Source organism: Anguilla anguilla, chromosome 11 (assembly GCF_013347855.1).
Source record: "Anguilla anguilla isolate fAngAng1 chromosome 11, fAngAng1.pri, whole genome shotgun sequence".
Lineage (NCBI taxonomy): Eukaryota > Metazoa > Chordata > Actinopteri > Anguilliformes > Anguillidae > Anguilla > Anguilla anguilla.
The window spans coordinates 11,754,513-11,898,691 of NC_049211.1; the positions used below are offsets into that span (position 1 = coordinate 11,754,513).

Consider the following 144,179-nt stretch of genomic DNA (forward strand, 5'->3'; position numbering starts at 1 on the left):
GTTTATTTGCAAAGCAAAGGATAACACACTGGAATGTACTATGTCAGCTGTACTGTAAGCTCTACTGAAGGAATGCTCTTTGTACAATCCATTATTTAAATTTACCTGTAATATTTTTGTGGTTGTGCATAACAACACATTTGCATCCATATGCACACACAATATTGTGGATCAGTAATCAATATTCCAGTTTAAATAGCTAGGTACAGTTGGTAAATACAATGAAGATTACATATGGCTGAGAGTCTCACCAGGAATGGAATTCTTGATGAATATATGTGCTAAACTGCACTGTTTAGCACATATATTCATCAGCTCTGGCTGCAGAGTTTAATGTCATTACTTGGCTAATGCATCCACACATCTCGTTTTCTATGTCTTAACAGGCTGCTGATTGAAAGGAAACCAGAAATACTTGCGGATTGACGCGCCTGATGGTAGTACATACTACATAGATTCAGTGGAAATCCAGAGGACAATGACTATTACTACTCATCACTGGGCATATCCAATAGTTCTTCTTCGTTTTTAGTTGGGTAATTGAAGACAGTAAAACCATTTACTTTGCAAATCAAAGCAATTGGGCTTCATTTCTAAACTAAAAAAAACCTTCACTTTTTCTTTGGCTCGCTCTTTTTGTTGTTGTTGTTTTGTTAATATGAAACCTATTTTTGATAGGATGGATTGAAATTGATGAAATAAGTGTCAGGCCTGCTTCGTATGATCAAAAGAGAAACAAAGTGTCTTAAAATTTTACTGTGGAAAAGTTTTACCACACACACCTACGCACGAGACTTTAGCTCCTATTGTCGATATAATCTCTGTACGACTGAATGACTCAATACTTTATGTGTAGTGGTTCTTAAAGACTAAAAATAGTACACCAGTTCTCTTATGTTGTCAGAAAGGGTTTGCTCTTGCTCTTGTTTTTAATGTAAAGGGCTCCTCCCTCAAAGAAGCTGATGCTATTTTTTTTTTTTTTCTTGACAGAAGGTCCATATTTGGGGACTATGCAAACATCAGAATAAATAAAAAATCCCTGCTGTTGAAAATAGGTGTGGATATCTGACATTCCAACTGCTTTCCTCTCCTGAGATAAATGTCTCTGCAGATTGGAGTGCAAACCTAACCAAAGTGGCGTGTGTGTGTCTTGCAACGTTGATCTTTGTAAGAAACCATTTACATGCATACCTTACTTCAAACTTGCTCAATCCTTAATCCAAATTTTTTTGTAAATGAAAGATTTGGGAATTATGTTTAATTTCTATCCTATCCCAGTGAAAGCTATAACAAGAAAATACTTGTGTGTAGTGTACACTAATACCTGAATATATGTGTACGATTGCAGAAAGAAATTGTATTCTTGTTATTCATTAAGACCACAATGAGGTTATATACTAAATATACAAAATATTAAAATAAATTTAATTGGTGCCTTTTTAGAACTGGTATTTCATATGTATGTAAGTTTAATTGATTTTATTCATATTTTAATTAGTGAGAAATGATTGTGCAGATGGACTGCTCAGGGAAATTATATCGGTTTTATACAAGGAAAAATATGTGTGACAAGTTGTGGTCTGGAAAGATTACAGAGCTTTCAGAAAATGTCTTTGTGCACAAACTCAGAATTGAATTTCTATTTTTATTTGTTAAGATGATATGGCTATCTTTTCAGTAATTGTATCTATCATGTGCCTCTTCTTTTTTTTATTATCTTTACAAACAATTCATGTTTCTATCTTTTCTATTATTTCTATTATGTCAGTCTATCCGGGTGTGTCCTGTCCGGTTAATGAACTACATGTACCTAAACTGCTGCCAAAGCCTACCTCCTAAAAAGGCTGTTTAACCACTACCTGTGGGTAGTAAGCTGCTTGTCTGATTGTTCCTGATTAACATAAGGGGTCTGTTTTTTTATTTCTTTTGATATTACCTCATAAAAAGTATGACTTGTAAATCCTTGCCCTCTTTGTAATGTATGTTTGTTAAGTAAATATATGACCATAGCCTATATGTCTGTAGTTGCACCTCTAAGATAGGAATGCATCTGAAATGAAGGTTGTTCGGAACGAAATTTTCCAACTTCATCTTTAAAGTTACTTCAGAATATTTAAAGAACAAAATTCCCTCTAACTGAGTTTGATGTGCCTTAATTTGTCACTGTCCTGAATTAATGCTTCTCTGTTACAGATTTGCCTCGAATGTGAGACTAGGGCCTGCTGGAAATGGCAGGAAGGCATAAAAATAAATCTGTGATTAATACCGTTTACAGCCAGCAGATGGCAGAATGCACCACTAGTCTGGTTTTGGGAGGATTACCAGTACCGTTTCAGCAGTCATGGAGAAGATGCAGGGGTGTTGTGTGTGTCTCTACACATAAAGAGAAACAGAGCATACCTTGCTTCAAAATCGTATTATGAAGATCAGAATAACAGCGTATCACCACATCTGATGGCAGGGTTTCAGAGAAGAGCCAACTAAAGCCCACTCCCATCTCCAGTTTGCATGTAACCACATATGAAATGCTTGTGGTGCCCTCAATGTGTTAACATATACATTTTTTTTTTCCAGATTATGTAATATTAAAAAATAAATAATCAAAATCAAGTAAGCAAGGAGTGATACCTATGGTCTAAATTCAGCAGGCATTGCACTGCTGAGGCGCTGCTAAGGAAAGCTAACCCCCTACCCAAAAAAAAAAAAAAAAAAATCTTCCATCTTCTTCAATTGGAGTGCATATGCAATAAAAATCGGCCCGGCAGATGTGATATATGAGAAATTAAAAGCAATTTAAATGATTATTCATTTATGGCTGTCCACATGTCTTTGTCCTGTCACCATTCCCATTCTCAAGTTTTTTTTTTTTCCTGTGAATTTTCATGTAACTGGTAGGAGTTAGGAAAAAGACATCACTTTCTCTTATGAACTGTGGCCTCTCTGCTCCCTGGCCCTGGCTCTTCTGTATGCCCTGCTCTTGTGACCTGCAATATGATGTGTTCTGTTCCCAGTTTTGGTGCAGTTGTTACTGCTAAATATACATGGTACAGTGCAGTTAAACATTTAGATTGTGGAATTCATATAGGACAAAGGCATTTAAAAATATTTGCCTCATTTATTTGACGTTCCTCCTCCTACCAGCCTTCTTTTTTGGGGTTGTTGAGTTATCCTTCAGTTTTGCCCACATTAGTTAGAATATGTGAGCTAATATGCATGCATTTTCTGTTTTTTATGGTATTGTGTCTCTTTATACAGCTGGATTTAAACTGAAACAATTCCGATTAATTACCTTCCTCAATCGTGAAATGGCAGTGCCACTCCTGAGAAGGGAACCTGATTTCTTACAGGTACATGCCCAGTTCCCCAACCAATTAATAGATTCCTCAGATTTATTCATTGTGTTAAATATTTTCCTTGAATTGAGAAAAAAATAGAAAGTACACAATGAGATTTTATATCAGTCTTCTGAAATAGCCTCGAGTTTTCTGATTTCTTTTCTAGTCTCTTTTTGTATATGCACAGTAGAACTGCAGGGTATTAATCGTTAAAACTTAATATGCGTCTGAAATCCTGATATATAGTCTTAACCGAAATGAGAGCAAGAAAAGGGCGATCATTTTCAGGTGCACAGAAAAAAATCAATGTATATGAATCAGGCCCAGCATTGTAAGGCACAGAGGGGAAAGCGCTGATATCCATAAAGAGAAGTGTGAGTTAAAGGTTAGTGGTGGGGTGGCGTGCGAGGCATCCACAGATACTTCCTCCTATCAGGCGCCATGGATTTCTGTGAAGGAACATTGTGATTTCACAGATGCTGGCATTTCTTTGTGTGACAGGCATGTGGACGGCCGAGGGAAGCTGCACTTAGCACCTCGCTAGTGGATGTGAATGACTTGTTTGTTTCTGGGGCCAGACAGGCCACATGTAACCCAGCTGATTGAAGTCGTCCTCAGATTTATGCCTTAATTGGAGACAATGGAACAAAGCACAAAAGTGACCCCAAAACAGAAGCAGGTCAGGGTCACTTTTGGGTTTTGAACTAAGACGGGACCTGGCAACTACCATCAAATAGCTGGAGTTTAATCAAATGTATTTGCATTGAATTCAAGATTGTTTGTCATTTTGAGGACTTACAAATGTTCAAAGTTATTAGACACAAAAGATAAAATCCAAAGAACCCAGCTAAATTAGTTCTTGACATTCACTTAACAGCAATGTAATCTGTGTAAGTCACGCAGTTTGAATAAGTCTGTCTGATACATGCCAAACATGCATGTATATAATATAAAATCTACAGAGTAAGGTCTGGCCAAGAATAAATAGCTGCGAGCATAAAGTTATTAGTTACTTGTCAATTTTAGTCGAGTTCATCAGTGAATAATAGTTTAAATGGGAAGGCTGCTGAAAAAGGGCATTTAATGTAGGCTGTGCTTTCAGTAGTATAGTTGAGAGTTCCAACTTTTACACTTCCTCGTGTATGCATATAGCTTGTGTAGTGAGACTCTATATTACTTCATCTTTTGTATCAATTTAAGTTGAGACTTAATGTACAGAGCCATTGCTTTTCCCCATGCACATCGGAGGTGACTTTCAGCCTCATGCATACCATAAGACACAGCTTCAATGCACGATTGCAGCTCTCTTAAGAGTACTGTTATATTAAAGGGGAATTATTTTAATAGGCTGATTGGTTAAAAATTTCAGGCTCAATTCATATGTTTATGGTATTATGCCATTCATTTTTTTTGTTCAGTATTGGCTTAATTAGTGTGATAAAAGTGAATTACAACATGGGGACTGATGTGCTGATTGTTTTTTATACTAATTAAGATTTAAGCTATCTGTGCCTCCTTTAGAGACACATTGTTATAAACTGAGTGTGATAATGTAATGCAATTAGTGGAGTAGTGTTTCAGTAGTGAGGACTGAATTACTCAGTTTCATTTTCTGATTTTTATTATTTTGACTTCTCTGGCAGAAGACTTTTTTGGGATTTCATTTCTCAATCAGTTTCCCTTCATCAGTGTTAGAACTGTGCTTTAACGATCACAATGAAGTGAAAAGTCTTAAATCATCTCAACAATGACATGGAGTTGTTCAGCAGTGGTTACAGGTTAGTTTTTCACATTACAATGACAGTAATTACTTTATAAAATCTCTGCTTATAGTATGGCACATGATGGCTTCAAAAAGTCTGGCTGTCTGGATAGTTCTTGAGGAAGCTCTCAGCAATGTTGCATCGGACACAAAATAATTTTGATCATTTTCAGAAATCAGTGGAAAATTCCTTCCTCTCATTTGATTCATTTGGGCATTGTGTATCATCAAACACTTTTAAATTAACTTAATTTTTTTTTTTTAAACTAAAATTAGATTATTTACAGAATAGAAGTTGGTAATAGTTGAAATGCTTGTTTCAATAATAGGGCAATTGCCTGCCAAGATGGCAGAAGGGGCCTGCTGAAGAAGACCAAAAGTATGAGAGTGCTAGCGCACATTTAATTCTACAATATCGACATTGTACCAAGAAAAGACTGGAAATGTTATTCAACCAAACAACGTCATTATCACGCTGACCGGTTTTGTGTGAAAAATCTGCAAATGAATAGACACTTCAGATGATTACATAGCAAACAAAATGCATCTTGCATGGCAAATCTGTCCTGCACGACACAACAAAATGTGGACATTGATCTAGGAGGTGGCTCGGCCCCTCCTGAAGGTCTCATGCTCTTTTGGATACCAAGACGGGCTGTTCCAGCAATAAACATCTGTGGAAAAACAAGTTAGAGATGCTCGGATGACCTGATAAAGTGCCAGTAACGAGCAAGAAATACCCACCATAAATAATTGGGCATGTTTACAAGGCTAGTGTGTGAAACATGGGAACTCGTGTTGTCTACAGTTTAATCTTTATCTCCCTGACCCCAGCCCCCATCCCCCATGGTGTACATTTTCAAAATCTTGCCAAAATATCATCTACCACAGTTTTTTAAATGATAAAAATGTATTTATCATGGGATTTCACACTTAAATGTTTATATATCAGAATTATATAGGTGCAGTAACAAAGATGTTAAGAAAATATTAACTATTATTATTATTATTATTATTATTATTATTATTATTATTACTACTAATAATAACATAAAACTTGCTATTATGGTGACATAAATACATTTTTTTAAATTATAAAGAGGAATCATTTTGGCAATTATGATGATGATGATTATGATAATGATGATGATTATTATTATTATTATTATCATAGTAGTAGTAGTAGTAATATTAATATTATTGACATTATTTTAATAGAAGATTCTATCAGTTTCAGTCTGTACTAAAAAAACATCTCATTAAAAAAAAAACCTTAATAGATTTCAAATAAGATTCATATCAACAACATCCAGAAAACCATATTACCTACATGAGAACATTCCTTGGTTTCACCTAGAACATAAAATTGTTACATCTGCAATGTTTATTCAATTATATCCTGTAGTTACACTGTACTTAGATTAAAAAGAAAGCGTAATGTATTGGTATGTGTGTTGTTCTAGGCTTTTGACCAACTGACTAAAATTTAAACCTCCAAATTAATTGTGAAAAGGAAATGTATGCTGATGCTCCCTGTGATGTCAATACATTTAGAAAGTTTTAACACTGCTGTGTTTTCTCCCTAAGCAGAGTAGGCCAGCGAAGCCCAGTCTTTTGGTTGTGAATGTAAATGGGCCATTTAGAATCCTTGCAGAGTGGGGCTTTTGTTGCCATTGTGCTCACCCAAGGATGCCCACGCAGAACATAAGGATGCTGGTGACTGACTGAGGTGTAGAATATACTTTCAGCCTGCAGGGAGTAGGGGATGGCACACGTATATTGCGGTTGTTTCATAACAGTGGCGCCTTTGTGTTTTATAATGGCATGTTATTGCAGATGTTGTTTCTTAAGAACATGTTGTTGTTATTGCTGTGGACGTTAAACGACTGCCAAACTGAGAGTAGCAAGAGGCATAAAATATTATTGAGCTTCAATTTAAAAAGGGAATTTTTTTCGATGACACCTCTGAAATATTCTAATAATAAAAAAATATTTTTACACAGTTTAAAAGTGATATGCTTTCACCTGAAATTTCTTTATAAAATGAATCATTAGTAATTGCAAATAACTCCAGAAATTGAAATTGTTAACCAGTTGTTGGGCCAACGGTGAAAAAAACCCAGTATTTTATGGTCTCTCTCATGGCTCTATTGCCCAACATGATAGCCTAAGCCTACTTAAATTATAGGGGAACATCTCTTCCTCCTTTCAATTTGATTATCTGTTCTGCTAATATTTGTGTTTCACTGAAACTTCCACAGTGCCCTGTTTGAACTATAATGCGGCTGAAAACAGAATTGAACAGTGGGCAATTTGGCAGAGCATTTTGATTCGACTCATTGAAAGGCAAGGGTTCCAGTTTAAAAAGTTGTTGACACGTTCGAGATGATTAGGAGTATAAGAGGGAATGAAATCAATGTTTAAGCTTTCCAGCACATTTGCTTTTCCTGGTGCACTGCCGTAACATAACACTTGTTTTCCAAATTAAAGGTGCTTTTGGCGATACGTCTCAAGCCTCGTACAGTGCATGAAAAAAATGACCACTGTTCATACACTCCAGTTAAACGCATGGAAGGGTCTCCCCCCCCCCCCCCCCCCCCCCCAGCCCCTTTTGAAAACAAAGTCTGAAAAGGCTGGAAAATCTGCTTTATAATGGTGAAGATGTGATGCCATTGCCAAACAATTAATGGCGTGTGATTATGCTGTTATAATTTTCATCGGCTGCCTATGAAAACTACAAGTGTGCACGCACAGTTGTGAGCATATTTCCATTCCGCATTTCATTTTCATTCCGCATTTACCAGAATGTAAGAATGCATACAAGATATAAATATATATTTCTGAACAAGTTGTTTACATGCATGCGTTTATCGTTCAACTTTCCATTAATAATCACAATTTACAAGCCAAGTCAATAGATATAATGAATTGCTAGGAAATGATTATGTTTAGGTAGCCAGTGTATACGCAGATAGCGGGTAGAGTGCATTGCTTTGAACGTCATTTGGAAAGATGACACTTGATAAACTAACACCCATATTTAGAACAGGATAAGTGAAATTTGAGACTTAAATAAATATAAAAATAATAAATACAGGTGCAATACAATACTTAAACAAATCCATGTGAAACGAGAATTGTGAATATTTACATGACAATTTTTTTCCCCAATTAAAATGAATATTAAGTGTATATTCCACCCCTCTAAACTGAACTTAATAACAAAAGTTAGCTCAATTAAGCATTTTCTATGATAAAATGGCCTTTAATACATCCCCTCAATGAGATGGCAACTGGGAAAACTTCATTACATTACACTTGGTAGATGCCAACCAAAAAATTCCAGGCAGTGACACCACCCAACACTGTGAGCTAACTGTCCCTAGTATGTCTCCATCTGAGAATCCATTTTAGTCATCCAGTCTTATGCGCAATTCTCATAGACTAATACTTACCTTTTTACCCCACAGTTCTTACATAGAGGGGCCTCACTGAACAAACTTGCATCAACATGCCTGGTCATGTAAAGTGTAATGTATATACAACTGATGCCCACAATATTTGAAATGTAGAAATTATTTTAAATGTATTTTCTGCTAAATTTGTGTGCCATATATTTTGTGTTCTGTGAACTCTTCCTAGGTCTGTCTTTCCAGTCAGATTTTTAAAAGGTAAGCTATGTGTTAGCATGTCAAACCTAGAGTCAAGTTTCTGTTTCAGCATGTTGGATAAGAACACAGAGACAACTTTTCACACAAATATGTCAAAAGAAATGTACTGGACTTTATTAGATATGCGTCTTCACATTAACATTTTTTAATGACCATTTTTCTATCTTAAAGGTCATTAGATCTATGCATGTCAGTCAGGAGTATATTCTGTGTTTTGTAGTTAGCTTGTCCATTAATATTCCAGCAAATGTTTCCATTAGTAACTCACTATCTTTACCATTCCAAGAGAAACTAAATTTATTTCCCTGTACCCTCATGTTCTGCTGACATAACACAACTTTGCTTCTGTTAATCACATTATTAATCCATTTTACTTTGCAAAATCCTAAATTGCATTCATTGATCCAAGTCAATCCCAATCTGTTGAGCTCATTTAGGCTAGAATGAGAGCTTTCCCCTCATTGTGTTACCCACATTGAGTTTTAGAGAGTTTAGAGAGTTTTACCCTCATTGAAACCTCAGTTGCCCTCTCGTACTCATTGTGCTTTCCATCCATAAGTTTGCACGTGAACAAATAGTAAAAAAAAAAATATGTGGAGCATTTTTTGAGGAGCGTATGGGCGATCAAATGATCCACTCTTCATGGGCTGGTCTCGTAGATCGATTTAGTGAAACGAATTGGTATTGCATCTTAAATTGGGAGGGGGAGCATTACTTTCATCTACTCTAAACAGACCTCTTTCTTTCTGACTGTTTCAAAGAGAGCCGGTCTAACTGATTACAGGGGAAAAACAGTCAGTCTATCACATGCTGTTGGGCACTGAAGAGGAGCCTTGTTAGAAGGGGTCTCCTACCAGCACCGGCAACAGGGACACATTAACCTGTCTGTTGCTGGAGAGCCAAGTAAAACCATCTTCAGTAACTTCAAAATATTCATTTTGTGTGGCATGTGCAAATGTGAAAATTATGTTTTTTGTTGTATATTGAGAAGTGTGCGCTCAGAAAACATTTGTTGAGCAAAGATTATTGCCCTTTCAAATTAAACACTGAAAATTGTACAGTGTACTCTTTCTATTGGACAATTAGAAGTCAATTTAACCATTGTAATTGTAATCAATCAAAATGGTTGACCATTTTGAATAATTAAGCAGTAAATGAATTTTTAATACATTATTTCATTGGAGGGAAGCATTTCTTATATTTTCTTGCGTTTGATTTTACTGCATAATGAAATGCAGCTTTTTTGTAAGTACTGATATAATTCCTGTTCATTATTTCTTTATTGTATTCCATGTATTGTGTTGTGTGACCTTATTTTGTTTTGCCGTGGTAAAATCCTTGCACATGAAGTGTGTGCATAACTTTTAACTTAATTGGTCTGGCAGTGTGAAATTAAATTGTAATATACGTTTACCTGTGTTCTTCATTATTCTCTAAGTGAAGGAACATCTCATCCAGATTTCTTAAAGGTAATTTAATTGTTCAAATGTATGTTTAGCCTATTTCAATGTTAGTTTTGATAGTTTTTATATTATGCTGATTTCCATGGTATAAATGTAAGAACTCAATTGCAATTGCACTAATAATTATTACACATTTGAGACATTATGCTCGATATGGCTTTTCTTTCATAATTTCTTTATTTCTAAATATATATTTATTGATGTGCACATTATAAAAAGTTGGGTGAAAAGTCAACTTTAATTTTAAATAAAATGTTTTTTTATTAGTGTGAAATTGCTATTTCTGTTGAATGATTATCTGACATTTTCTCTTTTTAACAGGAAAGTATAGAAGAAATGAATCTGGATTTGTCCTCCATATATTTTGAGCAACAACCACTCGAAGTGTCATGCCCAATATCAACTGTGACACTGTGGTGTTTGTAGAAAGACAGCCATTGAAATAACTTTTCATTCAGAGAGATAATCTATAACACCTATCCAGAACAGGGCACACACCCCCACACCCAAGTCCGATTTTTGCCAAATAAGGTCAGTTTTTTTGATCCACCATACCTTAGCTTGATTACAAGGTATTTTGTGCTTCTAAAAAGTAATATATTTGAAGGATCATGTGACAACATTCCTTTCTATGAAAAGTAAACAGGATTTCCTCTGACTGTTAAAATGCATACTCAGTTCATTACAATTTTTGGTGAAGTCATTTTGTGTGTTGGATGGGTGAAAACCTTGCTGATGGATGTGCTGGTTTTGAATGAAACAGATGTTTCATGTGGGGTGACGTTGCTTCTTATTCAGGGATGTGTGGTTTGGGTGAGGTTGCTTCTTCTTCAGGGATGTGTGGTTGGGGTGGCTTTGCTTCTTATTCAGGGATGTGTGGTTTGGGTGAGGTTGCTTCTTATTCAGGGATGTGTGGTTGGGGTGGCTTTGCTTCTTATTCAGGGATGTGTGGTTGGGGTGGCTTTGCTTCTTGCTCAGGGATGTGTGGTTGGGGTGATGTTGCTTTTTGCTCTGGGATGTGTGGTTGGGGTGGCTTTGCTTCTTGCTCTGGGATGTGTTGTTGGGCTGGCTTTGCTTCCTGTTCAGGGATGTGTGGTTGGAGTGTCTTTGCTTTTTGCTCTGGGATGTGTGGTTGGAGTGATGTTGCTTCTTATTCAGGGATGTGTGGTTGGGGTGGCTTTGCTCCTTATTCAGGGATGTGTGGTTGGGGTGATGTTACTTCTTGCTCAGGGATGTGTGGTTGGAGTGATGTTGCTTCTTATTCAGGGATGTGTGGTTGGGGTGGCTTTGCTTCTTGATCAGGGATGTGTGGTTGGGGTGGCTTTTCTTCTTATTCAGGGATGTATGGTTGGGGTGGCTTTGCTTCTTACTCCGGGATGTGTGGTTGGGGTGATGTTGCTTCTTGCTCAGGGATGTGTGGTTGGGGTGATGTTGTTTCTTATTCAGGGATGTGTGGCTGGGGTGACTGCTGAAGACATGACTGCTGTCTAGGGAGATTCCTCTGAAGGAATTGTCTGTAAAATCTGTGACCTTAAGGCGTTCTTATGGAACTTTACTTTGATCTGAGGTGAGTCTTCTTAAGCTCTTAAGTGCCACATCTGTGTGTCAATCTAAAGTAGCCTACCTCTCCCTCCCCCCACCCCCACCCCCTGCACCTCTTCCTAGCCACAGTGTAACATACAGAACATATTGCACATTTTTCAGATATTTCCCAGCTTTAATTTTACATGGGCACTGCCGGTGATGTAATGATGTCTGCTTGCTCTCAGGAAAAAACACTGAGCTGAGAATTTACTCATACCTGTTCTCCTCCTGTGATGATGCCTTTCATGTTCCTCATCAAATGACAATGCAGAAATGGTGTGAGTGGAAAAGAAGAGGAGGAGGAATAGCGGTTAGTGCCGACATGTGGCGAGGGACTGGGGGATTGTTGCATTCCTGAGATGTTTGGCTCGAGCATTCGGCAGGTCCTCGGGACAGGGACATGTGTGTGTAGCTGGCTCTGACCCAGACCAAACCCTACAGGCCACAGGCAGGGTCTGTACTGATGTCCATGGCTCATTAAAGGTGAAAATCCCCCCCCTCACACACACACTCTTACAGGGGTAGGTGTCTGCCCAGCATGACCTTCCCCTCAGGTCTTAGCCTGTACGTGCTCCTCTCAGCCCCGTCATATGTTTGCAGATGAGACGGATGGGGGTGGTGGGCTGAAAGAGACCAGGCAGGGGAAGTGCAGCGTGAAACTGATTTTTTTTTTTTGGGCTCCTCCCCAACATCTTAAATCTGTGATTGCATGCTAAAACATAACCTGGGCTCTCATAAGTTACTCTCTTCCATGGACCGCAGTAGCAACAGTTATTGAGGGGGTATGATGACGATATATATTCCTCATCAATCGGTGTACTTTCAGTTTCCTTCAGTGGTTGAAGATTGGTAACAAACAACCAGGTACATTATCAATGTGAGTTGAAAGTGAAATAATAATTTTGTGTTCTGGCTAGTATGTCTGTTTTGAAAAAAGAATTATAATTGAAGATGCTTTATAACATTTGGAGTCATAAGCCTTCTGAAATCACAGACAGCAATACTCATTTGAAAAATGTTTTAAGCACTTACGAAAAGACTTGGCGTAATTTCTTTCAACAAATTAGATTTTTATTTTCCACAGACAAAATAGTGTGCACTCATTCAAAGCAAATGCATGAGTGCACAGTATTTTAAATAAGTCATTAAAAAAATTTAAAAAGGCAACTGGGTAAAACAAATCCATTTCTTTTAAAATTGAAAAAAAAAGATTGAGAGTGGGCACTTGTTAAAACCAGTGAAACGTTCCATCATGTTTGACCCTTTCTTTTGATAAGCACAAAAACTGCCAAAAAAAAAAACAGTTAGTGTTTTAGAACTCTGTTGCTTTCAATACCAGTAGTAATTGTTGTTACATCAGCATTAGAATGTTAAGTTAAGAATATTCTAATCATATATTTATGATCTTACACCTTAAAGGGGTAAAGAATCAGCTGTGCTGTAGCAATGCCCTCATCCATCCATTTTACTGCAACTGCCATGCAGCCATGGTTTCAGTCACACCAGGTTTTTCAGCACAATTACCTTAATATTGATTCATTAATGGATTACAAGAGTTGTCACACAATCTGGGCATTGAATTGTCCAGTTGTTCATGCAAAAATCCAGCAGAAAACCAAAACCTTCAGTATTTTTTAAACTCATTAAACATAATGCTCCAGTGCATGCTAAGTTAATGTTTTGGATGTGTTATTCAACAACAGTATGAGGGTTCAGGCTTGTACACGATGGGTGCCTGTGCAACTTCCGGCTTCTCTTTGTTGGAGAATTTGCCCTCATTTCCTGAAAGTGGTGTCAGGCTTTTATGAGATAACTGCAGTGATACCAAGCCCATTGGTAGGGGGCTTTATAGAACTTTTCTCACATTTCCCTAAAAAATGTGAGTGTAAATGTAATACATTTTTTTCAGATGCCCCTTTGCTTTATGTGACAACCCCCCGCCTCCCCCAGCGAATACAGACAGAGGCAGACACATGCACGCACACGCACCCTCACACGCATTATTTAAACTCTTTAAATATCCCCCTTTTGCGCATTAACGTAATGATGGAGCCCGGATAAATAATGTCGGGCTAATAAACCTAACACAGCCTGCAAAACCACGGTGCTAATATCAGAGCAGCGCTGACTGCCCTGTGTGCTGTTAAATATACAGCATCCATAAACATCAATTCCAGTGGGACGGAAGGGTTAAATGCTGGGTGTGTAATGGTTTTCCAGTATAAAAGAGAAATCCCTTATTTTCTGCCTCTTAGTGTTTAACTGAAGAGGACAGGTGAAGCCTGCAGTCATGTGATAATGGTTTTGGCAGCTCCGGCTGTGACAGCTCCCCTTTGTTGTGGGAATAAAAGATGTTTGCTCCCCCACCTCCACGCCTGGACCAGCACAGCTTCTCCGCAACTGCCCGCCCCCCTGCCTCCCACACCCCCACAATCACTTGACAGCACTGGGGGGATATTCTGTCTGAGGCTCCTCAGGTGATGATCAGCAAGCACCCAGCAGTCAGGCTGGGGTACAGCTAGCTGACTGTTACTTTGCCAAGTGTGCTACAGTACGGTGTATGGTGCTAAACCACTAAGCCGTCCTCAGTCTTTGCTGCTGCTTGTTCGTCTTCTGGAACCAGTGCAGTCTGCTTGAATTTACACTGGGGCCCTTCAGGATCTTCGAGAAAGAAACCAAGGGCAACACCTGTGCCCAGACTTCAGCTCCTGGCTCTGTCCAACTCAATTGCATTTTGTAATTCATATTATAGGACTAAAAGTTGTTTTTTTCCATTTCTTTTTTTGCATTACATATATTTTAATGGCCACAAAAAAAGCAAATTCAATTAATGTCCTTAATTTCACTATTCAATGTGAAGGATGGACGCACTTTGTAGCTAGACTAAACCTGGGCAGGCAGAACATTGTGTAAGAACGGCAGAGCAGCAAGCAACGCTCACCTAAATCCATTTCCTAACAGCTGAAGACAGAGCGCTTTGCTGAGTGACGGAGTCTGGAGTGTACTTTGGCTGCGATCCCCCCGCCGCCATGCAGAAAGCAGAGCGCACAGGATCAGTGTTACAATATCAGTGCTTTCAGTCTCACTCCACAGACCTTGTCTGGCAGAGATAGTTTTTTTTACGTCTCTCGCATTCCTTCCCCTCCTCGCCGTGATAAATGGTGACAAGTTGTCATTACCACCCCCGTGATTTAACACACCTAAACACTTCCAGCTGGGAGCCTTCTCGGTCCCTACGCTAAATATGTCATGCTGACTGGCCGACTCCCGGCTGGTGGGTTTCTTGAGTGATTCCTATGCACCTGCTCTCCCCTAGATCTTCCAGCAGCTTTTCCTCCCATGGCCCCCTAACCTTCCTGTCTGCAGAACCTGGCCATGTGCTCCCCATTCCGCTGTGCTGTGAACCGACCAATCGGGTGCCTCCTCGCTGAAAGCTAGTAAGCATCTCATTGGTGCAACACAGCAGCACGAGACACCACAGCTGCTCGGTTGTGACCAGTTGTGAGTGGATGGAAACCCTCCCATGGTCATTAAAGGTTAGCACAGACTTATGGGTCTTCATGTGTTGAAGCGTAAACATCTTATCAGACAAACAAGGTAGGAACATGATGGGCTGGAGGGATTTGTTAGTGATCATTAACAACTGTACTTTTCTTTCCTTCTTTTTTAATTTCTCTATTTTGTCCAGTGGATAAGAGAATTGTCCAACTGAGACCACTATATTTTTAGTGGAGTACGGCCTCCTTCCCAACTCACACACTCTCTCGACCACACCCTGCCTCTTTCCCTTCACAATAAGATTTAAATGTGTGACCAGATTAAACAAAGTGTAACGTAAAGTAACGGCCAACTCGTTGGTCTAACAAGAGATTTTATATGGGCTCTTTCAGCATCGTGATAAAATAATTCCCATAAGGAAGCAATAACACATTCAAGTAATTCTGAGCAGATGTGAACATGCTTCACCAAGTTAACAAGATTCTGCTGGACGTGCTGTCAGCATCACACAAAGAGACGGCTATCTTATGGAAGCAAAATGGAGCAGCAGAGGGTTTGACTTCCCTGGCTGAACAACACAAGGATACCACTAGCAGCATTCCCATACAGTATGTATTCTGGTTCATACTTTGAACCAATTTGCATTCACCTTGTGGACAACAAAATAAATATAAAAAAAATTAATTTGGAATGTTTAGGAATGGCAATAGTTGTTTCTGAAAACAAAAAAGAAGCTGTGTTGTTCATCAGATGGTGTGGTAAGAAACTGAGGTCCTTACTAACTGTGGTCGTCAAAGATTCAATGGCAAATTTTGAAAGAGTAGGGGTGTTATCCCTGGTGTAATGACCAAATTCCTGTAAAACTGGCCATCTGCATCTAGCCAACTAATCACCCCTATATCAGATTTGTTACACAATGCCTTGTATTCCCTACCCACTGTTATGTCTTGCCTGTTATATGGCAATAAATAACTGACACAGCTTTTGTGTCTTACCTGTTACATGTCAGTAACTTCACTGAAACAATAACTGGGAGTTACGGTTGTTTATTCTGCCATCTTGAGTTACCCCTGTACGTCATCGGTCTAATACATAGTCGTGTGACACAGAATAGTACACCCTGTTTGATTCCCAGGGAAATTAGCAGAGTCTCGGGTTGACATTCCTGGTTAAATAAAGGTTGTAAAAAAAGGTTGTAAAATCTAAATTTTCCAATTCACATCAATAGCACTTACAGTTGACCGAGGCAGCTCGAGCAGGGCATACATTTGATGAACTGGCTAGTTGGAAAGCTGACATCCTCTGACAGTGCCACATTGAAAGTCACTGAACTCTTCAGTAAGACCAATTCTGCTGCCAGTGTCTTCTGAGATTGCAAGGCTGTATTCTTGATTTTGTGTACGTTAGCAATGCGTGTGGCTGAAGTGGCCAATTTTAACAGAAAATTCCAAGGTTTGTTTTGACAAAACTTTTGAGACTTGCACGTGGGCTACATTTTCCTCGCAAAATGAGCAAGCGTTCGTAAATTCAGAAAGTTTGATTCTTTTTCGTAGGGTAATTGAGAACGCGGCCCAGGTTAATCCATTTACCTCATTTACCTTTGCCGTTTTATGCACATAAATACCATCTCTAAGGTTATTTGGCGATTGAATTACGTCATATCAGTCATCGTCGTATTGTGTTAAATTAACAAAAACCAAAATGACGCAGTCATTATTTTTTTGTTCATTAGAGTGCTACTTATGGAGCTTGCGTGCATGTATTTGTTTCAAAGAAAAAAATTGACGTGTAAAATGAACATTAAAGGTCAAGTTTCTTCAGCTAGACCTAATTATTCATGTTGGCAGATTCTTTAAAAATAAACGGTGTATATTGGACTAGTATTTTTCGTGAATATTGCTGTACAGGCCTATTACATGCATTTTCTACAGAGTGATTAAAGGGGCCCAGAATAAGTCTACGGCAGGCTGCATGCTGCCCGCATGCCTTTAGTTGGATAGCTCTGATAGTTGGCTATTTGTAGTAGTGGATGCAGAGATGTATCTTACTTGTATAACTTTATATACTGTTAAAAAAAAACATCATTGCCACTGACATTCCTACTCTGTTTCCTGTGGCCAAATGAAATGTATTCCCAGTTAGACTGATAACACTGGCGCAATCATGCATGAGACCATGCTATGCAGTTTGTCGTTAGGTTTGATTGAAAGATTAATGGAATGATCTTAATATGTTTTCTGAAAAATAAGGTGCCTTAATGAAGCTACAGAATGGGTGAGATGGAGCAACAACAAACAAAAAAAGATCTTAGGAGCGCAAACTTATTTTTCGTCTGATGTTCACAACTGATGTGGAGATCCCGTTACCCTGATATCACTGTGCCTTTCAGGCTCGTCTGTGCTGATCAGTCTCATGTGTTTCTGAATTTTATACAGGTCTCGCTTCCCCCTGTCCCATTTTAACACTGTCAACTCTCCCTATATATCTCTCAGTACTCGCGAGGCTCTTAGATCAGTGGATAACTATTGTGGGATCTCTGTCCCAGAGATAGTCTTAATCCCCAGCGTGTCAAACTTTGACAGCGAGCACTGGATTTTCCTTCAGAAAAATGAAGAATTGAGATTCAGTTACGGAACTTATCGTTCAGGATAACTGTATTCCAAACTTTTGGACCTGAGCAAATTTGGGTAAGGCTATTCAAATGGACACTGTTAACTGGCTCTGAACTTCAAACAGAGCTCAGACCTGCACAAAGAAAAGGTAAAAGGGGTTAACTTGCTGTTATCTCCCTGACTGGGTCTTTCTCCTCTCCCTGCAGGCCAGGCTGTTGTGCAGCAGTTGGTGTTTTGGGTGTCCTGTCTGCATTGCTGTCCGGTACATGAGGATGGACGGGGGGTTTCTATGTCTTGGACCCCTGAAGAGATGCCTGAGCATCGAGTCCCACCAACACTAACAATCTGAAACCATTCTTCCCCCTCAGGTACACACGCACACATGCACACACACACAAACACACTCACTAGGTTATATGTAAATAAGGGTCAAGATAAGGAATGCTATTTTTTTAGTCTGTGATTTTTTAAAACTGACTGCACCAAATATTTCCTCTTAGTACAACATGTAATTACTTCTGGCGTGGAATATGATTGTACATATGAAGTACAGTACATCACCTAAGGCAGCAAAAAACAAAATCAAAACCCATCATATGAAACCTTCCAGAGAGCAGTTTTTCAAGGACTCAATGTGATTACCACTGTCTTGTTTCTTGGGCCTTTCCATGAGTCCGAAAGAAACCTTCACTACCACTTGCATTTCAGTTAACCTGAAAGGAAAAACCAAGAATCATAGGTTCAGACCTGTTCTCAAAACTCAACTGGAAAATAAGGTTGTTGGTATTTACATTCTGCTTGCCTTCTCAGACCAGATTGTCTGTTTTGTTTAAACCATTGTGTCTTCCGTTCAGGTTTTGATAATGACAATGTTGTTTTTTGTGCATTTTTTAATTTCAGTGCGAGGTGTTTTTACTATAAAACCGTAACTGGGTTGTGAACATTACCTGAAGTGTTTCTCTTCCATTTTAGTTATTTTATAGGACCTGTGAAGAAGGGATGGCTGTTATGGCACCCCTATTGCATTTTTTCTTCACAGAGTCTTAAAGTTTGAAAAATAACATTTTTACCTGGGTCAAAGCAGTTAGCCGAAAGTAGGGTGTGATTTGTTCCATTGTCTTGGAATCTTGGGCCTTCAGATCTATTCGCTAGCTTTGTCTTTGTTGTGTCTTATTGATGAGGAATGCCACAGTTTTACTTTGGCCGGCGCAGTCTCTTCCTGGTGTAATTTTCTCCTTTTAACTGGAGCATGGAAGCCGGTGGGTGTGCATATGTCCTGTGATGAATCCCAGTGTTGAATCGTTGGCCTGTTTCTGCAGTAGCAGTCTCGCCGACTGTCTAGCATCACTAGAACGGAACTGTGCAGAAGCTCTGCCTCATTCTGAGCTGAAGACCTCTCGGTTGTGTGGTAGCCATGCTGCTCACGGTGCAGACAACACAAGCTTTGGTCTCTTTTAGCATGAATTGTTTGTCTTCTTTATTCCAGTTTAAAGAGGAACATGTGTATAAAGCTTAAATGCTTTACACCAAAACTCTGCTCTCTTTGTAGGTTTTAATATAAAGTGACAGCTAAATATCCAGAGGGTATTGCAATGATTTAAAGGACGATAAGATGTTGTGCAGAGAGGCGGCAGTTTTAGTAGTACACAGTATTCACCCAGAAGCAGAGCGAAATCTTTGGTTAATTACCATGCCTCAAATAATGAGAGGCTATTTAGAAAAGCGTTTGAAGAATGTGTCTCAGATGGAGATAAGATTGGCTGTGTTACAAAAAGAGAAAGTGGTTTCTGCCAAAGTCTTCAGAAGTTGAAAAGGAAACCTAGCAAGTCGCGGGCAGACAGGTGAGATGACAAGCCTCTGTGATGTGTGTTCTTTATGAAAACTAGAAGGCTGAAAGCCTTTCTGTCAAATGCAACATTTTCTTTCTCAGATGTGTGATATCAGTCATATAGTCATCAGTCATATCAATGTAGTCCAGCCTGAACCAGACCGTCCCCCCCCCCAGCCCCCAAAGAAAACTGTACTTTCACCCCAAACACCTTTTCCACATCTTATCCACGTTATTCTTCCATTCTCCATCCTCAAATAGAATTTCTTCACACCAAAACATTCCAAAACACACCAAAAGACATTCGCATGAAACAAATGAGTCTATGTTATTTAATGTTATGTTATGTTATGTTATGGGCTGTGTGTGTCGATGATTAAGATATTTTTAAAATTAAAAATATCGACTGAAAAAACAACGGTCCCTTAACTTTTGAACCACGTCGCCCTCTAGCGGGCATTATTCATGCTTGGGGACTGACGTCCCTGCGCTTTTTATCACGTTATCCCGATCAAATAGTTTATTAAATATATTTATAAGTACACATATATTTAATACAAGATTTGGATTTGCATTAAATGAATATATCTGTTGAAAAAATCTGCTTAATTTGTATTTTGTTTGTATATGTAAATATACCCTACCAGATCTTTATTTAGCCTAGTCTGCGTTCTGTGCAGAAACGTTTAGCGAAAACTAAATACCGTGTTGCTTACATTCATTATTCTACCTTTAATGCTGTCTATTTCGTGAGATATATATGATGTGGTGTACAAGGTGTGATTAGGATATACGGGTCAACTTAACTGAATGTACTATAATTGTCTCAATCTCACATTGACACGTTTCGGAGACACTCCAGCAAGACGGACAGATTTTGATGTGAATCATATTCCAGTTGACGTGATTCCACGGTGTAATAGTGACACTGTGGGTTATTTATGTGATATGTGGGGAAGGGGGTGGATATATGTGATTTTACTTATAGGCTATTTGTATTTTAGACGCGAAATTCTATTTTTTATTAATGAAATTCGTAAATTAAAAGATTTTTTTTTCCTTTTCGCTTTGACGCAATAACAGAAGTTAACGACGTGTTGTTTAAGTTTGATATTTGGAATGTGTTGGAATGCTTTTGTGACTGTTTGATGCTATCCTTACTCGATTCAAATCGTCATTTGTCGGTGTGTATGAGACAATATGTTCGTTTCTCAGTTTCTAGGTCACAGGACAAAAGGACAAATTGTCGAAGGTCTTGTTTTAATAGGCTGTCAACATTTTAACGCATAGTTTTCCATTTAAACTCTTTAAAGAGTGGGTTTTTGGAATGTTTTTTGTTTTTCAAAAATACAAGTCAGTGTTCCAGAACTCAGTTGCTTTCAGTTACCTGTAGTGATTGTTACATCAGGATAAGAATGTTAAGAACATTCCAATCACATACTTGTGATTTTACACCTTCTTAAAGTGTTAAATATACACCTTTCGGTAATAGTCACATTGGATAGTCGGTAACGGAAATATTCTATAAAAGTCATTAACTAATTGACGATTTTGTTAAAGAGTGTTTGCAAAAAGTACATATTTCCACACTGTGATTTATAAGAAAGGGGAATGTCCTCCTGGGACGTTCAGTATTTGTTTTAAAGTTAATTAATCCCATATAGCTGGTAAGAGTAATTTAAATTAGAAAATTAGATGACGAATGCCATTGATTTAATCTGGACTGATTTGATTACCACTCGATCAGTAATAGTCTTGTACCGGAGCATTAAATACACCTGTACGCATGTGCGTTCACATAGCTACATACGCATATGCATATGTGTGTTCACCTGTGTGGTAAAATTGACCTATAGACTGTTCGGAATTCTACGATTTTAAGTCTCACATGTGTTCTATAGGCTACTTGCACCGACATAAAAATGTCCTCCTGTCGTCTGAAAAGTCTGGAGAAAACAGTTTTAAAGGCCACCCTGTGCAAATTTTTAATGGGTTATAGCATTAGGTTGCGTTACTATTGTCTTATCGGCGTGGTGTAAAACTCTTAGATTTTTAAAGAGATGTTTTAATTTTGTTTAATCTTTTTATTGGACATAATTTAATAACCATTGATTTATTTCTATAATTTCATTATGGATATAAATTAATCGTGAGGTGCAAGTCCAATTCTATAGCCACTGATGACGACACTGACGCCTGCTGTCTGTAAATGTGTTCAAATTATGTGGCTGAATTGAACCTGATGTCTGGATTATGTGACTCCAGCGGGCATTGTTAAAGCGTCAGGTCTCCTTTTCTGACAGGTCTCGGGGGGGGGGGGGGGGGGGGGGGGTCGAAAAAGTATTAGTCAGGTGAGGGACGGTTACACCTGCAGATGGTTGTGTGTGCCTGAAGTCTGTGCGATTCGGCGTCACACTTAACAATAACCTATGCTGAGGACATTATCCACATTGCAGTTGAGTCATAACAGTTCGTCTCCAAACAGACCCACAAAGTATTTAAAGTTAAGTAATATATGATTGTATGATTGGCATCGATCAAGTCAAGTTACCTGGCAAAATCATCATGATCCATCACAATCATGAAGCATCGGAACGTATCCCGAAAAGTTCTTAAATGGTTTGGTAATGTTAAACATTCTCAAGCAGTGGCCGAGGTCCTGTTGCAATTGACGGATCAGTGACATTATATTCAAACCCAACAACTCTTTCTACCAATAGGCTGCTATTAAAGTTGTGGCAATTGCTAAAACAATACATGTCATTGTAAACAATATTACATCTTTTTATTTTTTATTTTTCTTGTTATGACGGCTGTATTGGTTATGTAAGATTATCCGTTATTGGTTTTTTATATGTTTAACTTGAAGACTTTGTAAAGAGTAAGTTTATATGTAGGCTATTGGTTTGCGTACACGTATAACTAATCACGTATCCTCATATCTCAATATGCGGTTACTGTTTTTGTGATTAAATGTAGGCTATCCAATTTCTCTGACGTAAGCAGCCACGCGGTCTCTTGGACAATTGAAACCATTCCTTGGTTTCTGTATGCAGCATGGACTCTGACCAATTTAAATAGGCCTACAACCGACTGGAAAGAGTTATTCATAGCAATTCGTTGTGTGTGTTGTTATTGCTCTCACTGTAATGTTATTTATTGATATTGATATTTGGTGTTGGTGTTGATAATCAACTATTTTGTTTCCCAAATACTAAAAATAGGCCTACGTAGACATACTTTTTGCCTTTTCTATTGATACTATAATGAATTATTTTTTAATGTTATTTTACACGACGTAAAGATTGTTTCGATTGAAATGAGAAAAACTTTATCTATGGGAGGTTGATTGTGCGGTCAAAGGCTATTGATTAATATAGCCTTAAAATAAATAAATAAATAAATAAATAAATAAATAAATAGGCCTATAATAAAAATCGTTAATGCAGCATAGAGCTCTGAACATGGCGTGTGTTACGTCTCCAGTAGGTGGTAACATACATGTAAGGATGCGGTAAGAACGATGCCCTCTGATAGGGAATTTACTCCTTTGTTCCGAGCGTCTCCTATTTACCAGGTTGCAGAGGCCCGTTTTACGGGTTCATGCGTCTGGAACCACGCCGAGTCCCGTTAGCCTACTACACATTAACAATGTCACTTACATTATTGTTGGCAAAATGTTGCATTTTGCGACACATAACTCCATGGCAAAAGATGCATTGCTTTTAGTTTTGCAGGTAAACCAAGAATGCCCTTTAACAATAACACCAAAAATCTAAAGCAAAACCATGCGGCACTTAGAACCGTGACTAAGAGTTTTTCTTTGGGCTCCTACTGCGCCGAAGGAAAGACAGGGAGAAAAGAATAAAAAGGCGGGTTAAGTCAAAGCAGGGGTAGATGTGAAAATACTATTTTAAAAATACTATTTTAAATGACCAACTAAGTTATTTTGGGCAATTCTATTACCTATTAGCGTACTGCTGCTTTAGAACAAAATGGTAGAGTTCATGATCATATGACCATTAAAACGCGGAATTAAGCTGCATTAGGCTACGTATTTTGGGCAGAGTTGGGCATAGGCAATCCATAATCTAGCGTGCGTTTACGGTGAATTTCGATAGGTCTTTTAATCTAAAATGTATTCTTTATTTATTCAAGGCCCTTGAGTTTAAAAATAGTACTTCGCGTTCACATTTAGGTCATAAATGGAAATGCCGCAATGATTCTGATGATGAGGTCTTGCATCATCATTCGTTCTTTTACACGATTCTGCGTTTTAATGGACGCTAATGGGAGCCGAAGGAAATAAATGGCTGAGCATTTTTGACAATTCACGCCGTGTCTGCGTGCCTCTGAAGAATGTTTCACGTTAAGATTTGATTTAGTGACATTCCCTTTCGATTTGAGAGAGAGAGGGAGAGAGAGAAAGAGAGAGAGATGGGGAGGTGGGGGGTCAGAAATTTCTCCGTACAAAATGTACCGAGAGCACGACAAAACGAACCTCTGAAAGTCTGAAAGCATCGAACTATGCAGTTAGGACACACGGAAACCAGCAGAAACGCGAACGCTGCGCTGCATTCCTTTAAAGGCGTTATTTTGGGTTCTAGTGATTGATGCTTGACTTAATCCGATGCTTGGTGAGTCTTCCCAGGAGGGTGAAGCCGGGCTTGTGTGCTTCTTTAGCCCGTGTGAAGTAAACCAAAGCCGGCGAGTGGATCGCAGTTCTCCGACAGGCTACCAGGTCCTTCCCACCGGCGCATCTGCATGTGAAATCGCCATTTCACCCCTCCACACTCCCTAATTGTTGGAAAAATTAGTTGTGAAATTGCCTTCCACCAGTAGTGTTTTCCACGGCAATTTTCACACAATTTTCTATGCACGGCGGTCCCACAGAGTTGACACACACATTCGCCTCTAATGCGTGTGTGTGCGCGTATATATATATATATATATATATATATATATGCACGCATAATAGGATGTTACCTTTCCAAGAGTTAGCTCAGTGGTCTGGGTTTAAAGGGACCCATACAACTGTAATTATTTAACTTACCTCATAATAACTGTATTAATTCCGCATACGTTATATGAATTTCCATTCTAAACCGTATTGCGCCATCAATTTACCAATTTATCAGTTTGCGTAACGTTTAACAAAGATGGGGCATTACTATATATTTTTAAACCAATCTCTGCAAGATGGTTTTATATTTATATGAATGCATAACCTTTTACATCGTTTTCATGTCAGTTTCTCCTTATTTCGTTCTTTTTAAACGTACGTTAAACAGACGCAGTGGATGGACACTTTAAATGGGTCTTGTGAAGGTGAAGGATGGACATGCGATGAGTTTTCCTGTTTACTATGAAAATAATCTCAAAATACTTCTATCTTTATGCAGCTGGAAAAAAACAGATATATCGCATTTGTGAAAAATGTGTGGTAGATAAATAAGGTCTGATCTTATACATGCTTTCCTTTTCGTTTGGTCACGGTGGCCAGGGCAACTGCTTGATCTACAGCTTTGTGAGCAAAGGAATCCGAATCCCAGTAAAGTGGCGGCTACAAAACTGATTGTAAAACGCAGTCATAGTAAATAATGAGAGTGGTTTCCGAATTTCAGAACAATGCGTTGGATCTCACCTGTTGTGTGCCGTGCGCTGCAAGACACCTTAAGAGGCCCACGAGGATCTTTGCGGCTCTGCTTTACTGTGAAGTGTAAATGCAAAACCACGTCCTTCTGTAAGCTAATTATTGCTAGATATTTAAAATAAAGCTCGAGAACACCATTTCATTGTGTTTTTTTTTGTGAATGAAACTGAACGTTGCTGAGAGACTTACAACAAAACAGCAATCCATCTTTTTATCATTGCCTTGCTCCAGCCATATAGATCGCACTGCATATTCAATTTCTGCTCGTTGGAAATTGGATTTAAAATACACCTTCATTGCTACTTCAGAGAATTTCGCCACGTGCATTACTGACGCTCAACTGAATAACACGTATTTGTGTTAATTATGACACGCTTTCTAGTCCCTTCTAACTGGGTTAAAGGATTTTTAGCATGAAATGCCAGTGTTCCCCCTCCTCTGTCATTGATATTATGGGATCGCTCCATTAATCGCTGCCAGCGAGAAGAAACGTCGGCAACCCATTGTCTAAGATACCGATACTTTGAATTGCCCTGTCTCGTGTGTTATATGAGAACAATCCCCCCTTTTTCTCCATAATTTTGCACAATGTTGCAATACTGTAAGATAATTCCATTCTCCATTTTTTTGGTGCAGTAGCTAATGCCTTGCGTCTTAGCTTAAATGAGAATGAATGTGTGGTCCACAGTCGCTGTCCTAGAAGGCGAGGTGCACGATGTTATTCGTTATGAGATTTTATTACTACATTACTTGAATTATTGAGGTGGTACGGTCAGGCCATGTATAAACGTGTGAACGGTTAACCACACATTTCGGAGATATCATCATGCTGTACAAAGTATACAGCAATTATTTTTCTTCCAATCATTTTTATGATGCATTGGGTCAAGGTATGAATCACGTGGAATGCACAACATCATTGTCCCTAAAGATTACACTTGTTTGAACTGGGTAAAGGTCTATTTAAAACCTGGAAACTAAGGTGCACAGTGGCGGCAGTTGTGCCGTATTTATTTTAACTTCTGACAATTTGAAGGAACATGACATCCACCGCCAAATGAATGATATGGCGGTTATAAAGCCCTGTTTAGGAGTCTTACCAAATAGCCCCACATAACATGTATAAATACTTTATTAACGCCCACTCCGGTATTGCTGTGTAGTGGTTAGGGTGCTCGATGTAACTGAGGGCGTTAAATTTGTATCTCTAGTGGCACACCTATAGAAAATTGGAAAATGTATGTTTTCGAGCAGTTGTGTCCACACTGAGATATGTGAAATTACCGTTCTGTGTTTACAGGCAGTATAGCGGTGATCTGCAGTGTTTGTTGCGTGGTGCTGTATTATTTTAAAAAACGGAGAGTTGGTCAGAACTTCCCACGTGCGATATTCAGTGGCATCATTCTGATTCAGAAAGATTCTCAAAAACATATAGTATCCACCCAGTCTCTCCCTCCCGTCTTCCCTCTTTTTCCCTCTTCCATCCATATATTGTAGATTTCTGTTAATTATGGCTCTGTAGGCTACTACGCTGTGCACATTGTCATGTTTTAAATGTCACAGTAGTGGCGTTTATAAATGGCAATGACATGCATTTTGAAAATTCTCTCAAAATTCTCATTTGTTTTAATGAACACCTTTTCATGAAAACATTACTGTGATTATGGAGCATTAATTATAGGCTAATGTTATGGGACACTCCTTACTGATATATTTACTCATTTTTCAACTTGCCACACCCGTAGGCCTATTGATCAGATAAATTCAGTAGTTGTGCAATTTTCACTAGATTTTTCAGATGGAGATTGACCTCGAAAACAACGAGCATTGAATATAGTCAATAATGCAGATGGTACGCAATCTAGTTTTTAATGCGAAGTATTCCGATGTTAGTTCACTGGTGCAAAAACATTTCCAATCTTACGTCCAATATGTCCTTTTGGCCATTTAAAGCAGATATTTGAGAACACGTTAGCGAATTGGTGGTATCTTTTTAATTGGATAAACATTCAGTCAATTTTTAGTGTGTGCTTTTAATTGGTCTAATTGTTAAAGAATATTATAAAGGACTTCCTGGAAGTACGCACGCAGGCAAGCACTCTCTTATCTTCTTACACGGACTCGTTCTTTTTCTGTCACTCTCTCTCGTACACACACACACACACACACACACACACCAAATCTATCGTGTGTACAATATTTCCTATAGTCTAGAGCAAATACTTTATATTAGTATATATTTGGTTATCATTTCTGACATATCTCGTCGTCTTGGTCTCCTGTAAAGGAACATATGGAATGGTGTACATACGATGACTTATTTTGTCATTCCGCAAGTTCTTCCCCTTAATGAAAGAATGCTAGCAATTAACTTGGCTGAAGCAGAATAGAATAAGCCATCCGTGTGTTTGGTTCGCGGACTTGAACTATGAATAGCAGCACTAACTCGCCCATTGTTAGCAATTTTACACCTTAAGAGTGGAAAAGTGCTGACGTGTGTTTTCAGTGCAACCTTACAGCCAAAAGCCAAGGAAGTGAAATAATAAATAGTACAAACATTTCTGACCTTTTGTATAATATCCCAGTAATTGGAGAGAAAAATGTGTCGTGAACTATTGTAAACAAACTACGTCAATTTAAAACAAACAAACACAAAGTTACAGTGTTTTTAATTTTTATGAGCAACTTGGACAAAATAAAGTAAAAAATCACGAAAATAAAATCACGAATGTGGAGGAATTAACGTGTACAGTTTAATCAATTAAATATTATTGTTGGTTTTCTATTCAGAGAAGGCGGCAGTACAATGAATTAAAATAAGTGGAGTGTGTGTTTGCGTCGCACGCCTTTTCTTGCGATTGGTTGAGAGCCCGTGGCTATACCCCTTTTCCCCCTCATGAATAAAAGAAAGGCCTCGGAGCCTATCGGCGCGCGCGGCACCCCCCTCCTACACCGTGCGCCAAAGTTGTCCACTTAAACTACTTCCAACCTCCATGCAGACTTTGCCATCAAAAACTACCAGACCTTTTAGTAAAACACTGCGAAGAATTAAATAACCTTTGCCCACGTCTACTTGTGAGAGCTAGATACATCCCCCTCCCTTCACACGCACACGCAGCACCCTGTTCTGTGCATTCTGTAGTTACTCATGGTCCCCGCCGTACAACTTGAGAAGTACTTTAATTTTTCTCGTTTTATGGGCGTGTAGCCTTCATCGATTTATCTGGTTGGATCTACGTTTTTATTCTTTTTCCCCTTTCCTTGTTTTAAACGGAAGACGTTGCATTATTTTGTCGTCGAAAAAAAACTAGTATCATCACCAAGTCTGGACTTGTTTGCAGCATTTAGAAATTGGCTTTATCCCGTGCCTGTTTGATTTTTGACAGAATAATATGGCTACTTTACCAGGAACTGTACCTCGAATGATGCGACCAGCGCCAGGCCAGAACTATCCGCGTACTGGATTCCCTTTGGAAGGTAGGTTCTTTTTTAAATATTGTAAATCTAGACAAGTGAATAAGAATGGAAGAAATGGCAAATGCATGCTAGTGCTACTTGATTTCGAAACACTGTACTCCTTTTCCACACTGTAACACGCTTCCCCGTGTACAGTGTTGAATATAGATTGCGTTTTCACTGAATTTGGTTTTGCGCACATAAACTGTAATAACATACTTTTATTGTTGCATTTTAAAGAACTGCATGAAAGTGAAGTAAAATTTCGTTTCCAGACAAAGCAATATCGTTCTTTCTCCAACCTGTTTGTACGATATATGTTAATTTCTTTGTGTATGAGAGTTCTTCTGTCCATTTACTATACAGAAAATACGGAAATAGTAGCTGGAGCTGTGCAAAATGAAACGAAATAGATACATTTTAAATACTCAACACGTCTCTTCAAACATGCATATTCTAGTTTCTACAAAACAGCATAGGAATATGAAATAAACCACTCCATGTTTTCGAAATAACGAAGTTCAACCATTAAATCAGCGATTTTGTAAGTGTTTGGATTATGTGAACGCTTAAGGGAGCGCTGCAGAATTGAGTATAAAATTTCCAAGCACATATACACTCCAAAAAATGCATTTATTAATCGTTCGTTCCATGGGAAATGTTTCCAGGCAAGGAATGTTCGTGCGCAAGTGGTTCAAATAAAATGGTAGAAAACACGAAGCTTGCAAGTCACCCAAGCCTCGGGATTTGTTCAAGTGCCCGGGTGCAGCAAATGAAAGTAAAATACACAGCAAAGCGATGTCTCAAAGGATTACATCAATATTTGAACAACATGACTATGAATAATGAGGGCGGAAAGTGTTACAATCTTTAGTGCCTCTTGAATGCAAAATTGGCCACTTAAGTGCTATCTGCCTCTAATGATACATCCTGGAAAATGCTAGCCAAGCTGACTGTGAATTAGCCTGGCATGAATCTTATTTTTAAAAGCGGCTGCTATGCAGGGGGCAATTCTTGGAGGTGATGGAAAGATTACATTCGGAAATTACATCAGATCTTGCATTAATGTTAAACAAAAATGCCATATTCCTTGTTTAGAGTCAAATATTATTAAAACCATATTGCTACAGCACTGACTGGATTGTTTATGCACATGCACCTCATAGAGACGAGCCTATATGAAATTCTTATAATGACGACCAACACTATTATTGTTATTATTATTATTATTATTATTATTATTATTATTATTTACATTATGACACAGTCTTGATGTTAGCTAATATTAAACTATAGACTTATATACGTAGGCCTCATGACATTATATTGGAATTTGGAAATTCCTCTTCCATCAGATTATTCTCTTAACCTTGTAAAAAAAAAAAAAAAAAAATCCTGAATATTCAGATACACAAAATCCAATCATAGTCATGGGCGACTTTCAAAAACTATAGTAATTATCGAGAAAAACTTTGCGTTTTTTGTTGTTCTGATGTACTTAAAATGATATTCTCCTGAAATCATGCAGCTTGAAAATCGTCGTTTTCTATTTTTTTTTATTTACTTTGTGCTGCTTTTTGTGTTTGAATATATATCGTGACAGTGATTTAATTGTTGGACTGAAAATGTTTTATTGTGGTACAGTGTCTACTCCTCTGGGTCAAGGTCGGGTGAATCAGCTCGGTGGAGTGTTCATCAATGGAAGGCCACTGCCAAATCATATTCGGCACAAGATCGTAGAGATGGCCCACCACGGAATCCGACCCTGTGTGATCTCGCGACAACTTCGAGTTTCCCACGGTTGTGTGTCCAAAATTCTTTGCCGATACCAAGAGACAGGTTCGATCCGTCCTGGAGCGATAGGTGGAAGCAAACCCAGGGTGAGTGCAAGAAAAGTTTTCAGAAGAGAAAGATGTTTACTATGACAATATCATTTAACTACACTCAGGCCTTGCGTTGTGCCTTGGTAATTTATGACAAAAGAAAAAAGGTGGAATTTCACTGGGGGTGTAATTATTATTATTATTATTATTATTATTATTATTATTATTATTATTATAAGAGTCGGAGCAGACGAAAGAACTGTTCGATCAAACGGTTGAAGGCCAACAGTAGCCTATGTATGTACGTATGTATGTATGTATGTATGTATGCGTGTGTATGTATGTTGGTATTCAGCATGTAGCAGGAAATGTCGATTGGTGTATTAAACCTGTCGCAGCTGTGGATTTACAAATGTACGCGCACACAGGTGATATCAATAGTTATTCTTAAACTGTGTACTAAATATGTCAGATTCAAACAGTTTAAATACCTTTATATATCTGTTTTAATGGTTTTACAGTAAATTATTGTCCCCCATATATTTGTACAAGTAATCTCACTAAAATGTAGGTGTGAAACGAAGATGACATAAGACCTGCAAGACACCATAACCCATTTGATACAAATAAAAAAAAACAATAATTAGGAAATAAATCTGCAGAATGTATGTCATTCATATATCCAAATGGATAGTTATGTCGATGAAACTGGCATTCCGTTTAAGTTAACATTTGCTCCTTTCTTTCTTCCTTTTCTCTCTCCCTCCCATTATTTCTTCTACTCATGCTCGTGGTTTTGCGCCGCGTAAATTAACCCCAAAAGCAGGTAGCAACGCCCGACGTGGAAAAGAGAATCGAGGAATACAAGCGCGAAAACCCCGGCATGTTCAGCTGGGAAATCCGGGACAAGCTGCTGAAGGACGGAGTGTGTGACAGAAGCACAGTTCCTTCAGGTGAGGCCTCACCTGGTAAGCAACTTTTCTTTTCTACCACGAGCATTTGGATGGGAAAGCCAATATATTCGAATACAATACGCGATTTGGCGAACGCAGACCTATACAACATATTTAATGCATATTAAATGGGAACATGCCGAACTGTTTACATATAATTATTGATTTAATTATCACTGCCCCCTCAACACCTCATGCCCCCCCGCCCCACCCCCCACTCAAGCCTTCATAGTAGATCTCTGCACATGTCTGTAATGTAACTATGTAGCCTACATGACGTCATTTAATTTAAATGGATATTAAAATATTTAGCACACTACTACTAATATTAACACCACAGCAAATACCAAAATGAATATTTTACACATTGATTCTTCTTCTTATTATTATTATTATTATTATTATTATTATTATTATTATTATTATTATTATTATTATTTGCAGCGGCAACAGCAGTAGTCGTATTTCCGTTATCATAACCTTTGAAGTATGTTGACGTGTCTCATAGTTAACGTGTGAAATAGTTTTTAGCATTTAGTGCGATGTAAAAACTGATTGCAGATTTACAGATGCAGATGAGAACTTAGGTGCTGATATTCGGACTTTTTCTAGTGAGCTCCATCAGCCGGGTTCTGAGGGCCCGCTTCGGCAAGAAAGATGACGAAGACGAATGTGATAAAAAGGATGACGATGGGGAAAAGAAAACGAAACACAGTATTGACGGCATATTGGGCGATAAAGGTAATTGATTGGGTCTATATATGTGTCTTCGTACATTTTCACCATTGATAATTCTGCTAGAGCTTTTAATTTTAACTTTCATTTATCACTTAATTTATTTGTATTTATTTATTTTATGCTATAGGTCTTTGTAATGGTTTTCGATTGCTTCGTTGGTCTGCGTTTAAAACTGCGTAATAAAATTAATAAGGCTAAAATATTTTAATTGCGTGCCATGCTCTTATTATTTAAATGTGATTTACAGCGGTTTGTTTTATGGTGTTGGAAAGCATTGTATTTTTAACAAAACTGTATTTTTTAATTGCTCGTAGCACGTATTTTCTCAATGGAAAGTCCTAAGCACCTCATCTTATGTGTTGACCAATTTTATGTTAATGAAATGAATGCACCTGACTACTTTCGTTATGGCTCTTTAGCAAATCATGGGTGATTTTTCTTGCTGTTTAGCTTTTAGCCAGTTGGCCTAGTTACTCAATTATTTATACGAGGCTTGACGGAAGGTATTTGGGACTAGTAAATTAATTTGCACAACAGACTCCTCTCGCGGTCTTTAAATGGTCCCTTGAAACGGCTGCTGACAGTTGACCGATTTGACAATCAATATCAATTACAGCAACAGGGCAACAGTGGAGGTCTGCTGTTGAACATCCGCAGCCATCGCTTTCCCTTTCACAGTCCTAATATTACGCCTAAAAATAATAACTGCATCTCAGTGAGTAGAATATACCTGCTTGCAACGTTGCACGTATGTCATGTTAATTATGTGTCAAGATATATTAGGGCTTCTATTCCGTATACCCAATTCTTCGCAATGTTTCAGCGCACGGACATGGAATATTTATGTAGGCCTATATATATATATATATATATTGTTTTTTTTCATCATGGTGCGGTATATTTATTTTTCCTCGTGATTTTATTTGTATGTGTCTTGCAATATATATATGTTACTTACATGTGACTTTAAACGGCTGTCCTTTTTTGTTTCTCTGGAGACCCCGCTCTCCAGTCATAATACAATAGATCCTGTTTTTGAAAGAGACAAAAGTTGCCAAATAAGATGATCAAACATTTTGTGTATAGGGTATAAATAAACGTACATAAAAGCTTTTCTCTAGCGAGACTCGGTCTTTCTGCAAACTTGAAGATGAACTTCAGTCGCAAAAGGCTTCTACTCCATTGAAGCTTTTAAAAAGCAGAGATGCCTAGGTACAAAGGCAGAAACTAAAAAGGCAGGGTAGCCAAGGAGGAATGAGCCTGTCCATTCTCATTCAAAAACCCGCAAAGAAAAAGAAAAAAAACTTTGGACAAAAGGCCACGAAGAGAACTAAAGGGAGATGAATTATTCAATACACCCCGCTGGTAGATAGTTTTGTAATATTATAGAATCGTCTGTTGGAATAGAGTAAGCATTGGGGGGTGCAAAATGTTTCATTCTTGTTTGGGAATGGTCGCTGCTCATTTTGAAATAGCGCCATTGTGTGCGCTAACTGTGTGTTTTTTTGTGTGTTTATGGAATGAATTTATCTCGAAAAACATTTATCTTATAGAAATATGTCACTTTGGGGATACTGAAGCACTGATGTCGTTGTTTGGTACTTTCTCGGCACAATCAGAGTGAAAGATGTTTTTCTGTTGTTTTAGATAAACCTTGGCTATATAATTGGGAGATTCTCGGTGCAGTAAAACTAGGGGTTGAAATCAGTGCGTCTGACTCTTTTAAATGCATGTAATTTATGGTAGGCCTGTAGCCTACCGTTTCGGTATGCTTAGAAAAAAATCGAAAGTTGTTTGTAACTTGCATATGGAATTCGACTCTTGGAATTTGACGCTGTGTAATTTTGTTGTGGTTGCCATTGTTTTTAGACTTGCTAAGAATAATAATATATTGCCAGCTGCATTGTAGTCGTAATTGAATGTGACTGAAAGCACGGCCACACGCACCAGAGGAGAGCAGGAGATGCAGGGCACAAATAATGGCTATTTTCAATATTGTTGTTTAGCAATATTTAAACCTGGTTCGGCTACACGTCGACGGTTATAAAATATATAGTTTCGTGTTCAGTATCATATGTCAGTTTTCAAATATTAAACACATGGTCGATTCATTTTACGGAAAGCCTACAAAACCCGATTTATTTTTGTGGCAATATTTGGTCAGGGTCACGTACATTTGTTTGGAATGTTGCGTCTAATGTAACATAATTGTAAGACAAACTTCCTGTCTAATTTCTGCCTACATATTTGGCTTTTATAGCGACATGTTAAAACCAGGGATGCTAAATGCCCTCTTTTTTAATTCTTAAAAAGATTCGTCTCTGCGCCTGTTTCATTCTATCATCCGGCTGGCATTTAATAATGTTAAGACTTATTAGAGTTAGTAATGAAAACGGTGTCTGTTGAATGGGCGGTTGTGTTGGAGAGGAGTGTAATAGCTTGCAGGCATGGTAAGAAACGTATTTATCCCCAATCAGCCCTCACTCTCTGAGTTTCAAGCACAAACGTTATGTTGAAGGGTTTTAAGGCAGATTAAATTGAGCCTTTTATTTCTTTTCACTTTCATCTCTAAATGGCTCACTCTGGCTAGCCTTGGGCACAAATTCATGAGATTTTAGGTTTCTTTTATAGTTGTTAAGATTTTATTTATTTATTTATTATTTTATTTTTGGATCGCATTAGGAACTCTGACTCTGACATGCTCACTAGAATCCAAAGTGATGAGAAAACACCAATCACTTTTAAGTTTAAGATATAATTTATAGAATGCAAGCAAAAGTGGCAGTTGTATATTTGATGTTATATATGAGGGTGGATTTTTGGGGGGAGGGGGACATTTAAAAAAATAATTGGTACTGTCCATTCAGGTTTTTATTTTGCATGCTTTAAAAAAATAAAATAATAAAACAAAATAAGAAACGACGAGTACAATCCGGAACAGAAAACTGAGTTTATTTTTTGTTGCTGTTATGAATTACTTCCTCTCAAGCTTGTGAGCGTTCATTAACTACAAGGAGGATGCCTGGAATTAAGTGCGCTCGCGCAATTGACGAAAAAAATCATATTGTAAAATTATCGCTTTCTAATATTTTCATTCCCTGTCTGTTGATGACTGAAGGTCTGTGCTTGCAGATATGCTCCTGGAGTTTCCATAACGCTATATTCACGTTGTAAAAACGGCTCTGGTCTCAGCAACGGTAAAATGCACGCTCGAAAGGGAAATAGCCTATTTTTTCCTCTCAAGACTGACAGCACAGAAAAATGATAGCGTTCTCTATTGTTGTTATTATTATTATTATTATTATTATTATTATTATTGATAAAATTCTAGTTGTGCTATGCTCGCAGTGTAACGCTGACATTTTTAGTAATAATCACTCCAGCACTATTCAGTGGTAAATTGTCGAGACTCCGTTTTCTGAATTCTGACAAGTAATTAGAACTTTGATGGGAGGCAAGAGAGAGACGCCGTAAGAAAAACACGTTTGGCTTCACACCTGGAGGGGTATTGTTTGCGGCAAGAAGGGACTGAAAAGAGGGGGTATCAGTCAATTCATCAAGTACAATCTGCATTGATTAAACCAACAAGCGGCCTTCTGTAAATACATGTAGGGGAGTAGGGAGGCGATGGACACTTCAGCAAATCGACGGATTACCTGAGGTTCTCAATCTAATCAAACAGAGGCCAGGCGGGATTTGTGAATGTTGTGAGTGGGATCAGGAAAAATAATAGGGGCCAGTGGAAAGATAATGGGGTGTCAGGCAATCCGAGGCTTCAGGGATGATTTTTGCGTGCATATTCAATTAAAAGGACCTCGCTGTTGGGACGTATGTCACAAAAAGAAGATACAAATTAATCGTAATAAATTGATAGTCTCACATCAGTTAATTAATCACAAAGCGACTATTTTTGATATTACTGATAGATTTTGTATAAACTAATCAACGACGTCCGTGTTATTCTTCACGTTTTTAGAGTATCTTTTAAAAAGACTGTGAAAACAGGCCAGGCTGACGCAGAAACAGGCGAAAATTAAACCCACAATGTCGGTGGGTTTAGCTTTTAAACTGTGTTCGATGATTTCAAAAATGATGTACCGGTGATGTACTCTCGCGCATACATGCTCATACACTGCACACATATTCTCATACACTGCACATGAACACACATATACATCCGTGTACATTTGATATTTGTAGCAAAATGAAATTTGAATTTAGGAGTCTAAACTAAGCTTCGTTGAAAGAAAAGGACGAGGGGATGAGGCGAGAGACCACTTCAAACAAATCCATCTGGAATGGTGAGAGAGAGATTTAGTGAAAGTATGGGGAAGTTATTTAGCTATTAATAACATTTTTTCCTCAGGCATCGAGAGTCACTCCATCTGCACTTTCTCGCAGCTATTTGGCTGGGTTGAAATTGAGGGAGACCCAAATGTTGGGGAGAGATAACACAATCATCACAGCCTCGGTCCTGTGCTCTGCATCACTGCATTAAACTCGGATTAACCTCCCCTTTCCCCCCTCGCCGCCTCTCTCTAAATTTCATTGGAATTTACATGGGAGGATTTTTAAAAGAACATATAGAGAGAAAGACTCGAAGCTTTAAGGCACTAAGATATAGAATAAAATCCTTTCAAAATAAATGTATTGAATATTATTATTATTATTATTATTATTATTATTATTATTAACAATAATAATGCATTGGCGACGAGTTTAGTATTATTATTATTATTATTATTATTATTATTATTATTATTATTATTAAATCAATGAGTTATTAATACTGATATTTTCTGACCTGTATTTCGATGCTTGAACGGTTTAATTGGAGGTCAACGAAGCACACCGTCTAAATTATGCTGACGAATAAAGCTCTGTAAAACGTTTCCAGGCTAACAGCATTATATGTAATTAAATAGCACTGTTGATGTATGTGAAAGGAATACTGTTTTGAAAGGTTTTGGAAATGAACAGTGAGAATAAGACTGTCAAGACGAACTCCATTACGCAAAATCCCGATAAACCTAGTGACGTAATTCCTGGAACAAATCAAATTAACCAAACCAGCAACAAATGACCGTAATTTAGAATTTAAAAGGCTTTGTTAAACAAGTTCCAGCTTTTTAAGGGGAAATAATAATACGATATTAATTTATCCTGTGTACTACTGAATACGTTTTGGACTGAAAAAGGACGAAATGAAACATGGAAATAATGCTACCGTCGCCATTCTCTCGTTAGGCGTCCACGGTTTAAGAACCAAAATAATTCATTTCTAATTCATGCTAAATCAGTCTTTTTTTAGCCTGCTTCCTTGAAGCGATATTCATACACGGGGTCATGCTTTACATGATTTTGACATACCAGTCTTATATTGGACCAGTCTATACCATTTAGCATCCTTTGAAGGATTTATTTCAAAGCAAGTTGCGTGGCTTTCTTTAACGTCCATTCGCTAATAATTATGAATCGTATAGTTTAAAATGATGGGTGTGCTTTTTGTACGATGGCTAATATATATATTTTTAAAATAATTTTTATCCGAAACACGTTTAAAACAGCCTTTCAAACGGGAAGTGGTAGAGGACGAGGCAATCTCTGTAAGTGACGGATTAAATTTCTGACTGGACCTGCAGGATCGTGACAATAACGATATGTCAACTAATGCCAATTTATAAAGACATTAGTCATCTTGAGAGAGCAGAAGTCTGGAGTAAGCCGCTTCTTCGTTGAGAATATTAATGCGCAATTATTTCTAAAGGCTTGTGTGACCTGTGAACCTAGGCGGACCCTGAAGTTGTCATAAGAGGGATTTTGGTGTGTGTTTCAGAGGTTTTTTCTCTTTTTAAGGGAAGGGAAAAAAATAGAAAGTAGGTGAGGAAAAGTAGAGGCGGCTAGAGGAAATTGAGAGGCTTATAGTCTTTGATCCTTGGGTGCTTTTGCTTATCAGAAACATTTGTGGTGACACCACCACAATGGGAGTTCATCATATTACAGACTGCCAGTGCTGCTTTCAAGCCTGCCTGTCTATTAATTAAAGCATTTCCCGTCATGTGGGACAGGCTCTATCTGCGCACACATATTACTTACCAGAATGGTTTTCGGATCTCTAGTGGTTTTTTTCTAAAAGGGACAATCTCCCTTTTTGGGCTACTTAGGGAAAATTCAAAAGTGTACTGTAGAAGACATGGGGATTTTTTTTTCTTCATGTATAAAGGCAAGTTCATAATCCTTTCCTGCTCAATAACTTTAAAGGATTTTTATTCTCCCCCCCCCCCCCCCCCCCCCCCCCAAATTTAAAGGTGTAGGATCTCACTGTTTTAGGGGCCGACTGCAGGCCTTGCACCGCATGGCCATATAATATTTCCATTTTTTCATGAGATGCATTCACCCAATCCGTACATTTCGACACGTTTCCATTTGGCGCTGCATTGGAAAACGCATTTTTTGTCAGCCAGAGATATAAATGAATACGTGTAACTAGGCTGCAATACTATCAATTGTTTGCGGTGTTGCAGAGGCTCGCGCCTGCTGCAGGGTGGGGGCGTCTTGGTGGATCTTAGAACAAAACGAACAAACGACAAGGGAAACTCCTGCTGACACCAGTTAAAGTACTCGCCTCCGGGCTTCCCGTATTGCCCCACAAAAGTGTGTTTTGATGCCCGACCACACCATCACTTCTGTGTTGTATGTTGCCACGCATAAAATTGATAAGTCCGAAGAACTCTCGTTGACCCAGACTGAATACTGAAGCGTCTGTTTCCATTATGGATAGCCGGATATGTTAAACTATTTGTGTTGGCACCATATTATCGATCTGGTAATGTGAATCTGGCGACGTATACTTCTTTCACGGTTGCGCATTAATGAATAGGCTCGCTTATACAAAGTAACTCCAAAATTGAAGCGAACCTTCTTGATTGACAGAATGCTGGTATTGCCAATGGCTCAGACATCATTGGAATATTGACTAATCGGTTATCACTATTCCACTTAAAAGAACTCTCCGTCATTCGTGCTGCAGGTTTGTTTTTGCCAATTATGACTGGTTATCAGTCACATATAACACAAAGGATAATAGTTCAATTAATAATCCATTAAACAAGGCGGGAATTAGTGCCATAGCCTACTTGGTGTGACACATTTGGTTTGCTATCGATAGGCCTACTAATTGTGATTATTGAACAAATTTGAATAGATTACATAAATATATTTAACAATAATATTTAAGTGCAGTTAAAAAAAATTAACAACTTATTTTATTTGAAAAAGAAAACGCCAATTGACTGGTGTGCGTTTATTATTGCCTTCATGTCCGAATGAAGGCCTGATAACCGTGGATTAATACACGTCCATAATTAGTCAGTTTAGTTCTGTATTTCTGTTACATTATCAGACAAAATAGGCCCAGATTAATCGCTGGGTGTTATAGTTTATTACGAAATAATATGTTTAAATGATTCATAACGGATGCTGAAAGCTGTAGCCTACAAAAAAAGAAAGGAAATAAATAGAAATTGGGCATTTTGAACAGTAGTCTTCTAAAGTTTACATACACATAACCCTCAAACAAAACGAAATGTATATACGAGGCCACTATCTTCGTCAGTTGTTTATACCCAGGTAAGATGTAGATAAAGTGTTTGCATCGATGGTTATGATTTAATACAAATTTTACTGAAACCTGTAATTTATTTTCACACTTCACAGTCTCGGAAATGTTTCATCTAAGCTATTTTTATCCAGTCGAGTGGGCTACTTGTTGATTTTGCTTTGTTGTAGGACTCCCATTCTCATTACATCAATGGCCACTTTAGGAATACAAACATATTTAAAGAGGAAAGTAACTAAACTGGAAAGAAGCGCTAAAAGGAAGAATAGTTGTCCACCCGTTTGCCACGGAGTGTTCAGTAGCCTTTCCCTAATCCTGCTTTCATTTTACCGACAAATGCCAAGAATCTTTATCTGTCCGTCGACCCAACGGGAGACTGATTAGACAACAAAAGGGAATCATTACACAAAAGCAGAAATGGGCAAGACGAAGTTCAGAGCGACCATAAGCCCCGGACATGAGACTGCGATCTTCAGACAAAGCTTCGTCTTAAAGAAAATGTTAACCCATGGGTCAACTGTATGCAAGCAGTGAAATCATTAGTCGGTCATTCACAAATAGGACTGCTGTTTGAAAAATTGACAAACAGTCGTAGCGTTAGAAGGACCCTTGGGTGTGATGTAAGGGGGTAAAGTTTAATCAATGCTTCTTAAGCACTCTTTATGGACATGTCATGTACACAAGCGAAATTTGCATTGTCCATCTATCCTCTGAGGTTTTAGACCGTTAGCCGTGTTGATGAATTTTTTCAAAGCATAACCAGTGTTTCCACTGTATCGTTATTATTTATCTGTGGGAGGCTATATCCACTGTATCGTTATTATTTATCTGTGGGAGGCTATAGTTTTTGAAATTCTATTTATTGATACGTTGTTCCATTAATGTGTAGCCTACTTGTTTTGAAACTATATGCATTTGGCAACCTGTGTTTTCATGATCACATAGTCGAGTGTTGTGAAGTCAAGTAGAGGAGAGTGAGCGGTTATCTTCCTGAAATTTGTCTTTTCATCCTAGGCCTACTGAAGCATATATTTGACGGATGTGAATTCGGAGCTTGCAAGGCGTTATGAGTGGTTTAAAAAAAGTGTTTGTTGTATTATTATTTTAAGTAACTGGCCCTTTAAACAAAAAAGTAATTGTACAAATAGTTAAATGAATTCAAGCAGAATTCTCTGTGACGTGTGTCATGGTTTGGGGCGAAACATAAAAATACATTCTAATTTAATCTTGTTTTTTTCTTTTTTTCTTCTCTCTCTCTCTTTGTTCCATTGTTGAGCAGAGAGTTGCTGGGATGAAAATAAGAATAATACCAGGATCAGTCTAATGTGTAATTTATGGCGTTATGGGTTGTAAAATAGGAATTAAAATATGCACATTAGTAGTATTTCGTATGTACAGAAAATCACATTTTACACTTGTTTCAACTTAATTGGCTCTAGACTGAAGTTTGCAATCACCTCCAGGTGTCATAATATAGGCTGCAATTGTCAAACACGTATATAATTTAACTGGAGTTGGTGTAAACCGATTGAATTGCACGTGGTCTTACAATTATTATAAGGTTTATGATGCTGTAATTATTTGCCTCGCCTAGCCATACCTTTCCCCATTTTATAACGGTCAATTTTCCCGCCAGACTACCTGACAGCGTACTAGTCACACTTGCAGTGCCGCGAGTGACCTGTTTCCAACTCAAATTTGTTGCATCAAACTTTGACATCGCTTCAGGGCAATAGGACCGAAGGATGTGCAGGAAATTGGGAAATAGTGTCATATTTTAGAGGAATGTTGACTGTGCTAATGCCAGTCCTTGCTAATGTTGCAGTTCCTTCTTTTCGTTTTCCTCTCTTTTTTCGGTTAACTTGCTATTTTGTGCATGACTGGGTTATTAGACACCGCTGTGCGGAGATTTGACCGCGACTCCTGGGGTCTTGATGCCTTCAATAAATCCAACTCATTTTGGTTTGCTATGTAATTCATCCCGGGAACCCGGGGAGACGGCCCTAGGTGGAGAAGGTGTCTAAAACCCTTTCATCCTTCATTGTAATAGCAGGGCCTACAACAAGCTCGCTGTGGCCTATTGGGGAAAAGAGCAGCAAACCATATCATAATCATTCCTCCAGCGCAATTCAGTGCAAACTTTTCGTTCATTTCCTTGGTGAACGTTAATGCAAAAAGTGAAATATGTTTATTAAGACGCATTTTCCTGCCAGAGGCCTACATAGTTTAAAAATATTTTAATATGCATATTTTGGTGTCAATTTGGAATTGCTACTTGTCAAATGCGTCCTGGTTGTAATAAATAAAAAATAATTTTCAAGATGTTAAGGTGTGTCAAAGTGTTTCCCATATTTGCGAGAAAAATATTATCAGAATTTAAAGATTGCCAGTTTTATTCGCACATGTGTTCAGTCAGCAACTGGATACTGAATGGGTTACGCTTAACAAACAACACACGTTTTTTAGTTCGCAATCTCTGTACATGCGCTAATGATGAGGGTGCAATAATAATAATAATAATAATGATAATGATAATGATAATGATAATGATAATGATGATGATAATAATAATAATAATAATAATAATAATAATAATAATAATAATAATAATAATAAAGTAGCATAATTCGACTCATCTGGTAACTCAAAGATGCTGTGGTTACACTTAATGTACAAAATAGTTTGAGATTAGCACCTCTGGCAAAGAATCGAACACGCGGATCTGCTCGTAACTCCTGGTTGTGGCACACTCTTGTGACTAGAGCTAGACACTCTGATTTGATGCCCAACTAGGCCCCGTTCCACATGCTTGGGAAAGTTGGTGCTTTCCCCTTTTACACAACAAATGGTTATTTGTGCATATCTGTCGGCTATGTACAGTGATTCCATTATCTTTAGTGTTGCCAAATAGTTTTTAATCTTCCTGGTTGGTTTCCTCTTTGTAAGGTTAGTGTTTAAAATTTTTTTAAATTTTTTTTACTGCCCTTAAATTTGTGACCCTGGTCCTTTCGGCCTTGAGCAATATTTTGTTGAAAGTTACCTATAACTATAAACTTCAAGTCTCGTTCACTTCGTTTCCCTCTGTTTTATAACCCTGTCTCAGTGGCCCTTTATCCCACTGGCTTGTTTAATATCTCGACCTCAGGGGTGTGGATTGTATTTTTTAAATTCTGATTGCAAATAACCAACAGATTAGCACTAGCGGCTCTCAGGAGAGGGAACAATGAAGAATCCCGGGTTGCGGTAAAATTGGAAGGAGAGCCCCTAGTCACCTTTGAACATAGTTCAGCCAGTCAGTTTGCATGGCTTAACCCAACTTTCTAAACCGTCTCCTCGCACATAAGTGGAAAAAGCACTGTAACTGCATTCCACGGAATTATCGCAACCTTAAGAGTAGCCTAAATGTCAGGCCCGATTCAGGAAACTATCGGGGTGAATGATAAAACGGGATTACCTCAGCCACCATTTGCAGGGAAAATACAGTGGTGTACCGGAACTCGTATGTGTTAGCAATAGTGGCAATGGGCCTGGTTGTCCTATTGTGAAGTGTAAGTTTTTCGTTGACGGTTAGAAACTGAGTGCACACGGACGGCAGAGCAAAAACAAGCATGTTTTATTCAAAGTTTATTTTAAATGCTGGAACGAGCGTGAAAACGATATATTTCGTAATAGCAAATGGTACGAATTATCCTAGATTTATTTTCTATTACAAAACGCATTTATAAAACATAGAATGTTATGTTCGAGGCTATATATGTAGCTATACCATCTGTTTTTACATACTGTGAAAATAATCAATTTAAGAATATGCCTTTACGTAGTATATTAGCCCGCATGCATATAGCCTGATAGCCCAAATGCAGTCCTGGCACGTAACGAACCTCATACATGGGTGTAACCGACAAAAAGGTAAGCCTGGATCTAAGTTTCCAGCAATAACTGTTTTTTTGCTTTTTTAAATTCAATTATCAAAAACTTTAATATAACTTATCACACAGCCGTATCACTATTTCAGAGTAACAACGTACTTATAATGGGTCTATTTCTGGTGGCTTATTCAAACTACATGACCCAGTATTTTAAAACGTGTATTTTAAAAATGAACTGTTAAAAACGGAAAAAGAAGAATGAAGAATAAACGAAACGAGTTTCTTTAATTTCACTAGTCTTGATATAAGTCCCTTAAAAAAGACTATCATAACCACTCTAAATGAGCTATATTTCATAGCCGTTTATTCTGGCATGGTTAGCAATTGGCCTCCTTAGGATTTCACAGAGTGTTCAATTGAGTCTAAAAACAGTAGGTGACAGGGAGAGCTATCCAGGGATCCCTAGATGAATCTGACTCGGAAATCATAACTTGACCAGCCTTTCCCTGACTCGTTGAACTTGTCAGATCAAATTAGTGTATTTGAACGTTGACCAGGCTTGCAAGGGAACAGTAGGCGGTAGGTTAGCGGCTGTTTGGGCAGGAGGAGGCGATGTGCCTGAGGTTGGAGTAAAAGCAGCTGGCGCGAGAATAGACCTCTCCGCATGCGTTTGCGACTTTGGCACGATCACTTTCCCACCCCTATGGGTAAAATGCCGGAGCCCGGGCTCAAAATGTGGCAGTCCGGTCTAATTGGGTATGAAATTAATTAAAATAGACATCTATTAAGGGCTTTAAAGTTTTGCTAACATTTTCACACTGTTTAAAGGTATAACAGTGGATTAATGGCTTACTGCCAATATTCAGATTTATTACATTTATATAATTTGTGCTGCCTGTCAGCAAATCTTAAAATGCTTAAAAAAGAACTGACCTTACTTATTTACTTGAGCGCAGTGGTGGCTGTATTCTTCAAACTTCCAAACCACACACGGTAATTAATACAGCTTAATATAAGCTGTAATTTGCCCTTCCTCCTCAGGGAAGCACAATATCCAAGTGGGAATTTCACCTCATGAATATTTTGTGTAAGATAATTTGTGACATATGTTGTATTTAAAAGTGCCATGAACCAAGACCTTATGTTTGTGATGCAATGCTTGGAATTTATATGTATGAACAAGAGGTGAATTTATTATTATTATTATTATTATTATTATTATTATTATTATTATTATAAATAATGTTGTTGTTGTTAACAACATTCATAAATATTAAGAAAATATGTTCTTAACTTGATTGAACTCATCTTAGTTTTTTTAGAAAAGGGAAAAATCAGTTGTTATTTGAAAGTGTTTTGTCTTGCGCTTTATTTTTCTTGCGATGGGGGTAAGAGCAGAATCTGTGTTCTGACAGCCCGCTCTCTCCCCCTGACAGACAAATGGTCACTTAAAAAAAAAAGAAAAGAAAAAAGAAAAGGGGGGAATAGAGACCCTTCTGTTATTCTGAGTCTTGAGACTCATTGCATCAGCCATTCAGGCAAGCTGATGAACTCCTCCAAAAAGTTTATTAAGCGGCTGAAAACAATAAGAACTAAAGCCTTTGGGTAACTGGGCAGACAGTTTATAAACTAGCGGCCATTGTGCCTCAAAGGCAGATGCATGAATACCTTTGAATAGACTCCTTCAAACTGACACGATCAAGCTAGACAACAGCATGTTAAAGGGAAGGAGGTTCCCTTGTGCAGCGCTGATCTGTATTCTTTTGCATTAATGTACATCTGCAGTGGGAGGGGACCGAGCTGGACTCTCTCTCTCTCTCTCTCTCTCTCTCTCTCTCTCTCTCTCTCTCTCTCTCTCTCTCTCTCTCTCTCTCTCTCTCTCTCTCTCTCTCTCTCTCTCTCTCTCTCTCTCTCTCTCTCTCTCTCTCTCTCTCTCTCTCTCTCTCTCTCTCTCTCTCTCTCTCTCTCTCTCTCTCTCTCTCTCTCTCTCTCTCTCTCTCTCTCTCTCTCTCTCTCTCTCTCAGGCAGGCCTGTGGCTATAAGTCTGTAGGGTTTGTTTGAAGTCTAATGCCTGGGCGCTGAACATCCAGGCTCAGCAGCAGGTGCCACAGCTCAGTCCTGAAGTGAAGTATGGTAATCTACATTTAACATTTAACATTCACACATAGCCTGCATTTAACATTTAATATTTAATTCTCACCCATAATCTGCATTTAATTCTCACACATAAACTATCACAACATTTTACAATGAGGAAAAAATTACTATTATTATTATTATTATTATTACATTTTCCATATTTATTTACATACCTCATGAAAGTGCAATAGTAAATTGAGTTCATAGTGTAGACATTATAGTAGTTCTGAGAACACTCCCTTCTTGCTGCTAATTGCCTTTCGGGGCTAAAGGATCATTGGTTTCAAAGTGTATTGGTTTTAAGATACTTGATCATCAGTTTTTCTCTGGATACCGGATATCATTTGGAGCCTGTTGTGTAATGCGCAGATTTCTTTTTTGTTTAAACTAAAGGAAATCATTTTTTATTTTTGTCTGTCTGGGGCTGTGCTGGCAGTGGGGACAATTTGCACACGGTGACTAAGAGAGCAAAAAAGATGCTATTCCATTTACTGAAGAATAGCCTCAGTGCACCCCCCAGTCTCCACCCCCCATTCTGACTCTTCGCTCCTAGACGTCTCTGGGAGGCCTCTGATTTGTGACCCCTCTAACCCACACTTAGTCCTCCCAAAAGGGGGGGGTGGGGGGGGACTCCTGGGAGGGGTGACCCAGGACAGGTTGGGATCATAGGCACCAGCGTAGCGCAGCCAACCCCTGTCCCGATCCGGCAGGTGTTAACATTAGCGGCGCCATCGGCTCCCCCAGCCATATTCCAACCAGGAGGTGTACCCAAGCAACATGAGGCGATACTGGGAAAGGGAACAAGAAAGGAGACTCAGGGAGAGGGGGCCAGATTAGGGTGAGATTACACTGCACAGCATGCAGTTAGAATGGGCGAGTCCCTTTGAAACGAGAAGAAGCAGTGGAAGATAGATCAATACTTAGTTCATTTACCAAGTAGAGACAAGGCTTGTCGCAAAGTATTTATTTATTTAATTTATTTTTTTGCCTTTCCCTCCGTGCGTCTGACATGTTCTAATGTTTTGTTGTTTATATTGGCAGGCCGACGGGCACCCCTGCAGCCATTTCACACTGGCGCTGAGGCATATTTCTATCCTCATCCCGGCAATCTGTTAATTAGTGCCTGACTCCGTGTATGACACATTCATTCATGGCTTTTGTACAGTAATGAATCTGAAGTGGAGGATCCTCATTTTTTTGTGTGAGTGTCAGCGGTTTTGTTTCTGAAGGAATTTGTCAAGGTCATTGAAGGGAGTGACAGCATACAAAGGGTCGGCAAAACTTTGGGATGACAGGCCTTTTCTCTTATTAGACAAGAAGTACAGTAATGAAGCTGGAAGAGGAGGAAATGGGAGGGGCTGAAATGCCATTCTTGTTGGCTGGCAGTCTTGAGTGGGTATCTGTCTAGACAAGAAAAAAAATAATTTATTTTTGAAGAGGCATTTATTTCACTCTTACCGGTAATTCTAAAGCTGCTCCACAAGGAAACACAAGTGCTCTTAGTATTGTAGATTAGTTCCTGAAAGCTTTCGCTGAAACCGACCGGTGTCTTTGTTATTGTCAAAGATAAGACTCCTTTAATTGCACAATCCACTGGTCTGCTTTTAAGAACTGTTGTTTTCTCATCTTCCGGACAAAATGGCCCTTGAAAACAACTGTCATCCAAAACTAAATTTGTTGTTTTGAAAAGGGATATGTTTGTATTATTAGTTTAACAATTTATTGTGGTGAAAATCCAATCCCTTTTATTTTCATGGAGTAAATCAGGCATGGAGATATTTGCTTTTGCTTTTCATGATACAGAAATACTGTAATGCAGCTATACATTGCTACAGATTTATGGCAAGCAAACGGATGCGTACTGAAACTTCAAATTTGATATTTTTCGATCTTGCTGGAAATATTGTCTGATCAGTAGCCAAATGTAATTCTAACTCATACATGCAAGACATTTCATAAACTGCACCATATACAAAAAAAGACGCGAATGAACTGCATACCTTACATCTGATATTGCCCTCATAATTTACTACTAGTTTAGTGCAGATCATAATTGGAGGCTTGCACCTCTGTAACCCCAAAGCCGTAAAGAAAGTCTCTTGAGATGGGACTTCAAACAAAGCCCCTTGACCCTCTGCTACCGTGTTTCCGTCAAGAGAGGCAATAAACAAGTACATATTAACTCAATTAATGAACTCTTGAAACAATGGCACTCTTTGCAGTGGTCTCCCCTACTAAGCAGAACATATTAAAAGGCTGGGCTGCAACAAAGTGATCCAGATTGCCCAGAGCATTGTGAGGTCATAAAAGAGTCGAATTTGAAACTCAAGAGGATGGAACTCTTCCATGCTTCATCTAAATGCTGTCCTCAGATCATCTTTTGGATCTCAGGGGATGAATTCAATGAGGTATAAGATTGTAGAGGGCCTTCGGGGGGGGATTGTTCCCTCTTAGACATTATTATTAGTTATACATAGTTATTTTGAAGAGACTGTATCTTGCATTCAATCAACATTTGTCCATAATTTGACTCACAATTAAATGAGAGTTCAGTTGTTTTGTTCAAATGTCAAGCTGTCTGCCAAGGTAGTTACGTTGCCAAAGATAAAAACGAATGCTTGGTTTTAATTATGAGTCAAAGTTAAGGACGGGTGTTGAATGAATCCAGGCACAAATCCAAATGTGTCACGAAGAGTTACATATAAAATAAGCAGTCCGTGGGAATTACCTGGTACAGGTAATCTAAGGACAGCTCTTTGTTTTTGTATACATATCCAATGATCTAACTATGTTCCTTATTATCCACCATTATCTGTAGATTAATGTTAGTAAGCCTTGATAAATCTGTCCCAGGATCTTCGGGGAAAAAAAGCAACCATCAGCATGTGATGTTTGCAGGTAAAAAACTAAGAGAACGCAACACTCACAGGATCGGCTTTCAGAAGTTTGTTTTGTTTCTTCTTCTAGGCTGAGTGATGTTCAATTTAGATGTCTGATGGGGCAAAGCATCTGTCTGTTGAATGTCCTTCTCAGAGCGTGTTTAAGTTATAATGCTGTCATTGTTATATGATGGCAACAGTAGCACTGAAACTATGGTCTTGCCACCATCTAGAGCCCACCCTTCCCATACTACCACGGTAGTGACATGTATGGGTAAGGAGCTGGTCTTATAACCTGAGCAGTTAGCCTGCATTGCTTCAGTATATTTACAGCTGTATAAATGGATGCAGTGTAAATGCGATGTAATAAGATGTGTAAGTCGCTCTGGATAAGACTGTAATGTAATGTCGCTTCCACAGACGACCACAGTGCATTTGAGGAAGGGTTTGAGTGACACCAGGGTGACCGCTGCACCAAGCACTGACGTTGGATGTGTGCACAGTGCCTGTTCATTTCCTTCATTGACGTCATTATGAGGGTCGTGCCGCTAATAACGTAAAAAGGCGCGCATGTCATCGAGCAAACTGTGAGGGGGATAAAGGCGGAATGGCGGTGGTGTTTTAGTGAGAACAGCAGTGCAAGGACGGTCGTTCAGTCGAACCTTGGACACACAGCCGGGTCACTCCGGCTCGTGAGGCTTAGTAGAAGTGTTGATGCGGGCATGTCTGGAAGGAGAGCTTACTCAGGCTTTCTGCGGGGTCTTCCTGTTCATTATGGAATCCTGGCCTTAAGGACTATGGCCCAGCCCTGACAGGGCCACTGTTGGGCTGGGAAGACTGATCCTAAATCACCCAACCACTCTCCTCCCCACCATACCGCAGTGACTCCTCTATACCTCTGCACTGACCTGAGGACCACACCTCACTCAGTTCAGCTTGGCTTTTTAAATACCCTGATATGAGCCCTCACTCTCGAGAGCTTATTTCAAGACCACATTTAAAAAAAAAAAAAAAAAAAAAAGAGGAACTTTTCTGCCTTCACCTGTTTGTTTGTTTTCTACTTCCTAGAATTCCTTCAAAAATGGACTTTAAAACACTGCTGAAGCCCGTGATAAATAGTGGCTGTATATATGTTTAAAAAAGACTTCATCAGCATTTGTCTTCTTATCTCTATACTCTGTGGTTGCAGAAGGTCTCTAGAGGAAACTAATGTCATGTGACCTTAGTGAATGGTTGAGCATTCTTAATGACAGGAAAGTGTATTTCTGTGTTTCAGGGAGATACATGTTTTTTGTGTAGCTGTGCGGTGTCTTTAGTAGTTTCAGCACAGTGTTTGAAGCACAGAGGATAAATGTGATGGTGCAGCAAAGTGTGTTTCTGTTGTTGCATTGAGTCATACTTGTTTGCCGTAGGCGGTGTATTAACGTGTCACAGCTACATGTTTATTTGTCACAGTGAGGTGTCTTTGCATGCTACACTGAGGCGTGTTTCTGTGTCACACTGAAGAGCACTCATTCTTTGTAATAAGCTGTGTATGTGTGTTGTAGGAGAAATGCAGTGAGGTGTACTTATTTTCCACCGTGAGATAAGAGTCTGTGTTTAAGTAATATGTGGACATTTGAGCAGCATGATGATGTTTATTTGGCGTGTATCACAGTGAAAAATATTACTGTGTTTCAGTAAAGTATATTTGGGAGTTGCAGTAAGTGAGGTGTGCTTGTGTGCTGCATTATTGTGCATTTGCGTATTGCGTCAAGGTGTATTTACATCTTTTTGTGAGGAATATTTCTGTGTTGCAGTGAATTGTTATTGTGTGTTGCAATGTGGTGTATGTGCGTTGCAGTGTGGTGTATTTGTGTAGAAGTTAAGCATATTTGTTTTATTCACAGGCGTGTTTTTGTGACAGTGAGACCAATCGGTGTATCACAGCGAGGTGAAATTTTGCTCACTATGAAAGATGAAAGTGTTTGACTGTGGCACACAAATGCATCTCAAAGTGACAAATGCACACAAATGCATTTCAAAGTGAGGTACATATCATAGGGATACATATTTGTATGTTATGTTATGTTATGTTGAAGTGTGTATTACAGGGACTTGTATCTGTGAGTTGGGTTGGAGTGACATGTTTGTGTTGCACTGAGGGGTGTTTCCCATCCTGCTTCAAGTCTTATGCATTGTCCCCATGGCCGATTTGAGAGTGAAAAGCCTACACCTCTCCACAGAGCAGCAGGAGTGAAATAACATTTGACTCTGCCTTGGCCCAGTTGTTTTGCCCCTGGGGCAGCAGAACCCTGCTGCTGCCCATTAGAGTGTGTACCTTAGTGATTTGACGTTTTTGGTTAAATCAGTCTCTAATCTTCATTTTACCAATTTTACCAATTTTATTTATCCTGTAAGATCACTGTCCCACCTTGAAATCCATGTGCTTTTTCATACCTGTGCTTTTAGACCAGATTCTAGTTTGTTTTGTCTAGTTTCTAGAATTTCTTTGAGTAATTAAGCAAGCGTTGCATCAGGTGGACAGAACCGAGAAGAATGTCATCTAAAAAAAAAATGTTAGTTGGAATTGTTTGAGAATGATTGCGAGACTGAAATACATATATCTGTGGGAACCTTTTTTTCTGCTAGTAAATATCAGTTTTTTTGGGGGTATCCATAAACTGATAATCTCATTTCGCTATGTTTTTGCATTGCAATGTGACGTTTTCAACATGCGTAATCTTATCCGCTAACTTAAATATTGCTTCTTGTGAATTGCCTCATTTTGGAAGTTGGTTTTGTACCACGCATATATTTTAAATCAAAACAGATAACTATTTTCCCAAAAAGGATGTTTTTAAATTAATGAAACTGATTAAACAATGATTTCAGAGTTTTTAATCAAAATATTTGATTAAATCTTTAATTTACTTGTAAATTAATGTTAACAAATGATGATCGGATCAAGGCCTCTGATTATATTTTTTTGTATTCTCTCGCTCTCTCTGTCTCTCATGATTTTAACCAGATGAACAACTGATTGCTTATTTTAAAAGAGAGAAAGGGCATTGTAAGAATGATGAAAAATGTCTTTTCAATATCCTTAAATGATTTCAAACTTAGTTTTCTGTGGTTGCTATAGTCAGACTTTGGCACTATCCGTGGCTTGGGATTGTGGGTCAGTCTATTGCAATCTTCTGGTAACCAAAGAAACAAATTAGAAATGGACAATAAGAACTTCTAGCTAATTCTATTACAATGGAGGCATGTCCCATATAATGTGCAACAGTAATTAAGCACAGAGCCGTTAGCCCAGTTTCACAGCAATGATTAAGCTAAGTTAGCACCATGGTCCACTGGTTTAAAAATCACCATCAGACCACGCCACTTATGGCCATAAAATTTCCCATTTTATGCTCTTTGATAGCTTCGCCCTGGAATCTTCATTTGCTTTATTTATATGTGTGTTTTGCTCCCGCACAAAGACAATAAACATGTTCCTAGAGTGTTGCAAATCAGAAATTTGTTCAAATTTTTTCCACCAACTTAAAATGTGAATGCGGTGGCCAGTGTGTGAACAGCAGTAGGCCTTGCCAGCTGTGTGAGAGAGCTTGCTCTCACAACTTCAAACGCTGGGCTTGTCTTACATTTTTAACTAATGGGCTTATTTATGCATCCTCTGTCATTCTCTCCTTGGGCTATACTCACACTGGGAGAAAAAAAAGCCCTTTCTTTTTTTCCCCAATCTTAAACCTACAACACAAGAGTTCACGAGTCAGACAATACTATCCAGTAATGTTGCATGTTTTTGTCCGCAATTTGTTTTTAACACCTGAAAATATTAAAAGGCTGTCTTTTTGCTGCCAATAAAGATTGTTACTTGTGATTTAGAGATGGAATACCAGACAATACTCAGTTTTAAGATTCTAAATTTTTTTATTTTATTTTTTATTTCTGCTGTATGTTTGTAAATTGCACATACAGCTATTATGTAAGCTATTATGTTTTACCAAATTGATAGGGGTTGTCTTGAATTTCAGCACAGGAATGCAAAAAGCTTGTAACCAAAGTGGCAGTTTCTTTTACAATAGGTTTTACATATTTGAATTGAAAGGTAGTATTGCAAAAGCACTAACAGGCTGCTAGATCATGTGTCAAACAGTCATCCCTCAAAAATAAATTCATCATGGTGCCTTTAAAAGTATCTATTATCCACAATTCTTAAAGGAGACTCAAGTAGGCCAAATCAGTTATTTCTTTGCAGGAGAAAAACCTTTATGATTATTAATCTTCTTTTTCAAAATACGATTATTCTTTGCTTGGTAAAACTTTTTGCCATTTATGTTCCTAAGCTAAGAGCTGTCCAGAGACAGAGGGGAGGGGGGCGCTTGTATTAATAAGTCTGCGTTTCTTCCTCACATTTCCCTTAATCTAAATCAGTGAGGGTAAATAGACACTCAGCATTTTTTTTGTTTATGCTGTTGTTTTTATCTCAGCAAAGACGCGTGCATCCCACGACTGAAGGAAGGAGCAGATAAAGACTTTGCTTTTCATAAATGTTACTTTGCTAAGACATAATGCCACACTAACGTTCATTTCTGCTTTGGCTCTGGAGTTCCAGGCCTCTTCAGCACTTAGTACGAATAAAGAAAAATGTACTGTGGTACTATCATACAGTGTATGTGTGAATACATGGTTTAAAAAAAAAATGTTTGAAGGACAGTAGTTTGTGCTAGATGTTCTTATGCTGTATGAAACTGCTGTGCTATTTTTCATTATTTACATATCTGCAGGATCCCATTGCAGTTTGCTTGCTTTCCTCTTAAATTTGGTTATGCTCCATTTTCTATCATGTGAACTCAATAATCTAAATGGTCATTTTCCAGATGGTTAAATATGTGCTTTTTTATGAACTAGAATGAAAAGTCATTTTGAATTAATCATTTATATTTATTTCATAAAATATGTTTTTTTATGGCTAGTCAGTAAACAAATAATTGTTTGGGTACCTGTGCACTTGCTTTCTTTGATGTTGTGAAACCACAGTTGAATTAATGAGCCCCTTTTGTATCCATATATTAAATGCAGTTATAATGATAGGTCCCCAAATGAGAAGGTAATGGCAGAGAAATGGTTGAACACATAGTAATGGGTTGTGTTGTCAGTGTCATATTCATGTGATGATTTAGTTGGTGGATGCAGTCTGAGAGCTGTTGGTATTTTAGATACAGATAAAGATGCTCTGATATTCAGATAAACTGATATTCGTTGGCTGTAAAGAAAGTTTTTTTTTCCCCATTTCACCAGCCATGTTCTTATTCCGCTATATACAGTTAATAATAATCTATATCCCACTGCAGTAAACAAATAGTCACCATTTTGTGTTGCACATATATATTTCATTCAAATGCTTATTTTGCATTGAATACTTTTTTTTAAGCTTCAGGCACCTGAACAACACTCAGATTACATGGGTCTGTGTTCAGCATGCCTTAGTGCTCAGTACTGCTGTGTTCCTGTGTTGTGAGTCAGGTTCTCGTGGCAGATATTGTAATGCTTCCCCTTGTAGTTGTTGTAGTTGCTGCTGTTTGTGTGTGTGTGTGCGTGTATGTGTGTGTGTGGGTGAGGGTGTGTGTGTGCCCTTTCCTTAATTTCTTTACCTTTTTGTGACCTCAATTAGCCAGGAAATGAAATCCCATTGTGAATGAAGGGGCGAAGGAGACCGGGTGTAAAACTAAACCAAACTCTTTTCAAAAGAGGTCTCCCCAATGCTGGCTGGTAGCAGTGGAGTCTGTTCCACCTTTAGGGTTTCTGTGGACTTGGTAAAGGTCTGAAGTTTCATCTGCAAACAGTCTGGCCTGAAATGGGGAATTCTGGGTCTCTGGGTGTCTGTCAGTGTAGCAGGTTTATATGCCTACTGGTTGGAAGGACCCTCGCCTTCTGTTTTTATTTTTTTAAATCATTAATATAGGTTTAATTTTGTTTTGTTTTTGTGTATGTACCATGAAAACAAAAAACTATTACTAAATTTAGTTGCAAGCTAAATGTTTAATTGCAGAATTGTTTTAATATTTCTATCTAACAACTAGATTTCAAGCTTGATATCAGGCAGAATGTGAACCTTTTATTAAGTTTGTGTATTAATACATTGATACATTAAAATGTATTTTATTTATGGTAAATTAATTTTAAGATTCCCTTCTTTCAATTTCTTCACACCTTCCTTTTATTGAGATTAACATGTTGTTTTTAAATTAAATGATTTGCATACATTTTTTAAGTCCACTTATTTATTTCATGCAAAATCTAACAGAACAAAAGCTCTCTTTAGTTTTAAATTTTTCTACAGGAGTTATATAATCACTGAAGCAAAGAGAACTTCTGGTAAAGATTATATATTCTATATTGACTTTCTTAAAAAAAAAGTCTTGTTCACACATCAGCTATCTGTCCGCATCCACGTATATTTTTTAAGCAGCCAAACGAGCATTTTCACTGGGTTCATTGCATATGACTGCGGCTGTCACCAAGATTCAAAAGTTCCAAAAAGCTTCAGAAACACAACTGGACTCTCCATCTCCCAACCCCCCCTTCTTTGAAGGACCCCCCCCCCCGAAACACACACACACCCTACTCCCTAACCCCTTAATGGATTAATATTCAGGCAGCACCTTCCAGTGGCAGTGGCAGTTGGGCACAGAGAGTCAATATGTCAGCGTTTATTGATGCTCCGCGGAACTGTGCAGGGTTGTCAGGGCTCCTTTCAGGCCTTAATGGCCCCCTAAGGTGAGGCTTCTTTGGGGCCTGAAAGGGCCGAGAGGCCCCCGAAGCTCTCTGTTCTTTAAGGTGCGCGCACACTCACACAGACGCACAGACAACAAAAAAAACGCCCCTCCGCCTTCCCGCACATGACAAGGCCCATAAAAGACCGTCCATCGCCTATCTACTCCGCTGCTTACTTTTCTCTTCCCCCCCCTCCTTCTCACTCTCTATCTCTTTCTCTCAAACGTTTATTTTTTATTTTTTTACTTTTAAGAAAGAAAAAAACGTGGGTTAATTGTTTGTTGTGGGAAGATTATAGAACATTCTTTTTTTTTACTCTCCCCATCTAGATTTTTCTCCTCTTCTTCTCTTCTTCTTTTTCTTCTTCTTGCTGTTTTTTCCCCTTCTCCTCTATAAATAGATGCGCTTTTATCCCCGGGATTGAAAAGGAAAGCATGCGTTCTCGTGCGGAGTTGAAAGAAGGCAAAAGGAGGGAGACCAAATTTATAAAGTGTCAATGACACACAATGGCTTGTTTGACAGCTGGAAGTAAAACAGAAAAAAACACAGAAATTTCTTTTATAGAAGTGAACTTGCACCCAAGTGAATTCTCACCACAAATGTTTTTGCTTAAGCTTTGGAAGTTCTCAAATTAATTATTTTGCTTAAAATAGTTTTTTTTTTTCTCCTTTGTAAGCTTTAAAAAATATGTTTACAAGGGTGCATACATCTTGCGGTCAAGACATTTAGAAACAGTGATTCCACACATACTGTTGTATTGAAACAGTAGCTTATTAAATGTAGATTGGACCCAAATGGTAATTTTTCAGTATAGTACAGTTGTATTTTTGAATGCTTAACCCACTATTTTTTTTGACAGCTCATGTCAGAGAGTGGGAGTGGTTTTTCTCCTGTTTCTTCTCTTTGTTGGGTCTTTAAATGGTTTACTCTGGATGAGACATAGAAAACAGAACGTTTAACTTAATTCTGGTTTACATGCCTTCTGGACATCCTCTAGACTGTGAATGCAGAGCCTGTGTGTTGCATTCCCTATAATAGAAAGTCTACTGTATGTGTATGCAGGTGTTTTTCTAATTGGATGCAAGTCATTCCTTGGACAAGAATGTGCCAAAATCAGATTTCACCCCAAACTGTATTACTGTTGTTCTTTATTGGTTCGAGTGTTATTTAATACTAGTGATTTTAATTTTGCATATGGCAAGGCAGATAGACAGTCAGACAGACCCAATCCTTAAAAATCAGAAATTTTCTTCCCTAAGTTTTTAGCACAGCCTTGATGGGACTGTGCTGGCTAATTCAAAAAAAAAATGCTAATTCAATATATATATATGCATGCATGTGTGCGAGTATGTGTGCTTCCAAGTGTGTGTGTGTCTGTGTGTGTGTGTGAGTGTGTGTGCGGGAGTGCGTGTATGCGTATGCATGTGCATGCACGTGGGTTCATATGTGTGTGCGCACATGCGTGGGTGTGTGTGCATGTGCATGTGTGCGCACAGGTGTACGTGGGCTTGTGTGCTTGCATGTGCGTGCACGTGTGTGTGTGTATGTATGTGTGTGCGTGTGCGTGCGTGCATGTGTGTGTGAGATCCCACCCCCCATATGCACCCTCCTCCATGTGTTCCGCATACCAGTATCTGAAGTTGAGATCCATAACAGACCTGAGGAGAGGGCCTGTGTAAGCCCAGGCCTGAAGCCAGTCAGATAGACGCAGCCAGGCAGATGGATGTCACAGATAGCACTTCATTATGGGCTGAGTGCATAATGACTTTCTCTTCTTCCTCATCTTGATGAGCCTCAAGAAGAATAGTCACACCAGCAGCTACCACAAAATAAAGACAAAGGAAATAACAGAATACAGGAGAACTGGGTCCCGTTTTATTTTAGTCAGAAGGAAAGAGAGAAAAAAATAAAGAGGGAAAGAAAAAAAAAAACCTAAATATTATGATGGCCTGGCTTCAACTGGTGTCACTGACTTTGCTGTGGCTGGGTTTTTTGGATGGTTGTAAAATGCTGAAAGCACGGCTTGATTGTAATTATACTGGAACTAATATGCTTTTCAAAATGATCCATTATGAGTTCATGCTGCTCTGCAAAAGCCGTGGCTGTTTTGTCCCACTGTCTTGGGTGGAGGTTTGCAATGGACAATTAATTGCGGTTGCACTGCCGATGATACAGAGAAAAAACCTAAACAAAAAAAAAAAAAAAAAAAAAACCCACGCATGATAATTCAGCACTGATCTGACATTCATTTTGAGGATAACACTGAAGGGTCAACAGCCTACAGTCTGGAACAAGGTGCCAGAGCGTGCCGGCATAGCTCGATTCCTCCCTCTCTGTCTCTCTCTTTCTTGCTTCCTCTCTCATGCTCCCTCTCTCTGTCTCTCTCTCTCTTAGTCCTCAGGTTTTGAATTGGTGGTTTGGTCTTTTGGGGGACAGGGGGTTAATTTGGCTAGTTTTTTTGTCTTGCGTTTGCTTTTCTTAGAAATTAATTTGTTACATGAAGAATGTCCCAATGCAGAGGGTTTCAGGGCATGAGGGCATGATTTCTCACCTGTTTAAAAGTACTCTGTTCTCTGGAGAGTGGGCAGTGTTTTTCATTGTCGGTTGTTAGTACTTTGATGGGTGGTAGTGTGTGTGTTGGGGGGGGGGGGGGGAATTGAGGGGGGCTGAACTGTTGTTGGGGAGCCTCTGTGTCTCCTCAGTCAGCATTGATGAAGACAGATGTGTAAATGTTCAAACCCCTGTGACAAAGTCACTGGCTCAGGATCAGGACTGCTTTCTTGGGTTGGTGGGGGGAGGAGGTAGGCTCAGTGACCAGGGCCACCTTAACTTCAGGCGTCTCAGGGCCATCCAGTGAGGTGGAGAGAGAGCCAGGGTCCGGCACACGCAGAGGCTCCAGACGGACGGACGGGGGTGGGGGAGGAAAGGCGCGGGGGGGGGGGGGGGGGGGGTTCAGGAGTCTGAGTGAGGAGTCAGCGATGAGTATCCCGTCTGACCACGGTCACTTCCTGCCCTCAGGAAAAGCAGGCCGCCATTCCCAGCTGGTCGCAACCTGTGTCAGAACTCAAACGCTTCTGTCAAGTAACTGCTTTTTCTGAGCTTGTTTCTCAGTTTATACCGGATTATATCAGCCCTTCTCCATGTCTTTTAACAAAACTCTTTCTTCCTCTCTCCCTGAAGTGTAGAAACAGTTCCAGCTGTGTTACTCAGTTGTCAGATCTTGTACAGAAGTGGCACAATTGAAATGGATGCTACGATTTTTTTTTTCCATTCTGCACTGGAGCAGGGGTGCTTAACATAATAATGGCTCCTATCTTCCGCTGACTGCTGTTATCACAACAAGTTAAATTGATCCCATTGGGAAACATAAGGCCTGCTCCTAATTAATGGGATTATTTAATTAGAATAAAAATAACAGGATGATTTGTGACATCTAGTGAGAGATGTCTTTGCTTGCCTTTGATGCTATCCATAGCTGTGGTCAGTGCCAATTTTACTACTGCAATCTCTGGATTTGTCTGAGAGCAAAGTTCCAGGTGAATCGCCAAATATCTAGAGAGAGGACACAATTCATTTCCTGCTGAACAGAGAAGCATTTTAAAATCAATATATGTGTAAATTAACCCAGGCCCTGGAGGAATACACTTTCAGGAATAATGCACTTTCAATAATACATAATTAGGCTTTAATTTTGTGATAAATGATGAGGGCTTGAGCATTTTATCAATCTCCCTACAAGCTTCAAATGGAATTACAGCAATGTCATTATATGGTAATCAGGATGTATCTTATTGTTACAATGCAGGGTAAATGATTGAGAAATGACCTTACTTTTTTAATGGGATTTGTTTTTTTTTAAATCATTTATTTAAAGGTGATATCATGGAGCATGGCATGCCACATATGCACATACTTGCCATCAATGCACAAGGGCAGTGTCTTTCTCTCTCTCTCTTTCTCTCCCTCTCTCACACAGGCACACACACACACTCTCTCCCCCTATCCTCTCTCTTCCCCCCCCCTCCCTCTCACACACTTGCGCTCTCTCTCTCATATTTATGCCATAACGCGTTTGACATATCTGGGAACATGCCATGGTCACATTTGCTTGAGAGGGCCTAGCATGCCAATCGCTGGATCTCACGGAGACAAAAAAAAAAAAAAAAAAAAAAAAAGCGAAGCCCAGGTTTAGCTTCCGTATCTGCGTCAGCGTCTGTTTCATTACCATAATCCCATTTTCATTACTGCCAGAGAGGTGCTGACCCTCAGTACCAGCGTGCTGTCAAACTTTCTCATTGTGCCGCGTGGCCAGATTGAGGTGCTGTCTCTGCGCTGTGATATACAAGCTAAATGACATTGTAATTGTTGTGACCGGGGCAAAATGACATGTGGCAGAACGCATACTCATCAGTCATGCACAGAAAACCCCAGCACCACTCAGCTCTGTTCTCTGGTTTCGGTTATCCAACCCCCAACCCTCAAACCCCCAAACCCCCTAACCCCCAAACCCCCAAACCCCCTAACCCCCAAACCCTCATTTGCCTCGGCCGTTTTAAATTTCTTTTTTGGAGTGCATTACGAAAAGGGAATAGAGACACAGAGACTTGAGGTCTGGCAGTGGAAAATGTAAAGAAGGGCAATCTCAGACTTGGGGTAAATCTCCTCAGATAACCATACGAGTTGACCGAAAAAAAAAAGCAAAAAAAAAAAGATGTGATCCAAAGCAAGGGGTGGATATTGTGGGATTTCTCCCTGCTCCTAAATCCAGCAGCATGCAGACGAGAACAAATAAATTCCATGCTGTCTCTGAAATGAAAGCAGCAGTCGCCCCCAGGACTCTGAGGGGCCTTTGGAAAGTGATCTATAGACCACTGCGCCAGTCTCAAGTGTTGTCATGGCGAGTTAACGGCAAATCGCTTGGCTGCATCCTCATGAAAACCAACAAAGGGGATGTACTGTATATGTACATATTCATCTCTGTATATACAAGTATATTATTATTTTTTTTTTTTTTTGCACAAGTGTGGACCAGTGCTGGAAAAATGAATCTTTATTAAAATAAAAAAGGGAAAAAAAGAATTGATTTAATTAATGCGGCCTCATGTCCTACGGCCACATGTAATCCATTGAGAATTCTCGAGCGTGAGCCGGGGGAGACAAAAAGACATCCACAAGAAGACTCCTCGAGTGGCCTGTAATGATAGTCTCCACCTAATCCCATAATTCCTTGTTTAATTAAACTCTGAAGCTGGCCAGAAGTCTGAGCCAGTTTGATAGGTCTTTTATTATTGTTGTTATTTGGAGCCCGTCGTGCAAACCTTTTTGTTCTGCCTCTAAATGTACTCGTACGAATATGCAAACACACACACACGCGCGCGCACGCACACACACACGCAAGCTCACAAACAACTCACACTTATGAAACAGAGGCCTGTTTATTTCTGAATATGACTATGAATCCTGAGTGTTGTTATAGGGGGGATTCTGATACAAACAGTAGTAACGGCAGAGCTGTGAAGGCTTAGTAATTTCATGGTTCCTGGATCAGCAACGGAGTGAACTCTTCATCGCAGTGAAAATGAGTAAAAGCTGAATACACACACGCACACATGCGCGCGCACACGCACACACACACTATGTAATACTATTAATGCATGCACACACACACTAATACACACACGAAAATACACTTGTACACGTTCACATGCACATACGCAAATGCTATGTAATACTTTTAATGCATGCATACTCACACTAATGCACACACAAACACACTTACACAGACTCACTTATATACATCCACACATGTATTTGCAAACACACCCACACACATACATGCACACACACACACACACACACACGCATACATGCACACACACAGATCCCTCGCCGCACCCCTCCCCCATCAGTGAGTGGTTCCTTTCAATCTTTGCCCACCTCATTCCTGGAGAATGCTCACTTGACCTCTGGTTGTTATTTCCACATTGGTTCATGGTTGACTGAGCCCCACCAGGCAGCCAGTTCCCCAGCCACACTTAGTGCCCAACATACACACACACACACACACACACACACCTGTTATCCCCCCTGCTCCCCAGCCTCCCAGTCCACCCCCCCCCCTTCTCACCCCATAGAGACAGACACCTCTCCCCTCTCTCCCTCCAGAGTGAAAGCGTGTTTGTTTAGGTAAGTGTTAAACTTGTTGAAGGCTGTTACCAGCTTTTTTCAGGGAACTCCCCGCCCGCCCTTCGCCCCGGCCTGTCCCTCCAGGGCAGTCTCTTTCACCTGAGACAGGCGCGCGCAGGAGACGGGCTCCAGCGACAGCCTGCCGCTTCTCAGCGCCCTGATTGTCTTCATTGCGCCCGGCTCTTAAAAGGCCCCGGGCCCCACTGTGATTACACGCGGGGCCGGGACCCGATCCCAGCTGACTGTATCGTTTAGTCGCTCCCCGGTGGCCAGAAATCACTCGCCGGTGAGAGGAACCGCCAGGAACGCGTGCGGAAACTAGGTCATTGTTTCGTGATGCGCTTTCGAACGGTTTCATTCAGCTTTTAAACATTTTTTAAAAAAATGTTTCACGGTTTGTGTTACAGTTTGCTGTTACATTTTGCTCTTACGGTTTGCAGTTACCGTAATTGTTACGTTTTGCTGTTCCTTTTTGCCGTTACATTTTGTCATCATGTTATGGTTTGCTGTTACATTTTGCTCTTATAGTTTGCTGTTTTAGTTTGTTACGTTTTGCTGTTACATTTTCTCATTACGGTTTATGTTATGGTTCACTGTTACATTTTGCTCTTATGGTTTTCTGTTTTAGTTTGTTACGTTTTGCTGTTACATTTTCTCATTACAGTTTGTGTTATGGTTTGCTGTTACATTTTGCTGTTACAATTTGGTTACAGTTTGCTGTTACTTTTTGCTGTCACATTTTGCCATTACAGTTTCTGTTACGGTTTGCTGTTTCATTTTGCTGTTACAGTTTCTGTTACGGTTTGCTGTTTCATTTTGCTGTTACGGTTTATGTTACGGTTTGCTGTTATGTTTTGCTGTTACTGGGAAAGCAGGACATGTCACGTAAGGTCAGACCCATCATGGCTTCCCAGATGAATTGCACAATACCGTCCGACGCCATCATTTCCCCGGCGACCTCGAGGCAGACGCCTCCTTTAAATCCTAATCTAGCCCTGCCACTCAGCCTCCTCCTGCGGGGCACCTCCTCGTGCAACAGTCTCACGATGAGCTATGATAATAATGACGGCCATTAGAGAGGAGGCGTGTCCGGCTTGGGCTTCAGCTGAGGCGGTTTGGGTCTGAGTCACGTCAGGGCACAGTGCAGAGCCCCCTCCGTTCAGCTGGCAGTTTGGGACGGGATGGTGGATGGGGTTGCGGATTGGGCGGGGCATGTGACCCGGCCTCCTTTCTCCAGCTGAGCCAGGATTGGTCCCTTATGTGCGGCTTGGTAGAGTGCAGGGTTTGCACTCTATACCCCAGACAATCAGCGATTCTCAAATGGGGGGGGGGGGGGCTGTCTGGTATGCTATCCCCCTCTTGACCATCCCACCACCCACCTCCCCCTCGCCCCGCCCCTTGAATATATCGGAATAAGAAATAGGAGTTCAGCCATCCCTAATTTGGAATCGCTTAAATTCGGGAAGGAGTCATGGCCTGGATTAAGGCCTGTGTCTGGTGCACTGGGCCCCTGGTGCTGGCGGGAGGATTTTCGGGGATCAGCCCCTGCGCTTCCCAAACTGGAAATAAATAAGGAATAGACTGGAATGAAATGAGAGAGGAGGGGGAGAGAGGGATCAGTAGGGCGGGCAGAAAAGGGCCCGGTGTGGGCAGAAGAATGGAATGAGGGAGATTTCTGTCCCCCTGTTCTGGAGCGGGCTCCCTGAGCCTTGGACTGGACCGTCGCTGAGCTCTGGAGGGAGACAGAACAGCCAGGCCCAGCGCACCACTCCCAACAGGAAGCCCAATTCAGTCATATTAAACTGGCCCATTTCAACATGGCCATTAAGCACTTCTTTGTGGCCGAGAAGCCGTTTAAATGGAAGAGGCTTCAGATTGACGTCCCCTTGGACAGAGCCTTCTCTAACACAGGGTGTGATCTAGCATGCGTCTCCTTGCAGTGTGAGGATGGAGCGCACGGCCTCTCTGCATCTCTCCTTTCATACGTGGCATGCTCACCCAAGTGCGGTTCGGCTGCTCTGCTCGAGTGCTGCACACGTGTCTGTCTCTTTAAAATACCAGCAAAACAAACAAGCAAGCAAAAAATAAAAAATGGCGGAAGAACCGTTATCTGTAATAGGAACGGATGGCTGAAAAGCGACAGATAATCGGGTGTCGTTATTTTAAACGCTGCTCGGAGATTCTGTGCACGGGATTTAATGAAACCAACACAATATTATATTGCAGATATTTACACATTGTGGGTTTTTGTTTCTGTGCCTCAGGCCCTTGTAGAAGAATAGTGGTACATGGTTCGCCAAGGTGGTCTGGAGAGATTATCTCCTCCCTCCACTACACTCTGGCTCCGGAGGCTATTTGGATGTGTTCTGATGCAAGATTGTGTTCACAAAAGCCTCTCATATATAAATAATCACAGATTAAAATAATATTCGCTGTCTCCTACTTGCCAACAGTGAAAGCCATAGGAGGCTAGATCATTTTGAATCCTTTGCCCCACACCATCCTCTTCCTGCCCCCCCCCCCCCCCAGTATTGTCATGGAAACAGGCATGGCCAGTGAGAGGGGTCTATGTTTTGATCTGTTGAAGCATTAGAACTTAAGACTTCTGCCATTTCTCTCCCCTCTCCTCCCTACCCGCAAACTCACCGTTAGTCATCAAAGGCAGAGAGAGCACATGGTTTGTAAGTGTGATTAATGTCAAAATAAAGGGCTGTGTGGAAAAAATCCAAGACAGTAGTTGAATATCTGCCATTTCCAGTTGTATTCGCATATACATTGCGAATGTGCTGAGAAAAGAAAAGAAAAAAGGCTTTGTTGTGTAAACTCAGTTATGTTATATATTTTGCTGCATCTCTGGGCTTAACTGCTGGAACTGTGAAGCGATGGTCCAAGTCTGTGTGTGCTTCTGCATCCCAGGTAACCGTATAGATGAGGGCTCGGACGTGGAGTCGGAGCCGGACCTGCCCCTGAAGAGGAAGCAGAGGCGTAGCCGCACCACCTTCACGGCAGAGCAGCTGGAGGAGCTGGAGAAGGCCTTCGAGAGGACGCACTACCCCGACATCTACACCCGCGAGGAGCTGGCCCAGAGGACCAAGCTGACGGAGGCCCGCGTGCAGGTCAGCCGCTGTCCCGCGCGCGTGCACGGGGCCTGTATGCACCCGCATGACCTCAGCACACACAAACACACGTGTATCAAACACGCCACTGCACACACATGACCTCAGAACACACAAACACACGCCAACAAAAACGCCAATCCACACACATGACCTCAGAACACAAACACACGGCCACAAAAACGCCACTGCACACACATGACCTCAGAACACAAACACACGGCCACAAAAACGCCACTGCACACACATGACCTCAGAACACAAACACACGGCCACAAACACGCCACTGCACACACATGACCTCAGAACACAAAAACACACGTGTATCAAACACGCCACTGCACACACGTGACCTCAGAACACACAAACACACGGCAACAAACACGCCACTGCACACACATGACCTCAGAACACACAAACACACGGCCACAGAAACGCCACTGCAAACACAGCCAAAAAAAAAACGCACAGAGGCACCGCATAAAACATGCACACAAAGCTATAGACAAACACGCACACACAAAAAAACATGCGCACGTAAAGCTGTAGATGTGCACGCACACCCACATGCGCAAGCGCACACTCACTAGTACTTTAACAGATACACGCTACTGAACAGCACTGTAGTGCACTCTGCTCACATGCCAAACTAGTGTGAGAAAACCAAAGTCTATTACTTTACTGTTACTCAGTATTATTAAAAAATGCATTTTTAATACATTCCCTGTTATTTCAATTGTGCATTTACAGTTCCATTCTAATTTTTTTTTAAAAGAAAGAATAAATATCTTTTACTGGGATGAACGACCCAAAATTAATGAAAAAATATTTTGATTCAGTGTGATTTGGAATTTAATGGGCAGGAAAGCCTTTTTAGTAAATAATTCCACTCAGTAACTCCTTTTTTGAGTAAAATTATTAGAATTATATTCATGCTTTATTTCGTTTTGTAATTACTAGAGAATCAAGTAACATGGCTAAATTTAAATAATAATGAAAAAATAATTTAAATCATTGTCATCACCCCTACAGTGATGCACGTTTAATAAGCAATTCAGCAGTCTCCCTGTACTGTTCAGTTTTATTTACAGTTAAGTTATATGCAGCTTCTCTTCTTCAGTATGCTGCTATAGCATCTTTTTTACATTAGAACTGCAATTTTCCAATTTGGCTGAGGATGGCTCCTATTAACATAATTTTAGGATCTTCTGAGGAGAAAAACAAGTGATTGTGACACGCTTGCTGGTTAGCAATGCTAGTTGGCCTACAATGTGATTCACAGAAAATGTTTTTTCTTCTTGCTCAACCACATAGGGGTATGGGAAGATATGTAGCATGTGCAAAACAATGCATCAAAGCTAGCAGGAACCGAAGGAAAGCCACTTCAGAAATCACCATGAATGTTTACTGATAATGCTGTAATGTTGCATGATTTTCAAATATCCTTTGTGCCATACTTAGCAGAACTCGGCACCTGTTTTGCATGCTTCAAAAAGGCCATTTATGTCCTTTCTCAATCACGCCTCGATCTCATATCAAAGAAAAATGGAGTGCCAAACAGGAGCACATGTACAGAAATATTCACAGACAAGTATACACACACAGACACACACACACAAAGATGCACACACACACAGACGCACACATACACACACACACACACACGCACACATACACACACACACACACGCACACACACACACACACACACACCATTACCTTTCAGCAGATTAGGAAAGTGAGAAAGGGCAGATATTTCTCAGGATTAATGCTCTCTGCGGGGACACTGGTAGCGGCTGTGTAAAGGGAGTGTGCAATCACAGATCAGCAGCGTGAGTAAAAACGGCTCCCCGGAGACTCCCCAGGCAGTGCTATGTAGCCGCAGTGTTCTCGCCCGCTGTCAAACTCCTCAACTTCGCAATGCTTGCTGCTGCCCACTGCCTGGACTCGCGTTCATCCGTCTGGAGCATTTAAGACCCTTTCAATCTATGGCTAATTTGCCAATTTTGTATTTTTCAATGTGTTTTCTTTTTCTGTGTTTTGTCGTGCTTTTCTCGGGTTTCTCCTGCCATTATGGCTGCATTGCCTTGGGGTTCATTTAATGGACAGTTTCAAGATGGCTGCAGTTTGTTTGACAAGAGAGAGAATTCTGAGAGTCTCTGTTCATGTCAAAGGGACAGAAATGGCAGGTGTGTAAGGGGTGGGTCCCCAGTCACCGGTATTGTGTGTGGAATGCCAATCCACTGGTGATTGGCTGGGTGCCTGTCATGTGATCACAACTCCACCACCCCCTGAGTCCTCTTCTTTGTGTAACACAAGGTGGGTTTGTGGGTGCGTCAGGTGGGCAGGCGGGTAGTGGGGGTTGGAGGGGAGGGTAGGGCACAGAGGTGAAGTCAGCCCCCCATCTCTGACATCCTAAACTCTGCCTGGCCCCGCCAGCAGCCCCAAAACGGGGCCAGCCAGACGTAACCCGCTGAGTCTGGTGCTCCTCCCTCCGAACGACCCAGCCGAAAGAGGCCCCTGAGCCGTGTCAGAGGGGATGACTCCACACCGAAAGTCTCCAGGCGCTCCGACGCTGGCCAGCGCCGGGAACCACTGGGTCCTTCTGGGCTCTCCCAGGATGCAGTTTGGCCATATGGTCTTCTCATCTTCCCCCCCCTCCCCCCTCCTTTCCATCAGAGACCTCCTCCAGCCTGCTCCCCTGCAGTCATTAAAAAAAAAAAACCACATCGCTCATCTGCGGCGATACCCCCAGGTAACGGGGAAGAGCTAAAATGGGAAAAGTCAAGCAGACAAGTTAGCTTTCCCCATCGCCTTACGCTGCTTTCGCAGCTTTGGGTCCTGAGACGTTAAAGATGGCCGGACGTCAAAGGCAGTAGGGTCCCGCGCGCGGCGTCAGGCAGAATGTTCCGCAGGAGGCGAGTCATTCGAACACGGGGAATTGCAGCACGCCATTCAGCCCATTTCTCAGGGACGAAGCGCCTTTGTAAAACAGAGCCTGGGTTAAGCTGAAGATTTGCAGCTGTTTCCTGCAAAACATCTATAAAGAGTGAATAACATGCTTGTAAAGTATCATCATTGGAGTAGTAATACACAGATTTATTCATGTGAACAGTAATTCCAGATTTAAGTAAGATAGTGTCAGACGTGTTTCCTTTAACTTCTGTATTAAAACCATGCAGAATCTGGGCAGAAGAGAGGGTTTCATTTGTATTTGTTTCCCTGTAGAAAGCATGTGAGTGTAAACTTACTCAGAACAGCACATGTGTGTAGATGTTTGTGCGTCGCTGCACATGTTCCTCTTTATTTCCCATATGTTTTATATATTTGTTTGTTTGAGTAAAACTTTAATTCACACTTTGGGAATACATTGGTCTTGTAAGACCTCAGCTGTTCAGTGTAAGCCAGGGAGAGCAATTCCCTTTTTTCACACCTAAGTCCCTACGACAGTTTTGACAGCCTCTATCTGCTGTTTAGTTTTATGTAACACTGAAGGAAAATACAGTAGAGTTATAGCAACAGCTGTTCGGTGGGTGAGGGAGACAAAAGAGGGAAAAAACGCATTCCTGATGGATTTCTCATTTAAACTCTTGGCTGGGATCTCGTCTTCCCACCACTTTCAAGCCTGCCGCTCCTTGTAAAATGTTCTGCATATCAGAGAGGATCCCTCACCCTCTCCTGGGACTCCTGCTCCACCAACAACATTAATCAATCAAGAGCTTGTAAAAAAAAAAAAAAAAAAAAAAAAAAAAAAAAAAGCTTTCTCTCCTTACCTTCATCTGCTGGCTCGCTCTCCTCTGCACGGCACTCTGGCCGAGCGAACGCCGCGTCCGTCTCGCTGAACAGGTCGTGAGTTCGGAAATAAGCGCTTCCACATATGTCTTTGTCTCTCTGTTGCCCCCCCCCCCCCCCCCCCCCCCCCGCCAAAAAAAAAAAACCCCAAAAGAAGACAGATGTCTGTGGGGATGCTTACTTTCCTTCAATGTTTGATACAGGAAAGATTCATCTTGGAACTTGTTTCCTTTTTAAAATATCACATTTTAAAATGTTCCGAGATTGCGCACGGAACATTCTATAAATTTGAAGGGGAGAGGGCTTTGCATTCACTGTTTTTCAGGGAAGAAAGTTTGAGAGCCGCACGTCAGCATTTCTTCTCTCTCTAAATGGATAATAAGCGATGTCAAACGCAGGTGTAGCTTCAGGATTTTCAATTGAACTCGGGACCACTTGACTGAACCAGCAGGCTACAGTACATCCACCGCCCTCACGTCAAGGAATCTTTCATTATTGAGAATTGGCTCCCACTGTGACACAACACGGCTCCTCGGCCAATTGTGACGGCCAACACAAACATCAAGGCGTGCGGCCGTTGGTCCACGGGAGGCCATGTGACAGCTCAGTGGAAGAATCATTGGCTGTTGGCAGTTGGACAGGCTTTGCTGAGCTCTCTGCCACGTTTGTAGGTCAGCTCAGAGTCCCGGTCTTTGAAAGAGATCCAACGGTCCTGTGGCTCTTTTGTGTATTTATGGCAACAGATGCAAATGAGCCTCAAACCAGAAACCACTTTTTTTTTTCTTTCTTCTTGAATAATACAGCTAAATTATGTCATGTGGAAACCTGAGGTATTTGACTCATGGATATAATTTGTTAATGAAATTTTCCTTATAATCTAATTAAGGAGTGCTTTGAAAATCTCAGAAGGTCAGCTCAAACTTAATTTTCTGAAAAGGTCACTCTTAGAAAATGACTCTTGTTAACCAAAGTAAATAGTGGCCATAGGTCTCTAATGTTTTTTGGGGTTGACACAGGGAAGAGGGAGCTCAGGACACTTGTGAAATATTTGCAATATGTGCATCACAGAGGCTACACTGCACTGGGTGGAGGAAAGCCTTAGTGGGACTGTTCCTTCACTGAGCACTTCACCTGCATCCTCAAACATACCGCCGGGTTTGAGCATTGGACATAACGAGAGCAAATGGATAAACGCCTGTTAGGGTGCGCACAGTTTGTGTCTCGGGTTCTGTTGGATGTTACCCAAACAGTACTTTGGGGTGGAAGGCAGATGAGAATGAAGGGCCCTCCTAGGTCACAGATCCCCAAGCCTGATCCCCATACCGCCTTATGAAGGGTCCTGCATGTGCTGAATGGCCAAGTGCTGGAGAGCCTGAACTCAGAGGGACTGTACAGCTGGCTGGGAGGTGGATGAGTCACCGGGAGGTACTGGGGGCAAGAATCAGGGCCTTTGTTGAGGGGAAGAGGCCTGACCCCCTTGGCTTTTGACAGACCCTTTGGCTGAAGTCTTGACCCGCTCCAGCACAGCTGCACTGACTCGACGTCCAGATGTCGAGGAGGGGGAGTGTCTGTTTGGGGTGGGTGGGTGTTTGAGGTGGGGGGGGGGCGTAGCTTCAGCCTTCTCTGACAGACAGTGTGATCTCCTGCACACACAGAGACAGAACCGTCCTCAACGGCAGCTCCTCTTATGTCCCACAGCAGTGGACGGAATGACACTCTGTCCCTCAGAGCCGCCTACCTTTGGGCCTGCCTCTCTACTGCCAGCAAACACAGATGGGCTGATACAGAAAAAAGAAAAAGAGAAATGTAATCAGGAGCAGTATGGACACATCACACTTTTTTATTTCTGTGATAGTAAACACCAGTTTTAAGCATTGGTGGTAAAGAGTAGTAAGTATCAGTAGTAATAGTAAGCAGGGGTAGTAATTAGGGAGCATTTGGAATCGATGGTGAGTAAGTAATAGTAAATATGAGTAGTAAGGAGTAGTAAGCTTCAGTGGTAAGTAAGGAGTAGTAAGCAGTCGTCATGTGTAACCAGTAATGAGCATCAGTAGTAAGTAAGTTGTAGTAAGCATTGGTGGTGAGTAAGGAGTCGTAATCGTCAGGAGTAAGGAGTTGTAAGCAGTGGTGATGGTCACTAGGCAATAGTAAGCACATCAGTAGTAAGGAGTTGTGAGCACTGGTGGTGAGTAAGCAGTAGTAAGCACATCAGGAGTAAGGAGTAGTGGGCACTGATGGTCAGTAAGCAGTAGTAAGTGCATCAGGAGTAAGGAGTAGTAAGCAGAGATGGTCAGTAAGCTCATCAGTAGTGGCAGTAGTAAGCAGAGATGGTCAGTAAGCTCATCAGTAGTGGCAGTAGTAAGCAGAGATGGTCAGTAAGCTCATCAATAGTGACAGTAGTAAGCAGAGATGGTCAGTAAGCTCATCAGTAGTAGCAGTAGTAAGCAGAGATGGTCAGTAAGCTCATCAGTAGTAGCAGTAGTAAGCAGAGATGGTCAGTAAGCTCATCAGTAGTAGCAGTAGTAAGCAGAGATGGTCAGTAAGCTCATCAGTAGTGGCAGTAGTAAGCAGAGATGGTCAGTAAGCTCATCAGTAGTAGCAGCAGTAAGCAGAGATGGTCAGTAAGCTCATCAGTAGTAGCAGTAGTAAGCAGAGATGGTAAGTCTGGGTCTGGTGCCAGTGTCCGCTCCATGGCTGAAGAAGCCCATGGCAGCATCGCAGGGTTCCGTGTGGCGGTAAAAGGTGCAGAAGCCTGATTGGCTCTGGCGGCTGCTCATGGCTCATGGCCTCTACGTCTCCTCTCGGCCCCATCTGTCTTCATCAGCCATCGTTACCCCCTAATTACAGCGGCCGCCACGGCCTTCCCTACCCCTCCACCATTTTACTGCCCTGTCTGACAAATTGTGGGAGCTGATCCATATCTCACTAACTGCTGGGATGATTAGTTCCAGGCCCCATATGTGTGTGTGTTGGGATGGGGGGGCGGGAGGGGGGGGGGGGGGGGGTGTTTCGGGTGAAGGGGCCGTGGCTACCTGTCTTCCCCCTCACCAACCCCCCGCCCACGCACACACACGCATGCACACACGCACGCACGCACACACACACAGTGTTCGCTGCCAGACTCCCACCACAGATGGTGGCTTGAAGCGCTGTTTAAACACCAATCCTGCAGGGAGAGACTGTTGAGTCCATCCCACAGGCTGTGGAGTGGCTGAGGGAAAACCTCCTCTCCTGCGCTGAAGGGTCGGCCAGGTAAAAGAGGGAGAGAGAGAGAGAACGGAGGGAAAAAGAAGAGGGCAGAGGAGAAGAAAGCAGAGGGGAGAGGAAGGGAGGAGGGGGGGGGCAGAGAGAGAGAGAGAGAAGTGGAGCCCCAGAGAATGCAGTAAATCAGCCATCACAGCTGAAGTGAGTTACGCAGCCCTCCGTTCAGGTGGACGTTTTAAAGAGGCGGCAGCCACTGGCGTCCCTGAGAAACCTTATCTTCACATTATTGCGGGCTCACTTACTGAATCTGTCACATAGATTACCATTCATTACCAATAAACATTTCGCGTGTAACATCATATTTAGCGGAAGCTAATAAGTTATAAGCGCGGCCCGTTCAAGAAGCATAAAAATCAATTTGGCAAGAAATATATTTATATTTTTGCTAGTTCAGTTGAGCTCACGGCTCCTGGAGCATCAGTGGCTTATGCTCCAGCATGAGAACGGAGCTGTTAGAAGGAGAAGCCCTCGTTCCTTGTACCATGCTGTTGGATATTTTTTTAATGAATGAATCCAAACCCACTTAGACCTGGTACGCACATGCATATGCATACATACACACACACACACACACACACACACACACACACGCATGAGCACAAGCACACACACACACACACACACATGCACGGGCACAAGCACACACATGCACAACCACGCATACACATAAAATATGATGACTACTATGTAATGATTATAAAATACGAATGACATTAAAACACCTTTCAGTGTGTGATTACATTTTCCACTTGTGCAGGGTGCATGCTATGAAATATTTATTTAGTTTAAACAACGCTGTGATCCATTTGTTAACACCGTGCAGACGCTGGTGACAGAACCTGGTGAACTCGACACCAGAAGCTGATAATGTAAATAAGATGCAGTTTCTGCATGAATTTATATCTTTTGAAGGTAACTTTAAGGGTATGGTAGACAAGCAAATAACCGCATTTCAGCGTAAATCCAAAATATAGCACTACTGAAAATTAGTAAAATTTCTTGTTTTTTTTTTTTCTGGTGAGATGTTTGTGGTTTTTGTTTTGCCCCCTTAATGAGGCCAGTTGACTCCAGCAGAAGATCTGGGAGCAGGGGGAGAGCTGTGTTTCTAGCCCACCCAGCCTCCCAGGCAGAGCTGTTCCTTGGAGTCTTTTTGTGTACCATAAAGGAACAAATAGGATTTATGTAGATTGTGGAGACGAAATGGTTGCAATGCATCGGTGCAAATGTACGAACAGAGGGTCTTATTATTAGAATTTAAATGAATTTCATTCAGTCTCTCTTTATTCCTGATACTTATCAAGCTAATCCAACCCTCTACTCCCAGATTCACACTTCAAGCAACTTTAATTAGCATAGTGCCAAGCAGACAAGCAGGCAGAGGGGGAGAGAGAGAGAGAGGGAGAGTGAGCAGGAGAGAGAGAGGGAGTGAGAGGACAAGAGAGAGAGGGGAGAGAGAAAGAGAAAGAGGGAAGGAGAGAGGGACCGTGTGTTTGAGTCTGCATTACATGGAATAAATACTCTTGGTGTCGTCTTGTTCCTGCTCTGATCTGGTGACAAGACCGCCCCACTCCTGACGCCAGTGAAAAGCCATTTGTGGAGGGACAGTCTCAACCCAGTGTTTTCATTTGCTGCTGTTACCCTTCTGGAAAGCAGTGGATGATGATATATCTCATAGTGGCCATGAATACAGCCGTTTATCTTTCATTTTTTCCTACCTGTGAGCTTCCTTTTCTAAATCCTTGTGAACCCCTGTGTTGATGTTGCGTATGAGTTTCCTAGGCGGTGTTCTGGGATCCTGCTTTTCAGGGAGACTTTGGGGAAATGTTAAAAGAGGAAGTCGGTGGTGGTTTTCCAGAGATCCAATGCTCTTTAAGAGTGCATATTGATGAGTAAAGAAATTTGATCTACATCTTTTTATCGAGTTTGTTAGCTCTCTGCTTAGTGTAGCCCCTCAGGAACTACGTTTTTGGCAGCCTGAGATCTGGCCTCTACACATCTCCGCTTCTCTAACAAGACACACAGAATGGGGAACATCCCTTCCCCAGCCCTGAAGAAGGGGAGGATTACATAGGTTGTGTGCGAGCGTCGCCATATTATCCAGTTCATCTGTAACATCTGTGCGCAGTAAAAGCACATCACTCTGGACATCTTGGGGGAAAAAAACTCTTCTGGAAAGAGGAGATTTTCTTCATCCCCCGGCCCGCATTTGGGTTGTGCTTCCTGGGTCCCAGCCAGGACACCGGCTGCCTCGCACCCTCACCCCAAACCTCATCCCCACCCCATCGATGACCCCCCCCCCCCCACCCACCCGTCCCCTCTGCCCCAGCTCAGCAGTCATCCACACATCCACGGACCGGCAGAGAGATTGATGCTTGGCTTTTTCTACGCCTCTCAGGCCCTGTTATGTTCTACTTTTTTGCTGTGAAATTCAATCACGTTATCCAGGTTTTACTCCTCATCGTCCTGTCCCCCAACCGTTCCCCCCTCCGTGCGGCACTGGTAATCCTAGGAAGACATATAGCCGGTGTCTTCCAACTGGAGAGGGGAGAGACTGTGGGCCCTGGTGATTGATAGCGAATGAGAGGGGAGGATCAGGGTGGTTGCCATGCTCAGGATCTCCCCTCAGCTGCCTGAGCTTTGCTGATTTCGTATGCTCTGCTCTGAGGGAAACATGGAACGCGCCATAAACTGACCTTCATGTGTCCAGCGATGCGGCGCACGCACATAGTCACACACGTTCAGACAGACAGATATACACAAACACACATTCACACATGCGTAACCACACATATGCACATGTGCACACACACACGCAAACATAGTCATCTTGACCTGCCGCAAATGTGTTCGGGAGGTTGTTGTATTGTCATGTTTTCTACGCCATCAAAGTTTTAGTTGCAAGCATTTAGTCGACTGCAGGATTTCTTTCCACAAATGCCTTTCGAAGTGAAGCGAGCTGACTTTGTCTGCATCATCCTTTTCGCCAGAGACACCCAGCAAAGACTCTGAGACGGTCGCTGTTCTGTGGAGGAATTAGAGAGGGCTGCAGGGAGAGAGCGAGACAGAGAGACAGAGAGAATCCATGCTCCAAGGTGACTTTGTCATCAGGTTCCAAAGCAGAGAATCAAGTCCCGCACACTGCTGCCACTGCTGCTTAAGACCCCAAGCCTCTTAAAGGGGCCCTGCGCCTTCTGTACTACACATCCCAGCCTCTTACACGGAGAAGTGCTCTCGCACTGATACACTGCACAGTGCTGTCACTTCGCTCGCTTTGTACACAGTGAAACGACCAGTGTTAATTCAGCTCCTGCAGAGTACATGTGAGTCCAATGGGATAATATGTACCCCTGTAAAAGTTGATTTAATACTTGACATTTTGCTGCGTAAATGGCACTCTACCCATTTGAGGACTGGGGCATACAGCTCCAGGTGTTGTGATGATCCAGGCTAGCCAGTACGCTGTGGCTGTAGTCACACCAGTGTGAGCTGCTATGCATGGGAGCTCTTTGCTGGTGATTGTGTGAAAGATCCTTTGCAGTCTGTAGCCACCACTTCGATGCAAGTGGGCAGGCAACAGAAGCATATGAACCACACACTCTTGCTCCTGAATAGGTAGATATAAGGTGGTAATACTTATGAATTTATGGCTGTAGCTATAGACATACATGTAACATTTTATTGGATTTCACTAGAATTTTTAGCAGGAGCTAATAAAATACTTTGAACTGTTGGGTGAAACTAGGTTGCTCCACAGTGTCGATGAGGTCATTCTTGGTTCATTAGAATGTGAAAAGCTAACTTTTTTTTTTTCATAAATACTGACTGTGAAATGAGATGATTTCACAAAATGTCAGCTTTAATGAGTGAATGTCTTGTGGAAGGGCATATCAACCATATCGGATGTCATTGATGGATTAAAGGTATCACAATGTGCTATTTCTTTTGAGGTATTACTGTATCTTGGCTGTTGGCTGCTTTGTGACACATTTTAGTAAGGCTGTTTGTATGTGTGTGTGTTTGTGTGTCTTGCCTGTGTTTGTCTTTGTGTGTGTGTGTGTGTGTGTGAGTGTGTGAGAGAGAGAGATTGTGTATGACTGTGTGTCCCTGTGTATGAAGTTGTGTTTTTCAGTGTGTGAGTGTGTTGATGTATTTGCGTTGCCTGTATTCATCTTTGTGTGACCCTGTGTGATATTGCACGTGACAGTGTGCCCCTGTGTTTGAAGTTGTACCTCTGTGGGCCAGCTTTGTGTGCGTGTGTGTGTGTGTGTGTGTGCACGTACATCCATGTGTTTTATTAATACTTTTTCATGGTGTTGGAACGTAGGCCATCCAGACGATTAGTACCCTGCAGAGCCGAGAGGGCAGCTTGTGCCTGCAGCGGCGTGGGTCCCTCTCTCTCCATTCAGGCTCCTGGCACTCATGAACCCAGAGAGGGGAAGGAAGTTGATCTGACAATAAAAAGAGTGGTGGGGGGAGGCAGGGTCGGAGCCGTGGTTCAGAGGTCAAAGGTGAAGGGGGACCCTGCCGGGCTGGCCGGCGTTGGGGTTCGGGGGGGGTGAGCTGGAAGGGGTGATTTTGGGGCGGGCCGGCCCCTCGTCCCCGAGCGGAGCGGCTGTTTGTTCGTCCCCAGCTGGGGCTCTCAGCGCTTCGCTGTTGTTGCCCCCTCACGCAGATCCGCCATCACGCTTCCCTACACCCCAATAGTGCCAACTTCCTCCGAGGAGGCTGGGGGGGAGGGGGGGAGGGGTGGAGACCCCGACACGGCAGCTCAGCAGGCCTGCACAGAGGAGCAGAGGAGCGAGGGAGGGGAGGAGGAGAGGAGAGGAGGGGAGAGGGTCCTGCTGGGATCAGAGTGGGAGTTACTGGCCTGGCACATGGTTTATTCTCCGGAAAACCTGCCGTACTGTTTTACCTAAATGCTGCCAAAACACCAGGCATTACTGACTCATTAGTGTGATGATTCTGAACCATGAAATAAGTTTAAAAATATTCTTTTATCCCAAAATGAGCTGAGAGTAGGCATTGTTGCTGCATTACCAGTTTAGCGCACACAATATGAATATGTGAACAGATCATTTAACATTCTGGATTATATTTTTGACCCTGTTGGCCCTCAAAGTACCAACAACCCCGTCCTCAGACTCCCAAGCTGCATGCTGATTTGGATGTGCTTATATGATGATGCTTGCAAGCGTGTGTGTGCGTGCGTGCGTGTGTGTGTGCATGTGTGTGTGTGTGTGTGTGTGTGCACGCGTGCATGTGTACGTGTGTGTGCATGCATGTGTTTTTGTGTTTGCGTGTGTGCCCGCATGTGTGTGCGTATGTATGTACATGTGTGCGTTTGTATGTGTATGCGTGTGTTTTTTTTGTGTTTGCGTGTGTGCCCATATGCTTGCGTGTGTCTGTGTCTGTGTGTGCGTGCATACATTTCTGCGTTTGTGCCTGTGTCCATATGTGCGTGTGTGTGTGAGAGAGTGATAGAGTGTGTGTGTGTGTGTGCGCTTGTGCCCACACTATCTCTGGACCAGTGTTCCAGCTGAAAGCGGCGCTCTTAAAGACCTGTTTAAAAGGGACGCCCTCCCTTTGTGCCCAGTGTTTACCCCGGTTCATTGAGGAGCCATTGTCCCCCTCTTTCATAGGGTCCCACAATGGGTCGGGCTGTTTGAAAAACAACAGTAGATTAACTGCACTGACAGTGTATTAAACGCTGATGAATCACCCTCTGGAGGCCGGGACCAGTGTCTTTCACTCTTTTGCATACAGAGGGCCGGGGTCTTGTCTTGATGAAATACAGCAGGTTGCTGGCTAAACCACTGCTTTTTTTCTCTTCTTCTTCTTCTTCAAAAGGCATAATTACATTCATGTTTTTACTAAAGTAGAACCTTTTCTTAAAACCTGTAATTTATTCTCAAAAAAAAAGTTTTGTTGGTGAAGAAACAGACATGTCGGTAGACCCTTACGCATATTGTGTCTGCTTTAAAGCTAAATCTCTTCTTGCTCTCTTCCTCTCTCATAAGGACACCAAATTAACCAAATCTTAGTGAAAGTTTGCTGATCTTAGCAAAGTTTGCCTCTGCTGTCATGCCGGTAGTTTGGAAGCAGTTTGAAATGCATCACAGAAGTTTTTTTTTTTTTTAATGGCACAGCTCCCACACTAAAAAATTAGAAATGTTTAGCTTTGCCATGGAAACCTTGACTGCTGCTCTTTTTTTGTTGTTGTTTTTAAACTGTGTACATTAACTGGTTCTGAAATTGTAATTGAGATGTCTTGTGAGACGGCTTTGGCCTATCTCTGACCTTTAAATTACTTTCCCCCTTTCACTGCTTACACAGACCCCAGCCTCTTTAGAAGACCAACAAACCCCAGTCTCTGTGTTAAGGCACAGTTTTCCTCAGGGATTACCCATTTAGCCAGAGCAGGTCAGAGCAGAGCATGGGTGTGAAGCTAGATACCGCTCAGATATGGGTGTGTGTTTGCTTGTTTTTTTAAAGCAAAGATCAATCCACTTTAACAAAAAATAAATGACATTGCTGAATCTTATCACAGTTTTACAATGGCTGCAAAAATAAATGTTTGCAGAGAATGTCATAATAATTAAGCCTTTGGGATGTCTTGCTAGTTTGTGAAGAGAAATTCTGAGAGCTCATTATGATTTATCAAAGGCATAATTTTATTAAGGCCAGCTCAGGTCAAAAATCCATCAGCCGACAAGATGGCAGTACATAGTTATATAATATGGTTTCAGAAGAAATTTTGTTCAGTGTGAAAAAATTTGAAAAAGCGATGGGTCTGCTAAACACAAACTTATTGTTATCAAAACAGTTATTTTGATTTTGACTCTGTAGTCTTTATTCAGTATATTAAACCCATCCCCCATCCACCACCCCCCCCCCTCCCCCCCAAAAAAAAAGAAGCTTTCATTTTTGCTGTGTTTACTATTACACTCTTTAGAATTCACGCTGTATTTTCATGGACTATGACCCCTTTATTTCCTTGAAAGCCTCCATCCATGCACTGACCATGCTGAGCTGCTTTTGCCTTGAGTGACACAACTTTCTCCCTAATGGCGGTCCGCAGTACAGCTCACTGTATCTCACCGTCCGCTCCGTCTGTCTGTCCAGGTGTGGTTCAGCAACCGAAGGGCCAGGTGGCGCAAACAGGCTGGAGCCAATCAGCTGGCGGCCTTTAATCACCTGTTACCAGGGGGATTCCCACCCACTGGAATGCCTACCCTGCCAACATACCAGCTCCCTGAGTCTCCCTACCCTACTACACTGTCACAGGGTAAGGCACCTATCCTACTACGCTTTAACAGGGTAAAATAACAACTACACTGCAGTGTCACAGGGTATGGCATCTCTTCTACTACGCTTTAACGGGGTAAAATAACTACCCTACTAACCTGTCACAGGGTAAGACATGTATTGTACTACTACACATTAACAGAGTAAAATACCTACCACACTGCAGTGTCACTGGGTTACATCTACCCCATAACTGTACATCCACAGGGTAATATACTTTTCCAGTTAGGAAAATGTTAAATAATTCATCTTGCTAACATGGCATGTCCTGAGAAACATATACTTCCACATCTGCAATACATATTTAACACAAATCAGTGACTCGTACTTTTCGCTTATGATCCGCATATGAATTTTTTTTTTAACCAGACTATGAATTTTGCGGTTGACAAAATTCCACCAACAGACCTTTGTTACGCAGCAAGAAATGCCTGTTAGCTGTCAAAACATTTACAGGATCCATATCCTTCACACAGACTCAGTTAGACCAGGAAAAGGGGAACATGTTAAAGATCATTGCCTCACAGGTCTCAAAATGAACACAGTGCAGAATAAGTCTTACATTCCTCTGGAAATATAGCAGAGTTACAGTTATGGCAGTTGCCCATAATAACTTCTCACGGGGGCAACGCATCAGTAAAGGGTATGTTTATGCTTGTTTATATATTATTTTAGTTTTAAAAATTTTGGATACACATTGCAACCAACTGAAAATGTGCTCGACACCTAAACACAAAACAGCCAACAAACCTCAAAACGTGCAGTGTGAAAATGTTTAGAAATTTGTAGCAGTTTTAAAAATGCATTTTCTCCTGATATGTGGTCCTGATATTTGCAATGATCAGTTTTTACTTAAATTAATATCTGGTTTCAACCCCAGTACATTTTAGTGGCTGGCTGACAAAAGCAGTATTGCACAAGCCAAAATTTAAATATGATCAACTATTTACTACCTACATAGTAGAACATATAGTTATTATTAATTATATTAATTAGTGTAAAAACTAGTTAAACACTGAGTATTGGCATTTTTCTAAAGTGCTTTAATGTGGCCTGTGTTGGAAGCATCATTGAGTGAATGTGACAGAATGGGATGTGTGACACCCCCCCCCCCCACCACCACCACCACCACCCGCCTGCTCTTTTAACCCCGTGTTTGTTCTTCACTCAAGACGGCAGCAGTACGGTACACCGCCCCCAGCCGCTGCCCCCCTCCACCATGCACCAGGGAGGGCTAACTGGAGACAGCGGCTCCGCCTACGGCCTCTCGTCCAATCGCCACAGCTTCTCCAGCTACTCGGACACCTTCATGAGCCCGTCAGCTTCCAGCAACCACATGAACCCCGTCAGCAACGGGCTCTCCCCTCAGGTCAGTCCGGGGTCAGAGGTCAAGGGTGTAAATATACTTTGTATTGGCAAACGTCAAACGGGCTCTCATGCGGAATTACATGGCTGAATTGCTTGAAGGATCAAAGAACAAAATTTCCTGTCCACAACTGTATCCAGTTTCATATTTAACTAACATTCCCTATTGAACACAGTGACACCTTCGGCTGATGTATGTAATTAGACCAATTAATCCATGAATAGAATATGTAAACAACTACACAGAATACATCCCATTGGCATTTGTTGAAAGAAAAGGCTATCCAACCATTTTTTTTAGAATTTAAGTGGAAAAAGAATTTTAAATAAAAGCATATGTCTCTTATAAAAACGAAATTATCTTTGGAAAAGTAGGAAGTGGGGGAAGCCCATCTGTATTGGAACCGTTGATAAAAAAGAACTGATTAAATAATTGTACTTAGCTAATAGGAACATTCACCTAAGAATCTACAAGCAATTTTCAAGCGTCAACAGCCACCAGCCTTGATATTGACAAATCTGTCACACCGTGATGAATGAGAGTAGATGGAACATTTGCAAAATAGTGGTTGTCTGTTTGTGGAGGGTGTCTAAATTGGGCTCAGTGTGGCCTGCCAGTGAAACGCTGAAGACCTCCTTCAGTGATGGTACCCCACAGTAGTCACATAGTGGTTTTTGTCTGTAGCTCGTCTCATCTCTTCACCGCTGATCCTCTCGCTGCGCTGAAGACGCTGTAGAGCGGTACGGAACGATTCGATGCCTTCTTTTCTAATAGGGGTATAAATCAATAGGCATTTGATTCATCAGTAGCTGAGCAATTCACCTCCATTGTAGAAAATACAATCGCTGTGGTGTGTGTGTGTGTGTGTGCGCGTACGCGCACGCATGTGAAAAGGGGGATTCTGTATGCTATCCTTTCATGCGTACCTTGAACAATAAGCATTCTAAATGGGACTTTCTGTTAGGGGTTGATTCTTAAATACTACAGAATAAAAAAAATGACTGATACTGATGTAAATCACTGGTGAAGAGTAAATTATATGCAATTACCCACCAATACTGGGCAGTCTTGCCCACCCTAAGCAACAAGATCTGGCTAACAAGCAGAAAATAAGATTGAAATGGTGTGTAAAGAGTTGAAAATGAATTTCAATGCTGCATTTGTCCGCAATTACCCCCTCGTTCACACATATTTTATTGGGAGTTTTTTTTCCCCCCCAAATATTTCTCAAAGCAGATTTGAAACATTCTGGTATTACTCTTTTTTTTCTCTGGAGAAGAAAGAATTAAGGATTTGATGACAAAAAAGAGATTTTCTCTTGTAGTGGAGAGTTGGGGGATAACATGAGCATTTCACAGCATGTTTGATTGTTAATCATAGTGGAGGGGCTTTAGGAGTTAATGCTCTCTCTGCAAACCTGCATAAATATCAGAATCGTGGCACCCTTTTTATATTAATATGACTATTCACAAGCCCTGCTGCAGCTATGGCTCCCTCTCTTCCTTGCACATTTGGGTAAATTATAATAAATAATAAACCTCTCCTGTTTCACACCACAGATTGCAACACCAGCCTTAATGCGGTGGTGTAAAAGGTTTTTATTTTCTATGTAAGAGATTCCTTTTTCTGTCTTGTGCATGTGTGGATTTTTATGTTGAGACTGTTTATTTTTTTAATATAACAATCCTGATTTAAATGTCCTGTAGGTGACATTGCCGGTGATTGTTTTTGTCATTGAAAAGATATTTTTTTAGAAATGTCTTTTTCCTTTTTTTAATCATGCAGATATTTACAGTGTCGTATGATTGCTTTAAAAAAAACGTGTTCATAAAAATTCAGCTCATTAAGTAAATGTCCAAGACTATTCCCATGTTTTTATCGTGCAGTACTTTTTCACTGTGAAGCAGTGGATTTTCCTTAATGGGAAATTAAACAGGAACAGCCACGGTCCAGTATGTCAGTGCTGATAGAGTATTTTGTATTCTATGGAAAATGTTGCAGTTGAAAAAGCAATGACCATTTTCCTGTTTGGTTAAATTGTGGCGTGGGTCCGGTTGGTGTGGGTGAGATCATGGCTGTGGAGCCTCCAGGAGTGGGCACAAGGGAGGGGTCTTTTTTGGAGGTGCGTTTGGGCACAGCCGGCCCGAACGAGAGCAGTTTGCTCAGCCCCTTCGAATCTCCTCCCCTGATGGACCCCCTCACCCCCACGCCCCGGCCCGCCAGAGACATGTGGCAATCCCATCAGGCCCTTATTGTGGAAGAAATTAATGTCCTCTTTGACAGGAGTATCATAGTTCAGCACCAGCCATCGCACTCTACTCCCACAGCCAGTGCACTCGCATAAAAAAGACCCCTGCTCGCACCCCACAAGACAAAAACACATCCACATTCCCCCCCTGCCCCCCCCCCCCCCCTCCCCCTTCAGCTGGGAGCGCTGATCACATCTGCTGCAGTCACTTATGTCTACCTCTGGATTCCCCCTCTCTCTTTGTCCTTCTGTCCCTCTCTCTCTCTCGCTCTCTCTCTCTCTCTCTCTCCCATTCTTTCATTCTCATACACACACACTTCTGTCTCTTTTCATTGTCTCTCTTTCTCCCTTTCTTTCATTTGCACACACACTTGTGTCTCTTCTCATTGTCTCTCTCGTTCCCTCGCGCTCCCTCTAAGTTTCTCAAAACATATTTGAAGTTTTAAAGTTTCATATTCTATATTCACACAGCCAGAGAGAATATTCCTCAAGAGAAATTGTGCAGTAAAGTGTGGAGTGTGGGTGTGGGTGTGTGTGTGTGACTTTATGAAGGGGGACTAATCTGTCACAGATCAGTACAAGGCTCTTCAGATGAATTGCGGTGGATTGAGGGGATGTAGGAGATTTCAATTTTTGTTGTTTGTTTTTTGTTGTTGTTTTTATTGTGGTGTTTTCTGTACTAGAACATTTTTCGAAATCAATCAAATCAAAGTTGCTCCATTTTATGGTTAGGGTTCCTGTTCCTGATTGGCTTTGAATAGGTCAGAGTTCACCTTAAAAATATATAATATTTCAGCGTATTTCACTGACTCTGACTGTAGCACTCACAAAGTGTGTTTAATACATTTATATGTAGGTGCCTATACACACACATACATTAATGCATAGATACATACATATGTTGATCATTTTAAAAAATGCCCCCTTGGCATTTACCTGGAACAGAGTTTTTGCAATAATGTGCTGCTGTGATTTAAAAAAAATTTTTGAGCCACACTGGATCGGGTGCTATCTGCAGTGTATGCACTTTCCCTTAAATGGCTTCTCTGTTTTTATGTTTTTGATTTTTTTATATATATGAAAACATAGACACACACACACACACACAGATCCATGGCTTTCCCAGAATTTCATGTATGTCCCTCTATCTCGTTCGGATTGGTTATACATGCCCAGAGTTCTCACTGTTAGCAACAATGAGCACGTTTATAGGTCTGTACAGTAATCATACTTTTCAGCATTGTTCATGTCTTTAAGTCCCTCTACTCTCTTTGCATTCTCTCTCTCTCTTTCTCTGCTTTGTCCTCCATAGTGGAAAAACCAGTCCCTACTGCATTTCACTCCCACCAGGCCCTTCCTCCTCAAACACCACAGCCCAAATGTAATATCTTCAGAGTTTCAGAGGACATCTTTTCAGAGGCGATGCATCCGTGTTGTGTATTCTATGTTCTGTATTTCTTTCTCCGTGTCTAGTTCAGACGGGCTATTACTTTGTAAAGATTGGCAAAAATGTGTGATTTTCAGCGAATAAGTTTTGGTGGCAGTCGGCCAGGTGGTAATAGAACCCCGCTGCGTTCTTCGCTTTAACAGGTGCGCCAGTCGTTCCAGCGGCCGCCCTGCCGCCTGGCCCGGCTGGTCTTATTCTGCATTGTGGTTGTTCTCATCGGTAGTGCCGGGGGTTCTGGGTAATATTTTTTTTTTCCCTGATGGAAAGGACGCCCATTCAGTAGCCCCCCTCCCGCCCCGCTTGGTGCTGGGGGAAGGGGTATGACCGAATTCCATCCATCTCTCTTTCCTTGTCACAGCAGGTGGTGCACGGATAGAACTGTCAGTAAAACATGAAATTTATGTTGGTGAAATCTTTCTCAAAAAAGAAAGAAAAATGTTATAACATTCGGACCCCACCATCTGCATTTTGCAGCAGAAATCAAGATTCTTTAGATCTGGTGACTTTTTTTTACCATCTTCAATCATCCAGTTTTGGTGATCATGTGCCCACTTTGGCCTCATCTTCCTGTTCCTTGCTGACAGGAGTGGAGCCCAGAGTGGTCGTCTGCTGCTGTAGCCCTTCCACTTCAAGGTTCGACATGTTGTGCGTTTAGAGATTCCTTTCTGCATACACTATTGTAGACAACTATTATTTGAGCATTTGTGGCTTTTCTGTTAGCTTGAACAAGTCTGCCCATTCTCCTTTGACCTTTCTCATTAACAAGCTGTTTTCAGCCACAGAACTGTCACTCACTGGAAGTTTTTTTGTTTATTGCACCATTCTCTGTAAACTCCAGAGACTGTCGTGATTGAATATCCCCAGAGGGCAGCTTTTTATAAGCTTTTTATGATGCTGGGACCAACAGGTCTGGCACCAACAATCATACTACGGTCCAAATTGCTTCGATTACACATCTTTCCCACTTATAATGTTTGGTCAAACAAAAAAGAAGTGTCTTCACCATGTCTAGGTAGTTTATATATTGAGTTTCAGCCACATGATTCACTGTTCAGAGTAGCAGGTTATTTGTGTGAACAAGCAGGTGTACCTAATAAAGTAAACGTCCCAGAAACAAACAGGAACTGAAGACGTCTGCAGTATAGGCCTGGCAAACCATTTCCAGAGAAGATACACAGCATCTGGTGATGCTTATGGGTCACAGACTTGCTTATGGGTCACAGACTAAAGTCAAGTATGATGACTTTATTTCAGATTATGTTAATTGGTCCCATTACTTTTGCTCCCCTAAAATGTGTTGCCATGCATAAATAGGGCTATAATTCCTACATGATATGATCACCCGATATGGATGTAAATACCCTGAATTTAAAGCTGGCAGTTTGTACTTTAAGCTCATATTATTTGTTTTACTTCACTTCCATTGTGTTGGAGTACAGTGCCAGAACAATAACATTGTGTCACTGTCCCAAAACATTTGCATGTAATAGTTTGCACATTGACTGGGGAACACATGAAGTAATATTGGAGCAGAAATTCAGCCTTCATAGTTTAGGGGGTTTCAGTGACTCGCACACAGGAACTGGAGTCCGCTTTCAAGTTTCAGTTTAATGGGGCTTTCACTGTGGATGGAAAACCCATGAATGTTCACGAATCACCTCTCCCTACAGTAAGGGCAGAAATGTAAAATTGCCAGATGAAAGTTGAGTTGGCACCATTTGAGATGTAATTAACTGAGAAAATTTGACTTGGGGGGAGGGGGGTGTTGGGGGGGCAGGGGGGGGGACAACATCTGTAATTTAGAAACCTGTTGCGAAAAGAGTTGATTACTTGTATAATAGAGATTGGAGGTTTCATTTGATTGTGCTTGTAGGCATATAGCCAGAATGTGAGAGAAATGGTAACTGGATAAAGCAAGACTTTCTGAAACTGTCAACCAATTGGATATAACTAGTGGTATGCATTGCCCACAGATGCATTTTAGTACAGTATTACATTTTTCATTACATTACAATCAGTAGTTGGGTTAAATTAAGTTAATTTATTTAACTGTACTGTACACGTCAGCATACTTATTTGTTTAGGACTAGAGGTAGCACTGTCATTAAGGCCAGTGAGGTAAATAACTGTGACAAAACCAAGTAATGGGAAGCCATTGCTGACTGTTAAGTCTCTCTAAACATACTTTAGGAAACTTTTTTCGCTGTGAAATGTGTTTCTTGATGCATATTAGAGGCAGGTTCATCATTACTGTAGGTTAGGGACACCTGCTGGGCAAACAGAGAAGACAGAAGCTTAATAAAAGAACTCAAATGGAAAGAAGTGCTGATGCAGAATTTAGCGTATTAATACATGCATTTGGGGAGTACAGAGGTTTCACATATTACATGAAGCATAATTCCACAAAAACATAACATTACAAAGTGTATTGCAAGTACACATGTACAAGCAAAACAAATAATAAAGGAAGCATATCTTGGGTTCTTAATGTACTTAATATACCGCATTAATGCATATATAAAATACTACATTACTGACTGCATTAATAAAAGAGTTTTAGTCACAATATACCACATCACAAACCTGCACATTGTGGTGTTCCTTGCCATCAGTGGCAAAAAACACATTGAACCATTTCCATAGCTGTGGAGTTCCAGTCCATGTGCTCCTTTGATATGAAACTGACACATAATCCTTGACCTTAAATTGTGCAGCAAGTAATTTGGCTTTGAATTATTGCAAATTTCAATTTGAAATCAAATTTTTTGTTCTTCTTTTCAAGTTGGATGTGAAAGATCACGACTGACTTTCATGTTGGGGAACTGGCAATTAGAAACTGTCAGGCTCACATCTCAGGGAGTGAAACAAACATCAGTGTGAGGATGTAAGCGTGTGCCCAAGATGGTGCCCGGTGGGAGGCGAGGAAGGGGGGGGGGGGGGTGAGGGATGGGGGAGGGGGCTACTGCACATGCACACACGCACACACGTACGCACACACACACACACACACAGGTATTTAAACAGCCCCTGTCATGTGTGCAAAAGCAAATCTGATGTTAATACTATTTCTATAGCGAATACATCTCTGCTCACAACTTTGACTTCCCACGGAGCCTGTGTTTTTTTTTGTTTTGTTTTGTTTTTTGGTTTGTGAGTGCACTAGCATGGGACAGGAAAATTTAAATACTGTGTGTCATACCGACTGATCACTAATGACACCCTTTGAAAACTGCAGGAGCCAGTGAGTGACCTGCTGCTTAAAAAAAAAGAAAAAAATTTTAAATGTCGGGCAGAAAAACAATCCACATAGTCGCAGGTAGTAAGGGATGGAGAAGGAGAAGAAGAGATGAGAAAGTAGTTTTATTGCAGTTGGAAGATTTGTGTTTTGGAATGAGGGAACTCTGGCTAGCATTTGATGTTGGGAAGGGAGCGCGAATAGGCTCGGTTTCAGCACTGGGGGATCAGAGACAGAGCTGCGCTCACCAATACTTCCTTTGATCCATATCCCCGGGCATGCCTGACTGCGCAGCGCCCGCTAACTGAGGCCTTGCAAGTGATTCCTGACAACTGTCTGGCAGAGATAAGGCGCGGGACTGAAACCGCACTCCGGAGTTCCATTAGCAACAACAGCCACTTTAAACTGGATGAATTATATTTAAGAAGCCTGCACAGGGGTTGCCAAAAAAAAAAAAAAAAAAAGAAAATGTACGAAAAAATTGAGTTTTGGCTCACTCCTTCTCCCTTTCTCGCTTTTGACAAGTCATTGTGCACCTGAATATCAATGAGCGGGAGTTTGCTCACCGTCTCCTACGTTATTAAAACTAGTGTATTAAGCCCCTTTGCCGGGTGCCATGTCAGCTGGCAAGCTCTACAGTCAACAAATCAAACGGATGAAGGCACATATTTACATTGCATCCATACTCAGAGAGCGGGAAGGGGGGGGGGGGGGGGGGGGGGGGGGGGGGGGGGGGGGGAGATTCTTGTTAATTAGAACTCGTCTTAAATACAGATACTGTTTCAATTTGGCAAGAATTTAAAAAAAAAATAAGTAAGAGGCTTTAAGAAGAAAAAAAAAACTGAAACCTGCTTGGAAGCTGCCAAGAAAATCAAGGAATTTAAATCATATCCACTGGCGAATGTTTTTAGCATAAATTTATTTATTCTCTCTTGCTGAGTGAAAATTGGGAGTCTTTCTGAAGAATAACACATTTTGTTGCTGTTGTATTAATCGGAGGTAGCAGGGGTCGCCGAAGTTACAAAAATATAAACAATTTAAGTCTTCCTCCATTGGTCCTGTGGTTCTACAGGGGCTAGCATGACTAAAAAGATTCCTAGTGGGATGCAAGCATGGCCACATGGCCAAGAATTTGGTTAGAAAGGAGGTATTTTCCTCTATTGCATGTTGCACCTCCTGGTGGATAGAGCAGTAATTGCGTAATTATATCCTATGATGTGAATTTAAGGGTGGTCAAAAAAATTGGACCAATAATAATTTTGCCATGTTTGTTAAATTCTGTAATTGAGATTGCAGTGAAGTAGAATGATGTTCAGTGTTGGTTGCCGTATTGCCAGAAAGATCTTTCTCACTGGTGTACCTCTAGTTTAATCTCAACCAGAATGACCGCAGATTTCTACTTGTAATAAAATGTTATTAAAATTCGAGTGAATACAGGTGACATGAACAATTGTGAGAGTTTGAGCTGCGGCTTGCCTCCGAGTGAATGATGATTTTTGCAGCCTGGCAACATGGGGATGCGACAGACCTTTTGTTGCACAGCAGATTAAGAAATCAGGTCCGTCCATCCTGTGTAGGCCGGATATACACCCTGTATTCTTTCATCTCGATCTCTACCACCCTAACGCAGCAGGCTGGGATCAAATGACCTCCCTCTACGTTTCATACAAAGCAGGTGGCTTTGGCAGTTTAAAAAAAAATTTTTTTTTAAAGAAAATTGGTGTTCATTTATGATTTTTTGACAACTTATTTATTTCCTTATTTGGCATTTTTTGGCTTATGCACTCTCCCTTTATCTCCAACTCTCTCTCTTTCTCCATTTTTGTCCATATATAATTTTCTTTCTCTCTCTCCCCCTTCTGTTTCCTTCCCTCATCTCTCTCTCTCTCGCTCTCTCTCTCTGTCTCTCTGTCTCACTCTCTCTCTCTCTCTCTCCCTCTCTCCCTCTTCTTCCTCCCCAGAGTGGAAACATTATTCCCTTCGTGCAGATGAAAGGCTGTTGCGGACAATAAAAATGCTATTTAAATGCGGGGTGTTTGTGTGCGGGTGAGAGATATTTCCTGCAGAATGTGAGCTGTTGCATCCTGATAAATAGTAAATATAAGGGAATGCGATTTACATTTATCTTGCCGAGGCAGCCAATATAAATTTCAGTAAATCCTAGAAGATGAGGATTTAAGTAAGGACTGACTGAGACCAATTCGTACACTGTGGGTCCCACGCAATAGAAATGCCTATTAGATTGAGAATTGTATTCCCTTATTAAAGAGTGTATATGCACTGGCATTGACAGTATCTTGAATGCATATCACACATACACACATATACATACACATTTCCATAAGAAGTTTCTTTATATAGGTCTGTGACATCATTTGTTTCCCTCCAGATGTGGGTTTATTGAGTTCGCCGGCATCTATTCTTCTCTTGCTGACATATTCTGTTTTTTTTGAGATGGGTGACGTGAACTGTCATATCCCGCATGCAAAACTGTCCCTGTGTATGTGGAAATATACAGTCCTGAACAATAAATTGTTCATATGGCTCAGTGGTGCTGTGGATATGCTCCTTATCTATGCATTGTATTTTTTATTTTCCAAATTTCGTTGAAATTATTTCGAAGTGAACGGCAGAACATAACCCATATTGAGCTACTGGGATTTCAGAAATCCTTCTTTTTTTTCTTCCTCACCAGGAATAAAATTACTTTAAACTATTAACCATAATCTTAAAATACCAGGTTGTCAAATGTGTATTATATATTATATAAATATATACTGTATATATATGAATGATCATTTAGTTTTTTTATGTATATGGAAAAAATAGTTAGCCATTATTGTTGCATTAATAAGGGTGATTATATTTGTATAAATGCATTTACCCATTTATTCAGATAATTACAGAAATCTATGATTTTGTGTAACCAAAACATAATAATATTATCCTCTTTTTGGGCTGTAAATTTCTAAAGCAGGTTTATTTCCGGCAGTTTCCGCTGGGGTGTGAGGCGCTAATGTCGTGTGTTTAGATGTACGGAACGGGGGGGGGGGGGGGGCTGCGTGCCGAATCGGGGTTCACCTGACAGCAGGTGAGAGCCGCCGCGCTGCTGGGCGGGGTCTGGTCAGCGCGGCGTGCGTGACCCTCAGCCGCTCCCCCTGGCCGCGCGCTGGCAGGGAGAGGTCGCGGGGTCGCGGGGTCGCCAGGTCACCGGGTTCGGCCTGCGGGGGGGCGTGGATGGCTGCTGTGAACCTGCCCTGGCTGCTTTGGGTTGGGAGGTCGCTCGCCAGCATGTGCTTCCTGTTAGTTCCAGATACCATTCTGACAGGTGCGAGGCCGTGATTAATACTCCCTGCGAAAGCCTCTCTCTCTCTCTCTCTCTCTCTCTCTCTCTCTTTCTCTCATTCTCCCTCTCTCTCTCTTTTCGATGGACCTTCTCACCATCCCCTATGAAATACCATCATAATACCTCCCATTTCATATTTTGTAGGCTCTGCCTGTTCTTTACCAAGAGGTCCATTTTACAAAATGCCCGTATATATTGCAGCACCTTTTGAGCTTGGGTTTTTGATTTTAGTTTTAGTGAGGAAATCTTGAACTCAATTTTGGCTTTGGGTTGAATTTAATTTGGAATTATTCTGCAGGAGAATAATTCTCTTTCTTTACTGTTCATTGCTCTCTCTCTCTCTCTCTCTCTCATACACACACACACACACACAGACACACACACTCTCTCTCTCTCTCTCTCTGTCTCTCTCACGCTTGCTTGCTCCCCCCTCATCTCCCAGTGAAATGTTGTGGAGTCCCCAGCTGGTGAGCACAAACAGCAGCTCCTCTCCCCTCAGTCTCCAGCTGAGAGCCATTTCACTGTTTATTTACATGTAATTATCGCTATGAGGTGCAGATATTAACACTGTCAAGAACAATTTGACCTGACATTTTTCACCGGGCCTGTTCCCTGCTGTTTTTAGCAAACAAACGGCCCCCCCTCCCCCTTTTCCCTCCCCCCCTTCCCCCTTCCCATCTATTCCGAGACCCACCTTGCATTACTTTTTGGAGCGAGTCTCTGTGACTCCAGGACTCGGTGCGCAAAAACCACTCTTGTGAAGTCATTAAAACCTGCCATTTAATTTAGTGGAGGCGACCGTGCGAAGTGAGGAGAGGTACAATGCCGAAAGACGGGGGGCTCGGGGGGAGGGGGGATACGGGGGTGGGGGTTATTGAGGCAGGGGGCATGAGGGTGGTGGTAGGGGGGGCCAGACTTGTTCCTTGTGGCTGAATCCATCCCATAGTAACTGGAGTATATTGCTAGTAGAGGGTAATCGGATTGCACTGCACACTTTCTCCAATTGCAGTCCAATAGAAAGCATTAACCTTTGGTTAGCAAGAGGCCCCATAAACATTCTGGCGCATTTAGGAGCTAGACGCCAGTGTTCCAAGCTGCTGCGCTCCAGTGCACCCATGGCTGGGAAGCAAGCACACAGAATCAGAATCTAAAACAAATAAAATAAAATAAATAAAAATTACAAAACTACAAAAGTTTTCAAAAATCCTATCCTTTGGAAGGCAAGAAAAAAATGGCTCATTGTGGATGAAAGAGACTTGTAGCAGGAGAAATACAATTATTACCCATCAGCCTGGGTTTCCTTTTACACCAAAGTGCACTCTGGGGAATGTATTTGTCCCTCAGAGCTTGTGTCCCCCAAAGCGCGGCGTCTCTGAGAATCTGTGACCGACCCTTGTCTCTGCGTGACACTTTTCTGCGTGGGGCCTAGCAGCGGCAGTGCTGCAGGGGAACGACGCCCGATGGCTGCGTTCTGATCCGCGCAGGGTTAAAAGAGCCATATGCCCAATATCTCACATAGCTAACATGTTGTGAGAAGTGACAGCTTGTTCCTTCGCCCGCTAATCGCTCTCATCTGTGCCCCGCTTGTCAATGCCCAGTTTCTGTCACTGTCAATCAGACGCCTAATTGGAAACAATTAACAACCCTCCCCCCATCCCCCCCTTCCCATCTCCCTCGCCACCCCTCTCTCTCTCTCTCTCCCTTCCCTTTCTCTCTCTTCGCCCGTCCTCACTCAAAACTGATCCCCGCCTTCTCTCAGTCCCGCTACACCGCCCCCCCCCCCCCTACCCCCCCCCCCCCCCCCAACAACCACCCCACCCCACCCCGCCCCTCCCCACCCCACCCCTTTTTCCTGCTTTCAATCTCGCTCTCCCGTTCTCTTGGCGGATACCGCATTTCACTTTCGATTAACGTGCTGCGGCCAATTAGCGTGGTGACACCCGGCCGGGGGAAGAAATCATTCCTGTCATCTGGTCCTTGCCACCGGGCCGCTCGTCTGCCGGCCGAGGCCCCTCTGTCGGCTGGATGGAGCTCCTAATTACCCCGCTCTACCTCCGCCGTGACAAAACGCGCTAATTGAATTTATGCAATCATCGTTATTTTAAAATAGTCATTTTGTCTTCTCAGATGAGGGCCGTTTTTTTTTTCTTGTTTTTTTTTTTTTTTTTTTTTTTGCCCATCAGGCTGTCCACCTTGTGTGTGTGTGTGGGTGCGCGTACGTGTGTGTGTGTGTGTGTGGGGAATATCAGTCTGTGTGTGTTTGACTTTACCTCTTCCTCTATATCATGGCCTCATATCAGTGTAGGCTTTAAATGACATTTTTTACTGTTTGACATTTTGAAACTGCTTTAAGCTGTTTGTGTCTGATCTGTTTTTGTATTTGATCTGATGTGTGTTCTTTCTTTTTTACATACTGTCATACAACAAAATATTTTCTTTGAAAAAAACGCCATGCTTACAAATGTGGAGTAGATATTTCAGAGAGAGTATTTCACACTTACATAAAAAATAAATTACCATTTGACTCATTTCCATTCTTTAACAAATTAATGCACGTTCCAAAATATGTCATTATTTAATCCTTTAGCATATGATTGCATCAGAAATTCTTGAATTAAATATTTTGTCATTACTGTCACTCGGCGCAATACATTTTAAATGTAGAAATCTGACATTTATTGACATACAGTTCATTATAGCTATAATATATTTATAGACTGTAAATGCAATCTCAGAAATGTGAGCCCCTGCTGAGAAATCGACCCGCAGTTGGTGTCATTTGAAAAATCTTTAGCAATTACGAATGGCCGGGTGGATATCTGGGTGGGAGATCTGTTGAAGTGCGAGGTGCTATTTTGTGCCCCTCAGATAACCTCCAGACATTTGGACCACTTATTTTTCCACTTTGCCCCGGTGACCTTTTCCAAACTTAAAGGTACCTCTTAGGGGCATTTGATTTGGTGGTAGGGTGCAGTGAGAGGGGGGAATGAGAAGCTATCTGTGACACGGGAGTTAATCCAGTCTTGCACAGATTAGAGGTGTGTGTGTGTGTGTGTGTGCGCGTGTGTGTTTGTATGTATTTGTGGGTATGTGTGTGTGTGCATGTGTGTTTGTGGGTTTGTGTGTGTAGGTGTGTGTTTGTGTGTGTGTGTGTGTTTGTGGGTTTGTGTGTAGGTGTGTGTGTTTTTGCGTGTGTGTGCGTGTGTTTGAGAGAGAGGGAGAGAGAGAGTGAGAGAGAGCACACAGCAGAGCTGGTGTTGGGAAGTGAACAGAGGGGAGTCCTATCCTCTCCACAGGCATACTGCCCCTCAGGCCTGCTCAGTTCTACAAGAGGCTTTGTACATTTCAAAGCCCTTGTCACCACCACATCCCCACCCCTCCCTCTCTTTTGCTCCCTCCTTCCCTCTCTCTTTCTCTCCCTCTCCTTTTCTCTCAATACCTCTCTTTTTCTCTCTTGCTTTCTGTCCTTGCATCTCTCCATCACCATCATGTTGACTTTGAGAAGCAGGTGAATGGGACAGATCCCAAGTGGTGTTTCTGGTACTCCTGCGTGACCCCTCCACCCCCTCCCCTCCCTCTTTTCACAGATGCCATTATCACTGTTAGCAGGGTGCCAGTTGTATTGATGGGCCGCTGGTCGAAGCCTGTATCAATGGGGATCATTGTGTGCGTCCGTGTTGTCAGTTTTACTCACACGCATTGTTTCCTTGCATAACTCTGTCTCTTTTTTTAAATAAATGATGTAATCACTTGAAACCTCACTGTAACATGTTTAACGGGAAGAAGGAGCAGTCATATTCATCAAAGAAAAGATTTTGGGCACTAAATCAAGCAGAGCTGCAGCTGCTCTACTGTGCAGCGCTCTTTGAGCATCGAGGCATTGCTCATAGTTCATTCTGTCTGTGGAGGTTTTGTAAAGGAAATCAAAATTTCAGAATTTGCATAAATTCTTAGCTTTGTGATGAGCATCGGGGCCAAAGACCAGACAGGATGTTTGATGTCTGATGTTTGTTCGTGCTCCTCAGACATTCGGCTGGCCTGTTTTTCTTGTTCAAGGTAATCATTTGGAGTAATATGTGATGGGACAGCTTGGGGTGTCCCACACTTAAGCATGGTCTGCTGAAGGTGCTTCCTCTGCACCCAAATTCATCATTGATGTGCAAAAACTACCTTCAGGTTTGCCATGGAAGATGTCCACCGCTCACTGTCTTCAGTTCTGTGATACAAACAGTTTCTTATGGGCCAGAGGAAACTCCCTCTGTTGTGATCCCAGTGAGAAGGACTGACCAGCAGCATGAGTTCGACACCCCGACTCGCTCGCTACCAGACCGCTTATTGTAAAGATACCTTTTTGTGAAAGAAATTTAAAATATGGGTATCAGCCATGAGAAACATTGGTGGAAAAAATTGAGCGGGGGGGGAAAAAAAAAAGAAGAAGAAAGGCACAAATGTTGATTCAGAGGGAAGTGCGCCGTCATTAAGCCCCCCTTGTGAAGGTTTAGTTCCAGTTCTGTTAAATTAGCGCCCCATTTGTCCCTTTTGAGAGAGAGGAGGCTATTAAATCATTGTCATCTGTGCCAGTCAACACTGCAGCTTCGTTCCAGCTGAGAGGGAGCCCAGTTGTTTTTCGGCGACAGAAAGTCGACAAAGAGTGGAGTCGCGTCAAACATTTAAGCAGACAAAAAATATAATTTGACAGTTAAGGAAATTAGGCCTGCATAAAAGGGTCCCTTTCTGTGCTGCAAACACACTATTTATTTATCTGAAAGGATGCACATTGTATCAATTTACACTTCTACATTTACCACCGCCTCAGGCCGGAGGGCTCAGAAGTTGAGAGAATTAATTACTTTTTTATTATTATTTATAAAGTAATCTATCTGTAGAGAGAGCGAGAGAGGCAGGGAACGCCCTGGAGCAATGTCCTTTAAACTGGGCCCTGGCTTGCATTATCTACACTACCAGCTCTCACACAAGCTAGCAACAAACGAAAATTGAGCTACTGAGGGGATGTTTCACTGAAATGGAGAGAGGGAGAGAAGGGGTGGGGGGTGCGGGGGGTGCGGGGGGTGCGGGGGCTGCTGAGGAGCTCTTTGAAAAAGGAGAGAGAAAGTTAAGTGGAGTGGCGGTGTTTGTGTAGAGTTGAAGGGAGCGGGTCCCTCCTGGCTGGCGTCGGGGGGTCGGAGCGGAGCGCTGGCCCGCGGGCGTTGTTTGTCAGCCGGGGTGATTGACAAGTCAACCAGCTTCCTCCCGCCACTCGTATCAGATAGAAAAATGTTTCACATGTGGAAAGAATATTGATTTTTATTTAGTGATGGTAGTATGGCAGGAAATAATAGATTACAAATACAGGCCGAGACAAGCTCTAGGCTCTCTCTCTCTCTCTCTCTCTCTCTTTCCTCTTGTGCACTTTCTCTTTCCTTCCATGTCTCTCTCTGTCTCTCTCTCTCTCTCTGTCTGTTTCTCTCTTTCTCCATCTCATGTTTTGTAGTACCCTACTGTCTCATGTACTTCAGGTCGGACCTCAAGGTTAAAGTACTGCTTGCTGTGTTAACAAAACACAGTCAAAGGTCCTCTTTGAGAGAAGGGATTTTAGAGCATAGCTGCATAACTTGTCTATGAAATATATACGTACTGTAAAAAGTATATTGCTTAGCATTTTAAGGGCAACATGTGCTTAGATTTAAGTGTAGGTCTGGATTCTTTTTTTTTGTTAATAAAAATTGAAGTTCCAGATTCTATTACCTGGCACTAATTTGTTTCTGTTATTCTTCTGTTTCTATATGTTTGTTCTGCTTGGAATTGAATGTATGCAAAGATGGCTTATCAAGGGGACTTGTTTCCATGGAAACAATTGTATCAGGTCCAAGAAGGGAGTAGATTCTATTGCCTTTAATTTCTTATAAAAAAATCCTCTGAAAGGTGTATTGATATGGCGATTCAGTTCACCTACAAGTGTTTAGCCAAGACAGACCCCCCCTCTCACACATCCACCAACCAAATAAATAAAAATAAATGATTGCTCTAAATGATTGTTATAGATACTTTTTATGTTCAACTCAGTAAGCGAATAATTGTAGATCAGGAAGGAGCCGGAAGACTTGTTTCCCTCAACTTGGCGCGCTTGGTTCCCTTCCTGGCGCTGGGTTCCCGTACCCACTGCATGTGACCAGGGCGGTCCGGCGGGGGAGCTTAAACTGAGCTGTTTGTGTTTGGGGGGGACTTGGAGGGGGCTAATTGTGGCCCGTTGGATGGCGAGCAGCAGCGGGACGGGGACGGGGCGCAGCGCGGCGGAGAGAGGGGGGGACCGAGCCTGACAATGGCCCGCCCCACGCCCCGCTCGGCGGATAAAGGCCCCGGCTCTGCCTCTCGCCGCGCCCGGAATATTTTCAATTCAGCGCTTTAATTGATGTCAATAAGGTTATGCTAAATTTGAAGATTTGAATAATTCCACTTTCAGCCGCAATAATGGCATCACCGGGGCTACAGGGCGCTTAGCCGGCCGGCTGAATGGAGGTGTCAGGCGCCCGGCGTTCCCTCACCTCGCCCCCGCCCCCCCCACGGCCCCCCCCTGCCCCGTACCCGGCTTTGACACCCGCTCATCTGATTAAAAACAAAATTCCCGGGGAGACTCCTCTCTCCGTGTGAGCCTTATGGAATAATGGCGCTCTGTGAGATGCGTCTGGGCTTGTGTGTGTGGGATGGGTGTATCTGCTAAAAGGTGTTGGGGGCACGGAGATGTTTTTTTTCTGGTGTTTTCCTGACGTCTCACCTCTGTGTTAGCGTAAGTGTTAAGGGTCTGACTTCTGCGAGTCCAGCCTCCACCCCCCTCACCCCCCCCTTTTTTTTGTTCTTTTAAAAAGCAGAGCCGTTCATGGCCTGAAATAAAACCCTGTGTGAGGCCAGTCTCTTTTTTTCTCTTCTTTTTTTCTAAAAAAAAAAAAAAAAAAGAAAGACACAATTTAAATAATTGGCAGTTTTAAAAGAAGGTCATTACTGTTGAGGAACTACAGCTGAAATCCATGAATTATAATTAGAAACACTGATTTTAGCATAGCCCAGATTCCGGGCTTTTAATTCATTGGGAAGATAAAAGGGGACCAATATAATCGAGTGGCAATTACAGCGCCTGCTATATCAGCGCCCCCCCCTACAGTGGCCTCCTCAGGACCTTGGCCGGTAACCAGGATGTGACCCACGCGGCTCTCCGTGCTGTGCAGTACATAACCCACCCAGCACAATCACAAGGGCTGCATGTCGTGTCCACCCCCCCCGCCCCCCCCCCCCCCCCACCCTCGCTAATCCACCTTAATAAGAGCCAGAATGGATCTCTTGCTGGAATGTGTGCATCACATGTGCCCTGAATGGACCGGGCCCGTCCCTCTCTCCCCCTGCCCCTGATAGAATTAACGTGTGAATATTTTGCCCAGCTTTTATGCATCTAATGAGCATCAAGTGCTGCGTATTTTTCTAGAAAACATTTTTTTTAAATCTTTGCTGTTACTTCCCAAATTGTATTTTTGTCTGTTAGTTGTTGTTGCCTATGCTTAATTGGTGGCAGGTTGACAATATTATTTTTTATTTTTATGTTTTTTGTTAAACTAAGACCCTTTTTGTTTTTTTCTTTTGTTGTTCTGGTCAAAACTGCAGCTGCCGCTGTTTTACTCTTCTCTTTTCCTTGATACGCACCCTGTGGAGCCGCAGTAAGTGCTTGATAGTTGAAAATAAATGTGCAGGGGGGTGTGGGGGCACTTTAACCAGCTCCATGATGGCCTAATTGGTTTAGCAGCCCGAACACAAAGATGGCCAAAGGGCACCGTGAGCGTGGAGAGCAGCAACGTGAACCTGATGTTGAGGAGGATGCTGGGAATGCAGAGCATGTGTGCGGTAGCCTAGCTGCGGCCCCGCTCTGCTAGGCTGAGTCCGCGCTCTCCACCCCTGCTTCCAGTGGCCCCGCCCCTCTGCCCCACTGCCCCCCCTGCCCCCCTGCCCCCTACCCCCCAGTCCCACTGTCCCATAGCACAGGGGGTACCTGTGCATGGGGCAGATCCAGGGGGGTTCTCTCACAAATCACAAAATTTCGCAATTTTCTAGGAAACCCCTGACAAGTTGTCAACAAGTGAGATGGGGACACAATTTGTTCAGGAATATTTCACATGCTTTTGTTTTTAAGTCTGTTTGTACTGAACTTGCTTTCTAATACACTGCAAGCCCAAACCCAGGATGAATCCAATCTGTCTTTTTTGAGCGGGGTGGGGTGTCTGTGTGCTCACCGTCTTTTTGAGTTACCTGCCCTGTAGTGGCTGCTACTCACAGGTGAAGTTCTCTAACTGGGGTCAACAAACCCTTGGGGACCCCCAAAGGAGACCTATGGGGTCTACAGTACATTTTATCTACAGTTTCACATTTGGTCATTTTTTTGTATTTTTGACAAAATTGACAGAGAAAAATAGTGGTTTACACCCTATAGATCCCTGGCACATAACAGATCATTTAAGGGTAATGCACTAATGAGTTAAACAGCTCAGGCAGTGCATCGCAGGCAGTACTGGATCTACTGAAGTCAGGTGCGTGGATACGTGTCAGAAGTGAGTCGTTTTATTGAGATTGGCTTCCTCAGCCATAAGGTAGCGTTATAATGGGGTCTTGAGACTAAAACGTTTGGGGAAACCCTACTGCTCAGTAAGATTCCTTTCTTTAATGTCTCAGGAATTGGCTGCATAAAAGGCATTAAGTGATAGTACACAACTCTGAACTCTGGAGACTACGAGGCTTAAGACGCTACCCCGTTCAGTTGCAGGCTATCCAGTTATTTCATTGGTTGATTGAGATTTTGGTGCTGAGATTTGAGATTTGTTTATTGTTAACGCCTTCCCCTCCCCAGCCCCCCAAAGAAACTTTATAATCTTTTATAATAATTAAATAGATGTTTCTTACATTAAGAAGAACATCCATTCACTGGAAGTCATTCCCTGCCTGGGCTTTGTTACTGCTGAGAACCCTGCATATAACAGTGATGATGAAGATAATGACATAAATAACATTATTTATTTAGCTTTTTGGGCTTGTTGTCCTTCTTTAACTGTATATTTTGTATTATTCTCCTTTTTTTTATTAACTGTTACAATGACTGTGCTACCCCTTTATAAACAGTTGACATGTCACACGCCCGGGGCACCGAGCTTAAAAGAGATGTAGCGCGCCGCGCGCGGGCTAATCTCCGGGGGGATCTAATGTGAGCATTTATTATTTTTAATATTATAATTATTCATGAGCAGGGCGCTGCTGGGACGGCTGAGGGCTGGAGATTACGTGGTCCCTGTGTGCCTGTTGTGATGTAGGCCTCAGGACAGGCTCTCTCTGGCAGCGCTGGCAGAGCCGGGACTCTGCCTGTCACTATCAGCAGCACCCCGAGACAGACGCCGCCGCCTCTGTCCCCCCCCCCCCCCCCCCCCCCCCCCCCCCCCCCCCCCCCCCCCCCCCCCCCCCCCCCCCCACTCCCTCCCTGCACTGCGCGTTCACACAAAGCTGTTAACCCTCCCCAGTTAGGATCTCTCCTTTGGCCTCTTATTTTTCTTTTCTTTTTTAACGGGGGTCCAGAGGATTTAAGTTGTGGCAATGTCTCTAAGAGGAAAGCTGTTATTACTGCACTGAGCTCCAGCTAGCGCTGCGGCCTGCTTTGCTATTCCGTTCCGGTGTGCGCTGCAGCCCCGCGCACGTTAGCGCTAGCCTCGGCGGCGCATTAGCGTCAGGGGCGCACTGGCAACTGTTGAAGCACTCCAGCAGGCCTGGGCTGCCAACGGCTGAGAGGCGGCTGTTCATTTCGCTGCCGGCCCAGAAGAGTCAAAAGAGCATCCCGCCGGGCCCCATTCTCACAGCCCCCCCCCCCCCCCCGCCCCTCCTCTTCCCGTCTCCTAGGTGATGAGCATCCTCAGCAACCCCAGCGCCGTGCCTCCCCAGTCCCAGCACGACTTCTCCATCTCCCCCCTGCACAGCAGCCTGGAGTCGTCCAACCCCATCTCCGCCAGCTGCAGCCAGCGCTCCGACCCCATCAAGAGCGTGGACAGCCTGCCCTCCTCCCAGTCCTACTGCCCCCCCACCTACAGCACCACCAGCTACAGCGTGGACCCCGTCACCGCCGGCTACCAGTACAGCCAGTACGGCCAGAGTGAGTAGCCCCTCCCTCCCTTATTAGCACGGTGTGATGCCCCTGTGAAAGTCACCGCCCAAGCACACTGCAGCAGGGCCTGGATTTACGTGGCATTTAACACACCGGCCTCACGGTGTATTTAAATTCAGCTGATTTGCAGAACACATGCACACGCGTGTGTTTTTCCATGTGAAGGATTGAGTGTGTGTGTGTGTGCATTTGTGTGCGTATGCGCACATGTGTGTGTGCATTTGTGTGCGTATGCGCATGTGTGCGTGTGTGTGCACGCTTACATGCTTGAGCGCGCGCGTTTGTGTGTGTCTGTGGGTGCGGCTGCAGTAGCGCTGTTGTAGCAGTGGCGTGTGCGTGAGACGGGGTGCTTCTCTCTAAGGGAAGGAGTGACTCGGTGTGTCAGCGCTGAGTGGGATTTGCGTAGTGAGCGTGGGTGACAGGAGAGAGACGCCCCCAGCGAGGGAGGGGGGGGGGGGGGGGTTAAGTCTGTGCGCTCCCGCTCCGCGCCAGCTGTCAGGGCGAGCGTCTCCTCCACGGACAGCTGGCCCACCCACAGGTATGCGGCTCCTGCCGCTCTCTCCCCGTCTCCTGACAGCTCCCTTTCTCCCGCCGCCCTCCCCGAGCCGCCGCCGCTCGCTGCTTACTGTCATCCTGACAGCGGCTTGGCACGGTCCGCCGCCGCGGCTCCTCCGCGGCCCCGCCGTCTCCGCCGGCAACAAAGCGGGAGGAAGCGGCGGGCGGCTCAGATAACCCCGCTCGGGGGGGGAAGCTTCAAAGGGCGTGCACCCAGCCCGTCCCAGAGGGGCGGAGTAAGACGAGAGACGTGCCAAGTGCCGACATCCGCCTCTCTACTTTTACAGTAGCACCCCGTTTTTTTTTTTTCTTCTTTTCTTTCTTTTTCTTTCGGGAGCCTCGCCCGGTTATCTGAGCTTCTCTTTGCTCGGCTGTCGTGGCGTCGCGGTGAGCTTCCTCCTCGCCACAGTTGTGGACTTTCGTGACCGGGTGCCTTGTGCGCATTTTGGTCCAGCCAGGCCAGTTAATACGGCTTCCCCTGGCTTGGGTGACCCCTCACTGCTGACCAGCGATCGGGTGGGAAATGAGGCTCTCCATCCAGGCCAGGGCAGGTCAGCTCTCCCCAGTGGACACTGCTCCAGGAGCTCTTGGATTTACTGTACTTTCCCTCCTTAGCTCAGTGAGAGTCCTCTTTCTGTGCGCGGAATCGGACCTCAAGGTTAAAAGCTGGTCCCGACTCAAATCCTATCTGAGTCATGTGTAATTACGTTATGACTCTGGGTCAGGCGGCCGCGTGGGAGGGGGAGGTTGTTTTAGAAAAGGGGGGTGAGGGTGAGGGTGGGGGTGTTTATATGGTGTTTCCTCAGTCTCTGCCCCGCTGCCTTTCCTGTCCCGACCTGTCCTTGGTTTGTCCCCCGTGACCCCTTGGCCTATTCGCCGCGTCTCTTCCTCAGTCAGGCCCTCCTAATGTCTTTAGCGGGGCTGTTAAATTGGAACCTTGTGAGGTGTGAGGCTGATCAATACTCAGTTCCCTAGCTGGGGGGGCCACGCAGGGGTGCCCCCTGACCCCCGTGCTGCCCGTGGGTGAGAGTGGACACGTGCTCCTGATAAAAATCTCCTGCCGCGTCCCGGGACCAGATATTTCCAATCAGCGATGTGCCCCGGGGGGCTACTGTTAGTCACACCATGCTGAGCGGAGAGGGTCTGCTTCTGCTATTCGGGTGGGAAGAGGGAGGGCACATCAAAGAGTACTGGACACCCAGCATCCAGTTCCCCTGCACACACACATGCACTGCACACACACTGCACGCACACACTGCAAGCACACACACACTCACACACACACACGCATGCACTGCACACACACACACACACACACACACACACTCACACACACGCATACGCACTTACTTTGCAATGCAAACACAAATTCATTCACACTAATACAGTACATTTATGCACACACAGACAGATCTAGCATCTGATGTTTCAGTTCCATAGAAGGACTATAAATTAAAATAAGCATGATTTTACTGCAGTCAAACATACAGGAAATGTTATTGAGCATTGGCCGGGCTTATAACCCTTAAGGCTGTAGGTTTTATTCCCACTGCCTTGGTCCCCTGGAACAAGCCACATGAACTGCTTCAGCATAAACATCCAGCTGTATAAATGGCTTGTATGTGAAGAACGTAAGCTGTGTGAATCACTCCTGTTAACATCCCTTGTGTTTATGTTCTACTGATTGACTTTCTCTCCAGAACTCTCCTTGTGTGTGTGTGCATGTGAGTGTGTGTGTGCGTGTGTGTGTGTGTGTATGTGTATGTGGTTTTTTTGTATTATTTTGTTGTCGCTCTAGCACAGGGCAGAGCGTAGTCTCGGGGCAAACGTAAGATAAATGAGCGATTGAATGCGACGAGCAGCGTTTCCTGATGTAAATGATAGAGGATGGGAGGTGTGGAGAACATGCAAGCGGAGCTGACAGGAGTAATGAGGAGTGCTGGGAGGGCAAACCGGGGGAGCTCCATGAGTGACACACACACGCACACACACACACATACACGCACACACACACGCGCGCGCACATACACGCGTGCGCACGCACGCACCGTAGGGCTGGCTGCCCACGCCACAACTGGGCCAACTGCAAAGAAAACGGGGAGAGAGAGAGAGAAGGAAAGGGGGAGCTGGAAATATGGAGAGAGCAAACAAGAGATGGAAAAAGAGTGGGAAAGAGGGAGAGCGGGTTGTTCAGAGGGAGGAAGGGACTTTGGAAAAAGCAGAAGTAGAACGGGTGTAGTGGCAGAAAGAGTGCATGTGTGTGAATGAGGTGTGCATCTCAGTGTATATAATCGTGCGTAGGACCCACTGGACGCTCATGCTCTGTGTGTGTGTTTGCTTGCTCCTGCAGCTGCTGTGGACTACCTGGCGAAGAACGTGAGCTTGTCCACGCAGCGGCGGATGAAGCTGGGGGAGCACTCTGCCGTCCTGGGACTGCTGCAGGTGGAGACGGGCCAGGCGTACTGATCGCCCTCGCCCCCCGCCCACCCCCCCAAAACTCCAGTCCCCCCTGCACCAGCACCCTCCATCAAACCAGCGCAGCAGCCAGAACAGCTCCGCAATGTGTGCTCGCATGTGTTCCTGTCTGTGTGTGTGTGTGTGTGTGTGTGTGTGCGTGTGGTGTGTGTTTGTGTGTGTGTGTGTGTGTATCTTCAGTATGTACTGTACGTATGGGTGTATGTGTGTTTATGTGTGTGTGTCTGTGTCTGTGACTGTGTGTGTGTGTGCGTACATGTGTGTGTGATGACAGAAGAAGAGGAGGGAAGGAGAGAACTCAACAGCACTCAAGTGTGAGCCAGATGAATCTGGTGGAGGCTGCTGAGGATGCTGAAAAAAAAAAGTCATTCCAAAACCAGCCATGGGCGTCATGCTCTGCCTCCCCCCACTCTGCCTAACCCCCCCTCCCACTCAACAAAGAGACCCTTTCAGGGCTTCAGGGGATCTGAGCAAAATGAGCAACTATTGTCTCGGCCAAAATCAAAAGCACTGCCCGTCGGCAGCAAACATTAGCACATTCAGACTGTGTCCGTAGCTCTTTCTCCCACCAGATTTTGGACTTTGCTGTTTATAGTAGTTCATTAGTGATTGTCACTATGATTATATTTGTTACTATTATAATTATTATTATTATTGTTGTTATTATGTTATTATTATGATTGTTGTTGTTATAATTATTGTAATTACTTTTTGTTTATTTTATTTGTAGATTTTTTTTCTTCATTAGACACTGTTGTAAAATACAGACGGATGGCTGAGGTAGTCGGAGAGTGGGTACAGGATTGCTGGAAGTGGAGATGCTGATGGTTTTCCAGGCTGTAGTCGTCACAGGCTCCCTGCCTCCCCCCTCAGCTCTTTAATGTACATGAGTGATTTGACCTTCCAGTTATCTTCTTAAACTTGACATTCCAAAAGAACTTGGCCACTCTGTGGGAAGTCTGGCTGGGCGGAGCCATTCTGGAATGAGCTGCCGTCTGAGGGCCAATGGCTGCGGCCCCCCAACTCCCCCTCCCCACCACCACCCCAAATATTCTCCTTCCGCTCCTCCCCCTCCAGGCACAGGCCATAGGGAAGAGAGTGCTGTTTGGAGAATCAGGATTGAGAAAACTGACGTACGTCTTAAAAATAAGAACCTATCCAAGAGGACCCCCCCCCCCCCCCAAAGCCTCAACTTGACTCTTAGACCATGGCACAGAGCCCACTATAGGGGAAACGGGCCCATGAGCATTATCTTTACACAAATAAAAAAACAAACACCCAGTATCTTAGCAGTCCCAGGGAACCACAGCTGGCCAATAGCATGACGACACACTCTGCTGGTACAAAAAGAGGACGATACGACATTCCAAAAACACCTCAATATTTAACCTCTCGCAGACGGCCTCTTACAGAGATACCCTCACAGTTACCGCATCCCCCCCACACCCACGCACAGCTGTAGAATTCATACGTTGGTTTACTTCAGTTTATTCAATCGGATGAATGTTGAACCCCCAAATTCGCATTTTCATACGTAACCCTTTTAAAATTTAGGCTTCAGCCATTCTTTCTCTTTATCCGAGTCCCATTACGTAAAGATAATGTTTGTTATTTCCAGTATAAGCATTCTCTGTAGAGTTAATTCTTTGTGCTCTGACCAAAAATGCATTCCTGAACATTCCTCAAACAAATACAAACCAAGTCCTTCCTCTGCATAGCCTGTTTGTAATTGGACAAATCCATTGAAGGCCATAAGGTATTGCGCCCGCATGAATTTCCGCTGCATATTTGCAAAGTGCTACAAACTCACAGTTCCTTAATTTATTAAGCTTATCATTTGCAGAAGAGCTAAGGAATTGTGTTCCACCCTTAATGTACAAGCCCATTGCATTTGGATTGTCTGACCCCTGGCTATCAAGATCTTTACAAACTCATTTGCATTCACAGTTGTGTAAAAAAGAAACAAAAAAAACCTTTTTAAAGGAATACAAAGTATGAAACATTTGTGTAGCACTCATAGTTAATAATGGACACAATCTATTTAGTCACATATAAAATTAATTGTACAGTAGACAAAGAAGGTTGTGTATTGCTTGTGTATAAAGAGTATGTTTTATACTAAAACAAAATGTGCAGTGGTAGTGAGCGGGGGGATCTCTTGGAGTCTTGCAATGTATATTTGAGTTACATTCCATAATAATAATGGGTTTTTTGTTCTCTTTTTTTGTTCTTTAATATGTTGTATTGGTGTTTTAAAAATAAAATACAGAGTGTACTGCTTTTGTTCACAGAAAGCAACCATTCCTTTTTAAAATAAGATATTTCTTTTTAAATGAGAAATTCCCATTTTAAATATTGCTGAACTGTTGAAAATACGTGGATAATTTTATCAGAAGGACTGGGGCCCTCTTGTACAGAAGGACAGATTTCTCAGAGAAGGACCATGACTTTGGACTTCAGATTTTAGGAAACTGTTTTGTGTTTACTGTCATAACTGGAAGCCCTCCTAGCTCCTGTGACCCTGTGTCTATCATCCAGGAAGCTGGGTTTATTTTATTTGTTTATTTGTATTTTTGGTTTAGTCTCGCCCCCTTTTAAAAATTTTGAAGTCGCAGAACGTTGGAAACTTCGGAGAACTGAAGACTTCCAGCTCCTGGAATTGCCTGTGACATGAATGATGGACGCGTACCCAGACCCTACCATATCTTCAGGAAGAAAAAAGAAACATGAGTTACAACATAACAAAATGAAGTGAAGCCACAATCCGGAAGAAAGGATTTGAAGCTCTGCGCTAATTAAGACTGATTGAAAAAAAAAAAAACTTAATTTTAATGCTTTGTCTTTGTGTATTTTTAAAAAACAAAAAAGCAAAAAAAAAAAAAAAAAAATTAAGAAGATTTTTAAAATGCTTCTAGTGTATAGCACTCATTTCTAACACCGGCATTAATCTGCATTGGAATATTCGAAGCACTATGTGACTTTGTCAAAACGCCTCTTTCACCCCGACACCCCCCCCCCCCCCCACCCCACCCCTCACTTCCCCGCCTCCTCGAACATCTGCCACGCGCTCGGACCCCGTTTGACTCCTAATCTGTTTACTTGCTGTTTTGGTTGCATCCGTGTTCTGCTTTATTATATTTCTGTTCAGCATGTGTGTATATTATCATGGCATAATTTATTCTGCTGTATGAAGTATTAGAGTAGTGGGAACTTGTATTGGCATTTACTCTACCTTCAGCCTGTTGTGTCTCTATTGTAACACTGGCGTAACTGTTATCAATTAAAGCTCTAAAAACTGATCGACGTCCGTGGCTCCTCTGTGTCTCAGCCGACGCGTTTACCCGCTGCTTGAATCTGAAGAATGGAGAATGCGAGAGATAGAACATCGCATCCAGAGTTCAGTGTACAAGTCTGAGGCTGTACCACGGACTGACAGCTTGGCAAAAAAAAAAAGAAATTAAATTTCCTCAACGCGTTTATTTGAACGGTGATTAAACTATGGAGGATGAACGGCGACAGAGATTTCTGCTGTAAAGTATAACAGCACAGTGTGTAAAGTGTAACAGTAATATATTTAACCTTAATGAAATATTTTTCAAGGTATGAGTGAGCAGTGGTCCTTGTCCATGTGCAAATGGGAATCTAATCTGTTTGGTGATGGGCCTCCGATTTCAGAAGTGGGCCTGCCAGTGCTGAATGCTTCTGTTTCTCTTGGTAGAAATGAACTGGAAACAAGTGCAAATTGTGAATTGTGAGAGTAGAAAAGGCTTCCCTTGATAACTAGGGAAGATGCTCAGTGAACTTTTTTTTTTTTTAATTGTTGGTGCAGCCTTCAAAATGCCTACAGAATTAAAACTGTAGAGAGTGATTTTTAAAGGGTTTATTCAATTGTCCGGTAAAATAGCATCATCCTTTTGGTAAAATAGCATCTTCCTTTTTAGTTCCTCAGAATCTTTCTCATTTGTCTGTACATTTCGTGAAACAATATCTCAGGTTCTCAGACCTGCTCAGACAAATCACTCACAAATCTAAGAACACATTGCACAATCAGCTATTTATATCAAAACAATGCACATACTATTTTATAACTTTTACTGAGAATCAATTTTACGTTTGTTGGCAAATAAAAATATTAGGCAAAATATTGATGTGTTTTCGGCTTTATTATGTTGCAACAGAAACACGGTGACTCTTTTTCAAGTACAAAAAAACAACAGTAATATATCATTCAAATATTTCAATAACATGTTGTTCGGGCAGCAGTAAGAAAAAATTTAGATGTACCAAGATTATATGAATACAGAATTTCGGCAAAGAAAGATCCATCAGTGTGCTTCTGATTCCTGTCTGGCCAGGAGGTTTTCATGAGCAATACAAGTCATGTTTTCCCTGGCAAAGTAATGGGGTAAAAGAGCTTGCCGTGACAGATCTGTCCCCAGCATGTGCTTTTGCAGCTGTATCTGCGTACCCCACCTCCTCTGCCAGAATTAGACCGTCGCTCGTGGGGATCATGGACATGCGTCTTCCAGTGCCATGCAGGGGGAAAAAAAACCCTCTTCCGTAGAATTGAGGAAGAGTGAATATGGAGGCAGGAACACAACTGGAAGTAGAAAATGAAGGGTCATCAAAAGCAATCGTGGATGAGTGCAGCATGTGTACTTCACTCCTGCCTCTGGGGCTCCCTGCCGTATTGTGGGGAGAAGAGATGGGTGTGGAATTAGGCCAGAAGAACAAGTAGACAGTGAAGTAGAAGAAGAAGTAGGTGGTGCAGTAAAGCTCAGCGATGGAGGAGACCATGATGGCTGATGGCTGCAGTACTGCCCCCCCCCCCCACCCAGACCAGGGAGAGTGGCTCACATTGCCCTGCACTCGCAAGCACAGGCTGCTTAATGCTCAGCCCATCCATGGTTGATCAAAAATTGTTGTGCACATTTCATTTTAAATATTGTGCCATCTTGGTCTGACTTTCTAGTTTCTCTCTGCTTTATGCATGCTATAGCTCTGACTGATACAGAAAAATTTGAGCCCACCTTTGCACAGGTGGGGAGAGAATGAGGTCAGTTGGAAATGGTAGCTGATTGTAGGAGATGTGCTGAAAGTGTTCTGAAAAAGCGTTAACTGCTTGTGCATTTTGAGTGAGTATAATAAAAATGGACAAGTAGTTTTGTTGATATAGTCAATTTGTTGATGCATGAGCTTCAGCTTTTGATCAGTGTGTTTATAACAATAATTACAGTATTTAAACAACTGACCGAAAATAATTAAAATGATTTTACTTGGAATTAACGATTCCCATTTCCTTTTCTAGTTTTGACGGTGATGAAATGTCATGTGTGAGCAAGTCAAATGGGGGGAAAAGTAAAGATTTATTTATTTATGATTTCATTTGTTTCTTAAGCTTCATTTTATTTTTAGATATTGTGTAGGTGATGAATTTATTTCCAAATTCATTTATCTTAAAATCTGCTTTGCTGATCTGTTAGGCATGTACATTGGATTTATTGGCTTGTTGTTTTTTACTGGATTGATATAAAGAGTTGTCCCTTATTACTTTTTGTTTTCTTGGCAAGCCAGTGATGAGATTAGCATGAAAACACAAGAAAGTTTTCCACTGAATTCATTCAACAGTGTTGCAAAATTTTTCCCGTTCCGTGATAGGTCATTTATTGCTGCTACAGAAAGGATAACTGACAATGATATGGATTTTGATAGAAAAGAAGATAAAAAAATACGGATTCCATCAGATTCCATTTACACTTTCAACTTCAGACTCTTTTAAAGAAGGTCTGAATTGCTTCCATACCACACTTTTTTAAATGGGTAAATGGTTTCAGCAAAAAATGCAAATGTCACTGGCTACAACATTTCTACAGTACGCTTTTAGGCTGGAAAACATATATATATATATATATATATATATATATATATATATATATATATATATATATATATATATATATATATGACACATTTAATTTATAATATAACATATAATGAATTATATATATGTTATATACATTTCTAAAGTTAAACACGTGAAATCATACAATGTGAGTTTTTAAAAAAATCTTTCCACACCTATTTACAAGATGATATTTTCATTTTTATGCATGTTCTGATATTATAAAATATGAATTGTATCATAACAGTACCAGCTCTTCAGTAATTATAGATTTTCTCATTTTTCGTATGGTGTTATTGTGTTCTGATATCATTATATCTCTATTTATATTGCAACGGTTCTCATTTTGACAATAAGATGTTTTATCATAACCTTTGAAGTCAAGAATCCACACAATGCTGACAGTAACAGTGATTCAGAGGGCTAAAAATACCAGCTTCATGTGACCAAACTGACAGTTGCCACTGAATGAAAGGAAAGGACAAATCTGTTACATTGCAAAACTATGCATGTTGAACAATACAAGCTTTTTTCAGGGTCTGTGACACAGAGGGGCCCAGTACTGCGACAATGGGCCCTGCGGCAGTGCTTCAGACGGGACCTGACCGCTGGATCATGTTCTGAACAGTCAGTCGGTTTATTGGGCCTTGAAGAGCCGTCGTCTTCTGAAACCCAAGTGTTTAATACTTGTGATTTGCAAGCGCAATGCTCTGTGTGTGTGTGTGTGTGTGTGGGTTTGGGTGGGTGTGTGTGTGTGTGTGTGTGTGTGTGTGGGTGTGTGTGGGTGTGGGTGGGTGGGTGTGTGTACCCTACCAGGCCCATAATTCTCCACCTCTACATCTCTGACCTTGTCTTTATTTTCAAAGGCATTTATATTGTGCTGGTTGTTCTCTGACAAAAAATAGTACAGGATATAAGGTTGCGTCTGTGTACTTCATGTACAGCTGCATCAGATTTCCTTTCCAATGGAAGGTGTAGAAGTACAAAACAAATGAACCTGGTTCAGTGATTTGCTGCACACACACACACACATATATATATATATATATATATATATATATAATGTACATATGCATATTTACCTTAACATTATAAACAAGATTTATTTGGCTTTCCTTCTAGACAAGCCCGACCAAATGCTTTCCCCTTTCCCCATTCTGAATGGATGAACAGGCCTCAGAAAGACAGGCAGCTCCAGAGGAAGTGGAAATAAGGGTACTGATCACATCTGTAGGAAGCAATTTATCTTGCGCGCTGTCCAAAAGCGCGAGTGAGATCCTCCGGCAGCAGATTGTGTGTGTGATTTGGACAGGGCCCTCGGTGCCTGGAACGCGCTCCGCGGCGTTCCGTTCGCGCTCGCGCAAAGTCACGGCGGTCACAGCCCGCCTCTCTGGTATGCTGCTCGCGCGGAGAGGAATTCCGTCCCTCCAACACAGCGAGTTCAGCTGTGCCCGCAGTAATATATTGCTTTTTTCTTTTTTTTTTCTTTTTTTCTTCCTGTCTCAGACAGGCGCAATGTTTAGTGCAAACAAAAATGGACCGGAATAAGAGGGTGGCGTATTATTTTTATTTTTTATTTTGGGGCAAAAATAATGCTGTTCATTCTGTGCGTTTCGCAAAATGGCTTGATCTCTTTTAACTGGCTAATGATTGATTTATGAAAGGTGTATTTAAATTGGTCTGTTAATCAATTTGTCTGCACTTTAGAGGTATTTAAAAACTGTGGATTAACATAACAAAAAATAAGCTCAGTGTACATGGCTCGATGGGCTTGAATTAGAAAAAATTTAAAAATATGGATAGAACTATATTTCAGTGCCAAGTGACTAATGTAAGATCAATTTATGTTATTTATGAGTCATTTTTGTGGCTCAGTCCCTCCACGATTACACGGAGGTTGTGGGTTAGTACTTATGCGCGATTTTATTATTTTATTTATTTATTTATTTATTTTTGGGTGGGGGGGGGGGGTGCTGAAGGGAGAGGTTGAATCAGGCCTTACATTAGAGACCACTGCTTTTTATTTATTTCTTGAACCCCCCCCCCCCCCCCCCCCCCGTTTTTTCTCCCCCTAACCTTCGTTATCAATTAGCAAGAACACAAACACGCATATGCTCACCTCTGAATGCCAGAGGGCTTAACATTCAGACTTGCAGTCACCTGTTCCATCAGCAGGAGGTGCACGATGAGATTCAATCATCCCAGCCGACTGAAACCCTTCCGTCCCTGAGCGACTCCAAATACAACTGTGAATCACTCTGTGGGGCTACAGGCCACAGTTTAAAATCTGATACTGAACCATGGGCCCCATAGAGGTCACACTTAGACACTTAATTAATGAAGAGTTCCATGCAGCTCGTCTTCATGTCATTCCTGTTCTAACATCTGGTGTAATATTAGCATGGTAAAATGATGCAGACTTACAGAGCTACCGCAGGCCTCAGTGAATTTGTGCTTACCGTGGGTCCAAGAACTGAATACAGGAGTGGACAGGTGAATCATTGGATTTCTGGGATGCTGGGAATTCTGGGAACAAAACTGGCTTGTTTTATTAATTAATGAGTGATATTCAGACATATTCTGTGACATTTCATTGTTAATGCATTGCATATTTACCTTGTTAAGATGTATTTGCACGGCTTGTATTGTACACATTCAATTTCAGTCGATAAAAATACTACTATTTATTTGTTTCTGCACAATTTACAGGTAGCATGTCACAGAGCTTATCAATCAAGAACAAACAAAAAACCCCCCCAAAAAAACAGAAAGAAAAAAACAATTTTAATGAAGATAATTTTAACCTGGTAAAAACTCTTTGCAGGCAATTTAATTCAATTCCTGGAAGCAGTGGGATATAAAATAATAGCAAAAAAAGATAAAGGATTGTAAGCATATAGAGAAATAAAATGGGAGCAAAACAAAATAACATAGTTGTGTCTGCATGTGTATATGTATATACCGTACGAATGTGTTTCATGTTTTGTATGTTGTTTTTCTATGCATTTCTGCATGGATGAGACAATGGCTGCAGAGTGTAGATAAAGAGATCATAACCAAGCTTGTCTTCTGTCTGTCTTATGGGTCTATCCTGGGGCTTCTGATTTCTTTCTCTCTCCTGGTCTCTGCTTCCTGCTATCTCTCTCTCTCTCTCTCTCTCTCTCTCTCTCTCTCTCTCTCTCTCTCACTCTGTCCTTTGCTATTTCTGTCTACATTTTTCTCTTACTCTCTCTGTCTATCTCTGTCCTTGTCTATCTCCATCTCCATCGCTCTCTTTCTCTTCCCATCTCTCTTCTTCTGTCGACCTCTTTGTCTTTCTCTCTCCCTGTCTCTCTCTATATCTGTCTACCTCCCTTTCTCTCTCTTTGTCTTCCTCTCTCTGTCTATGTCTCTCCCTCTTTCTTCCTCTCTGTCCACTGGCCACCCAACACACCAAGACTGCAGTGTACCAGGGACCTTTAAAACACTCCTCTTTCCTTTGATCTTCAAATGGATTAACCGCTGGAATAGACAGACAATTGGACAGGAGAGCCACCGTAAATGGACCCCACAACAACCAATTCTGTCCGCCTTCACTGGGGGGATGCAGATAAAAAAAAATATTCAAATCTATATGCAGTCAATAAACAAATATGTATGTACGGTCATTGAAGGTGGCTGCGTGCTGTGGTGGCTTAGGCCAATGGCTTTCTCCGTGGGGCCAGGGGCTCACGGAAGAGGGAGGTAATGGGTTTGAGCCTTCAGAGGAATGGAAATTAAACTCTTGAGCCACAGAACGGGGCATCGGTTGGGTTGGCTGGGGTGCTGTCAGAGAGCGCCACAGAAAGTTTTCCCAGAATGCCGCACTAGACACCTTAAGCAGAAATGAGTTTCCCCATCACATCTACTGCTTTATTTTTTTATGCTATATGTTTATGTAAATAAATAAATAAGTAAAGTAAAATAGCTGCCATTGGAAGCATAGATGGGCAGACAGGCTAAGGCAGCCTCTTTCCTTAAGAAGGCAGAGGGCAGTGCTCATTACACGCATGAAGTGTCTCTGGAGAGAGGGGTGCATTCAGAGTGAAGGCCCAGGCTATCTGCCTCTCCACAGCACCTTCCACTTTCACCGTGTTAAAACAACGACTGGCCAGATTTTGGGTGACACCCGCATTTAGCCTCAAAGGAAGAAAATTTTAAAAAAAGGAATAGAAGCAACAATTAGAATAATTAACTGGCAATTTCACCTCACCTCTGACAACATGCCCAGATTACGAAGTCCCCAACAGTCATTGGCCTCCGTTAATAACAATCATTTTGAGCCGGCTAAATATTGTCATTACGCAAGCACTGAAAGTGCCTGTAGCCACAAGCTATGGAATGATTAAAACATTTTTGAAGGAGGTTTTTTTTTTTCTCCCCTCTTCCCAGCAGGCTTTGGGCTATTGTGTCGTTGAGAGTGTGCTCTGTCAAACATTCGAAAATGTCACAATGAAAGCACTTACAAAGCCTAACATCTCCTTAAATCCCATAATTATTCCAGGATACATTATGTACCTGAGCCCTGGCAGTCTGATCTGCACTGAAGGGATTCCAGATTCTCACAATCAGCTTATGCAGACAGATCGCATGATTGGCTAATAACCTGGAATGGTAAGTAGCGTGCTTAGCTTTAAGAGATTGTTAAAGAAAAGAATGTATCCTTGTTTAACTCACTCAGTTCTTCTTTGGATTGCATTCTTTCTTTTTTTGATCGCTTTTATTCACTTCCAAAGGATTTCTGCATGACAAGTTTTTTTATTATTATAGAGCATAATTGATTTTTTCCCCCCCATTTATTTTCCAAGCTAAGGGGAGAGCGACTGTTAAACCCCAGTCTTTACAGTTGCCGGCTCTGAACCCCTAAATACAGGATTTGAGTCTGCAAAAAGCGAACTCTTCTGTGGCTCACCTCATTCCCAGTCTGGCCCCTCCCTGCCTCCCAGCTTCTCATCTCAACACTTAAATATCACTTCAGTTTTAAGCTGCCCCTTCCTCACCCTTCCCCACCCCCCAGATTCCATGCTTTTCTCCCAACCTGCCTTACTGGAAAAAGGCAATCTTTTCCAGGACACTTTCACCCTTCCAGAACTTTTAGAACTCTTCAGCAATTCTTTCAGTCACCCCCTCCCCCCCAACAACTTCCCAGCATGCTCCACCCACCCCCCCCCCCCATCACCCCCCACCCCACACGCACACACTCCTTGTCATTGAACCTCCTCCTTTACCGATCCCCAAAGGAAAAAAAAAACTGGGAAAAAAATCAAGGGTAACTTAAATTGTAAATCCCAGAGATCATAAGGATGATAGAGATGGCTATGAAGCTTTTTTGATTTACATAAAAAAAATCTAAGCTCAGCTTCCAGACTAATTAATATTAATAACAAAAATGGAAATGAGCAGAGACAGTGGGAAAACCTAAATAAAGAACAAACCCCAATGCTTTTTGTCAGGAGATGTACACATAAACCCCTTTTGAATATAAGTGGGTCCCTAACAGGCGTGACGCCTGGGCATAGACTCTCATACACAGAGACAATTTTTCTAGATAATAGCCTATCACGCAGGATACAATTTAAATTAAAAAATGCAATTTTCACCTTGAAATGAACAAATGATTACAATTTCTATACAAATTAAGGCATCCAGGCAGTGCCTCAGTACTGCGCTGGGGCCATGAAACTTGACATAATTACCATGAAATACATTTTCAAATATTTGTATTTTGTCCGTTGCATTTAAACATGCAACTCTGCCTTCTGCGGGTTTGTGATCTCACCTTCTGGGGAAAACACGTAAAAAAAGAGAGAAAATCATCAGAGATGAAAAAGCCTTCAACAGGCAAGATAAAAATTTTGAAAAAAGGGAAGAAAAAAACAAATGGCAAATTGCCGCTGTTCAGCTCGGCAGCCCCTGGAGTTATCTCTAAAAGCCAAATTACGGTGCCTTATCGGGGGAATCATATCTAATAGTTATCTGCTCAGATGTTATTCTCCCCCCCGCCCTCCCCCCTCCCCGTCTCCCGCTCATTGCCAGAAATGCTATTTATTTGTGATTATGGATACCCTTTGAAGAAAAGATGTTAACTTTTGCGTTTAAGATCCAAAGTTGGGGAGAATTGTAAACTTGGGCTTGCAGGCACGGAGAGAGAAAGGCCAGCCTTGTGTGCTTATAGAGAGCCAGGGACCTGAGGGCGGTCTTCTCTGTCTGCTAGAATAACAAGGAGACGACACACAGCTTGGGAGGCAACAATGACTGTTTACTGTTATTATCATTCTTTTTCATGAAAAAGAACATGTGTGTCTCACACACATGTGCACACAGACACACACGCACACTCACTCACTCACTCACTCACACACACACACACACACATATATAATCAATGGATTCATACTCTTCATGGAAATTATTATTTATTGCTATTAACCCACTAAATTAAATTCTGCAGTTATGCAATTTACCAGATTCGGCCCAATTTGTACGACTAAGGTCCTATTAGGGTGAGCTGAATCTGAGAGAGGTAAAGACCATGGTCCAGTCGCCCAGTCAAACGGGAACCCTTTGAAGACCCTTTGGAATTGAAAAGTTATCTCTTTAATTTGTTTAGCTGTTGATCCCCAGACCTCTGTTTGGTGGCGGCTTTGGGAGTCTCTTGTCAGATCAAGGAGATATATCCTGTCCTGAGAAAAGGTCTCTCTTTGGACTTGAGGCAACAATGAACGATCCCGAAATGTGTGCAGTAGACTGTGCTAAACTCTAGGATCAAGAAACGGAGGATTACACAGCCATGTCACACAACCCAAAGCTCTTTGAAATTTACACAGAGGCATATGCGCCTGCCGACAAAGACTAGCCTTTACTTGCCATGTAAATTATTTAAATAAATTTGAAAAATAAATACGAAAATATTTCAGTTTTATATTTTCAGTCCACCTCCATTCATGTTCCCCTTAACATCTGATTTGTTAAGCGCCTGAGAATGCATGCTTCCGTGTGAATTCCAGAATGACATCATCGTCCAGTCCTCCAGGAGTTCAGGGGCAAACCGTGCAAATCTGCTGCTCATGATGTCACTCTTGGAAGACTCGGACCTGCTGTGATTGTGATGCAGCGGAATGTGTGACGCACCGGCCTCAGCGGGAGGGAGGCATTGTGGGTAGGACCGTGTAGCCATGGAACAGGACGCTCTGTGCGTGGTGCAGGAAACACCCTGGCCTCTCCAGCCTCCATGCGAAGGCCCTGTAACACGGCAGTGGAAGCACACACAATGTCTTGAGAGGGCTTGAAAAATGCCAACCCCCCACCCCCCACTCCCACCCCCCCAAACACATACCCCCCCCACCCACCTACTTCCCCCGCTCTATCTCTCCACAGCACTGTCTGTTTGATTCTGCAGCCTCAGAGCCACACATCAGATTTCAACACTTGACCTCTTAATGCTGAGGGTCAGCACCGCACCAGCAACAATTTCACACACAAGATGAAAGGGAAATTAACACTGAAGTCGTTCTCGGCGGTGGCAACTGCGGGTCTGGGCCACGCTGCCTGTGCTTACGCCACCGTGCGCTCTCTCTCTCTCTCTCTCTCTATTCCTCTCTCTCTCTTTCCTTCCATCTCTTTCACTCTCTCTCACCCTTACCGTGTGGAGCAACGCAGCTCTACAAAGAGTCAGGCAGGGGGGATGGAGAACTGCCACCAGGCCAATCCCTGGCCTGACCGCACAGCAGAAAGATGCAACCCATCTCACCATGCTTCTGCAAGCACAAGCAACGAGTCCGAGCCGGGGAGAGGTTTTATCAGGTGTCTCAGTATTTTGCTGTCATGGCTCCTCCTGGCCTGAGGGAGGCGCTGGAGAGTTCCCCCTTCTGAAATTGTCAAGAGAAAAGTATTTGCATTTCTTTTCTGTGTCTAATATGAATATTTTATCTAAAAATGGACTTAATCCCATAAAACCGCAAACCATGTAAAATAGAAGCTGTCACTCACATCTGTTGATGCATGGTACGTGCAACGCGAGAACGAGCATGATCATTTACTCATAATTCTGATGACACACTGAATGGTCTTTTTCTCCCACACGACATTGCATTTGTTTCCCATGTTGTGTGATCCCATAGAAAAAATGACAACGAGGATAATTAATGAATGCTCATAAATTCCGTTTTTTTTTTTTTTTTTTTTTGCCTGCGAGCTGGAAAGATTCAAACATGTTTTTTTTTTTTTTTGTCGATGTTGTTGTTGTTGTTTTTTCTCCCCAAAATACCTGGGGGGGTTTTGGGGTGTTTATACGACCGATTTTGTTCTAAAGTGAAACGCTCTTGCCTGTCACTTCGCTGAATGGGGAGAGGGAGAGAAGAGGGCTCTGCTCCTCTGGGATAGGGGGTGAATGGGTTTTTTTGCGGAGAGGAGACCTCGCGGCGGTGGCGCCCTCCTGCTCGTGCGTCCCTGGCGCCAGGCCTCTGTCGCCGCCCTGGTGCTCGGGGCTCGCCGCTCTCCTGGCGGCGGCGGCGGCGGCGGCGGCGGCGGCCCTCCTCGCCTCCCCTCCCCGGCTTCCCAGACCCAGCTGCAGAGCAGCTCTTTATGCATTCATGAGCGGCGCGGAGGATAAATAAAAAGGTTCATTACCACGTTAAAGTGTTACTAATGACGTGTACCTGCCACCCAGCACCTCCGAAAATCTAATGTGACACACTAGAATGGAAAATCTATTCCGCTGCTCCGCGCCCCCCGTCCCTGCCACTGTGCTCTCAATGGAAATTTCCCTCACCCTGCCCTCCCATTTGGTGCTCTCTAAAACCAATATTTACAATTCTGTAGCCATTATGTCCTACCAAGCCCTCTGTGACGCCTGTCACGACCTCCGTATTAGCTGAAAATTGGACTTTGCAAACTTAACAGGAGAGCGGGGCTGTGAGCAGAATTGCTTCTCTCTCCCGTTGAAGAAGCAGTGTAGAGGGACCCAGCAGGGGGCCCGGCCAAATTAACCCCCCATGAGGGCCGAAGAAGAACCACCCCCCTCCCCACCACCCCCCCATGCCCCAACGCCCCCCTCCCCCCTCGGCCACCGCACATCGAGACAGGCCTGTTCTGCTGGGGTGCACGGAACTGAGAGCGCTGTGGGTATCTCAGGCCATCGAAGGGTGGTTCTCGACTCACTCTCCCTAGTTCCGGTTTTATTCCCCCACACTTGGCTAATTCACCATTAACAAAACATATATTTAGAGGCCCTTCCTCATTTAAATTGTATACACATCCAGGATAATTACCAAAACAATAAATATTCTTATGAAAAAATAAATAAATAAAATCGATGATTTGGAATATTAATTCTCAAGTTTCCTGTGGCTAATTAACTTATGTAAATTAGCCTGGTCGCCCAGCCGTTCTGTATTGTGCTGCGGTCGGTTGTTCTAACGCCAGCCAGGGTGTACGGTAATTGTAATGAGCTCATTAATATAGTAGATGCGTTCCCAAATATCGGTTACAAAAACAAGGCCCATCAGGCGTTTAAAACAGAGGTGTGAGGCTGCCATGGAAACGGGGCTTAAGTGGCCTAATCGCCGCTGGAGGAGGACCGCTGGAGCACGCCAAGGTAAAACCACCAGGTGCGGCTGGAGGGATGTCCAGACGGAACCCCATAAACCCCTTGGCTGCAGCACGAATCCTTTCTTAATTTTTCACAAAAAGGAAATTTTCTATGTTCCAGTGCACCGCAGAACTTGCAGCTGTATATTTTTTAGAAATTATATTATTTTTCTATAAATTTGTTGGGAAGTTTGAAACCATTTAAATGGTATTGTATTTGTGGCAGCATTGTAAGCACAGACATTTTGTATAATGCATTACTGCTTTGATAATGTATCACATTCATATCAAGATCATCATGGCACATTCTAAAAATTTGTTGTTGTTGTATTTTTTATTCTTGGTTGCTTGTTAGACAGATAGAAATGAATGACTTGAGCATAAATTCTCTATGAGGTTTATACTTCTGTGTAACTTCTTGTTATATCTGAACATGTCATTCTTTGATGCTTCTAGATGCTTTTTGTTCTATTTTGGTGCTCCTGACGTCTCATCCAGGATGACAGTCGGTGAGTCCATGTTTAATTACCTCATTTCAAGACTTAACAATAAAAAATTATCTTTTTGTTTGGACCAGTTTTCTGTCAACAATTTTTGTTGTTGTGGCTTTGTACTCCAGCACATTGGATTTGAAATGAAACAATGAATATGAGGTTCAAGCACAAACTGTCAGCTTTAATTTAAGGGCGTCTGCATCTATATTGGGTGAACCATGTAGGAATTGCAGCCCTTTTTATACCTAGACTCCCATTTTGGTGGTCCAAAAGTAATTGGACAATCGGCGGGTCAACTGTTTCCTGGCCAGCTGTACGTTGTTGCATCATTTGTTCATGCAAAATAAAGTGAACAAAAGGTGTAGATTTGATTTTACGTGTGCAATTTGCACTTGGAGTCCGTTGCTGGAGTTGTTGCTGTTGTCTTGCATCCTGAGAACCAAAAATGTGTCAATGTGAGAAAAGCTGGCCACCGTGGGATATAAAAATCAGAACAAATTAATCAGAGACATAGCCAAAACATTGGATGTGTCAGAATCAACGGTTTGGTGCATTGTTATGGTGCAAGAATGCACTGGTGAGCTCAGCCAGAGCATTGTCATAGCCAGAAACATCTTGTCTGCTCAGATCCAACCAAATGCCTCAAAATTCATTGGACGACACTTCACCATGCAACAGACCAATGACCCCAAACACCCTACTAAAGCAACCAATGAGTTTTTAAGTGCCAAAAAGTGGAAGGTTTTTGACTGGCTAAATCAGTTCACCCAAATTAAATCCAACAGAACATATGTTTCTCTCGGTGAAGACAAAACTGAAGTCAAAATCCCCCCAAAACAAAAAGAAATTGAAGATGGCTGCAGTATAGGCCTGGCAGAGGATCAGCAGGGAGGATCTGCTGATATCTATGGGTCACAAACTTCAGGCTGTCATCAAAAGCAAAGGATTTGCAACCAAGTACTAAACATGGCCATTTTATTTTATAACCTAATAAGATTAGGTTAATTTGTCCAGTTATTTTAGTCCCCTGAAATGTAGGGACTGCGAGTAAAAGCTGTAATTCCTATTGGATATGCATGTAAATAAAGTGCAGTCTGCACTTTAACCTCACATTCATTGTTTCATTTCAAATCCAAAATATGCTGGAGTATAGAGTCAAAACAACAAAAAATAGTGTAACTGTCCAAATATTTACAGAATGCATTATATATATTTCTTAAATAATGTATAAATATAGATTTCAAGCCTTGGATATGGACTTGGCCCTTGTGCACAAACTGAGTTGTGCCCTTCTTTGTTTAAATTTCAATTTGTGTCATGTAGCAGATGGCCTCCTGCTAAAAGAAGAAGAAGGTGAGTGGCTTTGTTTTGGAGCTGATAGTGCTGCATGCGATTGAACACATTCGGTTTCAAATATTGAATATTTGTATGAAATATCGACATTTTAGGTTTATATATTTCTGGACAGCCACCTGTATGTGCTTTGAAGGCTCATATGGAGATCATAAATGAGGGGGGAAATGGACTTGTTGCAGGGAGTTATAAATCATGGCTCCATTTTCCCCTCTTGCAGCAGAGAGGGGGGAATGTCACCCGCTGGTATCAGTGCATCAGAAAATGATGGAAAGAAATTAAAATTTCTCTGGTGTGAAACGGGTTCCTGGCATTTCAGTATTCCTACCCACTAAACTGCAAGGTGAAGTGTGACATGTTTATAATTTTAGATTTTCTTATTTGGTCAGGGAGATTTTAATGTTGTGACGATAAGAAAACCTCCCATGCATTCGTAAGTATAGTTGTACTTTGATTTCCTTTGTTGAATTAAGAGAGTTAAGCTTTGAATTAAGATTGATGCAACATCTTTCCTAAACTTGGGCTTGTGGATTAAATGTGTTTATTTATATCCTTCACATGGGGGATCAGGGATCACCAGAATTTACAAGAACAAAAACAACAACAACAACAAAACCAAGCCACATGCATTTAAGCATGACCCAAATTTAAGAACAAATATTTATTGAATGCAGGCCTTATTTTCATTTGTGCAAATAGATTTTTATTGATTTCAGATTGAGGGTGACTGATTGTTTCCCCCTCAGAGAGCCGTACATAATTATGATTCATGGCATAGCTTCTGTAATGCATGTCCATAATCAGTTGTTTATGTAATGGCAATTAAAACATATTTACTTCACTTTAAACGTTTATATCAGGTTTTTCCCATTACCTGATGTGGTAAGACTTTTTTTGATGATCTGGTACCATAGAAGTGACCTGGTATGGTAGATGTAACCTGGTACCATAAATGTGACCTGGTACTGAAGATATGCATTTACTTTTCAAGTTGAGTTCTTCAAAGAACAGGGTCCGTGTAATGTGTTGTGGATATCCAAGTGCTCTCTGGACCAATATAAGCAGTTTTATCCCAGGAGATTCCAAACCAAAATTACTCCATGCATTTACTGAGATGCGAAAGTATTTCTGTTGGTTTTCGGTTCCAAAACATTCATGTTGAGACCTGTGGGACAAAAAGGCCCAGCCAAATGTGTAACGCCAGATGTTTTGATCCATTAACCGTAACACACAGAAAAACACAATGAACAGGAGAAACGGCATGGCCCATTAGAACTGACCAGGAGAACCCGTAGAGTCTACTGGTCCATTGGAAACCGGGTTTTGCACGGACCAGTGGGGCTCCGCACCAGTTCAAGCTCCCTCTCTTCTGCTGCCGTGCGGTGGCAATTAGCGAATGTTGAGAAATTGGAGGAATGCCGGCCGTCGTTCTGCAATGGGGGCCCCGTTCTCCGCGAAAAAGAAACGGCCGCCATTGTTTTTCCCCCAAAACATGTTTGTTGCGTCTTCAAGAGCTTTCTAATTTAATCAGCAGCCCCATCAGGCAGCAGAAATGAATCAAACATTTGTTTATCCAACATGTCTGCGCGTTTGACTGATTAATTCATATGACGCCAAACGGAATGTTCTGCCTTGTTTGTCATGTTATCCCAGTGCTGCGCCCACTTTGTCATTAATTGAGCGCTTTTTGGCCGTCATTCTGCTCCTCTAATTCCCTATAAGGAGACAGCTTCAAAAGCCTCTTTTCAGAAGCCCGGCACTGCGGGTCATTAATTATGACGGTAATAAAAGGTAGCTGTGTTCTGCCTGTAAGCCCGTGCCAGGGAGGAATCTTACCCTTCTGCTAGCTGGTGCTTTCCCCTGCTTTTGTGAGCGCGTCTGTATGTGGAGCGCAGCGCTATTGTGCGCCGCGAGCAGCCGCTCCCGGGTCTTAGACACGCGCGCCCGTAGCGCGGCTCCCGCTCGTCCTCAGCGCCGTCTCAGCGGCCGCCGCTGCAAGACGCAGAATCCTCGGATCCGGACGCGTTTGTGTCTCTCCATGTCCCGTGCATTGTGCCCGCGCGAATCTTTCCTTTTCTGTTTTTTTTCCCCCTTCTTCTTCTTCTTCTTCTTTGTTGGGGGAACTTATAAAATGCACAATAGCCATCGAGAGAGGCTCCCATGTGTACCGTAAAGCCCATTATCTCTGTGAAGATGGACAGCCCGGAGATCCATGCATCATTTCTAATTGCTATTCTCCTCATACCCGGTTCTCTTTGTTGGTTGCTGTTGCATTAACCTATGTACTCCTGCTTTGTCCTCCTTGGTGCTCATCAGGTTTGTGAGAGCATGCGTAGATGACGAATTAAAGCATTTAAAGGATTTAGTACCACCTTGGGAATTTTAATAGTGCGCTTGCCAGTGGCTTGTTTTCTTAATTTAATGCAAATCTTTGCACTTCCTGAATGTGACCACACTATTGAGATATGTAGCCTTCTCTTATATTTAACACGACTCATGACACAATTATATATATAATCTATTTTATTTCATTTTATTTTTTTCCCCCCTAAAGAAAGTTCACGTAGGTGCCGCTGTTGGCCACGTCCCGCTGTGCTCATTAGCGGAAGGTCAGGCCTCAGCCCCGTCAACAATGGCCAGCGAGGTGCGGAGCGGTAATAGGTCACCTCCGCTCACCTGCTTTCATCAGGAGGGCCCTGCTCGGCCTGCCGGCCCCCTAAGTCCCTGACACTCCGGTGATAAAGGACAGGGGCTTTAGCGGCCTATTGTCACCTCCTACCTGGGATCAGCGGGGGGCTCCGGCACTCCGCGGTACCTGCGCACGGGGGCTAGCAAATTCAATCTGTTTCTCCGGTCGCCGCCGGCCTGCATTGTCGGCGCTCGCGGGTTAGCCGCGCGGGCACAAAGGACCCGGGGAAAACGATCCCGGCGCGTAGCTTGCAAGTCTGCCTATTGAGTTACCTGCTGCTAAGCCGGAGCCCGGCGCGCACAATGGCAGAGTGTAACAATGACAGTGGCAGCCCTAACCCCTCGTCCCCAGCCTCTCCCCAGCCTCATTTCCGACGGCTGGCATTTCACAGCTGTTAAGTGCTGTCTCTCTCTTTGTCATCATTAGGGACAAATTAATAGATGCCTTTCAGTAATCAGCTTTCATTATGGCCGTCAAAGCCCCGGGCCTGCGCGGAGGCAGCCAGGCGTGAGTGGACAGCGGATGATCACCCAGCCTCACACGGGCCCGTATTAAAAGGCTGTGTGTGCCACGGGCACCAGGGCCGGCCGTGGGAGGGGCGTCGGAGGCGCTGGAGCAAACCTGTCCGTGCGTTTATTTGTTTGTCTGGCGACATCTAATTGGTGTAAAATAGACTATCCGCTGGATTGAATCAAAACACCTTAAGGTACCAAGTTCTGTTTTGTCAAACACGAAGCCCTCTGCAATTAATATGCTGTCGTGTTACAAAATACTGTCATTCTTCACTTAGATTGGCTTTAAACTTTTTAAATCCTGGTGTCACTTTGTTGCAATAAAGTGCCCCAGTCACCTAGAGTGAATTTTTTATTTATTCATTCAATCATCTTCAATTTTCCTTTATTTTATTTTTGTTTATCTGCTGTTTATTTATTTCATGTTAATAGCACTTTTTCTGTAGAATGACACAATTTTAAAAAAAAGCCAATTAATGAATGGAATCCAGGAAAGAGAAATAATGAGATGCAGTTATTGACTCTCCCATGACTGTGGTTCGAATGCTTTTCTTGGAGGCAATGCCAGATGAAGCTGGCACAAGCTTACTTTGCACACAGTGTAACATCATATGAGCCCTACATGCGGGTCCTCTATATGGCAAAAGGCCCTCAGAGATGCCAGAGCTTGAGATGAGACGACAGAAACTTGCTCAGCACATACAGAAGCGAATTTAACAACCCACCTTTAATCTGCAGCGAGGAGGCCACACTTGGTACACACAGTATTATCTTTGGATTGAAGAGCCAACATTTGTGAAAGCGGGTTTCTATTTTGTCTGCGCGTTTGTCCGAGTTTCCCTCTGACTGAGCTGTGATGCATTTCCAAATTCCATCCATTGAAGGTAACCTTAAACTCCTATAAGAACTTCCTTTAGTTAATTCTAGACTTAACTGACATTCAGCTTCAGTGTGGCTCCCCATCCCAAGCACCTGAGCCAAAGATACTCCACTCTGCCCCTGTTTCCACACAGCCAATAAAACACCTCCCATTGTCCTTGGGGAGAGACTTGGGAACAGAGCATTTCTATATTCTAACAGACCTGTGTTTGGATGAAGGCAATTACAATAGGATTTAATGTACTGGTGAGCCTGGGATTACAAGGCCTTATATCTGCGATAGAACGCTCCACCCTCATTACAACCACATAAGGGCAATCCAGCTGTGATCTGAAACTAAGGGAGGGAGGGAGGGGGTGGGGGGGGGTGAAGGAAATTTAATTTGCAGGATTAGTGGCACAACTTAAATCAATCAGATCCTATATGATACAGAGAGTCATTTCAGACGGAAGGGGGATTACAGGGGTTTGGGTGTTCATTTTCGAAAAAGGGACAGAGTGTTCTACCGGGTAGCCCTCTCTCTCATGCATATGAAAGGAAAAGAAGAAAGTAACTTGGCAGCAAAAGGTGACTCTCCTTCTCTGTTTTTTTTATTGTTTGTGGTAGTCTGGTACAGGACGTTCATGGCTTTTACATGGCTCAGTGTAAACAGCAGAGGATCTGATGCACTGGTAGTTTGCCGAGGTACAATGCAAGTCTCGTAGAGTCCCAGCTGTGGACAGCGAGAAGGTGGAGAGGGGCAGGCGATACCAGGCTGCTCGTTAATCAATGAAAAAAAAAGAGACTCTTATGCCCCCTTCCAGATTGTTCTTTAAGCCCTCTGGTCCTGCGTGCCGGCTCTCGTCAAGAGTCACTCAAAAAATATGATCAGAATCGGGGGGATTCGGGTTTCAGAAGGCATTAGAATGGAGAGGGCACATGCGGTATCAAGTCAGGGTGCGGGGGGAGGTGGGGGTGGGAGAGAAAGAACACTTTCCCAGGGTACTGACAACCAGAACAGCTGAGATTCCTGTGAACCCCCCCTACCCCCTTCTCCAAAATTCAGAGCCTATACAGATGTGTGAGAGGGAGGAGGGTGTGATGTTATGCCAAACTGGGAAAGTTGTGTAATGAGAAAAGAGGGGTGAAGACTCACCCTCGGTTAATGCCACCCCCACCCCCCCCCCCCCCCAGTTTGGAATTAGAGTCTCAGAACAGCTGCGACCCTACCCAATGGAACTGCTCAGGAGCTCGGAGAGACACATAAAGAGTTGCAGCTGGAGGAGAGAGAAGGAGAGAGAGGGAGAGAGAGAGAGAAAGAGAGGGTGAGAAAGAGAGAGAGAGAGAGGAAGGGAGGGAGAGAGAGGTTTCTGCATCTACATAAAGACCCACTAAGAATGGCCATGATGCTTCATTACTCCCTCCATTCAGGTGCAATGTCACTTAGGTGTTTACGGTACGGTGCGTTTCTCAATGCTCCATCTTGGATTCGATGTGACTTTGCTGAAGGTCACTTCAAACAGTTGCATCCTGGTCATTCTGTTTGGTTGCTTAATGTTTATCTGGGCTTTCCTGTCCCACAGTAGTGTACTAAAATTGTGCTACCACAAGTGGCAGAATGTACAGGAAGACTATAAACTTGCTGTGCTGACATTATACTGCATGTTTTGTGTTTGCTACATGGGGAAATGTCCGCTGGTGCACACAAATATCCACAGTGGTTCTATTTCATTCTTTCACTGTGGCGGCACTGTCTGATTTGTACATACGTACTATACATGTAATTATTAACCTCCCATAATATCCCTCTGTAATCCAAGTCATGTGAAGATTTGATCCAATTTAATTCTCAGAATGATTCCAATTCATGGAGAAGGCCAAACTTAGTAGCCCAGAGTTAACGGGAACAAGGCTTGCTTGAATCACGGGGATGAAACTGCAGTGAGAACCTGCTACAGGAAGAGAGTCATTAGCGGGTTAAATTCATTTTGTGACATTATGGGAAGAAAAGAACAGCATTTTTTTTTTCTTTTTTCTTCTGAGCAAAAACGTCTGCCTTTGTCGTTTCAGCTAATCTCATTTATGCGTCATTATTTGTCCCTGACTAGCGAAACATAGAAGGGGGTCATAGTCAACCCTTAATGAGAGCTGTGGTGTGCTTGGTGTCGGTCATAAATGCAGAAAAAAAGGGTGTAGTAAGTCCTTCAATGTGAGGTGGGTGGGGGGTTGGTCTCATGTCAAGAGGTCTGATAGTGGTTCATTTCAAGAGGTCAAGAAGCATCCTTCAGTGTAGCAGACGTACAAATGCAAACTCAAACAGGAAGTGGGTGGGGAGGGATCGGGGAGGGATGGGGGGGTGTTGTGGCGTGAGCTGGGCCCAGGTTGGCAGAGTGCTGCCTTTGCGGTTATTTTCCGAGGGAACACCCTGAAAGCAGGTGTCCCAGAAAGATTCCCAGCGCCCCTCGGACCACAGGAAGGGAACGGTGGCCATCACAAGGATGGAAGCCAGAATGGGCCAACATCTGTTTGGGTCTCTATACCAACACAGCTGGAGGGGGCCCGTGATGTCATGAGCGGGCCAGCTGGCCCCCGGGTTAGGACACAGTGAGAAAGCCGAGCGAGCGGCGTGGGGCGAAAGTGGGCGTGTTTGTTTCCCGGCGGCCCCTGGCACGCCGTGCGGCTCGGGTTCATGAGAAGCGGAGGTGCGGGCGCACCAGCCTGCATTCCTGGAAGGCCCAAGAGGGCTCGCTCTAGTGTGAACGAGGCCACTCGAATATCTGAACGCTGAGCAAGCCCCGACGCTCGCCGTGCCGGCTGTGAATCCCAGGGAGCCGGGCGAACTTCAGCGGGCTGAGTGTGTGTGTGTGTGTGTGTGTGTGTTTGCGTGTGTGTTTGTGTGTGTGTGTGTGTGTGTGTGTGTGTGTGTGTGTGTGTGTGTGTGTGTGTGTGTGGGTGCGTGTGTGTGTTTGCGCGTGTGTGTGTTTGTTTTCAGTAACAGCGATTGTTAGTCTTCCCATGGTGGCGGGAGGGCCTGTCGCAGATGATGGCGGAAATGGCGGAAACGGCGAAAGGGAGGCTGTATTTTGAAAGGCTAAACCTGAACTTGCTGAAAGAGGGGGTCCACTGGCCCCTATCGCATGTTTCAAAGGGGCCAGTGTTTTGATTCGCGCCTGCTGTGATGTGAGGGGAGAGGGCAGAAACAGGGGGCCTCTGTCTCAGGGTGACTCTGAAGCTCTGCTATGGGGCTTAACCGTCCGATCTGCCTTAATAAAAAACACACAAACCAAACATCCCCCTTCTCTCGCGCCCGGCATCCCTGGCTCAGATCTGGTAGCCACAGGAGAGTCAGCCGGAGCTGCCTTTTAAATAACAGCCACTTTACTGGGCCATTCCCTGGACTCCCTACTCCCTCCCCCCACGCCCCCTCCCCCTTGGGTTCCAAGTGTCGAGTGATGGGTTTTGGTAGCTGCAGAGTGGCCTGGCTTGGTTCCGCCGTCCCCAAGCTTGCAGTACATGTGGGGGCCTATGGTAGGGAGGGTGTATGACAGCATGTTACTTTTCCTGCTTGTGTGCATACTCTTGCTCCTCCACCCCCCTCCCCTCACCCTCCCCCCCCTACCTTATAGAACCCCAGCATGGCATTCCTCACCCAGCCTGACCCCCAGGCTCAGTTTCACCAGCATCCACTACTATTTCACACTCACACCATCACTATTTCACACAAACACTCGCACTGACAGCTTTACTTCAACACACTTCAACAGACAGCATTGCCCACTCAAACAGACAACTTGGCCTCTACGCACACAGACACTTTGACTTTCGAATCACATGAATGGTCAAGCTATTTTTTATGTCAATCAAAGTTTGGTTAAACTGTATTCAATTGCTTTTTAGTTGTTCTTTTCTTTTGTTGTATTTAATTCCTGTTCCAAATCTTGGAGGGAAACATCCTTGTGTAGCCTTAGACCCATGACAGAGTGTCAGTCAATGTTTTCCTTGGTCATTAATAGAGGGCCGATAGATTAGATTTGTTTAGATTACCGTTCTTATCTATGTTTTTTTCTGTCAGTACTCTAGCTACCACAGTGAATCACAACACCATGAAATAGATTTGTTTTTTTTTCTCTGCATAAATAAAGATGAAAGGTAGCGTCTATTTTGCCTCCCGACTCATGCCCGCTAATACGGCCGGTCGGCGAGGGGACGGTTTAAATGCCTTACACATTATTGCATGCCAGCTTGCTGCTGCTGCAGCTGTTGTCACTTTGGGTTACTGTGTGTAATGAGTCGAGCGCATTACTGAAGAACCACAGAACTGCCCCCCATCCCCCCCCCCCCCCTTTTGCATTTGTAATTCCAGCGGTCTGGAATGTGACGGCCTTGTTATTATTAGCGGCCTGCCAGCAACTTAAATTCAGGTGCTGTCCATGTTCGCTGGCTCACCGCTCCGGGACTTGACAGGATGGTATCTGTCACACTGGTTCTGTAACCACAAACACTGCCGAAAATGTTAAATTGGAGTGACAACCATATATCAATGATGCTCTCACCAGGGAAGCCTCAAATGAGGAATTTTTAATTGGAGGAATTGCCATTAGCCAATCAGAGCGCTGAAGTTTGTTCCACTCCCTTTCTTTTTGTGGCAGGGCCGTAGGGTTGGGGGTGGGGCTGTATGGAACCACATGTGTTCGGCATAATTTATCTGTGTTTCAGAACGGAACAATGCCCCTGCCCCATGCTCCAACTCTGAAGGACATTCTCTCCTTTCAGGTCTGAAGAATAGTCCATTTCACAAGTGATATATTTTAGATCTAGACCAAACAAAACTAGTCTTAATATTGTGATCATTGCAAGCACTTATATTTGAATAAATAGCTACATATTTTAAAAATTCTCACAATATAATGACATCATGTTTAAGATGTACTTCCATGTGCTAGTGTGTCAAATGGCCATGCAATGTGGGTGTTGGATCAAGGTGCTGAATGTTTTATTCATGTGGGGTTCAGTCATTTCAGGCCAAAGGGTGGTTATTTTAAGGTCCCTTGAGATTAAACAGTTTGGGAACCCTAATGCTTTAATGTATATCTAATGTCTAAGACATGGCGGGTTTGTCTATTCTTGACAGCGCAGTGAGATTGCCCCAGTTCTACTCAAGGTCTGCTAAAGTTTTTGTGGCCCTATGCCACTACTACCATGACTTTGCCCCCATGCCACGACAAACAGCCACAGAACCTGCGGTGTCATGTTATGGAATGAAAACAGTTTGAAAATGTGTATTTACAACTAGATAAGTGGATAGTGACAGGCTGCTTTCAACCCCAAGACAATTTTTTTTTTCATCAGGGGAAATTGGGTTAACAAAAGCTGGCAGTGTATTGCAGAAGTCTGTGGAAGTTTCCTTACTAATCAGCTGTATCCTCTTAACCCCCCGGCCCCCCCTTCATCTTCTCCATCACTATAATAAGGCTACAGTGCTATAATTTGGCGGCATGTTGGTGATCGACCTCTGGCTCTTGCACAAATACAAGAGCGCACCATGCTGATAAGCTGGGGGGAAGGGGGGGATCCATTTTCTCTGTTGGATTTTACTAATAAAGATGGACAAGTAAGCCTGTTGACAGTTTGCTCTTCAAAAATCTCTCTCAAAAACCGTTTTTAATTCCTCATATATATTTTTATAAGTTGTGGAAAGCACCACAGGAGGGTTCTTTTTAAAATAAGAGCTGATGATTACTCCTTCCTTATTCATTTGAACATGAAGCTGCGGGTCCTTTCCCTGCTGCCCTCTAGGCCGTCATCTCACACAGGCAGCATTGTGGGATACGCTTACATCAGCTGGGTTGAGTGCCGTGGTTTTGTGGTTTTTTCCCCCCAACATCTGGGTATCCTTCCTTTGATTTCTGACAGATTAAGTGCACACCTGTCCACTGCATCAGGCAGTGTTTTGCAACCACTGTGCACTCGTCAGGGGACCAGTCTGTAAACCCACACAGTGTCTGTAGTCACCCAGGAGTTCGGTACATATGGGCTCCAAAGGAATAATTTGAATAGTTCAATTTCAGTTAAGCGTTTCTGAAAGAACAAGCCCTCCTGAATGAAAAATTGGTGCACTTGCAGTCCAGAGGGGTTGTTCTTCCATGTCACACTGTGATTTATACACAAACAGGTCTTCCACATGACTCCCTGATCTTGACCCTTGCTCTGACCTCTGAGGCTGCCCGTGGAGCACTGGCCATTCTTTTTTTTTTTGGTGGAAACCAGGTATGTTCAGAGTGACCACACATATTCTTCACTGCAGTCGATTTGGGAACTCTGATTATTCTAGCAGCTGATAAGGGTGCCCTCTGTTGACAAAATTGTTTATTGCAGTTGTTTCACATTTGCTTATTTATGGAAAGCAAAGTTGCACCAAACATAAATGCTATTTAGCTATTTAGATTTTCATTCACCTGAATCCCCTGATAATGATTTTAATTGCCAGTGTATACACTACATGCAGGTTAACCAGGGCTTTGACTGTTGGTCTGTTATTCCATGGATAAATATATAAACCAAACAGACATAATTGTAACACTGGTTCTTCAGTATTATGAATGCAGCAGTTGGAAGAGTACCAACAATGTCAGGCTTGTACCTTTCTCACAATCAGCCATTTTTCAGTCTATCTAGTGGACAATCCGTGAGAGTGTTGAGAGCGGAGGGACAGATGTTGTGAAGAAGGATGTGCGGTTCTTCTTTGGTCCGACGTCCGTGCCAGGAGCTCCAGCTGGGATTCAACCACACCTGGAATTCGGCACCGCCACGCTGCTCCCGGCCCGCGGTCGGGGCTCCCGCTCCTGCGTTCCGGAGCGACGGAATGCGAGCGCCCAGCGTGTGATTGGGCCAGGACACGGCGAGCGGAGGAAGCCCCTACGACGCGCTGCGCTCAGCGAGCGAACGCACAAGGGGCGGACATGTTCGCCGGTCAATTGGCTGAAACATCAATTTTCACCCTTTTTAAAGAGCAGAATACCCGTTTAAAATTTAGAAAAAACTGAATCAGTACGATTCTTCAGAGCTTTGTGAAAGCATCCCAGTGCTTGACTTGTGTGTCAAATCATGAGGCCAATAATTAGCTTATTATTTGTAGTACAGTGCTCTGCCTATTTGGCCTTTTTAATGTCATTTTTTTTTTTAAATGCTGGACGTTGCCATTGAGGAAAACTTAATGATAGTTTTCCAGGCTGAAATGGGACACAGACCATGCATAGCTCTCCTTCATCAAAAAAATGTCATAATGGTGGAGGATCTTTGAATTTTGACATTGCATGATTAAACTATGTGATTATGTTTATAACAGATGATTCAGGGAGCCAAATTAATTAATTTCCAAAAAAAAAAAATATATTTCCGTTGATTCATTTTCCATTATGTGCTCCAGTATCCTGTTTGTTGCACATTCTCACCTTCTGGGTGCTCTCCTATTATATAAATATAATTTAGAATGCATATCATAGTTGCAATAAACTGCCATACAGCGTCGTATTATTTCTGTAGCAGTGAGAGCTGCTCCTTTGAATATTAGAGTTAATTAGAAACTGAACCTTGAAAGAGACAAGACTCCTTCATACTAGCCTTTGACGCAAAAGCTTTTTGAGGTTGCCTGAAGAGCAAGGGACCACTTTCGAAAGGGAAGGGAACTGGCAGGGGTCAGGGGCTGGAGTTTGGGGTGGGGGGTGGGTGCGGGGGAGCTTTGGAGAGAGTGATGAACAGAAAATGAGGCACACTGGGAGAAGTGATGAATTCGGAAAGGGAAATATGGAGATGAAGTTTCTTTTCCTCCCACCTTATCAAGAAACATTTGCCCGTTTTTTTTTTTTTTTACTGGCTTACATACTCACGATTTGTTTCCCAAACACGGTTAGCCGGGAGACGGAACACACGGCCTTCTTTTCATGGGAGGCAGACCGACGAGGAGGCGTGATCCTGGGTTGATTAATTTCTTGCATCCTGGCGAGATATTATGCATAAATAATTGATTTTTGGAGCAGCATGGCCGCCGTTGGATCTTGATGGCGCTGTTGAAATGTCACCTTTCTGATGTTACAGCGGCTGCGATATTAAAGGGCCCCAAAATCAAACGCTTCCATTTTTGTTTCTTCCTTTCAAACCGCACTGGAGAAGAGATGAGCATTTGTCAGGGTTTTATTTTAGCCCGTCGAATCACACACTCCCTGTCTTATCTGCGTGGGACAGTGGAGCTGCACCTCGATGCATTGAAAATTTCGAAATTGGAAAGAATATCAGCCGAATCTTTTAAAGTGTAAATTTTCAAATCTGGAAATAGTTTAAAAAAATAAAGAACATAATTTATATACCCGCCTGTGTGCATTTGGGGCGAATGGATGTATATAATTGTGAGTAATGAAAAATGATACTTGAAGCTTGGGAGAACATCTTCTCCCATAATGGGCTTCTCCGAGACACTCTGAAACGTTGTCATGCCTCTTGCTGCGTTTGCTGCAGAGAACTTCTTTGAAAGAATGTTTCACGTTGAAACTTTCCAGATCAAAGTGCAAAATTGGTTTAACTTAAAAATTACATTTAGTGCCATCCAGTTAATTGCATAATTGCAACATTAGGTGAAGTTAGAGGATGTAGGCTGGTTGGGTATGGATACACTTTATGTAACCTAAATAAGTCCTAAAGAGATAAAATGTTAGAAAGGATAACTGCGTAACGCTTAGAACTAAAAGACACCAGGAGCATTGGGCTTAAATCCAGTTTTTACATTTTTTTTTATTCCAGAATTAGCAAGAACAGCAGCCTGGGTTAGTATTCCAAATCTAATTCTGTTCAGTCACTTAAGCGGTTAATATCCTTTATAGTGGAGTTATTTTGTGTGTTCTGAACGGGCCTCTGCTTGGTCACTTATTTTTAAAAAACTACCAGGTTATTTATATATAGATGAAAGTCATTGATTTGAAAGTGGAGGATGGGAAGGAAGGGTGTTACTTGCTTAAAGTGTCACACACAACCCATGGCAAGACATAAGAACTTGTGTTGAACTAATAATAATAATAATAATAATAATAATAATAATAATAATAATAATAAAATTTAACCAGGAAATTGAGATCAGTCTCTTTTGCAGGGGGGACCTGATATAAAAAACAAAGTTACAAAGTTACACAAGGCACTAAACAAACGAGTTACAATCATCAAATGGGGACTGAGACAGCAGTGTAACAGTAATCAAAAATAATTGAACTATAAGATCGCGTCTTCTTACCAATGAGCTGGCATGCAAGGGAATGAGGTTATACATTAAACGATGGAAATGATGGTTGCTAGACTGTGAACTGACAGCCTACAAAGGTAGGTTAAACATATATGTTGATGCGACAGTAATACTCCGGATGTGAATAACGAAATTAAAACATGTTCGTAAATGTGTTTGCTTATCATGGTAAATAACAAATTCGTAGCCCACAGCCTGCTCACTGCTTTTAGGCCTGGCTCTAGCCGTCATGCCGCCCTAAGCGAGATAGCTGACCGTGAAGTGTTTGTCGTTGACTCGTTTGTTGCGTATGCTTAAAGCAAGCCCTGAGTACTTCTGTGCTCAATTTCAGACACGCCCACCACGATTCAACGTTATGCAAGCATACAGGTAAGAACCTCGGCGCGCTCCTACGCTCTCCGACCTGAATGCGTAGACGGAAGTGAACTGCAGTTGTGTGTGCTTTCGATGCAAATAAATTAATCAAACAATGATAAACAGACAGTTTGACCGTTTTACTGTAAACCGTTGCCACGACGTTGTTGGCGTTATCAGATGTTATTAGACGGGCTGATGAACACTAATGTTCGTGTGGCGTGCATTGTTTTTAAGTGCAACGATCGCAGAAATGTGACGCAATGTGTTATGCTACGATTTTCCCTGTTAATCTGGGGACATGGGCCAAGTGAAAAAGCACTGGCGCTCTTTTCACATACATATATTTTACCTATCTGTGATGTGTGCGTTTCAACGTTGCGTTTTCAGACCTAATGCATTTAATCTCGAGCTCTCAGGTGACCTGAAAAGCTCGGAATAAGATAAAGTAGAATTTCCTGGCTGGACCCGAATACGTCAGAAGTGAAAGGCCTTTGTGAATAGCCCTCCCTTTGCCTGGAGTGGCAAGGCTAATAGTTTCTATACAGATTATCAGGTAAAATTTTTAAATACTACTTCAACCAAATATGAGTGAGTGTCATTGAAAGGGCCACGTCCCCAAAATGAGCCTCGTTTCCCCTGAGCCTCGTCTTGCCTCCAGTGGCCCTTGTGCGGCCTCTTTAGTTCACAAATAACGGAAGGTTATTCATGAAGTCTGAACGCGGCACTTGACATGCCACAGCGTGGAAGTATTTCCACTCTAACTAGGAACGGATGGCAAGTGTTCAGAGGGCTTCTGCTGCTGGCAAGTGAGGAGAACTCAAAATATTCAGCATACTTGCTGAACACCTGCCTATGGTGTACTAGATATTTATTGCATTCTATGTTGTGCCAATGACCTTGATATACTCTTTTGAACGTCGCTTTGTGTAAAAGCGTCTGCTGAATAAATGTAATGTAATGTACGCTATAGAGATCTTTCAGTTGTGTTGCTAGGTTTGCAACTCAAGCCATTTTTGTCACCCAGAGGGGTCTCTATGAGTCATCTGCTTCTTTATTTTGGTAATATGTGCATTTTGTATCAGAGATATGTAAAAAAAAAAAAAAAAAAAAAAAACTTTTGGTAATACCCATGAGCTTATTCTACAAATACCTCCCCAGTGGCAAGTAACATGATATGACCAAATGGTCTAAATGGAGGTACAAAACATGGGGAACGCAAAGAATGTATACATTATTGAGTATTCAGTAAAATTGCATGTATACAGAGTGTCAGTCTTTAGTTTCTCACTGGCTCTGATAATGAAATGCTAATAGCGGTGGAACTTCTGAAGCAGTCTGAGGCCAATGAGTGCCATACCTCCATTTTCCCCCTCACATATGGATAGCAATTACCGTATAAAACGGAAGCCTTTCCTTGCTAATGAACTGTGAACGAGCAATGTAAACTTAGCCAAGTTCTAACAGAATTGGCTCTCTCCTAAACCTCCACCGTGTGGCTAGCATGTGAACGATCAACAGCATGACACAGTCAAAATGCAAACAGATTGAGGCAGGAAAGAGGCAGGGAAGATGGGAAAATTAAAGAGAAAAAAGAGGGAGAGAGAAGAAAGAATATCAGGGGTGTAAATCTGAGCAGGAGAAGGACAGGGGCTTTAGAAAAGGAAGGGGGAGAAAAATAGGAAATTGATGGTCACCATATGTCCATGGAGGCTGTGTTGTACAGTAAATTATATTACCTAATTCAGAACCTGAGCCAGCTACAAGGTGGTGGATAACAGGGTTTAAGACAGCTACCGTGTGAAAGCAGTCTGCTGTTTGGGAGAAGGACAGCCTATCAGTCACGCCTCTCTCGCACGCTCGCTCTCTTCCAACATCTGGGGGTGTTAGGGGGTCCCAGGGGAACATGAGCGGGGTTCACCTGCTCCATCCTGTACAGGGCCCTGCATCACTCATTGGCCTGTGTGTGTCTGTGTGTGTGTGTTTGGTGGGGGGGGGGGGTCTGTGGGGGTGGGACTTCTTGCCAAACAACACCATCCTCCATTCCCTATACTCATTCTCTGTACATGCATGCACACTGCCCACGTACCTTCAGTTAGTATTAAAAAAAAACAATGGAACCCAGGTCAGGTCATACCAGCCTGGATATTATCATCAGTTCATGACATGAAACCAGTGTCTGTTAGAGGGTTTGTCGGTTGTGAGGTCCACAGGTTTTGGTTTCAATTATTAGCTGTCTTGCTAAGACAATCATGCTGCGCTGGGGGGAGCAGATAGCAATATGCAATACTGAATGTCTCACAATGGAGAAATGTCAAAATATCTGGTGTTAGGTGTGTCTGTGTTGTTTCCCCCCCCCCCCCCCCCCCCACACACACACACAAAGAATTTGGAAGAGAGCGGTTTGAAAACTTGTCCTGGTCTCCTAGTCCTGCACACATTTCTCAAAGTGGAAAAACCAGTGTGTGAAGGCAAGGTCCTCATGAAGACATCACGCTCCTCCAGCGCGCGCACCACGGAGACGGGAGGCAGAGACCCTGTGGGTGCGGGCGTCGTGAGCCAGCGGATTAATCCCTGTGTCTTTATTAAATTTGCAGTAACAAACTGTGCAGTGGGGCCCTGCTGTAGGACCAGTTCTCATCACTCTGCGTTTCAAAGACACTCTTGAGTGAGAAGCGGCAGCCCTAATGGTGGCAAGAGGGCGAGTGGCATAAGGTGTTGATTGGAGCCCCTGTGAGACAGGAGGAGAAGCATTAAGAGGAACATGTCAGTCGTGGGAGGGAGAGAAAGGGATGAGTGAAAAAGAGGTAGGAAGAAAGACTGAAAGAGAGAGGCTTTCGCCTGTCGTTTGAATGACCTATGCAGTTTTGTGTTTGAAATTCAGGAAATGCTTTTGAATGGTAAAACACTAATTAAAACTGTATATTAATGCACTCCCTCACTTTGTCTGTGCACATGCTGTACCCAAAACACGTTCAAATCAATTTTGGCTGGAGCATAAAAGTTGTTTAGAAATGTTTGTTGTTGAGAAAGCCCTGGCAATTTTTGCAAATGTGATACCAAGCTTTACTTGGACAGTTATTAAATTTGAATCACTTATTAATGTTCTTTCTTCTCTTCCTCAAATAATGCCTATAACAGTCTCCAGTCAAGTGTGTGCCAGTTCAATCCAAGTTCTCCCATTGTTTTTGGTTTAGAAAATTGTCAGAGGATTTTCAGATATTTTAGTTTGCTAAAGAAATACACAGATAATGTGGAGATTATTGAATGTTATGCACTGGACACTAGCCATGCTGAGGTGAAACTTACCTGACCCTATGGACCCTATGGAATGTTCATATAACAGACCTAGCACCATCTTGTGGCTAACTGGAGGTTCTGCCATACCGCATTTCATCCTCCACAGGGCAAAGCAACAGTGATGTCCATTTTTGTGGTCTTTTCGTTCAATAGATCAGAAGTCCCTTAATTATACTGTTTGGTAGAATAAGGCTTCTGGACAGAGTGGTTTAAGATTAAAGACTGTTGGATATTCATACTTTGAAAACCATAAAAGGACACAAAATCAAGATAGGAATGCGAGTGCTTTAAAAAATGCTGTGAATAATTAAAGGTACGCTGATGACAATAATTAACATCCCTGAATCCAAAAGAAAGCACATATATGCACACATATTCAAGGAATTATTTTAATCATATGTCTCACTTTAAAAGTTTTATATATATATATATATATATATATAATAAGAAGTTCTCTAAATTGATCTGTGTGTAGCAAAATGTGGCGTGACTGCTTTGCTGGTGTGTAGCCTATTTCTCAGGAATTTTAAGCCAGGACACTGTATCTTAATGGAACAGGGGCCTTGCATGTGTTCTCACTTTAAGAATATTTTATTTTCATGTTTGCACCATTTCACATTCTCCCCACTCGTAACAGGATTACTTATGTGATAAAAAGAAATTTGTGGAATTCTCTGATTTCCTCTGTCTATTGGTTCCTTATTTAAAAACGGTTCTTTATGGAACACCCAGTGGTTAAGTTCTAGAAGCCCTTCAGGTTTCCGAGGAGACTGCTGTTGCGGGCTAGATAAAGCGGAGGCTCCACACAAACCCACATCCACGGGGGCGCGGGGGAAAGCGCTAATAAGCCATGTAGCTCAGTGTGGAATGCTCAGGGTCTTTCTCCCCTCATAGACAAGGAGATCCCATCTGCAACCCGATACTGTGCTAAATACACACAGAATCACATTCGTACATACCAGCAAGAGAAGGGGGGGAAAAGGCAGAAAACATGTTTTGTAGTTCTGCCAACAGCAGATCAAAAGGCCTGACACTTGTTAATATCCCTGTCTTTTTTTCTGTGCAGTTGTAAGCGTTAAATCTGGTTTAAATTAGCACCCTTAAGCTCTGTGGTTGTTGGGACACAAGGTTGGGAGGGATCCAAAAGTGTCAGTGGCGATTTGCGCTTACATTTGAAACAGCCAATGTGGCACATATCAGCCCTACCGAACTCCTGCGGGAACCCCGGCCCACAGAAAGCTAACTGCAGGCAGTTAATTCATATTCCTGCGCGCTGTGTAGCCTACTGAGCGCTCAGAGGGGGAAGTGAGCTACTCAGTATGCCGTCATTTCCTATTTGAGGGGCGAATAAAGTTCCAAAAAAACTTGTTGATTTATTCTGACATTGAATTGAGATGTTTTGCACTCTCGCCACAGTAGGCGATGTCATAGCACAGCTGGTGTCATATCAGTGCGACCAGAGGAGCCTCGTCTCATAACACTGTGTCATTATTAACACAATTTCCTCCCTAATAAACCTCTACTGTATTTACCATTTTAAATCATAGCCTTCTACTCCTTACACTTCTTATAGCTCACAGTGAGAATCTAGCTGCCACAGGGAGTTCAGAGTTTTAATTAGAGTGTTGATGGATCTTGTTGACTGCCGACAAAAGTGTAAATGAGCTCTGGCAAGAGCCATCAGTTAGCTCCTGCTTGGCAAAGCGTAATGAAACCAAAGGCCATCATTAGAGGGACAAATTGATATCGCTACCAAGGATACAATAGGATTCTCAGTAGCGGCAACCAAACAAGAAAATCGATCATAAAAAATGGGGGTAACGGGGGTAAGGAACAGAAAAGCCCCGTAAAGTAATTACTCTTTAAGACGGCTTTGTTTATTCTCTGCTCGCTTTTGGAACAGGTTTTCACTGCATTACAACAACAAAGAGGGCTAGAAAATAAAGTTGGATATTTAGGAGGATGTGCCCGCTACGCCTGATTTAAGTTTGCAGCATTGCACAGATGGCTCTGTGGGCGAATTTGCATCGTCAGTGTTTCAGAGCCTAATCCCCATTCTTACGAGGTTACCTGGTTTACAAGCAAGTTTAATAAGCATTCCCTCTGTATGATCATATGCACACCATAAGCTTCTTATGTAAAGAATAAAAAATAAATAAATGCCTGTTTAGGGAAAATAGCTAGTGTATCACTATGCGAGGAGCTCAGCGATCCCAGCCGCATATTTTGGTGATCATTATTGCCTTGTGGATTTGCAAACAGCACGTAGAGAATAGGCTGGCTACAGCACCCCAAATCTTTGTTTAATCCGTTGTTTCATTGAGCTCTTTAGGAAACGCAAATATAAAAATGTATAAACGTAGCAGAATGCACAGTGATGCATTAAATTGGGACAAGTGCCTGCTTATTAAATCTGCAGACACTAGGACTGGGATATACACTGAAATGTAACAATTCCCGTCGCGGCGGCTGTTCTGGTACGTCCAGTTCTGTTTTGCGGCTGTTCGTTATTTGTGGTTTCAACTTGGTTTATCTCTGACCCCATTTAACACCTTGGGTACATCGTCCGGTCGGGCAATAATTAATGGCAATTATGTTGGACATAGGCCTACTAACGAGAAATGGCTAGGCTACATCCCAAAAAATATTTGGAGGAAATCCAGTGTCAATCATGAAATTCAACAGTATGTTCATATTCATTCGTATTCAATAAAAAATATCTATTTATTTTAGGACAGTTCCTTTTAAGCAAACATTGTAACATCCCAGCTTCCATATTCAAACTGTGGGCCTGATATTTACCTTAAATTACCGTCAATATCATCGAATTCAAATCGGTTTGTGGCCTACTTCGACACTATACTTTTAATTATGATTTTTTAAAACCTATTTTTAATCTATTCTGTTCATCCACCAAACCACTGCAGCACTAAGCAAACAATAGGCGTCGTTGTAAAATTGACGTTACAAATTTTTATTTACTTAGACAGAAGAGCTATACTGCCCTCTGGCGGTGAAGATCCCAACACAAAGTTGTTAAAAAAAAAAAAAAAAAAAAAAAAAACACACACCTGCGCAGTATATGGTACTGGCACAAATTACGTAGACAGTTCTCTTAAAACATTTATCTGTGCCTTTCTTCTGTTGTTTTTGGAGCCATTTTCTACTGCAAAATGTATTCGAAACAGTTATCTTCTTGACCATGAGTTGTAATGCCATTATGTGACCATCAGTAATTCGAAATAAAATAGCCTATACAGCCTAAAAAGTTTTTCTTTTATGAATATTATCACTTTATTCAAGCTAAGAAAAAATACTGGACAAAGAAATACATGTTCAGGATGGTTTTGGAATTTCCAACAGTAAGATGCATTAGACGGATTAAGTATGTAGGTATGTACTAATACATATAAGAAGGTGTAATGATTATTATTTGTTAAACACAAATGCTAATTCATTCATCATTTTTGTTTTATGTTGATATTGATATTACACACATTACATATTACACTTATTATGCCAAAAACCGTCTCTGTTTACAAATGCAGTGTTTCCATAATTTGTGCCAGTACTATATTACCAGTAGTTTACCCACATGTTTAAACATGTCAACAGAAACTAAGAAGTATCTTATTTGGGATGTCATGTTGTTATATTTTAAACAGTGTGTACATATGGTATGTTGATTCATTCATTTTGTGGTGCAGACCTACATCAAGGCTATGGTGGTGAGTGTGTGCACATGTGCACTTACTAATATCACTAACATTTATAAGGGTCAGTCTGAATGCGCTTCAAATGTGAAATACAGTAAAAGTGGCATCCATTTACTATAGTGGGGTAGGCAATTGCAGGAAACATCTGTACATGTGATTTTGTCTCTGGATTCCCCTGATAGAGATGTTGTGATAACTCTGGAGACACACAGATTTGCAAGTACATTCGTTCTTAAAAGCACATACTTGCATGTTTCAGTATGACTGCAGCTGAAGGGGATGTCACTTAAAGTTGCCTTGTAGCCATACAAGTTCATTTTATTTTGAACATCTGCGTGATATGGGACCCTACTCCAGCCTTGCGGTCTGTCACTCATGCTGTGTTAGTCATACTTGTTCTTGTGCCTAGACTCTCTGCTGAAATCAATGAGGGATGTCTTTTTTTTTTGCTTCATAATGGTCTTTTTTTTTGAGGGGTGGAGTCTTCCTTGCCTCCTACCCCACAGGACTCAAGTTGTGCTGCTGTTTGGATGTCACTAGTTTTCTACAAGAGGATCGTGGCTACATTTGCTTGTTGATGAAAATCGCACACGTTCTGCACAGCTGTGCCCTTCTAGAATGTAAGGGATGGCATTCTCTATTGTGCTCGTTTGCAGCTGTAATATGAATTACCTTGTATTACGGCATTTAGCAGATACTCTTATCCAGAACGACTTACAAAAATGTAATTTTTGCACACAGTTCATTTTAATAGCTGGACATTTAGTAAAGCAATTCAGGTTAAATTATTTGCTTAAGGGTACCACAGCAGTGCCCCAGCTGGGAAAAGGACACCAAACCTTTGAGATACAAGCCCAGTTACCTAACCCTACACTGCCTCCCTAATAAAAGAATTCATGAATAAAATTAATAAACTTTAAGTATGGCTGGGAGTTCAATCCATATAATGTTGAATTAATTATGGGTATTCTTTAATGGGTGTGTGTGTGTGTGTGTGTGTGTGTGTGTGCGTGTGTAAAGGCAGTAAATAAAATAGAAAACCACTAAAGGATGTTGTTTCCTGGCATGGCTTGGGTGCATTTGTACCCTTACATGCAAGGGTTGTGTTGATTGTGCCAAGTGATGATATTCATCCCATATTTATGCATGTCTTTCCTGGTGCCTTCTCGGCATTTATGGAATATTATATTTATAGAGAATTTGCTGAGACAGCATTTTCCACCTCCATCACCTAAGCAAGAGTTAACTGTCTTTATCAAAAAAGAGGGGTGTTGTGTTCATCATCCAGCAGTCCATATGCTGTTATGCTTTATTCCATTGTGCAGGCTGTACCTGTTACATGTGATGACCTAACTTGATCACAAATTTTAAATTAATTGTGCCATTCTTTGCATTTTTTACTAATTTACTCACATAAACGGTTCCACCCCTAACACACATACACACGCATGCGCAAACAGGGGCCTGTACTGTGAGAATCTTATTTCTACGCAATCCCACAGTGGCAAAGAACCACTAAATGTAACTGCCCCTCTCTCCAATAAATTTTGTCTCTCCCTTGTTTGATTGGAAGTCCAATACCCTGCCTGTACACTGGATTTCAGTGTGATGACCAGCCTCATAGTTTGGAATGAGATCCTGACAGTGTCTGTGCCATCTCTGGTTGGCACACAAATGGCTGTAGCCTTGCCCGAGAAGTGATGGTGTTGGTTGGTAGGGATGTCTTTTTCATTGCTTATAGCAGTCTGGTAGGTCCGGTCCCTGCAGCCTGACTGAAGCAACTGTACAGGAAGTGCAACCCTCAAACACAATGGCTGCACAGTCTGACAGAATGTGTGATTACTTCTTTGCGCTCTCCTGAAGTGACAGGGACACTGGGAGGGTGAGACTGCCTACAATTACCATGGGCCTTTTTAAATCGGAAAAGAGAGAAAAATCAAGGATAGAA

The 144,179-nt window shown here is 42.2% G+C and overlaps 1 protein-coding gene and 1 long non-coding RNA gene across 3 annotated transcripts in view; both read left to right on the forward strand.

Moving 5' to 3' along the window:
• The window catches only part of LOC118207616, a 9,319-nt gene extending 7,691 nt beyond the window's left edge, over positions 1 to 1,628 (forward strand). The window contains exon 3 of the long non-coding RNA XR_004761425.1: positions 387 to 1,628. This is a non-coding gene — a long non-coding RNA (uncharacterized LOC118207616). The remainder of the gene's footprint in view (positions 1 to 386) is intronic.
• Positions 1,629 to 28,349: 26,721 nt separating this feature from the next.
• On the forward strand, positions 28,350 to 104,362 carry pax7b (paired box 7b). 2 transcript variants are annotated; one of them, XM_035380895.1, is made up of 9 exons: positions 28,350 to 28,883; positions 30,507 to 30,742; positions 31,509 to 31,653; positions 32,251 to 32,379; positions 64,749 to 64,948; positions 79,127 to 79,289; positions 80,482 to 80,678; positions 100,870 to 101,119; positions 104,037 to 104,362. In XM_035380895.1, the coding sequence occupies exons 1-9, from the start codon at positions 28,799 to 28,801 to the stop codon at positions 104,150 to 104,152; spliced, it is 1,521 nt and encodes a 506-aa protein (XP_035236786.1). In that variant the 5' UTR covers positions 28,350 to 28,798; the 3' UTR covers positions 104,153 to 104,362. The 2 variants fall into 2 exon arrangements, with proteins under 2 accessions (XP_035236786.1, XP_035236787.1); XM_035380896.1 differs by having other exon boundaries at positions 31,509 to 31,638.
• The last annotated feature ends 39,817 nt before the right edge of the window (positions 104,363 to 144,179 follow it).

Excerpts from the sequence above, each read along its gene's own strand:
- pax7b (XM_035380895.1), top strand. The coding sequence starts at position 28,799 with ATGGCTACTTTACCAGGAACTGTACCTCGAATGATGCGACCAGCGCCA. Across the intron at positions 32,380-64,748 it reads CGGCATATTGGGCGATAAAG|GTAACCGTATAGATGAGGGC; the intron begins GTAATTGATTGG and ends TCTGCATCCCAG. Across the intron at positions 79,290-80,481 it reads CCCTACTACACTGTCACAGG|ACGGCAGCAGTACGGTACAC; the intron begins GTAAGGCACCTA and ends TCTTCACTCAAG.